General features: G+C 42.9%; 1 protein-coding gene across 2 annotated transcripts; it reads left to right on the forward strand.

Annotated features, from left to right (window-relative positions):
* Positions 1–8880: 8880 nt before the first annotated feature.
* Positions 8881–100190, forward strand: LOC311146746 (XK-related protein 4-like; the record flags this gene model as incomplete). 2 transcript variants are annotated; one of them, XM_084183309.1, is made up of 3 exons in its annotated part: positions 8881–9763; positions 86744–86943; positions 99232–100190. In XM_084183309.1, the coding sequence occupies 3 exons, from the start codon at positions 9078–9080 to the stop codon at positions 100188–100190; spliced, it is 1845 nt and encodes a 614-aa protein (XP_084039435.1). The 2 variants fall into 2 exon arrangements, with proteins under 2 accessions (XP_084039435.1, XP_084039436.1); XM_084183310.1 differs by having other exon boundaries at positions 9078–9763; positions 99577–100190.
* Between the last annotated feature and the right edge of the window lie 7719 nt (positions 100191–107909).

A 107909-nucleotide genomic window follows, 5' to 3' on the forward strand; every position in this document is an offset into this window, starting at 1 on the left:
TAACGTAACCAATAAATCATGACATTCTCAATTCAGCTTTCATCCAACAATACGTTTGGTCTAACTGCTATGTTAAGCCTGACTATTTTATCATTCTGTGTCTAGACAAGGCAGTATTGCGCACTTTCATCTATAAAAGGAACAATGAAAATAGGCTATAAACATCAATTACAAGACCAAGTAATGCAGAGATTTATCATAGATATCATCTGAGAACTCTATCATAACATTAGCCTATGGATTATAGTAACTGTCACCACAACACATGTAGGCTGCTTGTATGCTGTAATCGCTTCTGTTAAGTAATGTTAGACATAGAAATGCAAGTGACTTTTCTTATTAGCCTACCTTCCAAAAAATTTAGGCTGCATGACTTTCCAAGGCCAGCAATGCAAGCGCATCCAGCCGTCTCTACTGATCCGTTGTTGGATACAAGTACCCAAGCAGAGTGGTAAGAGCTGCTTGATCGGCTGGGCTGAACATCAGCCTTCAAAAATACCAATATACTCTTGTAATCTTTCATAGTGGAACCATCCACTCCCAAGGAGAGCACGAAGTAATAAAAAATGTCCCCATACGTCATTTCAGTCCATTTTATCATGTCATCCACCCAATTATTAATCATGGACGGATGGGGTACGGTGATACCATCCAACCTCCGAAGAGCCATTTGTGTGTGTTCCCAAATGTGAGCCATGTTTTGTTTTTGTTTATTTGTTAAGATGTGTTAATGATGCGCGTTCTTTAATTATTAGCTAGCCACCGCTCTGAAGTAATTCGCTAGCGTTGACGGAAGTTGTGAAAGGTACACAAACACAATTGCGTTCGAATGGAACTGGGTCAAGTGGGCGGGGCTACATAAGGCGAATAAAACTGATAATCAACTTGTGGCTCAATGCGTTGTGTGGAAAATAATGCAACTCTGTGGAAGGTCAGTTCCACTCCACTAGCACTTCGTGGAACACACCTTCCACGTCGGTCATTATTTTCCATAGAACACATAGCCCCTCGTTGATTATCCCTTACTTAATTGTAATTTTTTCTAATGCTTGGAGAGGGCCAGGTAAAAATATATTTTCCTCAGGGGGAGGGCCATCCATTTTCATTTCAAAGAGGTGTGATTACCTCCAGGTATCCCTCAATATAAATAGTGTTCACTCCCTAATGAGACATTTTATTTTGCAATATTAACTAACAGCCTCAAAACTGTTATTGGCAATACCTTTGCATACAACACAGTGTAGACCTCACATGATAGTGATGTTAGGCCTACAGTGTATTCTCCATGATCCGTACCGAAGTCTGTATAGTGAGTATCCATCCCTATACACATGACATTGGTTTATCATGGTCTTGAACACGCTGTAGACCTAACATTTTTGATTGGTGCTCCAGGCCAGAACTTGCTTCAGGCCAGATATGGCAGTTTCATCATGTGCAACTTAGAATACATGTCTCAAAACAGTATGATTTGGAGAAGCGATAGTAAAGAAGCGACAGTAAAAACTAAGTGCTAATGTCTAGGGGTGCGTTCGTAAATTTACTCTGGCCATCTATTCAGATTTCAGAGCACTCTCACCTGAGCGTGCTAGAGCGCAGAATAACTGATTAATTTACGAACGCTCAACACCCCTTGAATATGGCTGCTCTGGATAACATGAAAACAGCCTAACCAGCTCTGCTAGGGCGAGTAAAATGGTCAGAGTGCACCTCACTCATTTCTCTCATTTGTGTCTGGAAGTAGCTAGCAAGCTAGCCAACGTTAGCCAGTTAGCTTGGGTGCTTGACTGCCGTTGTGAGATCAGAACGCTTGGATCAACCCTACTCCTCGGCCAGAGCGTCCAGTGTGCACTCTGAACACTCCAAGAGCAAAACGCTCTGAATTTACTAACCGACAATCTTTAGCTGCTCTGAATTTACGAACGCCCAGAGCGCACTCTAAGCGCACTCTGGCACTCCAGATTGAATTTACGAACACACCCTAGATAGGTTAAACCCATGATGAGCAGCTAAAGGGACATCCTTATGTAATCAGTAGGTTTATGTACCCTTGATAGATAATCAGTCTAATATATACATATTTTATGTATTTTACTGTCAACACTGAATGACTTAAAATCTGAAATTGTTTTATTTAATGTATCAAGCAGTTAAGGCGTGATCAGCACTTACTTGCCAATCTTACCATTGTAAGAGCTAGCTAACGTGTTCAAGTGAGAGATTTAAATACATCTATAGTGTGATGTGGCTGATGTGTGATTGTCCACAGAAATCCGGGCATGGTTATCAACCCTATCTGCAGCAGCTAGGGGGGCAGCAAGGCCGGAGTGCCTCCTCCCATCTCCTCGCCTGAACTCTGGTATGGCCCTGAGGGTCTGGCCACCACCACCCAGATGTGTCACTCCCTCTCTCTCACTCCTCTACAGATTATCCTGCTGGGAAGAGACAGGGCAAAAGCAGGGGATGGGGTCAGCAGCAGCACCCTCCAAATAGACCTTTAGATTAGAACACTCATTGACTCTGTGCAATGTCAACATACATTTACATTTACATTTTAGTCATTTAGCAGACACTCTTATCCAGAGCAACTTACAGTTAGTGAGTGCATACATTTTCATACTTGCCATATACGAGAGCTTTAGCTGTTGATTTTCATTGAAATGTATCATTTCATTTTCATATTATTAAAACAGCACTTGAGTTTTTCTATATTACCAAGATATTGCCAAAAAACCCTCTGCACTCTGAGGACAACATATTTTGTTGTGGTTGGTTGTTATGAAATTGGCCCTGTTCCTGTACAGCATTATGTAACACAAGTCAGCGCGTAAGAAGCTGCTTCTTCATAAATGTGAGCTATGCCTGCATCATTCTGTGTTGTTTACCAATGAAAACATCTAATTTGAAATGCCATGGCAATTAAGTCTGAGCTAATGAATCCTGTTTCCCCTAGCCAATCCAGCCCCCCCAGTAGACCATGGATCACGAACACCCTGGTGTCAGACCCAGGGGCCAGATAGACAGTACGAAGACAAGATCTCTCAGGGCTGTAGACAGAGGGGCTGGGACAGACAGCAGGGACAGTGTTCCCCTGCCAGTGGGAGTTATACAGTGGAACGAGTGACAGATTGACAGATAGAGAAATCATTCGAATATTGAACTTACTAACCCGTTGGCAGGTGACAGCAGGTCTTTGATTTTGTTGTTGTCGTTGACTGGTGCTTCTCTCTTTCTCTTTTTCTTTCTCTTTCTCTTTCTCTCTCTCTCTCTCTCTCTCTCTCTCTCTCTCTCTCTCTCTTTCTCTCTTACTCAGAAAGCACATAAAAGGAGAAATCAAAGAATGAAGCTAATGAAATTGAACCTTTTATCTGTTGGTTAGTGGCTTGTTTCACTCCAAAGGTTTGGGTATTTCAAACCCATTTCCACAGACTATTTTGTCACTCTTATTTTGGAACTTTTTAATGTTTTCACACTTTTCTGTTCTAGTATACCCAAGACGTTTAACCCAGTTTTTAAAAGTTTCAGCCGAAGCCTCTTCTCATGACAGGCCTTGTTTGGTTCAGTAGACAAGCCTCCCTGTGTCACCATCTCCACAGTTACATGCCAGTCTGAGAAGAGAGAGTGGCTCTAGCTAGCAGAAGCCACTGTCCCACTTTCAGCTTGGTAGCTTTCTCACTACTCAACTGTCACAATGGCATGTTGTCTCACCACAGGTCTTCACTCAATCCATTTTAAACATTGGTGTTTGTTGCTGAGCATCTACGGATGCATTCAATTAATAACATATGAAAAAGATTATTAGCTTGACAAACAGATCACATTTCATTCATTTACAGAATGATGAGCATATTTTATACAAGACCTACTCAAGACCTGCTGATCGATATAACTTTTTTCAATATTCATCACTTTTGAATTCTGCATCAGTGTGTCTTACATATCTAATCATTGCAGATAGCAAGAGTGAAATGAACCCCTTCTGGCAGGAAGGTCAGACTGATCAGAAACTCCTTTGATGTATAATTTTTGTTACAGGTACTGTGTACAGAAGATGATATGTGCTGTATGTAGTATAGTATGTGAATCCATTACAGTAAATAGACTGTATCCATTGAATTGATAATACCATGTGTATTAGGAAAGGATTCACCGCAGCCTGCCTGGTTCTGATGACGTATGATGCTAAGGGCTACTCTATTAACAGACTGTAGATACAGCCCAGATCTTTGATGCAACACTGGGCTGTGAATGGACAACATCATCTGGATCTTTTAATGTACAAATGAAGCATGTACAGTACCAGTCAAAGGTTTGGACACACCTACTCATTCAAGGGATTTTCTTTATTTTTACTATTTTCTACATTGTAGAATAGTAGTGAAGACATCAAAACTACGAAATAACACATATGGAATCATGTAGTTACCAAAAAAGTGTTAAACAAATCAAAATGTATTTTGTATTTGAGATTCTTCAAATAGCCACCATTTGCCTTGATGACAGCTTTGCACACTCGTGGCATTCTCTCAACCAGCTTCACCTGGAATGCTTTTCCAACAGTCTTGAAGGAGTTCCCACATATGCTGAGCACTTGTTGGCTGCTTTTCCTTCACTCTGCCGTCCGACTCGTCCCAAAGCATCTCAATTGGGTTGAGGTCGGGGGATTGTGGAGGCCAGGTCATCTGATGCAGCACTCCATCACTCTTCTTCTTGGTAAAATAACCCAGGTCATTGTCCTGTTGAAAAACAAATGATAGTCCCACTAAGCCCAAACCAGATGGGATGGCATATCGCTCCAGAATGCTGTGGTAGCCATGCTGGTTTAGTGTGCCTTGAATTCTAAATAAATCACTGACAGTGTCACCAGCAAAGCACTATAACACCTCCTCCTCCATGCTTTATGGTGGGAACAGCACATGCGGAGATCATCCATTCACCCACACCGCGTCTCACAAAGACATGGCGGTTGGAACCAAAAATCTCAAATTTGGACTCCAGACCAAAGGACAAACTTCCTCTGGTCTAATGTCCATTGCTCGTGTTTCTTGGCCCAAGCAGGTCTCTTCTTCTTATTGGTGTCCTTTAGTAGTGGTTTCTTTGCAGCAATTCGACCATGAAAGCCTGATTCACACAGTTCCCTCTGAAAAGTTGATGTTGAGATGTGTCTGTTCTTGCCATAATATGGACTTGGTCTTTTACCAAATAGGGCTATCTTCTGTATACCCCCCTACCTTGTCACAACACAACTGATTGGCTCAAACACATTAAGAAATAAAGAAATTCCACAGCTTAGGTTTTAAGAAGGCACACCTCTTAATTGAAATGCATTCCAGGTGACTACCTCATGAAGCTGGTTGAGAGAATGCCAAGAGTGTGCAAAGATGTCATCAAGGCAAAGGGTGGCTATTTGAAGAATCTCAAATACAAAACCACTTTTTTGGTTACTAAATGATTCCATATATGTTATTGCATAGTTTTGATGTCTCCACTATTATTCAACAATGTAAAAAATAAAGAAAAACCCTTGAATGAGTAGGTGTGTCCAAACCTTTGACTGGTAGTGTATATTTAGAGATTTAGCGACTGTCTGCTTTCTTTTATGATAAAGAAATAATCTATGTTGGAAACATATTTTCAATCAAAAATACTTTGGTGAGTTTTGCATTGTGTGCAGCCCTTAACAGTAAGAGACAATACATTCAGATGGATATTTACTGGTTGCCACTGATGCAACTGACTCAAGAGGACGGGGAGATGTATGATTGCTTCTGTCATAAAAAATGAACCTTGGAAATCATTAGGAGGAATTCATGATGGGATTCAGAGCTGGGCATAACTATCCCTTTGACAGAGCGCCTGTTCAAATCAATGAGAGTAGACCACAGTAATTACATTGTGGTTGCATGGGGAAGGATGTCTCCGCATAGCAGCACTCTTTTGAATGACTAAAATGCCTTCTGCTGGAAGATTTTAACAGGGATTTATGGTAACTGAAATTTGAGAATTCCACATGATAAACATGACTATGTGTGAGACTTCACGGCTGCAGACAGTTATTAAAAATTTACCTATACAGTTACTTTAAATCAAGAGGTGAGCGGGAAAGGTTGGAGCTGTGCCTGGAGCTGTGAGGTGGCCCTTATTTCAACCAGGCATTAAACAGCTCACAGCAGCCCTGCTCTTTAATTAGCGCCATCTAATGAGAATTAATTGATCCTCCAGATTCTCCACTACAATAGTGTTGGTACCAAAGACAGACTGGGACCAGAAATCGGTATTGAGGCCCCTACAAAAGCCTTTTTTTCTTGAGACCCTTCTTGTTATCCTAAAAATTATCATTTTGCGCAAAAAACTGCAATTCAGGCCAGCCCACTGAGCTAAAGATGGACGAACCCATCTGACATTAGCTCAAACTGCCTTTAGGACTGTCCATTTCTAGTTGGTTCTACGGAATGAGCCATTCCTCTACAGTGTGTTGTTTATGATGTGACAGGGGTGCCTAGGAGAGGCTCCAGCACCAATTGACAGCGCCATCACTTTGGCCTAGTCACCCATAGGTGTTGGGGCTGTGGCAGTCAGAGAGAGAGAGAGAGAGAGAGAGAGAGAGAGAGAGAGAGAGAGAGAGAGAGAGAGAGAGAGAGAGAGAGAGAGAGAGAGAGAGAGAGAGAGAGAGAGAGAGAGAGAGAGAGAGAGAGAGAGAGAGAGAGAGAGAGAGAGAGAGAGAGATGGCCACAGGCACAGCAGAATGCACAGCACTGGCCAGTGGCAGAAGAAGAAGTGTGACGCCCATCTTCCGTTAGTGGGGCTTAAAATGGGATCTGCCAAACACTGGCAGTGCGAGTCAAGCCAAGGTATTTACCTCCCCTGCACCACTAATGATGACAGATGGTGTCATCTTTGAAGCTTTAACATGAATCGCAGATCGGCTGCCTGGGAAGGAGGCTAAGGTTGTTAGGCGGGGCCCCTAGGTGCCGCAGTGCCACTATGTAAGCCATGATGGGTGTGTTACAGTGTTTAGGAATAGAGAAGTATGGAGTTGTCCTGTTTTTCCCCATCTCTGTATTCTCACACCTCTGTAATCTCACCTGCCTGTCAATCAGTAATGGGACATGGATTAATTTTCCCCTATGATTGGGTCCATATTTATATCTGGATACTCTAAGAAACATTCTGTACACATTTCATTATTCAGTAATTTATTTCTGGTTGTTTTACAGCTTTTCCCACCAGTGGTGTGTTTCCACCAAATTAACTTGTTGTGGATAAAAATCAGTGCATGATGACTTATTGCACACAAAATATACTTTTTCGCATATGTTTTCATGTACCAAATAAAAATCTAAAGTTCAATGTGTTTCCATCACATTTTCAACTCTACCAATAGTTTTGTCACAAAAACTGTTGCGTTACATAGCAAATGTGCCTGGTTAGTAACCACGTTTCCATCCAACCTGTTATGTGAGTAAAGTACATGTCAGATAAAAAAAAATATGACAGGCCTGATGGAAACAGAAAATGTGTCGGTAAACTTTCCAAGTGTTTCCATTACCCATTTAGACAAATTGCTCATTAATAAATTGGTGACAGCCTGTAGCCTATGGCTCCCACCTACATGTTTCATTTCTCAGCCAGCCCGCAAATGCCAGAATGGATATAATACAAGAATTTGGTCCTTTTCTTTTACATTTTTTTGTTGTTGGTCATTTAGCAGACGTTCTTATCCAGAGCGACTTACAGTTAGTGAGTACATACATTTTTCATACTTGCCATATTCTAATAATTCTCATGTGCCAACGTTTCGCTACGGTCAGTGCCATGGTGAAACTTGCATTACTGTATATCTGAAATAATTGGATGGTGAAACTTGCCAGCCAACCAGAAAACCAAGACGAAGCAATTCAGGCATTCTTGAAAGTCAGGACAATTCTTGTCCTACAAATAAATATTATTTCTTATACATGAAAAAAAAGATTTTGCAAGCAGTAGGCATTTATAATTAAATGTGGAGTGGAGCTTTATAGTTACACAGTGACATCACGTGCCCGACGTAGGCTACGTTCAAAATGATTCAGCAATCATCATTTATTCGAAAAACACCGTTTCCATCATCATTTATTTTTAAGAAGTTCGACAAAAGAAAAATCCATCCCTGTCAAATGGATAATTTTTTGTCGATCTTTAGAAAGTTTCTCCTATATCTGCCGTTTCCATTATACATGTCGCAATTATTATTTTTTGTCGAATAAACCCGGGTCAACCTGCCTTATGACGGTCTCGGGTCCCTCTAGTGATAAACGAGGGGACTTGGTCACCCACCCGCGCGTTCTATATGAGCAGTAAAGTATGAAGGAGGTTTGACGCGGGAGCTGTCCATGTTGCTGAATTAACCGTTTTATCCACTTTAACCACCATGGATAAATATATATGGATAAATAGCCTATATATGTGAATAGTGGAATTGACTACTTAACCACAAATCAGCACGTGCTATTGGGTGCGTCACTGCTCCAGTTATTTATAGCTATTGTATTATCTCATTGTGGCAGCACGAAAGCCCCATTCCCTCTGGATTAGGATAATATTGTATTTTGAGCATCATTGGTCAAGTGTTTAGTCTATCTGAAATATTGGCTATATGCCTACAATTCATTTGATTGTAGTCCTTTGGAATACATTTTTATCCCCGCACATTTTCATAACAGGTCAGTAAAACAGGTAGCATATTATTATTATTTTTCATGCCTATTTGGATGAATTAGGCCTGTCAGAGTGAATTGCAATATGCTGAAGCCCTATTGTGGCTATTGGGGAGAACTGTGAGGTGAGGAGCAATTGTGAAAGAGTTGCAAAGCAATGATGTCATAGTTTTAAGTATGTGCCATGGGAGAGCATATGGTTCGTACCCGCTGCCGAGCGGCAGTGTTGCTTTGTTATGAACAGGCGGCGCTGTAGCTGGCTGAAGAGTAGGTCGCCCAGCCCAGTATATTTTCACCTGGAAAATAGAAGCCGAGGGGGAGACGAGAAAACCGAAGGAGAAAAGACGGTGTTGGCAAGAGGAGAAAGAGAAAGCTACGATAATGGCCGCTAAATCGGATGGGGTATTGAAAATGAAAAAGAGCGATGTGGCTTTCACGCCTTTGCAGAATTCGGACCACTCGGGCTCAGTACAAGGACTCGTTCCAGGATCGCAGCCGGATTCGGGAACCGGGGATGGGGACTTTGTGAATGGGGAATCTCGGTGCTGTGGTTCTAATTCGACATGTCTTCGCCTTGGCAGAGAGCAGCACACAAAATACACGATATGGGACTGTCTATGGATCCTCGCCGCAGTGGCGGTGTATTTCGCCGATGTAGGCACCGATATTTGGCTTTCTGTCGACTATTACCTCCGTCGCGAATACTGGTGGTTCGGGCTCACACTATTTTTTGTGGTGTTAGGGTCGTTCTCCGTCCAAGTCTTCAGTTTCCGATGGTTCGTCCACGATTTCAGCACCGAGGAGAGCTCAAATGCCGCCGGTGCGGCAAACTGCTCATCCCACATGGACGGGAAGCTGCTGAGCGGTTCTACTTCACATGGAGATGTGGGCGCCCACCCGTCCACACCTCAAAAACAGGCATCCACCGCCAGCAAGAGCAACACCACAAGCAACAGTAACAGCAGCACCGCAACCCGGACTAATAAGCAAAGGTCGGCGTCCTGTTCAGTCTTTATCTGGTCCGCTCTATCCGTCATCCACATCTTGCAGCTTGGGCAGATTTGGAGGTAAGCGTTTTATATGCTATTTTGAATGAATGGAGTAGCAACAGCCCATTAGCCTAGTAAGCCTACGTATGTTCCGACTGCACGTAGGCCTACACATTTGGTACACTTGGCTCCCATCATGCCCAAGAGGGTCTACTATTATTCGTTATTAGGCACCACCTGCCATTGAACGTATAGCGTTTCATCTTTTACGCGCACTGTAAAGCCCTTTGAGTGCCCTGAGTAGCCTCTTGGTGGGGTGATTGGTGTTATGTCTTGAATAAACAATAACTGGGAGAGAAAATAGTTTGTCGTAAAACAAAATGGTATCATATTTCATGATGTGATATCCATGTGAATGTGCTTGATCAAATGGCGAACTCAAAGTTGTGCATGCAGAATTGAATTCCTCACACCACAGGGCGAGATGTATGCAGCCCAGTTTAGTATACAAATGTGTTACTCATTACAACTAGGCCTATTATTTACAAACAAGTACAGTGTGTGTATGGAAAAAAAAACAGTAATAAATCACATTGATCTCCCTAAATTAAGAATATATCAAATATATATTTTAGACATTTGGGTTCTGAACATTGAGGTTGAGGGTATGCTGTGTGCTATAGAATGTGTGTGTCAAGTAGACCTCAACACATGAGGATAAGATATCAATACTGTTCCCCAACTGGCGGCCGGTGGTTTTATTTGGTTTTCTGAGCAGAACATATATATAGTGCCTTCGGAAAGTATTCAGCCCCTTGACTTTTTCCACATTTTGTTACGTTACAGCCTTATTCTAAAATGGATTTTAAAAAATAGAATCCTCAGCAATCTACACGCAATACCACATAATGACAAAGCGAAAACAGGTTTTTAGACATATTTGCAAATGTATAAAAAAACAAAAACAGAAACGCCTTATTTACATACACTACCAGTCAAAGGTTTGTACACACCTACTCATTCAAGGGTTTTTCTTTATTTTTACTATTTTTCACATTGTAGACTAATAGTGAAGACATCAAAACTATGAAATAACACATGGAATCATGTAGTAACCAAAAAAGTGTTAAACAAATCAAAATATATTTTATATTTGAGATTCTTCAAATAGCCACCCTTTGCCTTGATGACAGCTTTGCACACTCTTGGCATTCTCTCAACCAGCTTCATGAGGTAGTCACCTGGAATGCATTTAAATTAACAGGTGTGCCTTCTTAAAAGTTAAGTTGTGGAATTTCTTTCCTTCTTAATGCGTTTGAGCCAATCAGTTGTGTTGTGACAAGGGAGGGGGGGGGGGGGGGGTATACAGAAGATAGCCCTATTTGGTAAAAGACCAAGTCCATATTGTGGCAAGAACAGCTCAAATAAGCAAAGAGAAACGACAGTCCATCATTAGTTTAAGACATGAAGGACAGTCAATACGGAAACGTTTCTTCAAGTGCGGTCACAAAAAAACATCAAGCGCTATGATGAAACTGGCTCTCATGAGGACCACCACAGGAATGGAAGACCCAGAGTTACCTCTGCTGCAGAGGATACGTTCATTAGAGTTACCAGCCTCAGAAATTGCAGCCCAAATAAATTCTTCACAGAGTTCAAGTCACAGACACATCTCAACATCAACTGTTCAGAGGGTACTGTGTGAATCAGGCCTTCATGGTCGAATTGCTGCAAAGAAACCACTCCTAAAGGACACCAATAAGAAGAAGAGACCTGCTTGGGCCAAGAAATACGAGCAATGGACATTAGACCAGTGGAAATGTGTCCTTTGGTCTGGAATCCAAATTGGAGATTTTTGGTTGCAACCGCCATGTCTTTGTGAGACGCGGTGTGGGTGAATGGATGATCTCCGCATGTGTAGTTCCCACCGTAAAGCATGGAGGAGGAGGTGTTATGGTGTGGGGGTGCTTTGCTGGTGACACTGGTGTCAGTGATTTATTTAGAATTCAAGGCACACTAAACCAGCATGGCTACCACAGCATTCTGCAGCAATACGCCATCCAATCTGGTTTGGGCTTAGTGGGACTACCATTTGTTTTTCAACAGGACAATGATCCAACACACCTCCAGGCTTTGTAAGGGCTATTTACCAAGAAGGAGAATGATGGAGTGCTGCATCAGATGACCTGGCCTCTAAAGTCACCCGACCTCAACCCAATTGAAATGGTTTGGGATGAGTCGGGCGGTAGAGTGAAGGAAAAGCAGCCAACAAGTGCTCAGCATATGTGGGAACTCCTTCAAGACAGTGGGAAAAGCATTCCAGCTGAAGCTGGTTGAGAAAATGCCAAGAGTGTGCAAAGCTGTCATCAAGGCAAAGTGTGGCTATTTGAAGAATTTCAAATATAAAATATATTTTTATTTGTTTAACACTTTTTTGGTTACTACATGATTCCATATGTGTTATTTCATAGTTTTGATGTCTTCACTATTATTCTACAATGTAGAAAATAGTACAAATAAAGAAGAACCCTTGAATGAGTAGGTGTGTCCAAACTTTTGACTGGTATTGTAAGTATTCAGATCCTTTGCTATGAGACTCGAAATTGAGCTCAGGTGCATCCTGTTTCCATTGATCATCCTTGAGATGTTTCTACAACTTGATTGGAGTCCACCTGTGGTAAATTCAATTGATTGGACATGATTTGGAAAGGCACACGCCTGTCTATATAAGGTCCCACAGTTGACAGTGCATGTCAGAGAAAAAACCAAGCCATGAGGTCGAAGGAATTGTCCGTAGAGCTCCGAGACAGGATTGTGTCGAGGCACAGATCTGGGGAAGTGTACCAAAACATTTATGCAGCATTGAAGGTCCCCAAGAACACAGTGGCCTCCATCATTCTTAAATTGAAGAAGTTTGTAACCACCAAGACTCTTCCTAGAGCTGGCCGCCTGGCCAAACTGAGGTGAGGAGGGCCTTGGTCAGGGAGGTGACCAAGAACCCGATGGTCACTCTGACAGAGCTCTAGAGTTCCTCTGTGGAGATGGGAGAACCTTCCAGAAGGGCAACCGTCTCTGCAGCGCTCCACCAATCAGGTCTTTATGGTAGAGTGGCCAGACGGAAGCCACTCCTCAGTAAAAGGCACATGACAGCCCGCTTGGAGTTTGCCAAAAGGCACCTAAAGACTCTCAGACCATGAGAAACAAGATTCTCTGGTCTGATGAAACCAATATTGAACTCTTTGGCCTGAATGCCAAGCGTCACTTCTGGAGGAAACCTGGCACAATCCCTATGGTGAAGCATGGTTGTGGCAGCATCATGCTGTGGGGATGTTTTTCAGCGGCAGGGACTGGGAGACTAGTCAGGATTGAGGCAAAGATGAACGGAGCAAAGTACAGAGAGATCCTTGATGAAAACCTGCTCCAGAGTGCTCAGGATCTCAGACTGGGGCGAAGGTTCACCTTCCAAAAGGACAACGACCCTAAGCACACACCCAAGACAACGCAGGAGTGGCTTTGGGACAACTCTCTGAATGTCCTTGAGTGGCCCAGCCAGAGCACGGACTTGAACCCGATCGAACATCTCTGGATAGACCTGAAAATAGCTGTGCAGCAACGCTCCCCAGCCAACCTGTCAGAGCTTGAGAGGATCTGCAGAGAAGAATGGGAGAAACTCCCCAAATACAGCTTGTAGTGTTATACCCAAGAAGACTCAAGGGTGTAATCGCTGTCAAAGGTGCTTCAACAAAGTACTGAGTAAAGGGTCTGAATACTTATGTAAATGTGATATTTCAGTTGTTTTTTGTATAAATTAGCAAAAAAATAAAAAAATAAAAAGTTTTTGCTTTGTCATTATGGGGTATTGTGTGTAGATTGATGAGGGAACAAAACAAGTTAATCAATTCACCATTGGAGAGGCGTGTACACGTGAGAGGGACTTGGTATAGAGAAGCATTGGGACACGCTCTCCCGAAGGAAGGGATAATGTAGCGACCTTAACCCAACACCTAGCGACCTCTTGGCATAACAGTTAAGGTGTTGGCTTGACAGTCGCTGGACCCAGGTTCGAGTCCCGGTTTGGGCTCCCCCTGAATTTGCTACAATACATACTCCTTTTGCAAAGAGCACATAATGTCAGAATAAATGGAATCTCATGAAAATTCACAACATTAATTTGAAGTTCAAAATCTATATAGAAACCTATACTGATGTAGGTGTGTTATTGAAAAAAACCACATTGTAAATCCATTATTAATGAGATTGAGCTTTAACTTAAAATGTACTTCATTAAATAGCACGCTATTAGTGGAGATTGCTTCCATTCTCAATTCAATGTCTCCCTGGTGGCATCCTATTTTGTGCATCCATTGTGTTCCAGTCACACACAGCCTACAGTAGGCCACATGTTATCTGTTATCTGGGCCAATTTAATGTGTGTGTGTGTGTGTGTGTGCTTGCAACACCAGGGTTGTGGGTTCGATTCCCACGTGGGACCAGTACAAAAAAAGTACGAAACTTTTGACTGGTATTGTATGCACTCACTACTGTAAATCGCTCTGGATAAGATCATCTGCTAAATGACAAAATTGTGGGTGGGTGTGCACTTTATTATGTTTTATTAATTTTCTGTTCCAGCCATGAGTCTGTCCTCCGATTTATTAAAGTGCCAGCAGCCACCATTGGTTCTTGGGCCTTGGTGCCCATTAATGGTGTAGTCTCAGAGCGGGTAAACCTGGTAATTGAGCGTCAGTGGGTGTGTGGCATAGCCTGGATGGTAAGGGTATCACATGATCTACTATAATGTGAATTTTATGTGGGCTTGCACCCTTGACTCCTTATGTGACTCCTTGACTCCTTGCACCCTTGACTCCTTCACTTCCCTGCTCACTGCCATACAATAGCATTAGCATTGAGCACACTTTTGTATTTGGGTTCATCATTCTCATGTCACATTGTCTGGGACATTGAGAATACTGTAGTTCTGACTCCACCAGGGTGTGTGTATCCTCAGAGAGTAGACAGGCTATTGTTGAGACATGCTGTGCACATGGCAGCGGGCACAGTAGTCTGGGGGAAATCAGGCATAGTTGAGGGATGCATCCCAAATGGCACCCTATTCTCTATGTAGGACTGAAATCCTAAACAAGTGATGGTATTTCAGTCCTGGCCCGTAGCAGGTAACCCTAATTGACTCTTGTTTTAAGTCACATCCTCGTTCGAGGCATAAGCCTAATGGTACAGTCCTGGGAAATATACCAAAAACTCAAACATTCATTAATAAGTGCATCGACGACGACGTCCCCACAGTGACTGTACGTACATATCCCAACCAGAAGCCATGGATTATAGGCAACATCCGCACTGAACTAAAGGCTAGAGCTTCCGCTTTCAAGGAGCGGGACACTAATCCAGGTGCTTATAATAAATCACGCTACGACCTCCGACTATCCATCAAATCAAATTGTATTTGTCACATGCGCCGAATACAAAAGGTGTAGACCTTACCGTGAAATGCTTACTTATGAGCCCTTAACCAACAGTGCAGAGTTTTTAAAAACTAAGTAAGAAAAATGTGCTAAATAAACTAAAGGAAAAATAATAACACAATAAAATAACAATAACATGGCTATATACAAGGGGTACCGGTACCGAGTCAATGTGCAGGGGTACAGGTTAGTCGAGGTAATTGTGGTAATATGTACATGTACAGTTGAAGTCGGAAGTTTACATACACTTAGGTTGGAGTCATTAAAACATGTTTTTTCAACCACTCCACAAATTTCTTGTTAACAAACTATAGTTTTGGCAAGTCGGTTAGGACATCTCCCGCAAATAAGATTTGATTTGATCTACTTTGTGCATGACACAAGTAATTCTTCCAACAATTGTTTACAGACAGATTATTTCACTTATAATTCACTGTATCACAATTCCAGTTTGTCAGAGGTTTACATCCAAAAATTCCAGAAAATGATGTCATGGCTTTAGAAGCTTCTGATAGGCTAATTTACATCATTTGAGTCAATTGGAGGTGTACCTGTGGATGTATTTCAAGGCCTACCTTCAAACTCAGTGCCTCTTTGCTTGACATCATGGGAAATTCAAAAGAAATCAGCCAAGACCTCAGAAAAAAATTGTAGACCTCCACAAGTCTGGTTCATCCTTGGGAGCAATTTCCAAATGCCTGAAGGTACCACGTTCATCTGTACAAACAATAGTACACAAGTATAAACACCATGGGACCACGAGGCCGTCATACCGCTCAGGAAGGAGACGCCTTCTGTCTCCTAGAGATGAACGTACTTTGGTGCGAAAAGTACAAATCAATCCCAGAACAACAGGAAAGGATCTTGTGAAGATGATGGAGGGAACAGGTACAAAATTATCTATATCCACAGTAAAACAAGTGCTATATCGACATAACCTGAAAGGCCGCTCAGCAAGGAATAGGCCACTGCTCCAAAACCACCATAAAAAAGCCAGACTACGGTTTGCAACTGCACATGGGGACAAGGATCGTACTTTTTGGAGATATGTCCTCTGGTCTGTTGAAACACAAAAAGAACTGTTTGGCCATAATGGCCATCGTTATGTTTGGAGGAAAAAGGGGGTTGCTTGCAAGCAGAAGAACACCATCCCAACCGTGAAGAACGGGGGTGGCAGCATCATGCTGCGAGCAAGGAGGCCTACAAACCTGACTCGGTTACACCAGCTCTGTCAGGAGCAATGGGCCAAAATTCACCCACTTATTGTGGGAAGCCTGTGGAAGGCTACCCGAAACGTTTGACCCAAGTTAAACAAGTTAAAGGCAATGCTACCAAATACTAATTTAGTGTATGATAAACTTCTGACCCACTGGGAATGTGATGAATGAAATAAAATATGAAATAAATCAAATAATAAAGTGGTGATCCTAATTGACCTAAAACAGGGAATTTTTACTAGGATTAAATGTCAGGAATTGTGAAAAACTGAGTTTAAATGTATTTGGCTAAGGTTTATGTACAGTGAGGGAAAAAAGTATTTGATCCCCTGCTGATTTTGTACGTTTGCCCACTGACAAAGAAATGATCAGTCTATAATTTTAATGGTAGGTTTATTTGAACAGTGAGAGACAGAATACCAACATAAACATCCAGAAAAACGCATGTCAAAAATGTTATAAATTGATTTGCATTTTAATGAGGGAAATAAGTATTTGACCACCTCTCAATCAGAAAGATTTCTGGCTCCCAGGTGTCTTTTATACAGGTAATGAGCTGAGATTAGGAGCACACTCTTAAATGGAGTGCTGCTAATCTCAGTTTGTTACCTGTATAGAAGCCACCTGTCCACAGTAGCAATCAATCAATCAGATTCCAAACTCTCCACCATGGCCAAGACCAAAGAGCTCTCCAAGGATGTCAGGTACAAGATTGTAGACCTACACAAGGCTGGAATGGGCTACAAGACCATCGCCAAGCAGCTTGGTGAGAAGGTGACAACAGTTGGTGTGATTATTCGCAAATGGAAGAAACACAAAAGACCTGTCAATCTCCCTCGGCCTGGGGCTCCATGCAAGATCTCACCTCGTGGAGTTGCAATGATCATGGGAACGGTGAGGAATCAGCCCAGAACTACACAGGAGGATCTTGTCAATGATCTCAAGGCAGCTGGGACCATAGTCACCAAGAAAACAATTGGTAACACACTACGCCGTGAAGGACTGAAATCATGTAGCGCCCGCAAGGTCCCCCTGCTCAAGAAAGCACATATACAGGGCCGTCTGAAGTTTGCCAATGAACATCTGAATGATTCAGAGGAGAACTGGGTGAAAGTGTTGTGGTCAGATAAGACCAAAATCAAGCTCTTTGGCATCAACTCAACTCGCCGTGTTTGGAGGAGGAAAAATGCTGCCTATGACCCCAAGAACACCATCCCCACCGTCAAACATGGAGGTGGAAACATGCTTTGGGGTTGTTTTTCTGCTAAGGGGACAGGACAACTTCACCGCGTCAAAGGGACGATGGACTGGGCCATGTACCGTCAAATCTTGGGTGAGAACATCCTTCCCTCAGCCAGGGCATTGAAAATGGGTCGTGGATTTGGTATTCCAGCATGACAATGACCCAAAACACACGGCCAAGGCAACAAAGGAGTGGCTCAAGAAGAAGCACATTAAGGTCCTGGAGTGGCCTAGCCAGTCTCCAGACCTTAATCCCATAGAAAATCTGTGGAGGGAGCTGAAGGTTCGAGTTGCCAAACGTCAGCCTCGAAACCTTAATGACTTGGAGAAGATCTGCAAAGAGGAGTGGAACAAAATCCCTCCTTAGATGTGTGCAAACCTGTTGGCCAACTACAAGAAACATCTGACCTCTGTGATTGCCAACAAAGGTTTTGCCACCAAGTACTAAGTCATGTTTTGCAGAGGGGTCAAATACTTTTTTCCCTCTTTAAAATGCAAATCAATTTATAACATTTTTGACATTCGTTTTTCTGGATTCTTTTGTTGTTATTCTGTCTCTCACTGTTCAAATAAACCTACCATTAAAATTATAGACTGATCATGCCTTTGTCAGTGGGCAAACGTACAAAATCAGCAGGGGATCAAATACTTTTTTCCCTCACTTTAAACTTCAACTGTAGGTAGGGGTAAAGTGAATATGCATAGATTATATGCAGAGAGTAGCAGCAGCGTTTGTGTGTGTGTGTGTGTGTGTGTGTGTGTGTGGCGTCAATATGCATATGTGTATGTGTGTGTGTGTGTGTGTGTGTTGGAGTGTCAGTGTAGTATGTGAGAGTGTGTGGTTAGAGTCCAGTGAGTGTACATCGAGTCTGTTCAAGAGAGTCAGGGCAAAAAATTTTAATAAAATAAGGGGGTCATTGAGAGCATCTTGACTGGCTGTATCACCTCTTCGTATGGCAACTGCTTGGCATCCGACCGCAAGGCGCTACAGAGGGTAGTGTGTACGGCCCAGTACATCACTGGGGCCGAGCTCCTTGACATCCAGGACCTCTATACCAGGCAGTGTCAGAGGAAGGCCCTAGAAATGGTTAGACTCCAGCCACCCAAGTAATATACTGTTCCCTTTCAGTCGGTCAACTTCGGTACAACATACTATGGGGAGTCGCACTCTCGCGACTTCGATTGAAGGATATACAATCACACCTGACAAGGCCAATGAAATCCATGCCTTGCTGGAAGTCCCACCTTCCACAGGTGACAAGCGTGAGGCTCAGATTCATACATTCAATTATTAATGTATGAACTCACTACTGTAAGTCGCTCTGGATAAGAGCGTCTGATAAATGACTAAAATTTTAAACAAAAAACATAGTGCTCACCCCCTGGATGTTTTGTGCTGAAGTTTGTACTTGTCTCTTATTCACGAAAAATGTGTTCTTCTTCAATTTGCTGGTGCAATGAGTAAGATGGCTAAGAAAACAACTGAGACAACGATTGCTAAGCTGGGTTCGGGGTCAATATCATGCAGTTATAGCATTTCTCTGAAAGATACTCACGATCTACGTGTAGTTTATCTCGGCTTGGAGCACGCTCAGGCGGCCCTCACTCGAACCAGTCCGTGTGCGCATTGCTACGCACTGCGTACAAACACCCTGGAAATACTTGTTGTATTCTTGAGGAAGCTTGGAATTACTGATGGCCGACATTCCTTTCCCGGATTCCGGTACCTCGGCTGGGCCAAGATGCAGAAAGCGGAGATAGATTGGGTGGTCGGAGCAAATGTCTTGTCTGCCTGGGGTTGGGGTATGCGGTGGCTGCCTGAGCCCAAGCCGGCTCCTGTGCGCTCTGTCGCTGGTTACGGGAGGCTAGTCGAAGAGAGAGGGTGGACAGGTTCAGTGGGTATCCTCCGTCAAATGTGTCGGCCTCTGTCAAGCACCGCATGCCTCTCTTCCCAGACTTGTTGATGAAGGGTCCTGTCCCACCTTGATGATGCGGTCCTACGTGGGCTTTCGAGACCTGGCTAGCTAAACAAGCACTGCGTAGCCTGCTAGCCAGGTTTGCTACTTGCCGAGGCAAGATAGCTATTCCTCTCTCCCCACAGTGGAGTTGCTGGGGTAGCTCTCTTTTTTAGTATACATAGCATTATGTCGCTTGGTTAGCTGGCCTAGCTTAGACTAAAAAGCCTCCTGGCTAACGTTGGCTAGCATGCTTAACTTATTAGCTTTCCCTTGGCGTTATGGCAACCCCATTCCTACTTTCAATTTCTGCAGTTGGAGGGAGTGGAGGAAGCGGGGTTTGTGGGCACCTCCGATGAGGAAGTAGCCCCCAAGCCTTTGGCTATGGTAACCCCCGTAGCGAGGGGCCAGTGCGCCCCTCCAAAAAAACATTACTGTGCCCCCATGTTTGGTTACGGTCCAAACGGGGTACTACGTCAGCCATTGCCAGAGCCCCCTTGGTGGGTCATTACTGGGATTCATTGCTGATTCCTGCCTGTAGCTCACTAGTCCCTACGAGGTGTCAAGTGATACAGGTTATGGGCTCTATAGGCGATTTGTTGTTGGTAGCGGAGTTAAGGGAACGAGCAGGGTTGGACACAACCACGCTATTATCCCACAGTCTCTGTGGTTCATATGAGCCCTGAACTGAGCTGTCTGTCTCTAGCTCAATGCTCTTCATTCCTGGGAATTAAATTAATTACGAATCGCCCCTGCCTGTTACCACAGAAGGAGTCAGTTTTTCAGAGCTGTCTATCACATTCCCAACTAGGTTACAAAGCACATTGTCGCCAGTACCTTTTACTGGTCAGTCGGGTAACCTCCATGATAGCGTTTCGTTCCCTGGGTCTGTTTTTAATTTGTGCGGTCCAGTGCTTGGTGCCAGATGGTTACCAGAACATTATCTTACCGTCTAAACCAGTAAGGCTCATTGTGAAAACAGTACCCCCAAGTGGCACTGCCAATCGAGTTACGCCACTGATCGCCTGAGCCTGTGTAGCCAGAGTGGGCCGGGCTTTAGGCAGACCTTGTTCCACAGTGTTCACGGGTGTCAAAAGTATTGTGTCTCCTACATGTGAGTTCGATGAAAAGTGGTGGAAATGGAAGAACTATCTCTCCCAGTCCACAAGGTGGCATCCCGCCCATTCAGATGGCACTTCACGGGAGTCTCGCTGACTGCTCCGACTAATGGTGCACATGTGCAGTGTCGCCATGGATCATGCAAACAGTGACATCAGGGTACAGGCTACAATTTGTTGTAAGTCCCCCTCGCTTCTGCAGCATCATCACGTCGACTGTTCCCGAAGGCCTCAGCGCCCGTTTTGAGGGAGGACATTTCCTCCCGTCTCCAGAAGCAGACAAGCCGAGTGGTTCCTATGTCGAAGATCCGGGATGCTGGTACAGCCGGTATTTCCTGGTTAAGAAAAGGAACAGGACTTTGGGTCCCATTCTAGACCTACGTGCCCTCAGCAAGCACAGAGTATTTGTATTTAGTGTTTATAATGGATCCCCATTAGCTGCTGCGAAGGCAGCTTCTACTCTTCCTGGGGTCCAGCAAAATTAAGGTAGTTATACAATTTTAAAAACATTACAATACATTCATAACATATTTCAGAACACACTAAGTGTGTGCCCTCAGGCCCCTACTCCACTAACACATATCTACAACACAAAATCCATGTGTACGTGTGTGTATAGTGCGTATGTAATCATGTGTGTGTATGCATGTGTTTGTGCCAATGTTTGTGTTGCTTCACAGTCCATACTGTTCCATACGGTGTATTTGTATCTGTTTTTTAAATCAAAGTTTACTGCTTGCATCAGTTACTTGATGTGGAATATAGTTCCATGTAGTCATGGCTCTATGTAGTACTGTGCGCCTCCCATAGTCTGTTCTGGACTTGGGGACTGTAAAGAGACCTCTGGTGGCATGTCTTGTGGGGTATGCATGGGTGTCCGAGCTGTGTGCCAGTAGTTCAAACAGACAGCTCGGTGCATTCAACATGTCAATACCTCTCACAAATACAAGTAGTGATGAAGTCATTCTCTCCTCCACTTTGAGCCAGGAGAGATTGACATGCATATTATTAATATTAGCTCTCTGTGTACATCCAAGGGCCAGCCGTGCTGCCCTGTTCTGAGCCAATTGCAATTTTCCTAAGTCCCTCTTTGTGGCACCTGACCACACGACTGAACAGTAGTCCATGTGCGACAAAACTAGGGCCTGTAGGACCTGCCTTGTTGATAGTGCTGTTAAGAAGGTAAAGGAGCATTTTATTATGGACAGACTTCTCCCCATCTTAGCTACTGTTGTATCAATATGTTTTGACCATGACAGTTTACAATCCAGGGTTACTCCAAGCAGTTTAGTCACCTCAACTTGCTCAATTTCCACATTATTTATTACAAGATTTAGTTGAGGTTTAGGGTTTAGTCAATGATTTGTCCCAAATACAACACTTTTAGTTTTTTTTAAATATTTAGGACTAACTTATTCCTTGCCACCCTTTCTGAAACTAACTGAGCCTCTTTGTTAAGTGTTGCAGTCATTTCAGTCACTGTAGTAGCTGATGTGTATAGTGTTGAGTCATCCTCATACATAGACACACTGGCTTTACTCAAAGCCAAAGGCATGTCGTTAGTAAAGATTGAAAAAAAGTAAGGGGCCTAGACAGCTGCCCTGGGGAATTCCTGATTCTACCTGGATTATGTTGGAGAGGCTTCCATTAAAGAACACCATCTGTGTTCTGTTAGACAAGCCATAACAATAAGTTTGTCCAGCAGCAGACTATGATCGATAATGTCAAAAACCACACTGAAGTCTAACAAAACAGCCCCCACAATCTTTTTATCATCAATTTCTCTCAGCCAATCATCAGTCATTTGTGTAAGTGCTGTGCTTGTTGAATGTCCTTCCCTATAATCGTGCTGGAAATCTGTTGTCAATTTGTTTACTGTAAAATAGCATTGTATCTGGTCAAACACAATTTTTTTTCCTAAACTTTACTAAGGGTTGGTAACAGTCTGATTGGTCAGCTATTTGAGCCAGTAAAGGGGGCTTTACTATTCTTAGGTAGCGGAATGACTTTTGCTTCCCTCCAGGCCTGAGGGCACACACTTTCTTGTAGGCTTAAATTGAAGATATGGCAAATAGGAGTGGCAATGTCGTCCGCCATTATCCTTAGTAATTTTCCATCCAAATTGTCAGACCCCGGTGGCTTGTCATTGTTGATAGACAACAATAACTTCTACACTCACTTTACGGAATTCAAAATTACAATGCTTGTCTTTCATTATTTGGTCAGATATACTTGGATGTGTAGTGTCACCGTTGTTGCTGACATGTCATGCCTAAATTTGCTAATCTTGCCAATTAAAAAATTATTAAAGTAATTGGCAATATCAGTCGGTTTTGTGATGAATGAGCCATCTGATTCAATGAATGATGGAGCTGAGTTTGCCTTTTTTCCCAAAATGTCATTTAAGGTGCTCCAAAGCTTTTTACAATCATTCTTTATGTCATTTATCTTAGTTTCATAGTGTAGTTTCTTCTTATTTTTATTCAGTTTAGTCACATGATTTCTCAATTTGCAGTACATTTGCCAATCAGTTGTGCAGCCAGACTTATTTGCCATTCCTTTTCCCTCATCCCTCTCAACCATACCATTTTTCAATTCCTCATCAATCCACAGGGATTTAACAGTTTTTACAGTCGTTGTCTTAATGGGTGCATGCTTATCAGTAACTGGGATAAGCAATTTCATAAATATGTCAAGTGCAGCGTCTGTCTGCTCCTCATTACACACAACGGACCAACAAATATTATTTATATCAACAACATAGGAATCACTACAAAACGTATTGTATGACCTCTTATACACTATATTAGGCCCAGCCTTTGGTTTTCCTAGATATGGCTACTATATTTTGATCACTACATCCAATGGATCTGGATACTGCTTTCAAGCAAATTTCTGCAGCATTACTAAAGATGTGATCAATACATGTTGATGATTTCATTCCTGTGCTGTTTGTAAGTTCCCTGGTAGGTTGACTGATAACCTGAACCAGATTGCAGGCACTGGTTTCAGTTCAAAGCTTTTCTTGAATGGGCAGATTGATGAAAGCCAGTCAATATTTAAATCACCCAGAAAATATACCTCTCTGTTGATATCACATACATTATCAAGCATTTCACATGTTATCGAAATACTGACTGTTAGCACTTGGTGGTCTATAGCAGCTTCCCACAATAATGGGCTTTAGGTGAGGCAGATGAACCTGTAGCCATATTACATCAACAGTATTTAACATGAGATCCTCTCTAAGCTTAATTTTATTTATTTATTTCACCAGGTAAGCCAGTTGAGAACAAGTTCTCATTTACAACTGCGACCTGGCCAAGATAAAGCAAAGCAGTGCGATAAAAACAACAACACAGAGTTACATATGGGGGAAAAAAACATAAAGTCAAAAAATACAACAGAAAATATATATAGAGTGTGTGCAAATGTAGCAAGTTATGGAGGTAAGGCAATAAATAGGCTATAGTGCAAAATAATTACAATTAGTATTAACACTGGAATGATAGATGTGCAAGAGATTATGTGCAAATAGAGATACTGGGGTGCAAATGAGCAAAATAAATAACAATATAGGGATGAGGTAGTTGGGTGGGCTAATTTCAGATGGGCTGTGTACAGGTGCAGTGATCGGTAAGGTGCTCTGACAACTGATGCTTAAAGTTAGTGAGGGAGATAAGAGTCTCCAGCTTCAGAGATTTTTGCAATTCGTTCCAGTCATTGGCAGCAGAGAACTGGAAGGAATGGCGGCCAAAGGAGGTGTTGGCTTTGGGGATGACCAGTGAGATATACCTGCTGGAGCGCAGACTACGGGTGGGTGTTGCTATGGTGACCAATAAGCTAAGATAAGGCGGGGATTTGCCTAGCAGTGATTTATAGATGGCCTGGAGCCAGTGGGTTTGACGACGAACATGTAGTGAGGACCAGCCAACAAGAGCGTACAGGTCACAGTGGTGGGTAGTGTATGGGGCTTTGGAGACAAAACGGATGGCACTGTGATAGACTACATCCAATTTGCTGAGTAGAGTGTTGGAGGCTATTTTGTAAATGACATCGCCGAAGTCAAGGATTGGTAGGATAGTCAGTTTTACGAGGGGATGTTTGGCAGCATGAGTGAAGGAGGCTTTGTTGTGAAATAGGAAGCCGATTCTAGATTTAACTTTGGATTGGAGATTCTTAATGTGAGTCTGGAAGGAGAGTTTACAGTCTAACCAGACACCTAGGTATTTGTAGTTGTCCACATACTCTAGGTCAGACCTGTCAAGAGTAGTGATTCTAGTCGGGCGGGTGCCAGCAGCATTCGATTGAAGAGCATGCATTTAGTTTTACTAGTGTTTAAGAGCAGTTGGAGGCTACTGAAGGAGTGTTGTATGGCATTGAAGCTCATTTGGAGGTTTGTTAACACAGTGTCCAATGAAGGGCCAGATGTATACAAAATGGTGTCGTCTGCGTAGAGGTGGATCTGAGAGTCACCAGCAGCAAGAGCGACATCATTGATATACACGGAGAAAAGAGTCGGCCCAAGAATTGAACCCTGTGGCACCCCCATAGAGACTGCCATAGGTCCAGACAACAGGCCCTCCGATTTGACACATTGAACTCTATCTGAGAAGTAGTTGGTGAACCAGGCGAGGCAGTCATTTGAGAAACCAAGGCTATTTAGTCTGCCAATAAGAATGCGGTGGTTGACAGAGTCGAAAGCCTTGGCCAGGTCGATGAAGACGGCTGCACAGTACTGTCTATTATCGATCGCGGTTATAATATCGTTTACAGAAGTGTGGTTCTGAATATAAACAGCAATACCTCCACCATTGGGATTTCAGTATTTTCTGTAAATGTTATAACTTTGTATTGCTACCACATGTTTCATCAAAGATAGTATCTAAGTGAGTTTCATCTGTTACTAGCAAGTGATTAATTTCATGAACCTTGTTTCTTAAGCTACATACAGTGGGGAGAACAAGTATTTGATACACTGCCGATTTTGCAGGTTTTCCTACTTACAAAGCATGTAGAGGTCTGTAATTTTTATCATAGGTACACTTCAACTGTGAGAGACAGAATCTAAAACAAAAATCCAGAAAATCACATTGTATGATTTTTAAGTAATTAATTTGCATTTTATTGCATGACATAAGTATTTGATCACCCACCAACCAGTAAGAATTCCTGCTCTCACAGACCTGTTAGTTTTTCTTTAAGAAGCCCTCCTGTTCTCCACTCATTACCTGTATTAACTGCACCTGTTTGAACTCGTTACCTGTATAAAAGACACCTGTCTACACACTCAATCAAACAGACTCCAACCTCTCCACAATGGCCAAGAACAGAGAGCTGTGTAAGGACATCAGGGATAAAATTGAAGACCTGTACAAGGCTGGGATGGGCTACAGGACAATTGGCAAGCAGCTTGGTGAGAAGGCAACAACTGTTGGCGCAATTATTAGAAAATTGAAGAAGTTCAAGATGACGGTCAATCACCCTCGGTCTGGGGCTCCATGCAAGATCTCACCTCGTGGGGCATCAATGATCATGAGGAAGGTGAGGGATCAGCCCAGAACTACACGGCAGGACCTGGTCAATGACCTGAAGAGAGCTGGGACCACAGTCTCAAAGAAAACCATTAGTAACACACTACGCCGTCATGGATTAAAATCCTGCAGCGCACGCAAGGTCCCCCTGCTCAAGCCAGCGCATGTCCAGGCCCATCTGAAGTTTGCCAATGACCATCTGGATGATCCAGAGGAGGAATGGGAGAAGGTCATGTGGTCTGATGAGACAAAAATAGAGCTTTTTGGTCTAAACTCCACTCGCCGTGTTTGGAGGAAGAAGAAGGATGAGTACAACCCCAAGAACACCATCCCAACCGTGAAGCATGGAGGTGGAAACATCATTCTTTGGGGATGCTTTTCTGCAAAGGGGACAGGACGACTGCACCGTATTGAGGGGAGGATGGATGGGGCCATGTATCGCGAGATCTTTGCCAACAACCTCCTTCCCTCAGTAAGAGCATTGAAGATGGGTCGTGGCTGGGTCTTCCAGCATGACAACGACCCGAAACACACAGCCAGGGTAATAAGGAGTGGCTCTGTAAGAAGCATCTCAAGGTCCTGGAGTGGCCTAGCCAGTCTCCAGACCTGAACCCAATAGAAAATCTTTGGAGGGAGCTGAAAGTCCGTATTGCCCAGCGACAGCCCCGAAACCTGAAGAATCTGGAGAAGGTCTGTATGGAGGAGTGGGCCAAAATCCCTTCTACAGTGTGTGCAAACCTGGTCAAGACCTACAGGAAACGTATGATCTCTGTAGTTGCAAACAAAGGTTTCTGTACCAAATATTAAGTTCTGCTTTTCTGATGTATCAAATACTTATGTCATGCAATAAAATGCTAATTAATTACTTAAAAATCATACAATGTGATTTTCTGGATTTTTGTTTTAGACTCCGTCTCTCACAGTTGAAGTGTACCTATGATAAAAAAAATTACAGACCTCTACATGCTTTGTAAGTAGGAAAACCTGCAAAATCGGCAGTGTATCAAATACTTGTTCTCCCCACTGTATGTTAACGTGGGCTATTTTGAGCACTTTTCTGGGATGCTTCGTTGTTCTCATTGCTTTACTGGGACGCTTAGCAGATGTAGATATTATCATGTTATTTATGTTAGTGCAGGGTGATCTGCACACAGTGGACTTCCTTCTAGGGCACACCGCCTCAGTGCTAACAACATAAAACTGGTTCATAGGCACATGATTGCTGCATAGCTGTAGGATCAGCAGAGGCATTCAGGGCAGTTAGAGGGACATAAATTAGGTTACTTACATTGTGTCTACCAATGCCCCTGGTATAATGTACATTTGCTAAAGCATTATGACAACTTAGCGACACAATGGTAGGGATTAACTGAGCTGGGCTTGGGTCTACAAACTCAGAATGCTCACGAGCTGCCGGCTATTACAGCCGATTGGCTGGTGGCGGCAGAGTCGAGGGGGCAAGCAGTGTTACACACATCCATGCCACTATCCCGTATTCAGTCACTAGGCTTCATAAGCAACCAGAAAAATAGCTTTCTGACTCCATCTCAGTGCATTCCATTTCTGGGCCTCGAGCTAGACTCACTCGCATATCACACGTTTCTATCCCCACAGGGTGTGTCCGGGTTCCGGCTCTGCTTCCAAATTTCGGCTGGGTCACACAGTGTGTTTTCAACAATGCCTACGCCTATTGTGGATGATGGCTTCTATGATGGAAGCAGTTCCCATGGGGCTATGGTTGATACAACACTTCCAATGCTGAGTGCTAGCCACACTCCTGGGCGCATCTCGCAGCCTAAGCCGATTGCTTCGGCTGTCCCTGTCAGGCCTACGGGCCATGGCCCATTGGTGGGACCCTCCGCTATTGTAAGGGGGCTCCCATGGGCTGAGTTGTATCCCACAAGTTGATCACGACAGACACATCCCCTCGAGGGTGGGGTGCGCTGTATGCAGGCAACTCGATTGTGGGGTATGGACACTGGTGCGGAGCGCACTGCATATCAATTACCCAGAGCTCCTAACGGTGTATCTGGCACTCAGTGCTTCCCCCTGCTTTTGTTGGGCCGGCTTGTGCTGGTCAGAACCGACAATATGTCAGTGGTGGCTTCTCCCTCATAACCTTGGCTCGCTTCCTATTTCTGGGGAGCAGTGAGCATATGCTCTCGCTTCGGGCGACACATGTCCCTGGTTGCCTCAACTCGGGTGCAGATTTTTTATCTAGGTGGGGCCCTCTCTCTCAGGAGTGGAGGCTACACCCCTGGGTGGTCTCCCTGATATGGGAAATGTTCAGCAGGGCCGACGTAGATATTTACACATTGCGAGAAAACGCGCAGGGTCGTCTATTTTTCTCGATGAGAGGGCCAATCTGATGGCTAGAGGTTTACCACCGAATATTATTGCTACCATTCAGTCCTCAAGGCCGCCCTCCACGAGAGTGGCAAGCGTTTGAGCTCTGTTGTCAAGATAAAGGGCTGGTTCCTTTTCAGTGCTCTGTGAGGGACATCCTAATGTTCCTACATGAGCTTTTCAAGCATTCTCCACTTTAAAAGTACACATGGTCGCTATCTCAGCATGTCATGTGGAAATTGATGGAGCCTTGATGTAGCAAATTTGTCCTTATACTAATCAAAGAACCAAAGTATTTCAGAGTTTTTGTAGAATTAAGTTAGACTTTATTACATACGCAATAGAGCCAAGGTGGTTTGCAAAGCATCTGATTGTCCACCTCCCAGCTCTCAGTTTATATAGTAATTTTACATTTTAGCTTAACCCCTCCCTCTTTGGTTCCACCACCACTGTCTCCAGTTTCCACCTCTTGACCGCTCCACCCACTTCCTTAGTTTATGATAGTGACGAAATCTGACTTCTATTCAGTTTGGAAACAATGGTGGTGTGACCAATTAAGCTTTGTCATGCACAAATAACAGCCCTGTCATGTAAAAATAATAATGTTCAGTTTGAACTTTGTTCAACCCTGGCTCACCCTGGCTTGACCTGGAGATTGATTGTGGACAACATGGCAGGCCCACAATCAATCTCTCAAACATACCCAAGCCTAACTCCTCTGTCCCACCCTGTCACGCTGTAATTTAATCAGGAAGACGCTCAAGGAGAGACAAAGGGTTCAGCCTGGTTTCAGTCACTGATAAGATAAGACAACCGAAGACAGGTCAGATGACCAGAGAACAAACAAATAAACCCAATGAGAGAAACCAATTACGTTCTTGCCTATCAACAGAGATGTATCAATGTTTAAACCTGGCTCTGTGTTTGTTGATTAACCATGTCTATCCCATAGTCCACTGTAAAATCCTCATCATATGGTTAAAATCTAACACAATTCCCTGAGCTATTTCCCTGCTCTGTTTCAGGCCTCTTCTTGTCATGTTGTCATTAACTATTTAACCATACATTGTTAGCTTGTGATGATGTAATTAACTATGCTTAGTATGCTTAACTGGGAAAAAAACACATCAATTCCCCCTTTGGGACTTACAGTTGAAGTCGGAAGTTTACATACACTTAGGTTGGAGTCATTAAAATTAGTTTTTCAACCACTCCACACATTTCTTGTTACCAAACTATAGTTTTGGCAAGTCGGTTAGGACATCTACCTTGTGCATGACACAAGTAATTTTTCCAACAATTGTTTACAGATAGATTATTTCACTTCTAATTCACTGTATCACAGTGGGTCAGAAGTTTACATACAGTAAGTTGACTGTGCCTTTAAACAGCTTGGAAAATTCCAGAAAATGATGTCATGGCTTTAGAAGCTTCTGATAGGCTAATTGACATCATTTGAGTCAATTGGAGGTGTACCTGTGGATGTATTTCAAGGCCTACCTTCAAACTCAGTGCCTCTTTGCTTGACATCATGGGAAAATCAAAAGAAATCAGCCAAGTCCTCAGAAAATCTTTCCAAACGCCTGAAGGTACCACGTTCATCTGTACAAACAATACTACGCAAGTATAAACACCATGGGACCACGCAGCCATCATACCGCTCAGGAAGGAGACGTGTTCTGTCTCCTAGAGATGAACGTCTTTGGTGCGAAAAGTGCAAATCAATCCCAGAACAACAGCAAAGGACCTTGTGAAAATGCTGGAGGAAACAGGTACAAAAGTATCTATATCCACAGTAAAACGAGTCCTATATCGACATAACTTGAAAGGCCGCTCAGCAAGGAAGAAGCCACTGCTCGAAAACCGCCATAAAAAAGCCAGGACTACGGTTTGCAACTGCACATGGGGACAAAATCTTACTTTTTGGAGAAATGTCCTCTGGTCTGATGAAACACAAATAGAACTGTTTGGCCATAATGACAATTGTTATGTTTGGAGGAAAATGGGGGACGTTTGCAAGCAGAAGAACACCATCCCAACTGTGAAGCACGGGGTGGCAGCATCATGCTGTGGGGGTGCTTTGCTGCAGGAGGGACTGGTGCACTTCACAAAATAGATGGCATCATGAGGAAGGAAAATTATGTGGATTTATTGAAGCAACATCTCAAGACATCAGTCAGGAAGTTAAAGCTTGGTCGCAAATGGGTCTTCCAAATGGACAATGACCCCAAGTTGTGGCAAAATGGCTTAAGGACAACAAAGTCAAGGTATTGGAGTGGCCATCACAAAGCCCCGACCTCAAATATATAGAAAATGTGTGGGCAGAACTGAAAAAGCGTGTGCGAGCAAGGAGGCCTACAAACCTGACTCGGTTACACCAGCTCTGTCAGGAGGAATGGGCCAAAATTCACCCAACTTATTGTGGGAAGCTTGTGGAAGGCTACCCGAAACGTTTGACCCAAGTTAAACAATTTAAAGTCAATGCTACCAAAAACGAATTGAGTGTATGTAAACTTCTGACCCACTGGGAATGTGATGAAATAAATAAAAGCTAAAATAAATAATTTTCTCTACTATTATTCTGACATTTCACATTCTTAAAATAAAGTGGTGATCCTAACTGACCTAAGACAGGGAATCTTTACTAGGATTAAATGTCAGGAATTGTGAAAAACTGAGTTTAAATGTATTTGGCTAAGGTGTATGTAAACCTCCGACTTCAACTGTAATAGTCCCATATCAATACATCCAAATACTTCAGATGTATATAGTGACTAATATATGAATACTGTGACATAACAATCAACATGTTCATGATTTAAGACACATTCGTTGCATTAACATTATATTTCCAAAACAGTAAGATTCAAAGGTTTCTACTCAAAATAAATCATATACGTGTATCCTAACACATTAAAACTAACGTAGCGTTGTTTTAACCATGATCTCTATTTAAGACAGTTATTTTGCGATAGTATACGCAATACCAAGGAATGTTGAGAAAAGTGTCAACATCTTTAGTTATTAACATATTAATAACTTACTCACATCAATCAGTCAGCTTACAACTCATAATCATAATCAAATTAATTATCCAAAACAAATTTAGAATGACAATTCTTAGTGATTCACATTGGTCCTATCACTCAAAGTTAAAACCCTCAACTTAGCACCCATTGACACTGGCAGAATATACTTTTATATTAACATACAGTATAATTATCCATAATTCTAGCATTAGCTTCCTCATAAGGAGAATAACTACAGATCAGTATCTCAATGCATTCTTAGCTAAATTACTATAAAACAGTGTGTAGACCTCCTTAATCAACCTGATACTCCAAATTACAACCCTTTCCTTCCCCGGGACTCAATCTTCTGGCGTCTCTTTATTATGTTCTTCAGATAGCTTCATAGTTCAACTTGGATTGCCCATGACAATGTCCCAATTTCAATGTCTCACCTGAGCCGCCACCACCTCTACCCCCATTATGTTTTGTCCATGTATACCAGCATCATGAGAGATGTTGTATTTGAACAGATCTCTCTTCATGCCCACTCCACATGGACTCCTGTCACACTCCTGAGAGAAAAGGCATGAGAGAAAAGACAGTTGATAGCTTCGATTGGATGCTGGTTCTGATTCAGGTCTCCTGGTAGAAGTGGTGCTGGATAGGACCCTATTCAACGCCTTTGTTGCTCCTCTTCAGCCGTTTAGAGTTTCTTTTTTTTATTGAGGTTCACACCGTTCTTGACAGAATTATCGCTGCTATGCATCAAGACACCATCTGTAGTAACCTCGAGAGAGGACAGATCATAACAGTTTAGTTGAGTTCATTTCCAATCCAAGAAATCCATATAAGCATTGACTATATGACAAATTATTATTACCAATTATTCTTAATACCAATTTCTAATATTCTCCCCTTATCACCCTGTCGACTTCACCGCAGAGTGACAGGATCAGAAATTCTTGGAGGTCTTGTATGAACTTGGATGTCTTGGATGTTCTTGGAGGTCTGTCCCTCCGCTGAGGGAATCAGCCAGAGCACGTAGCTCATCAGTAGCATTCCCATTGCCATCCTCCCCCATCTCCTGATTCTGGCCAGCTCCAGCATCCTCAGCTCCCTCATCTCTAAGTCGTCGGTTTCCTTATGGTACTCTGGTGCAGTGGTTTAGATGATACCAGGTCGAGCTCCCCTCTATCTGAATAGCCGTCGGTGCAGTCTGGATGACGATGTATGGTCTCTTTGGCTCGGGACCTTCTTCCGTCACTAGGTTCTCCGGATCATGCAGAGTCCCTCTCAATCCATCGACATCGGTCTGCGGAGAGTGTCCTTCTGGCAGCGTACCAATAGGGAAGCTCGGAGTCACTACTGCAAAGACACACAGACACAGACAGACACAAAAGAAAACACTGCTACCCAATGGCGGAGCCATCTTCCTCTTCTGGGGTTGGAACTCTCCTATAGTGGGACACATGGATCCAGGTATCTGTCTCTGCCACTTTTACCGTCATCGAGGTGGTCAGCAACACCTGGTATGGGCCCCTCCACCTAGGGTCTTTCCAGCTCTTTCTTCTGTAGTCTTTTACCGCCACAAAGTCTCCAGGGCACAGACAATGCTCAGATTCTCCTGCTAGGTTGGGCAGAGAAGCCTTCACCCGTGGGAAAAAAGTCTTAAGAACATTGTTAGGTGCGACATGAGTATGCTACTGTACCATGTCTTCTCATCAGTCAGGAGAAGCCCTGAGATTAGGAAGTGCACATTCTTGCAGCTTGATGTAGTCCACTAGTTTCAGAGACAGGCCCTTTTTGTACTTTGTCTCTTGCCACAAATACATTTGCACATAAAACATTCCATCTAACCCATAACACATGAATTACTACTGCTGTGTGTGCCCCTTTAATATATATTATTTCTAACCCATGAAAACCCCCTAAATTAAAAATAAAAAACCCTATACAACTAACATTTTATAATAGGTGGATTGTGTGTGGTTATTTGAAAACCATATGCTAAAAAAATTAACAAAAATAGCCAGGCCTTATTTAATTGGGTAGCTCCCTCTTATGACCTAATCCGGATACGTTTATACTTAATTTCACTAATCACTCTCCCAAGACAATAGTCTCGGGAAACATTTCAAAGAGAGAGAAAATCACTACCCTCATTCTCCTGGAAGAAAAAGTTGACATGTTGTTAACATTCAGTTATCATCAGAAATCCAACAAATAGTAATTACACACAAAACATGATGCAGATAATTCCACTGTACTACATCACATCAATAATTGTTTGTTTCAATCTAATTCCTTGTGACTACTCCAGAATAAGATAACCTCAAATCTCTCACAAGATGAAAACCACCCAAGGTTCTCTGAGTTTGCAATGAGTATTTTTAATTGATTACCCTTTAGACGTCATTTTCTGTAATTCACACAAGGATTATTCAACCCCAAAATCTGCTCCATTTGCTCCAATGTCAAATTATCGTGGTATCGTTACTGGATCAAGGACATAGGAATTACCTGTTTCACCTTAGATTGTTCCTGTCACCCCTTTAAATGTCATATTTTATTCAGTCGCCAATATAATCAATTACTCAACATAAGGAATTAGTGATATTTGATCTCAGGCATCTATTATTAAAATTGGTTGAGACGTGATCTCCTACGTCTCCCTTAACATACATACTGTAGGGGACTTCCATCAGTCCTGGAAGAGAGAATCCCACTCAAAACTCCCGAGTTGCGCAGCGGTCTAATGCACTGCATTTCAGTGCTTGAGACCCCCTGGTTCGATTCCAGGCTGTATCACAACCGGCCGTGATTGGGAGTCCCATAGGGCGGAGCACAGCGTCGTCCGGGTTTGGCCGGTGTAGGCCGTCATTGTAAATAAGAATTTGTTCTTAACTGACTTGCCTAGTTAAATAAAGGTAAAAAATAAAAAAAATAAAAAAATAAACACATCAGATAATACCATGTTCAATTAAGGGGAAAATACACCTTATAAAATAAACAAACCCATAACCCCTTTCCGGTAATCTAATCACTGCAACCTGTTGCATTTATTTAGTTAAAAATATAAACCTGTTGATTAACAAATCTAGAACCTTCAAAAAGTTGGTGCAGCCCCATCAGCGTAATAGTCAAAACTACCTGCCATCCACTGTTCAACGTAACAGAAACAGATTATCGTTGTAAAATTCATTAACTGTTTGCATAAATTACTGGTGTGTCACAATCGTCATAGTGATTGGACCAAGGCGCAGCGTGATATGCGTACATCTCTTTAATAGTGTACTAGCAACACGATACAAAATACAAAACAACAAAACGAGTCCTCGGTCATGAACACAAACCAACACGGAACAAGATCCCACAAAACACAAGTGCACAACAGGCTGCCTAAGTATGGTTCCCAATCAGAGACAACAAGCAACAGCTGATTCACGTTGGCTCTGATTGAGAACCACCCCGGCCAACAAAGAAACACATAACCTAGAACAGAACATAGAAAACGAAACATACACTACACAAAGAAACTAACACCCTGGCTCAACATACAAGAGTCCCCAGAGCCAGGGCGTGACATGGTGTTACGCAAACTATAGAATTGACTAATAATAATTAGAAATGGTCAAATAACTTTTCTGATTCCCCTATTCAGACCTCTGATACAAATATCCCACTGCGTACCTTACATCTCTATATAGCCCAGCGAGCATGACTCTCTTTCACCCGCGGACTCAATTATGGCATTAGTAAAGTCTATCAACAAACCACCAATAACATATTTGCATTCACATTACTAGAAGGCATTATTTTAATTCCTGTCTATTCAAACAATTCAATTAGACATTTCTCATTTCCCAATTAGTCTACTTTCCTTTTAACCCAGAAAACCCTCTACAATCTCTATCATCCTCTACCTCTGTCTTTCCGTCCAAAGTTAATTTACCAGGTGACCAATTATTTTGAAATTATAGTCAAAACATCTATTCACAGGGAGGCCACTTTAATTACTATGTTATCCTAGGCCGCCATGGGTTGGTAGGACAATCCCTTTCGGATAATCTAATCCTTGCTACCAGTGATCCGGGTCAACATCATCAATGAAACAGATCTGCTTCCGTCCCTACCTGGGCTTGAACCAGGGACCCTCTGCACACATCGAAAACAATCACCCTCGAAGCACCGTTACCCATCGCTCCACAAAAGACACGGCCTTTGCAAAGCAAGGGAAACAACTACTTCAAGGTCTCAGAGCGAGTGACCTCACCGATTGAACGCTACTAGCATGCACCGCTAACTAGCTAGCCATTTCACACCGGTTACACTCACCCCCCTTTGACCTCCTCCTTTTCCGCAGCAACCAGTGATCCCACTACACCAAACTTAACCCATTATGTCCCTTACAGCCCGCTCGAGTTCAGCGAGCCCCAGTCGCTAACACCCGAAGACTAAAACATCTTCTATTCTTACTAGTAGACAAAAATAAAACCCATTCTCAAACAGCGTTCTGCGTTTACCTCTATCGTAGGGTTAAAAAACTAACTTGACAACTTTCACAATCCTAGATTGCTGTTGTAGCTTTATGTTTTGGTTGTGTCTCTGTTAGGATGTTGGGTCAGTAATATTTCTGTAGTGATCTCAGCTAAAAGTTTTATATTCCTCAGTTAATGGTATCTTTCTCCCTAAATGGTATCTTTCTCCCTAATATATCTTCATACTCTGCTTCTTTCCAAAAATGCGTCCTTATCCCTCGTGTTCCTCTTAACTCTTTTATTCTCCGTTCTCTCGTCTCATTTCCCAATAAGATATCCCCCCCTCTCTTTTCTGTCCTTAGGTATTTTCCCAGTGGTCCATTCAGTCTCGCCAGACCACCCCCTATTCTCCCCCAATAATATTCACGTTACTATTTTCTATTTTCCATTTTCGTACTCTAGGTATCCCGTATCCAAATTCCTATACCTTATTTTCCTGTCTTTCAGTATGTTTATATCATACGTTTTTATTTTTATGTTTGCCGTCACTGTGTAATAGACTATTGTATATCCCTTTATCCTATACTTGATTGCGGCTGGTTCTTGTTCTAATCTTCGTCTTGGCATTTATTCCCTAACTTTTCCTTCTTAGTTTTTCTCTTTTGCTTGTCTATATCTGGACGCCTAGTTCATATCCTAAATTCTCCTACCTTCTATGTTATTACTATTTCCTGCACCACTTGTTTTAATAATCGTGGTCTGAATGTTATCTTTTCTCCCGGTCTGCGCCCCCACCTTCGAATTTCATGTACTAATTTGGGTAATTCTATTTGTGCCTATTTGTTCCCTTATTACTGTCGCTAGTTTTGGAATAACCCACTGAAATTATTTCAATATTATAGACACTGCTTTAGATTGTGCCCCTTTCCGATAATGTTATAAATTAAGATCATGGCCACAGCTCTATCGCAATTGCCAGTCCACTATTATTAGAAGTCAGTCGATTTAGGTAACTGTCCTTTCTAATTAGGCTACAGGTAACAAAATAAACACTTGCTGTAGTTTACAAGCATATATTCAATTAATTTCCATATTCCATTCAATATTTAAAATTACAACCCCATTAGGCCACACAAAAAACCGTATTACCTCAATCGTTCCGCTATTCATGTTCAATAACTTAGCCTCTCAATTTGAACTGAGCAAGCTGCTAAATCATTCAGTTTACCTCTTAAAATAAACACTGGCTGCTATATCAATTTAAGCAACCCATGGCCATAGTCGAATTATAATCAGAAACCCAGATTTTAGTCAGTAACACAGAACCTATGCCTATTCAAAGTAAATCCTGCAAATATCCCAATTACAATGGTTTGTAGTCTTACCATCTGTCACATAACAGAATTACCAGAAAATAGTGCTAAAGGTCGTCCAAGTGTTTCTTTGCAAAGATCTCACATGCTCAAAGGGAATAAATTAGCAGTCAACGAGTCAAATCTACATTCATTGATTTGGAAACAGATCTAACAAGTTTAATCAAATGGATTATGTTTTCCCTTGCGACATGATGAAATTCCTTTACTACACCACCTTAGCTCCGCAATGAGAGACAGTCATATAATGCTTAACCTTATCAAACCTCTAGTAATCGATTACATGCACATAAAATTCACCATATCGTCATATATTCACATCACCCAATCCCAATGACACACATCCACTCATCACAATCTATTCCCAGCGGAACCAAAAACAACTTTTAGTTACCCGGACCCACTTTCTAACATAACATCCCGTTCTCAATACCTCCCCGTGATATTCTATGATGTACGGAACCCCAAGATAACGTTATATCAAAAGCTTTTTATCCAAATCTCACTAATTTTATTATACATATTTATATATGTTATTCTCCAAACTTCAGATTAAAACTCATTCCCATATTCACACAACTCTCATATCACATTCACACAATACTATTTTCCAACACACTTAATCAATATTTGTATAAACTGCAGGAATATTTTCTTCTATATGTGGGCCCAAACTTGGAATGTCAAATTTATCACATTGACAATTTACGATAACCAATTTTACCATAATCCTAAATCTCCTTTGAGGTTTCCAAATATAATGTCCGAACCACATCCTAAACGATTGGCCGAAATACAATGTCTAAACATCATACCACGGTACACGCGACCTGTTCCTCTAACAGGATTTCTCATAACCCTCCTGGTAACCGTGAATTTTCCCACATTCAGCATGTCAATGAACATTCACGCACTATTTATTATTCTCCTCCTAAATGCGAGATTGGGTGCGTCCTCTCTGCCAGGCTGCACTTAAGCAACGATCCAAAAGAGATGCGTCACCCCCTCCCCATCCGAGACAGAACTTCAAGCGACCTCACAGCCCCTTCCTGATTCACAGATGAGCAGAACTACTTTTTACCTAGCGCTAGAAATACTATTCCCTGTGTGTTCAGTCCTATGGTTCCTACACCAAAGCTGTACCTACGGTCCTTATATAAAAAAATCAATAATCAACAACATTGCATGCATGCTTATTTCTTATTCCAACAAAAACTCTGTACTTTTCCTAAATGTAGCCCTTAATACTGGAGAGACCCAGTACCTGACATTCCAGAATCAGCTGGGTGAATCACACAATTTCTATACTCAAAGCAAGAACGCTTACCTCTTTTACAGCGGCCACTGTACTTTGTGTGTGATTCGCTCAGCCTCCTCCGGATGCGCAGCACCCCTTATGGTCTCTTTTTCCAGTCCTGCCGGGGTCGCCAATTATGATGTAGCAAATTTGTCCTTATACTAATCAAAGAACCAAAGTATTTCAGAGTTTTTGTAGAATTAAGATATACTTTATTACATACGCAATAGAGCCGAGGTGGTTTGTAAAGCATCTGATTGTCCACCTCCTAGCTCTCGGTTTATATAGTAATTTTACATACATTTTAGCTTAACCCCTTCCTCTTTGGTTCCACCACCACTGTCTCCAGTTTCCACCTCTTGACCGTTCCACCCACTTCCTTAGTTTATGATAGTGGCAAAATCTGACTTCTATTCAGTTTGGAAACAATGGTGGTGTGACCAATCAAGCTTTGTCATGCACAAGTAATAGCCCTGTCATGTAAAAATAATAATGTTCAGTTTGAAACTTGTTCAACCCTGGCTCACCCTGGCTTGACCTGGAGATTGATTGTGGACAACATGGCAGGCCCACAATCAATCACTCAAACATACCCAAGCCTAACTCCTCTGTCCCAACCCGTCACACTGTAATTTAATCAGGAAGACGCTCAAGGAGAGACAAAGGGTTCAGCCTGGTTTCAGTCACTGATAAGATAAGGGAACAGAAGACAGGTCAGATGACCAGAGAACAAGAGAACAAACACATAAACCCAATGAGAGAAACCAATTACGTTCTTGCCTATCAACAGAGATGTATCAATGTTTAACCCTGGCTCCGTGTTTGTTGATTAACCATGTCTATCCCATAGTCCACTGAAAAATCCTCATCATATGGTTCTGTTTACCTGGCTCTGTTTCACAATTCCCTGAGCTATTTCCTTGCTCTGTTTCAGGCCTCTTCTTGTCATGTTGTCATTAACTATTTAACCATACATTGTTAGCTTGTGATGATGTAATTAACTATGCTTAGTATGCTTAACTGGAGAAAAAACACATCAGCCTCACTGGGGGCTCACCCCCTGGTGGTGCGGTTCCTGAAAGGTGTACAGTGGCTTGCGAAAGTATGGCATTTTTCCTATTTTGTTGCCTTACAACCTGGAATTAAAATGGATTTTGGGGGGATTTGTATCATTTGATTTACACAACATGCCTACCACTTTGAAGATGCAAAATATTTTTTTCTTGTGAAACAAACAAGAAATAAGACAAAAAAACAGAACACTTGTTGGACCAGGTTGTAAGGCAACAAAATAGGAAAAATGCCAAGGGGGGTGAATACTTTTGCAAGCCACTGTAGGTGGGGTATACAGAAGATAGCCGTATTTGGTAAAAGACCAAGTCCATATTATGGCAAGAACAGCTCAAATAAGCAAAGAGAAATGACAGTCCAGCATTACTTGACATGAAGGTCAGTCAATGAAGGTCAGTCAATACGGAAAATACATTTTCTTCAAGTGCAGTCGCAAAAACCATCAAGCGCTATGATGAAACTGGCTCTCATGAGGACTGCCACAGGAATGGAAGACCCAGAGTTACCTCTTCTGCAGAGGATAAGTTCATTAGAGTTACCAGCCTCAGAAATTGCAGCCCAAGTAAATGCTTCACAGAGTTCAAGTCACAGACACATCTCAACATCAACTGTTCAGAGGAGACTGTGTCAATCAGGCCTTCATGGTCGAATTGCTGCAAAGAAACCACTACTAAAGGACACCAATAAGAAGAAGAGACTTGCTTAGGCCAAGAAACACGAGCAATTGACATTAGACCGGTGGAAATATGTGTTTGTGTTTCCAAATTGGAGATTTTTGGTTCCAACCGCTGTGTCTTTGTGAGACACAGTGTGGGTGAACGGATGATCTCTGCATGTGTATTTCCCACCGTAAAGCATGGAGGAGGAGGTGTTATGGTGTGGTGGTGCTTTGCTGGTGACACTGTCTGTGATTTATTTAGAATTCAAGGCACACTTAACCAGCATGGCTACCACAGTATTCTGCAGTGATACGCAATCCCATCAGGTTTGGGGTTAGTGGGACTATCATTTGTTTTTCAACAGGACAATGACCCAACACACCTCCAGGCTGTGTAAGGGCTATTTTACCAAGAAGGAGTTTGATGTAGTGCTGCATCAGATGACCTGGCCTCCACAATTCCCCGACCTCAACCCAATTGAGATGGTTTGGGATGAGTCGGACCGCAGAGTGAAGGAAATACCAGCCAACAAGTGCTCAGCATATGTAGGAACTCCTTCAAGACTGTTGGAAAAGCATTCCAGGTGAAGCTGGTTGAGAGAATGCCAAGAGTGTGCAAAGCTGTCATCAAGGCAAAGGGTGGCTATTTGAAGAATCTCAAATATAAATATATTTTGATTTGTTTAACACTTTGTTGGTTACTACATGATTCCATATGTGTTATGTCATTGTTTTGATGTCTTCACTATTATTCTACAATGTAAAAAATAGTAAAAATAAAGAAGAACCCTTGAATGAGTAGGTGTGTCAACTTTTGACTGGTACTGTGTGTATATATACCTTTTTTAAATGCACTCTCTGAATAAGTTTACACTTATTTCACACAGGTAATGTAATATTGCTTTTCAGTAAGGGTTGCCGTTTTCAATTGCACCTGTGTGGTTTATAATATGGCTGTCAAAAGCTCCCCATACAGTATGCCAGATTTGTATACAGCACATCTTTGTTTTGACACTTCACACATGATTGCATTGCAAATGAGCAGCCAGGCATCGACCCCACAGTGTTTACCTTGCAATCTAGACCAGGTGTTGCATACATCTAAATGAAGAATGAAGTATTTGCAAAACCTGTCACGCTCGTTGATTGACGGCTCGGACCAAGGTGCAGCGTGGTAGGCGAACATTTAAATGTATTAACTGAATACAGATCAAACAACAAAATACAAACGAACATAAAGTTTTGCAGGCTACACAGCTACTAACCAGAAACAAGATCCCACAAACTAAGGTGGAAAAAGGCTGCCTAAGTATGATCCCCAATCAGAGACAACGATCGACAGCTGCCTCTGATTGGGAACCACACCCGGCCAACAAAGAAATAGAAACCCTAGAATGGACACCCAAATCACACCCTGACCTAACCAACTAGAGAATTAAAAGGGATCTCCAAGGCCAGGGCGTGACAAAACCACAACCGTGAATGCACAGCAGCTGGGCTCATAATTGTAATTCATACTCCTAACGAACACTGACTAAGAGTGTGCACTTAGTGAACTGTAACTACCTCAGACAAACCATCAAATATGGTTCCTCATAAATGCCATAGTGCATTAGTTAAATGAATGGTACTGATGTTACTCACATATGACACATACACTCACCGGCCGTTCACGTAAATGGATCGCTCCTACAGTCAGTGAGTCACGTGACCGTGGCTTACTATATAAAGCAGGCAGACAGGCATCGAAGCAGTCAGTTACTGTTCGATTGAACGTTATAATGGGAATAACGAGTGACCTAAGCATCTTTGAGCGTGGTATGATCATGGGTGCCAGGCGCGCCCAATCCAGTATCTCAGAAACGGCCACCCTCCTGGGCTTTTCATGCACGACAGTGTCTAGGGTTTACCGAGAATGGTGCGACAAACAAAAAACATCCAGTCAGCGGCCGTCCTATGGGCAAAAACGGCTTGTTGATGAGAGAGGTTGAAGGAGAATGGCAAGAATCATGCAAGCTAGCTGGCGGGCCACAAACAGACAAATAACGGCACAGTACAACAGTGTTGTGCAGAACGGCATCTCAGAACGCACAACTCGTCGATCCTTGTCACGGATCGACTATTGCAACAGACGACTAATCCGGGTGCCACTCCTATCAGCTAAAAACAAGAAGCAGCGGCTCCAGTGGGCACACGACCCCAACACTGAACAATTGAGGAGTGGAAAAACATCGCCTGGTCCGACGAATCCCAGTTCCTGTTGTGTCATGCTGATGTCAAAGTCAGGATTTGGCGTAAACAGCATGGGTCCATGCGCCCATCCTGCTTGGTGTCAATGGTACAGGCTGGTGTCAATGGTGTACTGGTGTGGGGAATGTTTTCCTGGCACACATTAGGTCCCTTGATACCAAATGAACACCGATTAATGCCACAGAGTATCTGAACATTGATGCTGACCTTACCCAATAGAGCATCTTTGGGATGAGATGGAATGGGCTGTTCGCAGCATTAATGTACTGCCTTCCAATTTGCAGCAACTGCATGATGCCGTAGCGTCAGCATGGACCAACATCCCTGTGGAACATTTCCGACACCTTGTAGAATCCATGCCCTGAAGAATTCAGGCTGTTCTGGAGGCAAAGGGGGGTCCGACCCAGTACTAGATTGGTGTACCTAATAAACTGGCGGGTGAGTGTATATGCTGCAGTCTATATATAACGTCATTAGTCATTACTATATTTAATTTCATTCACTCAGTAATGATCTGAAACCAATAACTGTAAATGGATTAACCAAATGGGATGATAATTTGTTGATATACAGTATCAATAGAATATAGAATATTACAATGAACTCCGTATTCAGTATTGTTTTGCAATAGTGAGTTGGACCAAATCATTGTTTTTATTGCTCCAGATCCACTTGTGCCACAACCACCCATATCTTCTACAATAGCTCACTGGCAAGTTGGATTTGGAAACAAAGAATAACTGGCATTAGTGAAAACATCTTACAGTACTGCTTTCTGGTCACGCTCAGTGTCCATGTTATCCCTCACCACTGTAGAAATACAACATCTCTCAGAGATTGATCATCATCAAAATGCATATAAGATATAAGTAAGGGATAATCAACGAGGGGCCATGCGTTCTATGGAAAATAATGAACGAGACGTGGAAGGTGTTTTCCATGACTCGCTAGTGGAACTGACCTTCCACAGAGTTGCATTATTTTCCAGAGAATGCATAGAGCCCAAAGTTGATTATCCCTTTTATACCATGGCTATAATGTAACACATTTGCCGATAGAAATGTGTTCAACATCCACTGAAGTAGCTAGCAAGTTTACTAGATAGCTACATAGAACATGTAAGAATTATCTATAGCCATTGAATTCTACTGTGCAAATATACCGTGCGTTATAGGGAAATAATGCACGTTCTAAAATGCCCTTCAAGCCAATCAGAAATGAGTATTCAACAATGCCATGGTATAATAGTGTATATAATAGTTGTATAGTTTAACTAGCCAATGACCAGGCTTCTGCTATACATATACAGTGCCTTTAGAAAGTATTCATACCCCTTGACTTATTCCACATTTTGTTGTGTTACAGCCTGAATTCTAAATGTATGAAATATATATTTTTCTCACCTATCTACACACAATACCCCATAATGACAAAGTGAAAACATGTTTTTAGAAATGTTGGCAAATTTAGCGATAATGAAATACAGAAATATCTCACTCCCCTGAGTCAATACTTTGTAGAAGCACTTTTGACAGTGATTAGAACAGTTTTTTGGGTAAGTCTCTAAGAGCTTTGCACACCTTGATTGTACAATATTCTTTTTAAAATTCTTCAAGCTCTGTTAGATTTTCAAGCTGATTTAAGTCAAAACTGTAACTAGGCCACTCAGGAACATTCAGTGTCGTCTTGGTAAGCAACTCCAGTGTAGATTTGGCCTTGTGTTTTAGGTTATTGTCCTGCTGAAAGGTAAATTTGTCTACCAGGTTTTGCTCTAGGATTTTGCTTGTGCTTATAGCTTTATTCCGTTAATTTTTATCCTAAAAGACTCCCTAGTCCTTGCCGATGACAAGCATAACCATAATATGATGCAGCCACTACTATGCTTGAAAATATGAAGAGTGGTACGCAGTGATGTGTTGTGTTGGATTTCCCCCAAACCAATGGAGGCTGCTGAGAGGAGGACGGCTCATAATAATAGCTGGAATGGAGCGAAACCCTGTGTTTTATGTATTTGATACCATCCCACTGATTCTGCTCCAGCCATTACCACAAGCTCGTTCTCCTCAATTAAGGTGCCACTTTGTATTCAGGACAAAAAGTACAATTTCTTGCCAAATATAAGTACCTTGTTGCAAACAGGATGCATGTTTTGGAATATTTTTTATTCTGTACAGGCTTTCTTCTTTTCATTGTCATTTAGGTTAGTATTTTGGAGTAACTACAATATTATTGATCCATCCTCAGTTTTCTCCGCCATTATACTCTGTAACTGTTTTAAAATCACCATTGGCCTCATGCTGAAATCCCTGAGCAGTTTCCTTCCTCTCTCTTTTTTTTTTTACACATCTACCAATCGGTGCCCTTCTTTGCGAAGGCATTGAAAAACCTCCCTGCTCTTTGTGGTTGAATCTGTGCTTGAAATGCACTACTCGATTGAGGTACCTTACAGATAATTGTATGTGTGGGGTACAGAGATTGTTAACCACTTATTGAACACTGAGTCCATACAACTTATTATGTGAGTTGTTCATCCTTAAAAGTCTATTGACGCACCCATGCGTCAATCTTAGTAACGTAATAAAAAAATCCCCATCAAAATCTATTAGTTTAAGCTAGAGATATCTGTTTCTTTGCATGGGCTGCGTCTCAATCCACCGCACCAGCCTATGTCGGCGTTCCGCATCTGCGGTGGAAGGTGGCCGAGCTGTTTATCAGACCATGAGATCCCGATAATTGGTCTTCTCACCAAAACGTCTGTAGCGTCCGAACGGTTTGGTCTACAAATGAAGATGACCACACTATGGAAAGGGAGATTCTCTGTTTTGCTCTACGACCCCCACAAGTGTCATGGGACTCGTCTGAAGGTAAACGGTACCAGTTTTAAAAAATGAATGGAAGTGTGGAGGTAGTTTTGTGCCAACAAAGAAAAGGGGTTAAATATGTGTCCAAAAAACTAAAATATTTCCTTAGCTTTCATATATCTCCTAGATATAGGAAAGACACCTCAAAACCTTATTCCTTATGATTTATTTTTTGCCTGTCTGTTTTGCCACAAATGTGTTATTCAATTTCCAATGCGTTTCTATGGGCTATATTAGTAAAGGCCAAATTCAATATTTTATCAAATAATGTATAAATATACATAATCCATGGTGTGACCATCTTAAAACAATTCCATATGTTAGTTTAGTAGACCTATATAGGGAATAGGGTGCCATTTGGGATGCAGCCCTTGTCTTGTGTGTATGAGGTATGATTGCTAGGATGAGGTATGATTGCTAGGATGTGTACATTATGTGATTTATGGCAGCGTAGCAGTGTATCCTCAAGCTGCACTAATGACTCAATGTTGTGTAGGATGACACTAGTAGGATATATTGAGCCTGTCTTTTTTTATTTGGAAGACTGTTATATTTCTAATTTGTGCATAGTACGCATCAAGGGTTGTAGTTTCACGTTCTGGTTACAGAGAATGAGGCATATTTGCTGTTGATTTATTTTATAAACACTATTTCACAACTGAATTAAAATGTCTCATTTACTTTACATAGTCTTCTATGGTGATATATTTCTGTTTTACATCAATATACTGTAGGACTCACTATCAATAAAGAAAAGGTTTCCCCTCTTTCATTTCCCCTTCATGTTTTGTTTAGTCCTGTTTTTATGGACTGTGGCAAGATACATTTCTGTGCTTTTGATTATACGTAATGTACTTCTAGTGCAGCTGTTGAATTTCAGAATTAGCCTTTTGAGGCAGGTATCTTTTCGCTGACTTTTGGTCTGTTTTGGTCTTATGATGCCCTCCCACATACTGAAGTATACCTGAAGATGCACAAACTGTTTTTATGTTGTGTAAGATATAGTACAGTGTGTGTCAAACCTATATCCTCTCACTTACACATTGCAGTATATCAGTACATGCCCACTCAATCCCAGCAGACCATGCATTATTGTATTTATTTACCTAGTGTGGGACAAGGTGTAGCAATAACATCAGATCACCATTCTAGAGGATAACTTACAATACAATGCTGTCTGTCACAAGCTGATGTGGATGCGGTGTTGGAGTCAGGCGCAGGACACAGAAGCTCAGTCAAAACGACTTTACTAGTCAACAGGACAAATACAAAATAACGGGCCTCAAAACTGGAGGCGAGCGATTACGCAAACAGTGCGTAAATACACTATCAATACGAGAACAAAATCCCATACATCAATGGACAGGCGGACAATCACACACAACTGCAAACAAATCTAAAGGAAACTTATAGGTGACCTAGTTTTGATTTTGATTTTGAACTTTAAGACACCTTTAAGTATCAAAATTAAATAACACATTTTTTGGGGATGAAAATATGTATTTGGTCTTACTGCTATTAGCCCATACAAACACATTGAATAACAGATTCACTACATGGATCAACAGACAGTGTCGAGGCAGTGAAAACGAAACCTCTCCGGGTAACGACTGTCAGTATTACATGTGTGCCCCAGGCACACTCTTTTACCATTTTCTGTCCACGTGTAGCCCATAGACGCCATGAGGATTTGTCACGAAAACTGTCTGTGAGAGAGAGAGAGAGAGAGAGAGAGAGAGAGAGAGAGAGAGAGAGAGAGAGAGAGAGAGAGAGAGAGAGAGAGAGGAGAGAGAGAGAGAGAGAGAGAGAGAGAGAGAGAGAGAGAGAGAGAGAGAGAGAGAGAGAGAGAGAGAGAGAGAGAGAGAGAGAGAGAGAGAGAGAGAGGAGAGAGAGAGAGAGAGAGAGAGAGAGAGAGAGAGAGAGAGAGAGAGAGAGAGAGAGAGAGAGAGAGAGAGAGAGAGAGAGAGAGAGAGAGAGAGAGAGAGAGAGAGAGAGAGAGAGAGAGAGAGAGAGAGAGAGAGAGCTCACCCAGAGTCAGGAAACAAAAAAACCCAAACAACTGGTGGCGCTCTATCCTAATTGCCCCATAATGAAACAGATTGTTTGCACTCCCTTCCAGTACTGCAGTTGAGGGCCTTTCTTTTAATTAATGTTGCAAAATACAATTATAAATGGAGAACATGCCTCATTTAACAAACTAACAAACAACTTAAAAGTGAATCAGAGCTGCTATGGTGCGCTGTGCACATAATAATATGTAATTATTCACTGCAGACACCCATTCTTCCTAGAGGAAGTCTTACCAGGAAACATTTCCTGTTCTGTCTGCTTTGTATAGGTCAGCATTTTGACAAAATGATATTGACAAACCTATTTAGCTACCACCTGTTTATTATATTCTGTAATATCCCTGCCTCTGTTGGTCATCCTAGATCCACATTGTGAGGTTAATACATTTAATGACAGACTGACCTAGTGGGGGCAACATAATAACACAGCAGGTTAACTAACCTTTAATGTGTGTTCCATATTGATCTTCATTTGAAATTTCTACTTAAAGAGGAACTTGGTCCTGAATGTTTGTGATGCATTACAGCCGTCTTTAGTGGGTCCTGATGGTTTATTGGCGGTTGAATATTTCATTTCTGGATAAGGTGATTGCGCCTGACATGTGTACAAGGTGGACTATAAAGTATGATTGCTCTATTGACTTCCCTCGTGAGAGTCGTCAAACCATAGATGGTGTAGAAATTGAGCAGAGAATGGTTATTCTGTCTATGATGCAGTTGTAAGTTAACTGTGGGCAATAATGAAAACAATAGTATACCTCTCCGACTCAATGTCCAAAATGAGGTAGTAATGGGGACATATTAAACTACTCTTTATTTGACCATATGTGTTTGTATATGGTCTATTGAATATTAACTTGTGGAATTACAAAGTAAATGGAACTAGATTTAATTTAGAATCAGTACACAAAGGAAAATCCCTAAGCGCTGCATACATCACATAGTAAAGATGTTTTCTTAAACATGTCGAAATAGCCACATTTAAAAAGACTGTTTCTTATGCCAGTGAATGGCCCAACAAGTAAGCCTCCTAAATGCATTGCTGTGGTCATGAGTGGAGCAGCTTGCTTCCATTGAGATCCTCCATTATGGTATTCTGTAGGCTTTAGCAGCATGGGGGACTGATAGCTGCTACATACTCCCCATTCAAGGAGTAGAAGGATCGTGTAGGATTGTAACCTACTGATCCAGTCAATAAAAAGTGTGAGCAGGCAGCCCACTCAAAGTCCCATAATGCACGAGACTCCCAGGGGGAACATGGCTGGTGTATGCCATCAACAACTCTTCTTCTCTAACAACCCCCTCTGCCACTTTACTTACTTCCATGTCCGTTTTTAAATAATCTCCCCACCAGCTAATGAAATACAGGGTTACGTAAAGATTACCAAAGTTTATGACCTGTCTGCTCCTTTTTCCTCCATTTCCTATATTCAGACCTCACATGACTGAGTCAAAGGGAGTATACTCCCGAGTGGCGCAGTGGTCTAAGGCACTGCATCGCAGTGCTAGCTGTGCCACTAGAGATCCTGGTTCGAGTCCAGGCTCTGTCGGGACCAGGAGATCCATGGGCGGCGCACAATTGGTCCAGTGTCGTCCAAGGTAGGGGAGGGTTTGGCCGGCAGGGATGTGGGTTCGTTTCCCACGGGGGGCCAGTATGAAAAAAACAATAAAAATAAAAAATAAAAAAAACATGTATGCATTCACTAACTGTAAGTCGCTCTTGATAAGAGCGTCTGCTAAATGACGTAAATGTAAATGAGTATGGCGGATGGAGGAAGGTGGAAGCATTTGTTTGGTCATGCTCTCCCACTAATGACATAACACAACAGAAGAAGGGCTTTAAAGCTCCTTCTTGTTCCTCATGGAGCCACAGAGAATGGAGAGGAGAGGAGAGTCTCCATCAGGGAGGGATGCCCACCTTGGATGAATATTTAACCAGGTTGCGTGCTGCTGTGTCTGTACTACCAGAGATCTGCCTGCCTGCCCCTGCATTATTCAGACCTGCCTACCTGGCCTGCCTGACTGTGTGTGTGTGTGTGTGTGTGTGTGTGTGTGTGTGTGTGTGTGTGTGTGTGTGTGTGTGTGTGCGCATGCGTTTGTGTGACTGTGAGGGTCTTCGTAGGCTCTCATGTTCACTGCATAAACCATCTGGCAACATCAGAAACACTGGTCTGGATGGCGGATCTTCTGCTCAGGCTTTACACTCCTTAAATTAGAAGGTTTCGGGGCTAAAGTTAATGGCATGGCCAATAAAGCAGTTAGACCCACACTGCTAACGTTCTCTCTCTCTCTCTGTCTCTCTCTCCCTCTTTCTCCTTTCCCCCCCCCATCAACCGACCAACTCCCTCCAGTTTTGGATGAACCTGTCACTTTCAATTTGTTCTTTGGGTTAAAATGAAGCATAAAGTGCCAAGACACCTACTCCTTAAAGCACTTCCCCCCCAGTGGAGGTTCCGCGCAGCGAGGCCCATCCGTGCTGCTAGCTGAGTGCTAAAGCTGGACATCTGGAGGTCTATGGAGCCCAGAGGGGCTGCTGCTGCTCCAGGGGGCTTCAACGCTGCCTAGCTTCCAGACCCGCCATTTACCATCCCCATTACAGTGCCTTCAGAAAGTATTCATACACCTTCACTTATTTCACATTTTGTTGTGTTAAATTGATTTCTCATCCATCTACACACAATACCCCATAATAACAAAGTGAAAACATGTTTTTAGACATTTTTGCAGATTTATTGAAAATGAAATACAGAAATATCTAATTTACATAAGTATTCACACCCCTGAGTCGATACTTTGTAGAAGCACCTTTGGCAGTGATTGCAGCTGTGAGTCTTTCTGGGTAAGTCTCTAAGAGCTTTCCACACCTGGATTGTGCAACATTTGCTCATTATTCTTTTCAAAATTCTTCAAGCTCTGTCAAATTGGTTGTTGATCATTGCTAGACAATCATTTTCAGGTCTTGCCAATGATTCTCAAGTAGATTTAAGTCAAAACTGTAACTCGGCCACTCAGGAACATTCACTGTCTTCTTGGTAAGCAACTCCTGTCTTCTTGGTAAGCAACTCCAGTGTAGATTTGGCCTTGTGTTTTAGGTTATTGTCCTGCTGAAAGGTGAATTCATTTCCCAGTGTATGGTGGAAAGCAGACTGAACCAGGTTTTCCTCTGGGATTTTTCGTGTGCTTAGCTCCATTACGTTTCTTTTTTATCCTGAAAAACGATTACAAGCATCCCCATTACATGATGCAGCCACCACTAAGCTTGAAAATAAGGAGTGTGTGTGTGTGTGTGTGTGTGTGTGTGTGTGTGTGTGCGTGCGTGCGTGCGTGCGTGCGTGCGTGCGTGCGTGCGTGCGTGCGTGCGTGCGTGCGTGCGTGCGTGCGTGCGTGCGTGCGTGCGTGTGTGCGTGCATCGGTCAGCGTGCCAGGCAGACCCGAGTCCATGTCCCTACAATCTGCCCACCGTGTGCGGGGATGTTGGGATCTCTCTCCACCACCTGGATGTTGAATACACCCCTGGCTTAGAGCTGACACAAGATAGTCAGGATGACGTGTTTCAGGAGCTTAATTATCTATTAATAAGTGCACACTGATTTTCTGATTAAGGGCCTATACAGAATAGATCAACTACATGATTATTTTAACCCCTGCATTATACTTGCAGTGTACAAATGTAGTGATGATACAGTGTGCTTTATAAGAAATACTGAATATTTTTACTTAAATATGTCAAACACATGAATTACACAAATTGGGCTTCATACCTATTACTTATATAATATAGTGTTGGCCATGTGAAACTACTCTGAATTTGGCCCCATGGAGCTGGTTGGCTGACATTTTGGAAAACGAATGCCCTACAGTGTGTCAGGTTAACTCTGCAATGGCACTATAGCTGGACATCTTTATTTAGACATCCTGGCTTTTTGTAGAAGTTTTGTGGTCTCGTCATAAAGGGATTTTGTTAAAATGGGCTACGTCCCTCCCTGCTGGACATTATGTATTCCTATGGGAATTTACATAAAGTGACGTGTACAGGGCAGGTTTCATGTCACATTTCTTAAAAGTGACACAGTATATAATATCATATTATGTATCATTGTAATCAGTAGACTTCAAGGAACACTTACAGTGCCTTCAGAATGAATTCATAACCCTTGACATATTCCACATTTTTTGTGTTACAGCTTAAATTAAAAAAGGATGGAGAAAAAAAGTGTCTCACCTATCTACACACAATACCCCATAATGACAAAGTGAAAACACATTTTTTGACTGTTTTGAAAATGAAATACAGAAATATCTCATTTACATAAGTATTCACACCACTTTGCTATGACACTCCAAATTGAGCTCAGGTGCATCCAATTTCCATTGATTATCCTTGAGACGTCATACAACTTGATTGGAGTCCACCTGTGGCCAATTTAATTGTTTGGACATGATTTAGAAAGAAACACACCTGTCTATATAAGGTCCCACAGTTGACAGTGTATGTCAGAGCAGAAACTATACAATGATGTTGAAGGAACTGTCCATACATCTCCAAGATAGAATTGTGATGAGGCATATATCTGGAAAGGTTATAAAACAATTTCTAAAGTGTTGAAAGTTTCCAAGAGCACAGTGGTCCATCATTGGGAAATGGAAGAAATATGGAATCACCAAGCCTCTGCCTAAAGCTGGCCATCCGACCAAACTGAGCAACCGGGAAAGAAAGACCTTGGTCAGGTGGTGACCAAGAACCCAACAACCACTCTGACAGAACTACAGAGTTCCTTGGCTGAGATGGGAGAACCTGCCAGAAGGAAAACAGTCTCTACAGCACTTCACCAATCTGGGCTTTATGGGAGAATGGCCAGGCTGAAGCCACTCCTGAGAAAAAGGCACATGACAACATGCCTGGAGTTTGCAAAAAGCCACGTGAAAGACTGAGAGCATAAGGCAAAACATTTAACTCTTTGGCCTGAATGCAAAGCGCCATCCATACCGTGAAGCATGGTGGAGGCAGCATCATGATATGGGGATGTTTTTCAGAGGCAGGGACTGGGAGACTGGTAAGAGGAAACAATGAATGGTGTCAAATACAGGCAAATCCTTGATGAGAACCTGCTTCAGAGTGCAAACGACCTTAGACTGGGGTGAAAATTTACATTCCAGCAGGACAATGACCCCAAGCATACAGCCAAAGCAACACTGGAAGGGCTTCAGAACAAGAATGTGAAAGTCATTGAGTGGCCCAGCCAAAGCCCAGACTTGAATTCCATTGAGAATCTGTGGAAAGACTTGAAGATTGCTGTTCACCGCCACTCCCCTTCTAACTTAACAGAGCTTGAGAAATTCTGCAAGGAAGAATGCGAGAATATCCCCAAATCCAGATGTGCAAAGCTGATACAGACATACCCAAGACGACTCAAAGCTGTAATCACAGCCAAAGGTGCTTCTACAGAGTGTTGACTCAGGGGTGTGAATACTTATGTAAATGAGATATTTTCACACCTCTACTGGACTAGATCACATTTATTATGATGAACTGCCTGCATAAAGAAGACAGATTTCAGATATTGATATAAAATAATATTTTTTATTACAGGAACTGAGTTGCACAGGGTTGTGCGGTTGGCAGGCTTCTCTCCTGCACATCTCAGATTATGGTCTTTAACATCTGCCGACTTGATTGGTTTCCATGGCGATGGAGGGAGATACTTTGATGACATAATGCCTGTGCCTTTTCTTTGTCTTTCTTTCATTCTTTCATTTCTGAGAAATTAACCTGGCAGTGAACAGCTACCTGTCAGTCTGTCTGTCGTGCCTGTCTCTCTGAGGGCCGATATGTAAGCATTTGATTTATTAATAGTATTTTGTGGCGATAGAATGACATTAGCAGTGATTGTCATCACACACTGTCTGCCGTTTGAGCGATGGTGACAGGATGACATTTGAGAAAAATGTCTTTCACAGAAAAAAGTACAATCACAGATGTATACAAACTGCTGTTAAAAAGCCACACTCCTTTCAAGCTCACAATATCAATAAGGCTCTCCCTCTGATATATGAATTGGCCTAAAGCGAAGCAGTTGCTGTATTGCATGTTTTACATATTTCATTTTGAACAGAAAATAGATACTAGATTTTACATGGCCACTTCATACAGCATACAATCTACACACTTTCTAGCATTCCATTCGTTACCTGTACTAATGTATGAGGTGTTCTTGCATGTGTGTGTTTGTGTGTGTGTATGAACATGTGCATATGTGCGTGTGTGCATGCGTACACATGCCGTGTGTGTATGTGTGACAGATGCTCTCTGAAAGATGCCCTGTGCTATTATGCATTTTGAAGACTGTCACTCCCTGACTCCTCAGTGATAGCGAGGCTGCTGTGTGTGACTGTGGCTGTGTGCAGGCCAGGGAACAGTCTAGTGTGTAATGGTGCTCCTAGCACTAACCTACTGCCCATATCGTGTGTGTGTGTGTGTGTGTGTGTGTGTGTGTGTGATCTTGGACGCACACTTTTCCAATATATTAAACTGTTAAATACAAAATAATTCACATTTCTAAAAATAGAAATGTAAGATTGGACCAGTGTAAAGAAATAAACTATCGCACCAGCACCACACTTCTTCCATTATCAACCAATAGCAGGCGAGTGACAGGGGCTCTGTCGCTGCTGCAGTAGTCTAGTTTGCTGCTGTCACTTCTCGTTGATTGTCCACAGGCGGTGTAGAGGCATGCCGAATCTCACCATGACAGTTCTACAGAGGTAGCTCTGGGTTTGATTATTCAGGCCAAGGCTTTGATGTTGATACATTCACTTCCTGCTAATCCTGCTGCTGCATTCCGACCTCATCATGCCTGCCTTAAAACCCCTCACCCCTACTTCTCACAGTAAACATTACTTACTAAGAAGAGTGTGCATGTAGTGAATCGATAGGCCCTAGTGCTTATTTGATGGATGACGATGAGTTTTCATTGTGAATATAGTGCTAGGGGACAAAGCTCTTTATCTAACAATGAAACAGCCGTACAATAGCAAATTACTTAAACAGAGTGCTGATTCGGTGTAATTTTGTTGAAGAGAGAAGGCTTATTCCTTACCTAGCTGAGCCTTATTCACAAAATGCATTCAACATACCTCAGCTATCCCTCATATTTCTCGAAGCAATGTACAAGAAACTGTCTGTCATTTACACACGTCCAACAGTCCCCTTGACAAAAACCCTTTGATATCCATTGTCAAATGCAACAACTTTTACATATCATCAAACGCAACATACTGTAAATACAGTATGTCTCTTTCGACATTAAAAGGAAATCTGGTGTTTGGGATTCCGCCCAGACATAGTTTAATCCCTGACTTGAGATGCATTCATATCCCTCAAAGTTTGTCACCGCCTCGTCGCACACCGGCCAAAAAATGCTGCATCCCCCCTAAGCCGTAAGGAGCCTGAAGAAAAAAGTTGTGAGAGAAGCTTTGCATTGTTTGCTGACAGCCATTTCCGTCTCATGATGTCACAGAACCACGATCTTTACATGTATTTATTATTTATTCATGTTATCTATAGGAAGGAGGGTAGTAAACTACTTTATTCTACCTCAAAAAAGTTGAATAAAACTATTTTCTGGCAACCTCACCCTACTGTAAGTCTAGTCAAGTCTTAGGGCTGTGACGGTCGTGGACTTTTGGATGGCGGTAATTGGCCAACCAAATTACTGTGGTCTCCGTAATAACCACTTTGTTTAAAAAAAATTAATATGCTAATGTTTTCCTCTCTTGAAGAAAAAACTGTTATGGCGGTTATTTTATTTTCATGACAGTCTTCATCCATAACCGTCGGTTGCACGGTTATACGTAATTGTGCCAGCACTAGTAAGGATGCAATACATTTCTCGAATGGCAACTTCAGAACGATGGACAGCGCCTCATATGTTCCATGGTTCATTGAAAACGAACATCTATTCAAATGTTTAATCTCTCGATTATACACTTCATGGAATTGTGTACTGCTTGCCTTGAACATCCTTACCTACCCCATAGCTACAGCTACAGAAACCTCAGATAACAATCAGTAATATTCTGAATAGAACTGAATCCTGAATAGAAGTGGAGGTAGCAAGCTTGCTTGTTGTTGTTGTAGAGTATTCTCCAAATACAACTTTCAATACTAACGCTAAAATAAATCAAAATGAGCTCAATCAATGTTTTGCATTTCTTTCTTCACTTTTTTCAATGTGTCGGTAGCACCATTGATCATCTTAGGTCTGGGTGTGTAGTAAGCATGGGTTAGAGAGGTGGTGAATGTTCCCTAACAATCCAGGGCTATAAACAGATATTGAGTGATACCCTCACAGTGTTACAGCCAATTCAATGGGACATCTGTTCTTCAACATGATATATAGCTGGAGACAAGCTGTATTTAAAGTTGCACTATGCAGAAATCGCTCTGCCATTTCCTGGTTGCTAAAACTCTAATAGTTTGCATCATTTCAGTTTATGTGACAAGATAAGCTAGTATAGTGTAGATAATCACTGTACCATCTAAACCGCTGTGAAATATATTTTCCATAACCAAAAATATTGTATTTTCAGCTGTTTGAAGCTGGTGTACAAAACCGAAAGTAAAAGACGCAAAAACAAAACTTAAGAACGGGAAGCATAGAAATAGAGCACATAGAACAGTTCTACCGTTTCTTAGACTTGCTTTCAAGTTGAATGATAGCTCTATAACTCACATTTCTATGTAAATTTGGTCAGGTCGCCCAAAAACGTACATATTGCCACTTTAATGGAAACTGGAGGGCATCATTATATTTCATCCTGTCAGAATGGGGCTCAGCTGACTATGGGCCTGCATCTGGGTCTGTAGAACTCCTAATTACTGTATACTGTTTCCCTAACCACCACGGTCCACCACTAATCTCAGATCATCTGACCCACATCTATTCATCTTGATCCAGGAACTTTCGCCACTCGCCACATATGTCCAAATTATGTTCTGTTGTGTATCTTTGTTCCAAAGCCTCTCTGTCGTACGACCATAAGCCACACTCATATATCATGCACATACTACAGTATATGTAAACTGTCTGGCGAAACTGGCAGCCAACTGCAAGTGTTTGTAGTGTTGTCACAATGCCAAGCCTGCCCGCAGAAATGATCCCATGGTGATAGCACATTTTATCAATGCGCTGCTGAAGGGCACTTAGTGTTACGCCATGCAAAATCCACCCAGGGAAAGTGCTTACAACAAGGACATACTGTATACCAAGTGCCTTACGACCATCTAAGACCATCTCCTCAATGCCTTCTCACAGATTTAATTTTAAAATACTTAACTTAATTTCATGTCCCATTAGGTTTAAATTTAATGAGAATAAAGTGGATGCAGTATTGATGATATTTCGGAGAGTAACCTTATATGGCCTTTGAAGCTAAAATGGCTCTGCTGCAAGCAATATTTGGGAGAAAGAGTGGGAAATTGAAGCAGAATCTTAAAAGCAGTACGTTCAATTTGCCAAATGTTTCATTGTCTTTGTCTTTGTCTCTACAACATTTCAGAAGCCTTTATCTATCATTTGTAATTGGACTATCAGTCATGTAGACAGAAATTCTGCATTTGAACAGGTATAATGAACAGAAAGGGACCAATTTGTCTTAAGACACTCAGTATCAGGAGTTTTCACCCTGATTTTTTTTTTTCATCTGAGATATTCCTATAAGAGAGACCTATGTGGCATGCTATACGCTTATGATTGTTGTTTAAACGCTATATCAATTAAAATATAGGTCCATTGATCAAACAGGACTAAGTTGCCTACAATGTGACTTTATGAGGGATGGACCTTGTGGAGTAGCACTGGGCACAGAGACCAGGCACTGATGGGCCTCCTGTGCCAGACTGGGACATCATTGTCTGGGATCGATGGTCGCAGACAGCTGCTGTAATGTCTCCCAGAGGAGGGCCTCAGCCCAGCCTGTGTGCCTGGAAAGGGAGGGGAGACAGAGGAGGGAGGGGAGGAGCGGAAAGAAGGGGGGGGTGGGCAGTAAAATGGACAAATGGAGCGGACGGACCAACATCCTCCAGGGGACCAATCCCTCTCATCCTCTTGAGCTGCTGTAATGTCCCCCAGAGGAGGGCCTCAGCCCAGCCTGTGTGCCGGAAAGGGAGGGGAGACAGAGGAGGGAGGGGAGGAGAGGAGGGAGGGGAGGAGAGGAGGGAAGGGAAGGGAAGGAGGGATGGGGGAGGGTCAGTGAAATGGCCAATGGGGCAGACGGACCAACATCCTCCAGGGGACCAATCCCTCTCATCCTCTTGAGTCAGCCACTCCAACACACACACGCACGCGCACGTATGCACCCACGCACACACACACATGCACGCACACACACACAACATATGACCACTGTAATGACAATGACGTTAGGATGAGATCAGCCCTCGTGGGTGACCCCACCCCGATCACATCTTCTGTCACAGCCGATGGACAGACACCACACCCTGATGTATGAAAATACACTCTATTGTTTGTTGAAGACGAGCACGTCAATGTCATTGTCACCGTATCACTGGTTAAAATCCTGCAGGCAGTATTGAATTTGTGTCGACCTTTGTTGTGCCAGGACAGGAGAAGTCAGGGAACTAATCCATTGTACTTGGAATGTATGATCTTTCAACAATTAATGGAATTTCTTTGTCTCTGGATAGATGATCCATTAGATAAGATGCACAGCAAGTATGTACCTTAGCTTGTTCTTTGGCAATGATTGCATTTCTTCAGCCTTTTTAAGATAAATTATACTTAACAATACATGTACTGTATAGACACTGCATGACGTCTTTATTAATGACCAGTATTCCTTCCCAAGGTAGTACATCAATACTTAATGTTTGGAGGGCAGCACTGCATCTTATGTTATGACAGTACTGGTTCAATTAAAGATTGATTGCATTGTCTTATTACAATACATGTCTACCTGTCCTCAGCAACCCAAAGCAGCGCAGGCACCAAAAGGTGTTCTCATCCCCTTAATCTCTATCGTTACCATCCAGAGGAAATTAATGGCTCTGTAATCTCATATCTGTGATTATAAAGATACTTAGAGAGGAATCCAGTCCTTCCGTCTGGGTTTAATAAGCATTTTTTATTCAGTTGACCAGCCATAAGCACGCACACAAAACCACCTGCCTCCATATTCATACATTACTAAATGTTAAATGCATCATACTGTAACAAGCATGAAGATATTATACAGTAGGCCCTTTGCGGTTGGTATTTCCATTTGGATATAATAACACTGAAATCCATTATATGCACTTCATGTGGAGTGCAAATCCTGGCATTATATGCATAATTATGATTGAGTTAACAAAGGTTAATGCGATGGATTTGGATAATTAAGGGTCGGATTATTAGAATATATGTACTGCAGCATACAAAACAGATGCTCTCAGTGATTATAAACATTCAACTCTTGAGTCCAGTAGTACTCATAAGTCACATGGGATACAGAGGAGTTAGTCTATGTCATATAGTGTTTAATGTAGTCCCATTGGAAGCTATTAAAATTAGCTTTAAGCAATAGTTATTAAGTTAGTGGCAAAGGGGAGCAAGATGGAAGAAACAATGTTTTTTCTTTGGTTTCTGAACAAAGATTCTGCAGTTTGCACCAAAAGATCTCAATATACCCAACCTATTTGTCATGAAGCCAGTTCCACAGTTACCAATTTGGGCCATCTGTTACATTGCTTTTATGATACATTTCCCTCTGGTTTTAGGTATCATTGCTTGCACCGCATAAAAGTGCTTTTCAGGGAGGGCTGTTTGCCATAAATGCTTCTAATGGAAACTGTGGGTGTCTCTACTTGACCCTGAGAACCTACTATATGTATTGTTATACTTAATGGCTGTACAGTACAGTACTACTACCACAGGCATTATGCTCCTCTATTTACTACTGTATATTCTATCTGCATGAATTTCAAATTGTATTTGTCACATGCGCCGAATACAACAGGTGTAGACCTTACAGTGAAATGCTTACTTACAAGCCCTTAACCAACAATGCAGTTTTAAGAAAAGTAAGTGTTAAGTAAAAAACAGATACATAAATAAAAATAACACATAATTAAAGAGCAGCAGTAAAATAACAGTAGTGAGGCTAAATACAGGGGGTACCGGTACAGAGTCAATGTGCAGGGGCACAGGTTAGTCTAGGTAATTAAGTTAATATGTACATGTAGGTAGAGTTATTAAAGTGACTATGCATAGATAAGAAACAGAGAGTAGCAGCAGCGTAAAAGAGGGGGTGGGGGACAATGCAAATAGTCTGGGTAGCCATTTGATTAGCTGTTCAGGAGTCTTATGGCTTGTGGGTAGAAGCTGTTAAGAAGCCTTTTGGACCTAGACTTGGCGCTCCGGTACCGCTTGCCGTACGGTAGCAGAGAGAACAGTCTATAACTAGGGTGGCTGGAGTCTTAGACAATTTTTAGGGCCTTCCTCTGATACCGCCTGGTAGAGAGGTCCTGGATGTCAGGAAGCTTGGCCCCAGTGATGTACTGGGCCGTACACACTACCCTCCGTAGTACCTTGCGGTCGGAGGCCGAGCAGTTGCCATACCAGGCAGTGATGCAACCAGTCAGGATGCTCTCGATGGTGCAGCTGTAGAACTATTTGAGGATCTGGGAATCTTTGCTTATCCACAGGAGTGAGGGGGGCTTATGGCTGCTGGACATGCCTGAATGTCACTACTGTCTGAATGTAATCTAGGTTACTCATGTGTGCATTGCTCTTGGTGCATATGCCATGTGTACGCTGCCCCTCGCACAGCCAGCCATTTTGTTTCAGGGATTTTAATTGGAATGATAACATGGAGAGAGAGGAGAGGGTATTGGAGGGAAATTCACAACCACACATCTCCTCCTTTAATGGCATAAAATACTACTACAGAAAGAGGAAATCTCAAATCTGTATCAGCTGAGAATCGTTATGGTTGAATGATGTCATGCTATGTGTGTGTATATTTGCATGTGTGTCTCTTCAGCTGCAATGACATAGACACACACTGCAGGAGTACAGTAGCTGTACAGAGTGATAATGTGGCCCATAGAGTATAATGATGATTGTGCTCCAGATGTGTGCTGAATCACACATAGTCCACACTCAGCAGTCTATGAGCAGTCTGGCCTGAGGGGACATGCTCTCCATGTGCCTAATGAGGGACACATTAACTGGGGAGGAGGATGCCTTATACAGCAGCCACTGTGCTGGGGCTGTGTGTGTGTGTGTGTGTGTGTGTGTGTGTGTGTGTGTGTGTGTGTGTGTGTGTGTGTGTGTGTGTGTGTGTGTGTGTGTGTGTGTGTGTGTGTGTGTGTGTGTGTGTGTGTTGACTCATTGTGTCCAGGAGGCAGAGCCCTCCATGAAGACTGATTCTCAGGCTGAGAGGTGCTGGGCTAGGCTGTGGAGCTAGACTGGGCCTCTATCTGCCTCACTGGAGAGTGTCAGTTACATGCCGCTCTCTCTGAGTAGAGCTCCTTGTAGACTGAGTTTTACGTGCTGTGACATAGCGGTGACATAGCAGTTACATCCGTGGGTTCCGGCATGCAGCGCAGCCTGACAGAGGCACAGGCAGCTCAGCCAGCTCGCTGACTGACAACATGGCTGCCTGTGGCTTCATGGCTACTGCCTCCTCCTTCTCGTCCTCCTCCTTCTCGTCCTCCTCCTTCTCGACACAGACTGAGATGCATGTCCTTCTGTCTGTGGATGAGACACATTTGGACAAAAATGAAAATGCTGCAGACTACTGATTTGGAATACTGGTGGGAATAGTGTTAAGGATTATGAGGTCCAATGACAATATGCATGCACTGATTGTCACGGATTCAGCCGAGGCTGCCCCTCCTCCTTGCTCGGACAGGCTTCGGCGTTCGTCGTCACCGGAGTACTAGCTGCTACCGATCCATGTTTCTATGTTCGACTTGTTCTGTCTTTATTGGTTACACCTGTTTCCCATTATGTAGTATTGTCTTCCCTATTTAACCCTCTGTCTTACACTGTGTGTTGTGTGTGATTGTTTTATGTTTTCGGCAGTCGATAGTGTGCGGGTTGTTTCCCTCCCTGTGTGGAGGTTATTGTATTCTCAGAGTACCTTCGAGTAAAGTACGTTTTCTGATCAGCTCTGTGTCCTGCGTTTGACTTCGCCTACCGCATTTCACTGACGCCCTTGACAGAATCACACACCACTACATGGAGTCAGCAGGAGCAGCGGTGCCAGCCGGATCGATGGAGGAACGCGTACAACAACAAGCGGCCATGATCCAGGCTCTCGGCACCGCCATGGAACGTGTGGTTAACACAATGGAGCGATGGGAGAGAGGAGGTCTTCCTATACCTCCTCCGATTACACCACCACCATCATCGATACCCATCGCTTCACATCCGGGGTCCAGTGGGATTCGGCTCTCGCTCCCGAGGGCGTATGACGGCACAGCTGCCGGGTGTCAGGGTTTTCTGCTCCAGGTAGAACTCTACCTGGCAACCATCCACCCGGCCCCCTCGGGATACAAGAGCGTGTCCGCCCTCATCTCCTGTCTGTCCGGTAAAGCGCTGGAGTGGGCCAATGCCGAGTGGGGGGGAATAGACGCCGCCACTGTCAGCTATGCAGAGTTCACCCGCCGCTTTAGGGCGGTATTCGATCATCCACCAGAGGGGAGAGCGACGGGTGAGCGTCTATTCCACCTCAGATAGGGGAGCGCGCAGGAATTCGCACTGGACTTTCGGACTCTGGCTGCCAGCGCGGGATGGAATGAGAGGGCCCTCATCGACCACTACCGATGTAGCTTGAGGGAGGACGTTCGTCGGGAATTGACCTGCAGGGACACCAACCTAAGCCTGGACCAACTGGTGGACATGTTGATTCGGCTGGATAACCTGTTGGCTACCCGCGGACGTCCATTCCATCCCCCAGCACCTCCGACCCTACCCCTATGGAGCTCGGAGGTGCTGCTATGAGGGAGACCAGTAGAGGGGCCGTCCCCTGCACCAACTGTGGCCGCAGAGGACACACTGCTGGTCGGTGCTGGGGAGGGCCTCCTAGGAGTCGAGGCAGTAGGCAGCGCACTGATGAGCCATTTCAGGTGAGTAGGCACCCAACTCACCCAGAGCTCCCTGTTGCGCAAATGTGTATGAATGTTGTGTTTCCCGAGTTTTCTCCTCAGTCCCAGCATAAGGCGCTAGTAGATTCAGGCGCAGCTGGGAACTTTATCGATCGTCAGTTTACCCATAAGTTAGGGATTCCTATTGTGCAAGTCGAAGTGCCCTTCCCTATCCATGCCCTAGATAGCCGCCCTTTAGGGTCAGGGTTGATTAGGGAAGTCACAGCGCCTCTCAGGATGAAAACGCAGGAGGGGCATGAGGAGATAATTAGTTTGTATCTGATTGATTCTCCTGCGTTTCCCGTGGTGTTGGGGCTTCCCTGGTTAGCTTCTCATGACCCCACTATTTCATGGCAACAGAGGGCTCTCAAGGGGTGGTCTAATCAGTGCTTGGGGAGGTGTGTAGGTGTTTCCGTAGGGGCAACGACGGTGGAAAGTCCGAACCAGGTTCCCACCATGCACATTCCGCCTGAATATGCCGATTTGGCTCTCGCCTTCTGTAAAAAGAAGGCGACTCAATTACCATCCCATCGACAGGGGGATTGTGTGATAAACCTCCAGGTGGGCGCTGCGCTTCCCCGGAGTCATGTGTATCCTCTGTCACAGGGGGAGACGGCGGCTATGGAAACATATGTCACCGAATCTCTGAGACAGGGATACATTCGGCCGTCCACTTCCCCTGCGTCATCGAGTTTCTTTTTTGTGAAGAAGAAGGATGGTGGTTTACGCCCGTGCATTGACTACCGTGGTCTAAATCAGATCCCAATAAAATATAGCTATCCACTACCTCTGATTGCTAGTATGACGGAGTCATTGCACGGGGCGCGCTTCTTCACTAAATTGGATCTCAGGAGCGCGTACAACCTGGTGCGTATTCGGGAGGGAGATGAGTGGAAGACAGCATTTAGTACCACCTCGGGGCACAATGAGTACCTCGTCTTGCCATACGGTCTGATGAATGCTCCTTCAGTCTTCCAATCGTTTGTTGATTAGAATTTCCGGGACCTGCATGGACAGGGTGTAGTGGTGTATATCGATGACATTCTAATATACTCCGCTACACGAGCCGAGCATGTGTCCCTGGTTCGTCGGGTGCTTGGTAGACTGTTGGAGCATGACCTGTATGTGAAGGCGGAGAAATGTCTGTTCTTCCAGGAGTCCATCTCCTTCCTGGGACACTGCTTGTCCGCGTCAGGTGTGGAGATGGAGATTGACCGCGTTTCGGCCGTGCGTAATTGGCAGACTCCAACCACGGTGAAGGAGGTGCAGCGGTTCTTGGGTTTTGCCAATTACTACCGGAGGTTTAACCGGGTCTTTGGGCAGGTAGCGGCTCCCATTACCTCCTTGCTAAAGGGAGGGCCGGTGCGTCTGCAGTGGTCAGCTGAGGCGGACAGGGCCTTTAGGCATCTGAAGGACCTGTTTACTTCGGCTCCGGTGCTGGCTCATTCGGATCCTTCCTTGGCATTCCAGGTTGAGGTGGATGCGTCCGAGGCTGGGATCGGTGCTGTACTGTCTCAGCACTCGGGTACGCCACCAAAACTCCGCCCCTGTGCTTTCTTTTCTAAGAAGCTCAGTCCGGCGGAGCGCAATTATGATGTGGGGGATCGGGAGCTGTTAGCTGTGGTTCAAGCCCTGAAGGTGTGGAGGCATTGGCTTGAGGGGGCTAAACACCCTTTTCTCATTTTGACTGACCATCGTAACCTGGAGTACATCCGGGCGGCGAGGAGGTTGAACCCTCGTCAGGCAAGATGTTTTTCACTATTTATGTTTACTCTCACTTACAGACCAGGTTCCCAGAATACTAAGGCAGATGCCCTGTCCCGACTGTATGACACAGAGGAGAGGTCCATTGAGCCCACTCCCATACTCCCGGCGTCGTGTCTGGTGGCACCGGTGGTGTGGGAGGTTGATGCGGACATCGAACGGGCGTTACGTACCGAGCCTACTCCCCCCCAGTGTCCGGAGGGTCGGATGTACGTGCCGCTCGAGGTTCGTGATCGATTGATCTATTGGGCTCACACGTCACCCTCCTCTGGTCATCCTGGTATCGGTCGGACAGTGCACTGTCTTAGTGGGAAGTACTGGTGGCCCACTCTAGCCAAGGACGTGAGAGTTTATGTTTCCTCCTGCTCGGTGTGCGCCCAGTGTAAGGCACCTAGACACCTGCCCAGAGGGAAATTACAACCCCTACCCGTTCCACAACGGCCGTGGTCCCATCTATCAGTGGACTTTGTCACGGACCTTCCCCCCTCACAGGGGAACACCACGATCTTGGTCGTTGTGGATCGGTTTTCGAAGGCCTGCCGTCTCATTCCTATGCCAGGTCTCCCTACAGCCCTACAAACTGCTGACGCCCTGTTTACACACGTCTTCCGGCACTACGGGGTACCTGAGGATATAGTGTTAGATCAGGGTCCCCAGTTCACCTCTAGAGTGTGGAGGGCGTTCATGGAACATCTGGGGGTCTCGATTAGCCTTACCTCAGGTTTTCACCCCGAGAGTAATGGGCAGGTGGAGAGAGTTAACCAGGATGTGGGTAGGTTTCTGAGCTCCTATTGCCAGGACCAGCAGGGGGAGTGGTCGGGTTATATCCCCTGGGCAGAGATAGCCCAAAACTCACTTTGCCACTCCTCTACTAACCTTACGCCTTTTCAGTGTGTGTTAGGTTATCAGCCGGTCCTGGCACCTTGGCATCAGAGCCAGATCGAAGCTCCTGCGGTGGATGAGTGGTTTCGGCGCTCGGAAGAGACCTGGAACGCTGCTCATGTACACCTGCAGCGGGCTATCAGGCGACAAAAGGCGAGCGCCGATCGCCACCGCAGTGAGGCTCCGGTGTATGCACCGGGGGATCGGGTCTGGAATCTCGACCCGAAACCTGCCCCTTCGCCTGCCCTGCCGGAAGCTGGGTCGGTGGTTTGTGGGGCAATTTAAAGTCCTGAGGAGATTGAACGAGGTTTGTTATAGGTTACAACTTCCTATTAATTACCGTATTAACCCCACGTTCCATGTGTCTCTCTTCAGGCCGGTAGTAGCTGGTCCACTCTAGGAGTCTGAGGTACGGGAGGTTCCTCCGCCCCCACTGGACATCGAGGGGGCTCCGGCGTACTCGGTCCGTTCCATCTTGGATTCGAAGCGTCGGGTGGGGGGCCTGCAGTATCTCGTGGAGTGGGAGGGGTACGGTCCGGGGAATGGTGCTGGGTCCCTAGGAGGGACATCCTAGATCCCTCCATGTTGAGGGATTTCCACCAGAGTCATCCGACCCGCCCTGCTCCGCGTCCTCCTGGCCGTCCCCGAGGCCGGGGTCGGCGCACGGCTGTATCCGCGCGTCAATGGGGGGGTACTGTCACGGATTCAGCTGAGGCTGCCCCTCCTCCTTGCTCGGGCAGGCTTCGGCGTTCGTCGTCACCGGAGTACTAGCTGCTACCGATCCATGTTTCTATGTTCGACTTGTTCTGTCTTTATTGGTTACACCTGTTTCCCATTATGTAGTATTGTCTACCCTATTTAACCCTCTGTCTTACACTGTGTGTTGTGTGTGATTGTTTTATGTTTTCGGCAGTCGTTAGTGTGCGGGTTGTTTCCCTCCCTGTGTGGAGGTTGTTGTATTCTCAGAGTACCTTCGAGTAAAGTACGTTTTCTGATCAGCTCTGTGTCCTGCGTTTGACTTCGCCTACCGCATTTCACTGACGCCCTTGACACTGATAAAGATATGCATGCACTGATGAGATTTCAATAAATTACTGAATGGCATGCAGTGGCACCAAGTGAACCCATTTATTAGGTGATGAAAACAATTTAAGGTGATATATTATTTTAATGGTCTGTATTTAAAGACTGCAGTGACAAGCCATCTGGATCCACCTTCCAGTTTATGCTTCAAGTACACCCTTAACATCTCAAGTGTGGCTGTCAATCACTTGAAATTTTGTCTGTGGCATTCTACCCCCAGAAAGTGAGTGGCTGGCTATAAGCTTGTAGCGTTCGTGTCATCTGCTATTACTGGTAAACGCAAGAAAGATGGCCATGTCAAGTATTAAGTGCACAATATTATACGGGCAAGAGTTTTATTTATGACGATGAATCCCATTGACCTTCATCTTTGGGTATCATGCAGAAAAAGTGGCACTTTGGTAATAACAGGGTTCAATTGATTTGGAATGAGTGGGTTCTTCTTGGCAGCGGGACTGGAGGCATTCATCATGGGCAGGAGGCAGGACTGGACTGGGCTGGGCTGCAGGCTGGGGAGGCTCCAGCTCTGGCTCCAGCTGCGGCTCCAGACTGCAGTGTGTGGAGAGTAATAACAGCAGCCCACTCCTCCCGATAGCCCTGGCTGTCTGTCTGATATGGGCCTCTGAGGGCCAGTACTACAGGTTACTGGGTTATGGTTACACAGCCCTGGTCTGGTCCCAGTCGGTCCTACCTCCATGATCAGCAGAGCTAATAAAAACCAGCCAGGCCATGCCCAGTGGAGCCATGAGGGCCACATACACACACACACACACACAAACAAACCACTTCAAAGATTAGTACTATTAGAGGTGCAGTATTTCTGTGTTGTGATCTCATCCTGGTCTTCTAATTGACTGCAGCGGTCACAGTCTCTTTGTGGTGTATCTCTCTGTGATGGTCTCTGATTGACAATGAGAATGAGGGAAAAGCAGTAATTAGCAGGCTCAGTTGGTCAACAGTGTCCTGGTGGTGAAGCTTTGATTTACTGTGAGAGATTGAAATTCCATCCACGCTTCTCCTCCTGGCGGTATGGCAATATAGTTGCTGTGGTTACCAATCAAAATGGTACCATTTGACTCAAGCCCATGTTGGTATTTGTGATGGTTGTTTGCTGTCTCCTCTGTGTTCCCACAAGGGTTTTGAGTGGATGCATGAAATCGTGCCTAGAGACCACTATATAATCCACTATAGACACACAGACCTCTAGAGATAGGATACATGCTTACATGCAACTGATGGTGATGATGGTGCTTAGCAACGGATGGAGTGCTTAAAGAACAGGTGTTTTCCGGCACTGCAGCCTCAGCCTGTGACTGTGTTCCAAATGGCTGGAGGATTTATAGTGCACTATTTTTGACCAGTGCCCTATGGGCCCTGTTCAAAAGTAGTGCACTATAAATGGAATAGGGTGCCATTTGGGATGCAACCTGTTCTGTTCCTCCATGGTGTGTCTGTTTCCCAGGGCTTTTAGCCTGTCTCTGCCAGACAGCCTCAGAGCCCGGCTCTTTCCACCTCAGTCTCCCCCGTAAAAGAAAAGGCTTGTTCGACTGACCAGTCACCATTCTCCAGCGACCATTAGCAGGTCAAGTGCACTCCAACTGTGAAATATGAGTTTCACTCAATACTAGAGTGCTGTATAGATAGAATTGCTAGTTGAAATGTCTCAGAGTGGCTTGATTTCACATAATAAACACAGACACACATGCACGCGCAACCACACACACGCGCGCGCACACACACACACATACATACATACATACATACACATACATAAACACACTCACACCAAGCACATGCGGGATAAAGTTATAATAGATGTTGGTCTCTGGTCTGGCTCTTTTGGAGGTGATTGACAGGACCCAGTGCTTGGGGAATAGATGAGGCTTTGGCAGCAGAGAGATACATATATTGGTGAGGAGAAAGTGTGTGTGTTGTGTGTGTGTGTGTGTGAGCTGTCAGTAGGAGCAGGAGTGTGTATGTGCGGGGGAATGAGGTGATAACCACACTGGGCCCCTGATGGCTGGCAAGGGAGGGAGGGATGGAGGGATGGAGGGAGGAAAATGAGACAGTGATGAAGAGGACGAGGCTGGACCCTACAGTATGATGCCAGAGCCAGTGTAACATGAAGGATAGAGCCATCGGGAGAACAGCTCTGTCATAGAGAGACAGAACAGAACAGCCACCGCCACCGGCCCCAGAACCCACAGAGAAACTGCACAGAGCTAGGGAGGGAGTCAACAGACAGGCAGAACAGATCAGAGCCAGGGAGGGAGTCAACAGGCAGGCAGAACAGAGCCAGATGCCCAGGCCAGTAGCATGAGTAGTAACAAACTGGATGCCCTAACCTGGGTTAGCAGGTCAAACAGCAGGAAACCGTTTGAAAATGAAGATGAGCTTTCTTGTTGGACACGTTCAAGCAGCACCTCCTTAGTTTAGAAATGTTTTCTCCTGTGTTGTGCCAAATGAGCACGATCATGGTTTACTGACAATGAGAGACATCGAAAGACTAGACAAGTATTCGATTATGCATTTGTGCTATTGTGTTTTGTGTTTGAGGGAATTGTGTCTGTGTCTGATAACATTGTTTATTTTGTGTTTCAGGAACTGATAGAAACATTAAACAGACATCTAGATGGTAATTGTGTGACTTGCTTCAGCTCTTTAAAAGTATTTTTGTGGCAGTGGATAGGATAGCCTGAACATGTGAAAGTTGTTTTGGTGTCTCTAGCTTGAACAGTTCAAGAATTACTGTTGGTGTGTTATTTTATGCTATTTTATGCTAATTTATATAGTTATAGTTGATCAAAGTTTTAAAGAATTTGAAGTTAGGATAGCCTGAACATGTGAACGTTGGTTTGGTGTATCTAGCTTGAAGAGTTACTGTTGGTGTGTTATTTTATAGTTATAGTTGATAAAAGTTTGTGTCCAGTATGGAGTTAGAGGAAGTCTATGGGTATCTGTAACAGATACCAATTGACTGCCAGCCATTGTGCTAATGCTAGTTAGCATCGGCTCGCGAAACTACCTTTAACTTCCTTAATACTGGACACAGAGAAATAAAAATGGTATCCAAGAGTTCATTTGACTCTGGGGAAGTAGATAAAGGGCCTCATTGCCAAAATCCAGAAGTATCCCTCGAAAGTTTGAACACGTTTCTATCTTAAATAGTGTAAGATGAGTAGCGTTGTAAAGAATAATAATGACTATAAATCCAAAATAATTTTCACAAAAGCTCAAGTGTGGCTGCCACACTAATAACGTAATAGTTTTGTATTGTGTCACAGCAAATACGAATCTATAAGAAATATACAGTGAGCTCCAAAAGTATTGAGAAAGTGACATTTTTGTTGTTGTTTTGGCTCTGTACTCCAGCACTTTGGATTTGAAATGATACAATGTCTATGAGATACAATGTCTATGAGATACAATGTCTATGAGTGCAGACTGTCAGCTTTAATTGGAGGGTATTTTCATCCATATCGGGTGGACCGTTTAGAAATTACAGCACCTTTTGTACACGGTCCCCCCATTTTAGGGGACCAAAAGTATTTGGACAAATTCACTTATGTGTATTAAAGTAGTCAAAAGTTTAGTACTTGGTCCTATATTCCTAACACGCAATTATTACATCAAGCTTGTGACTCTACAAACTTGTTGGATGCATTTGCTGTTTGTTTTGGTTGTGTTTCAGATTATTTTGTGCCCAATAGAAATGAATGGTAAATAATGTATTGTGTCATTTTGGAGTCACTTTTATTGTAAATAAGAATAGAATATGTTTCTAAACACTTCTACGTTCATGTGGATGCTACCATGATTACGGATAGTCCTGAATGAATCGTGAGGAATGATGAGTGAGAACGTTATAGACGCACAAATGTCATAATCCCCCCAATAATGCTAACCTCCCCTGTTATTGTAATGATGAGAGGTTAACATGTCTTGGGGGTATGATATTTGTGTGTTTGTAACTTTCTCACTCATCATTATCCACAATTCATTCAGGACTATCCATAATCATGGATGTAGGAGCTAACAGACGTTTTTAGGAGGGTTTTAGGAAACCATACTGATTTGAAATATGGTGATCCAAAGTTCTGAGCTGGTAGAGCTATCAGAGCTTGGTCTCTTCTGATCCTGTGAGTTGGCATGCACAGTCTGTGAGGATGCTTCCCTATCCTGCACGCTTCAGGCCTGCATGCAGATGGACTAGCCTTTAGCCTCACAAAGTCAGTCAGTCAGTCTGTCAGTCTGTCAGTCAGTCAGTCACACAGTCCTGTGTGGAGCCTGTCATAATCACTTTCTCAGGCTGGTGCAATTTTACAACATCAGTGTTTCTTATGAGATCCACTTGGAGCATAAACCCTGTCTGTGCTATAGCTCAGCCCATCCCTCAAACATAGACACAGGCCTGTTTTGTGTGTATTCACCTATTTGAATGAGTGGGTATATTATGGGTTTCTACGCAGGCAGGCGTGTTGTGTGTACAGTATACAGTAAGCTATGGGCCCATCCACAGGCATTGTTGCTCTATGCACATCTCTTGAGCCACTCTTCAGACTGGCATTGGCTGAGCGGTAGAAATAATCCCATTTCAGGGAAGGATGCACAACAACATCTGCCTAATCCCATTTAGAATGGCGGTTATCATCACACCATGCAAAGCCCCGGCTCTCCATTGCAGTATTAACATCATCCAGAGGCCAGTTATCCATCCACAACCAGGGCTGCGCATACTGGGGGGCTTGGTGCTGGGGATTATATGAAATAGGTAGTTAGTTACCATGAGGGGGAGATGTTTTCAAAGGAAATGAATCATAAGCAAACAAATGATCCTACTGACGTCCACTGATTCAGTACTGCAGTATTATTGGCTTTTATGGTATTGCACAGTATTTCATCATGGTAGTATCCTGGATCAACCTGGAAGATTAGCTTAGTTTTTTGTCAAGCAAGAACATGTGTGGTAATCTGTGAAAATGATCTCTGAGTTAGCTTTGACAATGTGGAGGAGCAGTGAGTGAGTGAGTGAGAAGGGCTAGAGTCCTGTCTGTCTTCATGGCAGTGTTAGGGGGATGGGATGGTGTGCATCATCATGCGGTTCAGGGCCTGGAGCCCATTCAGTGAGAAAGTCAGGCAGGAAGATCCCACTGAGACTCTGCTGCTTCCCCAATGCAGACCTGGACCTGGACCAGCACACACACACCTGCCTTTCCACTAGCCTGAAGACAGAGACAGACCTAAAGCCCATGAAGGGATGGGATCTGCTGCTGTGTTTATTGTTGCTGTTATTTGTGTGTGATTTTTATGCCCAGCTCTTGGGCAATAAGTGATGTCAAGATATTTGAAGCATTCCTCTTTTGATTGATCAATCATGAATAGGTCCTTTGATCACTGACAGGGCAGGAGGGAAGTATCCTTGTGGTTGCATAATACTTTACCACTATCATAATCATGCTTGTCTGTAGATTTGTAGAGCTTCCATGCCAGACATTGTTATACTAAAGTCTAATATATCTACAGAGGTCTAGTATACAGCTAAACTGAAACCGCTTTGTTTGACCCAAAGATACTATTCAGTAAATAGCTCAGTAAAATATATATGTGTATATTTCCGTGCAAGATTCGACTTATCTAAAAATAGGTCAGGATTCCAAATAATGAACATTTATTCTGACACTTCTAAAATACTAACTTAATGCAAATTAGAGGCATAAATGCAAGAGTAACAGATGTTTGTAATGATTCTGTATGACACAGAGTTTCTCTTCTCCATACATCTCTGTAATAAGAAAGTTTGTGAAGGAAGCTTTTTAGTTATTCTATAAAATATTTGTCTAAAGGACAAAGGAAGTTTGATGCTTGGATTGTACCTAAAGCAATGGTTGGACCACTTGTTTTATAGCTTATTTATAACACAACACTATATCTTTTGATGGGTTTTTTATAGAGCAAGTACTCCAATTAAAGAGACCCCAAAGCAAGTACTTTGGTAGATTCCATCATCATACATTGGCTGTCCTTACTGTAGAGTAGTACAGGCCAGTGGTTATGATGAGTGGCTTCTTAAAGGGAGAGGTAGGCAGTTATTGAGGGGAAAAGGGCCTCTTTCCTCCTCCGGAAATCAATGGAGGAAATGAACTAGAATGATGATGTCACTAAGAGTGATGCATTTGCCTAGATTCAGATGATGACGTTTTGCCTTCTATTGAGAGACAAAGAAGCGCTCAATGTGCATGTATCTGGATTCTAGATAACTCATCATGGGTAAGCTTGGTGGCGATATGTGTCATGAGTTTAGAGATTATAAAAGACTGTAGTCTTGTTGTGAGGAATGATGTGATACTCAGTAATTAAATATAATCCTATTTGTAAGTCGCTCTGGATAAGAGCGTCTGCTAAATGACGTAAATGTAAAATAATCCTTTAGTTCACATCATTGTACAAACATCAAAATAAAATAATTAGCTCAAAAACCATCCTAGGGAATATTTTGACTCAGTACTACAACCATTGTAAACAAAGATGTATGGTAGCTGAAGACTGAGACTAAGCATTTGGGTTTGATGTGCATTAATGTCATGATCTGCCTAGTTAAATAAAGGTTAAACAAATAAAACATAAAAAATTAATGTCATAATACAAGGGGCTGGCATGGCATTGCTTGGCCCATTTAGTGCAGGTCATTGTTGGTTCATCTCTCTGTTGCCTGTGAGTGTGAGTATGCTGCTCTGGTTGGCTGGGTGCCTGGGTGGGTCAGGGGGATAATGTGTCTGTGTGAGGCCCCCAGAGACACCCTGGGAATGGGTAATCTGGCACCGGGGCTGGGGCTGGGGCAGGGCTGGCAGGGTCGTATACATTAGGGCACACCCTAGCGAAACCTTTTAAAACGTTCTTCAATCGAAAACGGAAAACAATAATTTTTTATTGGACAATTCAGGTAGTCCCTTCCTGTTTCAGTACTTCTATCTTCCATTTGGTGCCAAATGAATACAACGCAGATGCCAGTAGGCAGGGCATCTGTTGGAAACGAATTCAGGGCCCTACAGTAGCTGCTTCCTGGAAAAAAAGGAGTTGGAACAGTCAGTGTATCAATTCACAGTCTGGCTACATTTCAAATGGGCCATATTCAGTCATTGACCTTTAGCAATGACAGTCAACCTAGTCAGAATTGTTGTTTATAGATCAAATTTTCTTAAGCATCCTGTCTTCGGTGCTCTGTTTTGAAATGGGAAATGGGATTTTTAGAAACCTCTGAAGTGTAATTACCATGGTGATCCTTAGCTGACCCCGGAGACTTTAAGACATAAACAGAGTCACAGAAAGTTGAACTCATCTCGCAAACCTTGAATTCATATCAATGAAATGCAAAACACTCACTGTTTGTGTTTGGTTTCTACTAGAGAAACATAAACATGGTACGTTCACAGGTGAGATGTTGTGATAAGTACAAATTGATAAACAAAATATAAGTATTCAACCACAGTCCTTTCAAAGCGGTGTTGCATATGGAGCCCCACAGTGGAGGTGTCATAATACCCATAAAACCTAACGGTGAAATGGGGAAATGGTTCCAATCGTTTTTCCACCATTCATTTTTCCCATAGGGGATTTTAGAAACACTTAAAATAAGGGCTGTGTTTCGTGTAGGCTTAGCCTAGCGTGACGTTTTGATAACTACAATTGAAGTCGGAAGTTTACATACACTTAGGTTGGAGTCATTAAAACTCGTTTTTCAACCACTCCACAAATTTCTTGTTAACAAACTATAGTTTTGGCAAGTCGGTTAGGACATCTACTTTGTACATGACACAAGTACTTTTTCCAACAATTGTTTACAGACAGATTATTTCACTTATAATTCACTGTATCACAATTCCAGTGGGTCAGAAGTTTACATACACTAAGTTGAATGTGCCTTTAAACAGCTTGGAAAATTCCAGAAAATGATGTCATGGCTTTAGAAGCTTCTGATAGGCTAATTGACATCATTTGAGTCAATTGGAGGTGTACCTGTGGATGTATTTCAAGGTCTACCTTCAAACTCAGTGCCTCTTTGCTTGACATCATGGGAAAATCAAAAGAAATCAGCCAAGACCTCAGAAAAAAAATGGTAGACCTCCACAAGTCTGGTTCATCCTTGGGAGCAATTTCCAAATGCCTGAATGTACCACGTTCATCTGTACAAACAATAGTACGCAAGGATAAACACCATGGGACCATGCAGCAGTCATACCGCTCAGGAAGGAGACACGTTCTGTCTCGTAGAGATTAACATACTTTGGTGCGAAAAGTGCAAATCAATCCCAGAACAACAGCAAAGGACCTTGTGAAGATGCTGGAGTAAACAGGTACAAAAGTATCTATATCCACAGTAAAACAAGTCATATATCGACATAACCTGAAAGGCCGCTCAGCAAGGAAGAAGCCACTGCTCCAAAACCGCAATAAAAAAGCCAGACTACGGTTTGCAACTGCACATGGGGAAAAAGATTGTACATTTTGGAGAAATGTCCTCTGGTCTGATGAAACAGAAATAGAACTGTTAGGCCATAATGACCATCGTTATGGTTGGAGGAAAAAGGGGGTACTTGCAAGCCGAAGAACACCATCCCAACCGTGAAGCACAGGGGTGGCAGCATCATGCTGTGGGGGTGCTTTGCTGCAGTAGGGACTGTTGCACTTCACAAAACAGACGGCATCATGAGGAAGGAAAATTATGTGGATATATTGAAGCAACATCTCAAGACATCAGTCAGGAAGTTAAAGCTTGGTCGCAAATGGGTCTTCCAAATGGACAATGACCCCAAGCATACTTCCAAAGTTGTGGCAAAATGGCTTAAGGACAACAAAGTCAAGGTATTGGAGTGGCCATCACAAAGCCCTGACCTCAGTCCTATAGAAAATGTGTGGGCAGAACTGAAAAAGCGTGTGCGAGCAAGGAGGCCTACAAACCTGACTCAGTTAAACCAGCTCTGTCAGGAGGAATGGGCCAAAAAAAAACTTATTGTGGGAAGCTTGTGGAAGGCTACCCGAAACATTTGAGTTAAACAATTTAAAGACAATGCTACCAAATACTAATTGAGTGTATGTAAACTTCTGACCCACTGGGAATGTGATGAAATAAATAAAAGCTAAAATAAATAATTCTCTCTACTATTATTCTGACATTTCACATTCTTAAAATAAAGTGGTGATCCTAACTGACCTAAGACAGGGAATCTTTACTAGGATTAAATGTCAGGAATTGTGAAAAACTGAGTTTAAATGTATTTGGCTAAGGTGTATGTAAACCTCCGACTTCAACTGTAATAGTCCCATATCAATACATCCAAATACTTCAGATGTATATAGTGACTAATATATGAATACTGTGACATAACAATCAACATGTACATGATTTAAGACACAATCGTTGCATTAACATTATATTTCCAAAACAGTAAGATTCAAAGGTTTCTACTCGAAATAAATCATATACGTGTATCCTAACACATTAAAACTAACGTAGCGTTGTTTTAACCATGATCTCTATTTAAGACAGTTATTTTGCGATAGTATACGCAATACCAAGGAATGTTGAGAATAGTGTCAACATCTTTAGTTATTAACATATTAATGAAAGAAATCATTCTCTCTACTATTATTCTGACATTTCACATTCTTAAAATAAAGTGGTGATCCTAACTGACCTAATAATTTTTACTAGGATTAAATGTCAGGAATTGTGAAAAACTGAGTTTAAATGTATTTGGTGAAGGTGTATGTAAACTTCCGACTTCAACTGTATGTAAATATCTCCTGGACAATATTACTTTTTTTTGTTGTTGTATTTCACCCCCTTTTTCTCCTCAATTTCGATCTAGTCTCATCGCTGCAACTCCCTAACGGGCTCGGGAGACGAAGGTCGAGTCATGCGTCCTCCGAAACATGACCCGCCAAACCACGCTTCTTAACACCCGCCAACTTAACCCGTAAGCCAGCCGCACCAATGTGTCGGAGGAAACACAGTTCAACTGACGACCGAGGTCAGCCTGCAGGTGCCCAGCCCGCCACAAGGAGTCACTAGAAAACTATGAGCCAAGTAAAGCCCCCCCAGGCCAAACCCTCCCCTAACCCGGACGACGCTGGGCAAATTGTGCGCCGCCCAATGAGACTCCCGATCACGGCCGGTTGTGATACAGCCCGGGATCGAATCCGGGTCTGTAGTAACGCCTCAAGCACTGCGATGCAGTGCCTTAGACCGCTGCGCCACTCGGGAGGCCCTGGACAAGGTGACTTTTATCAACATATTCGGCTCTATTTACTCTCAGATTCGAAAATTCTAATTAGCATCAAAGTAGACATCATGCAAAACTACAAATCCCTGCAAGCTCCTGCACGTCATCTCTAGCTGACGCCTTTACTAACAGGTATTGTGTCAATTTAAAACATGCACAAGACAGTTCACATAATTGTCCATTTAAAGAAATGTAGCTAATTTATTCATTACTACATTTAGCTAACATTAGATAGTTAATCTAGATATTCTTACCTTTGCCTCGATTCGGCAATCTCGTCCAGATCATCATGGCATTTGGGGGTAAATACAGGCGAATATATTGATAAAAGTCACCTTGTCCTAGAGAGATTTACAAGGTTATCAAAACGTCACGCCAGGGTAAGCCTACACAAAACTCAGCCCTTATTTTAAGTGTTTCTAAAATCCCCAATGGGAAAAATGAATGGTGGAAAGACGATTGGAACCATTTCCCTGTTTTACCCCTAGGTTTTATAGGTATTATGACTCATACTTTGGTACTCTGTAATACACATTTACAGATGTAGGATCTTAATTTGAGCCAGTTTCCTACAGCAAGTCTGAAATTTGTGGAAATTACTTGTGGAATTATTTGTGAAATTTCAAACTTTTGGAGCATTTTTAAACCTCAAATACACTACAAGTTTAAAATGTCCTGCGTTGCAGGAAAGTTCTACTGCAAAATCAAGAGATCTCTCTTAATGAGGCACTTATAGAAAGTATCAATAGTCAAAGCATACACTTGCACTAAGTGTGATAGAAGCAGTTTTGTGAAAATACACACCTGCAGTTCAATCATTTCCACATTAGCATTACAGATGCAGCATTTGTATGTGGCTATTTGTGACAAAATGTGCGTAATATTAGTGTCTTGATGTAGAGAGGTAACAAAAATTATAGAGTGCAAATATGCAGAGTGCAGAATGGGAACCAAAATACAGACTAATTAGTCGCCAAGTTGGACTCCCCTGAACATATTCTCATGTAATGGAGTAGTAGAAGCAGTACTGAAATAGCCCCGGGGTGAGACGGTAGATTCTGGGGGGTTATGTTTGGAAGGTTGCCCAGACTACCAGTGGAGCATATTATTTTGTGTGTGAGGATTTAAATTAATAGATTGGTGTAGATGTAGTCAATAGCTCATGTTCATTCTGCACCTCTCTCTCTCTAGTGGTAAAAGTGTATATTCAAGAAAAAAGCTCTTTCAAGCCTTTTTTTTTAAATGGTTAATTAGTTGGGAATAGCTAGCAGCTTAGAGTGAATATGCTCCATCCACTCTCGGGCTGAGTCCCAAATGGCACCCTATTCCCTATATATACAGTTGAAATCAGAAGTTTACATTCACCTTAGCCAAATACATTTAAACTCAGTTTTTCACAATTCCTGACATTTAATCCTAGTAAAGATTCCCTGTCTTAGGTCAGTTAGGATCACCACTTTATTTTAAGAATGTGAAATGTCAGAATAATAGTAGAGAGAATGATTTATTTCAGCTTTTATTTCTTTCATCACATTCCCAGTGGGTCAGAAGTTTACATACACTCAATTAGTATTTGGTAGCATTGCCTTTAAATTGTTTAACTTGGGTCAAACGTTTCGGGTAGCCTTCCACAAGCTTCCCACAATAAGTTTGGTGAATTTAGGTCCATTCCTCCTGACAGAGCTGGTGTAACTGAGTCAGGTTTGTAGGCCTCCTTGCTCGCACACGCTTTTTCAGTTCTGCCCACAAATGTTCTATAGGATTGAGGTCAGGGCTTTGTGATGGCCACTCCAATACCTTGACTTTGTTGTCCTTAAGCCATTTTGCCACAACTTTGGAAGGATGCTTGGGGTCATTGTCCATTTGGAAGACCCATTTGCGACCAAGCTTTAACTTCCTGACTGATGTCTTGAGATGTTGCTTCAATATATCCACATAATTTTTCATCCTCATGATGCCATCTATTTTGTGAAGTGCACCAGTCCCTCCTGCAGAAAAGCACCCCCACAGCATGATGCTGCCACCCCCGTGCTTCACGGTTGGGATGGTGTTCTTCGGCTTGCAAGTCCCCCCTTTTTCCTCCAAACATAACGATGGTCAATATGGCCAAACAGTTCTATTTTTGTTTCATCAGACCTGTGGGCATTTCTCCATAAAGTACGATCTTTGTCCCCATGTGCAGTTGCAAACCGTAGTCTGGCTTTTTTATGGCGGTTTTGGAGCAGTGGCTTCTTCCTTGCTGAGCAGCCTTTCAGGTTATGTCGATATAGGACTCATTTTACTGTGGATATAGATACTTTTGTACCTGTTTCCTCCAGCATCTTCACAAGGTCCTTTGCTGTTATTAAGGGATTGATTTGCACTTTCCGCACCAAAGTACGTTCATCTCTAGGAGACAGAACGCGTCTCCTTCCTGAGCGGTTTGACGGCTGTTTGCACCCATGGTGTTTATACTTGCATACTATTGTTTGTACAGATAAACGTGGTACCTTCAGGCATTTGGAAATTGCTCCCAAGGATGAACCAGACTTGTGGAGGTTTACAAAAATATTCTGAGGTCTTGGCTGATTTCTTTTGATTTTCCCATGATGTCAAGCAAAGAGGCACTGAGTTTGAAGGTAGGCCTTGAAATACATCCACAGGTGCACTTCCAATTGACTCATATTATGTCAATTAGCCTATCAGAAGCTTCTAAAGGCATGACATTATTTTCCGGAATTTTCCAAGCTGTTTAAAGGCACAGTCAACTTAGTGTATGTAAACTTCTGACCCACTGGAATTGTGATACAGTGAATTATATGTGAAATAATCTGTCTGTAAACAATTATTGGAAAAATTACTTGTGTCATGCACAAAGTAGATGTCCTAACCGACTTGCCAAAACTATTGTTTGTTAACAAGAAATGTGTGGAGTGGTTGAAAAATGAATTTGAATGACTCCAACCTAAGTGTATGTAAACTTCCGACTTCAACTGTATGTGACGTGGTGAGGTTGGACCCAGGAGCAGAGAAGAGACCAGACGAGGAATCAGTGGTTAAGGATAAACATAATACTTTACTGAGAAACGGTAACTGAAGGATCACAGTAACACGGGAAAAACAACAAACACTAAGTCTTGAAAACTCACTCAGGAGACAAAAGCACACGGCAAACAATTAAAGCTTCTGCAAAGGACAACAGAAAACACACCTCTTTTAACAGGGAAATCATAATGAGTAATAGGACACACCTGAGTGTCATTAATGTCTCTAGGACGGTCTCTCTGTGGAACCATGACAATATAGTGCACTACTTTTTACCAGAGCCCTATGGGCAGCCTAGAACAAGAAAACGGATAGCTGGTTTCTGCCCGTGGGGGTGGAGGGAGAGGGAAAGATGGAGGAAGAGAAAGGCCAATGCAGAGGTTAACTCATCTTAAGTGCCACTTAGTGTTTGTTGGTCTAAAATGCTGGCGCCGTCGGAGATGACGGCCTCGCGACTAGCTCTTAGGAAACTTTGCAGTATTTTGTTTTTTTATGTATTATTTTTTACATTATTAGCTCAGGAAATGTTTAGTGTCATTACATACAGCCAGGAAGAACTATTGGATATCAGAGCTGCGGTAACTCACCAGAACTACCAGCATTACGACCAGGAATACAACTTTCCCGAAGCAGATCCTTTGTTCGCTCTACCCAGCAATTGAACTGATTCCAGAGGCCGACCCAAAACATCGCCGGCGGAGGAGAGGCACTCGAGGCGGCCTGCTGGTTCGACATAGGAGGCGTGCACACCACCCACCGCTTCCGAGTATATTACTCGCTAATGTTCAGTCTTTGGATAACAAAGTTGACAAGCTCAGGGCAAGGATTTCATTCCAGAGAGACATCAGGGCCTACTGGATACTCTGTCGATTCTCAGTTCATCGCACAGACAGGAATAAATATCTCTCCGGGAAGCTGAAGGGCGGAGGTGTGTGTTTCATGATTAACGACTCATGGTGTAATTGTAGTAACATACAGGAACTCAAGTCCTTTTGTTCACCTGACCTAGAATACCTCACAATCAAATGACGACCGTATTATCTCCCAAGATAATTTTCCTCTGTTATAGCCATGGCCGTTTATATCACCCCTCAAGCCAATACCACGACGGCCCTCAAAGAACTTCACTGGACTTTATGCAAACTGGAAACCACATATCCTGAGGCTGCATTTATTGTAGCTGGGGATTTTAGCAAAGCAAATTTGAAGACTGCCGAAGTTCTATCAACATATCGACTGTAGTACTCGCGCTGCTAAAACACTCGACCACTGTTATTCAAACATCTGGGATGCTTACAAGGCCCTCCCCGGCCCTCCTTTTGGCAAATCTGACCACGACTCCATTTTGCTTCTCCCTTCCTATAGGCAGAAACTCAAACAGGAAGTAACCGTGCTAAGGACTATCCAATACTGGTCTGACCAATCGGAATCCACGCTTCAAGATTGTTTTGATCACACGGACTTGGATATGTTCCGGGTAGCTTGCGAAAATAATTTAGACTAATACACTGATACGGTAACTGAGCTTATCAGGAAGTGTATAGGAGATGTCGTACCCACTGTGACTATTAAATCATATCAAATCAAATCAAATGTATTTGTCACATGCGCCTAATACAACAGGTGAATGCTTACTTACAAGCCCTTAACCAACAATGCATTTTAAGAAAGAATACCAAAAAATACAATATAAAATAATACGAAATAAAAATATGGGGGGGGGGGGGGGTTGCAAATAGTCTGGTTAGCCATTTGATTAGATGTTCAGGAGTCTTATGGCTTGGGGGTAGAAGCTGTTTAGAAGCATCTTGGAACTAGACTTGGCACTCCGGTACTGCTTGCCGTGCGGTAGCAGAGAGAACAGTCTATGACTAGGGTGGCTGGAGTCTTTCACAATTTTTAGGGCCTTCCTCTGACACCGCCTGGTATAGAGGTCCTGGATGGCATGAAGCTTGGCCCCAATGATGTACTAGGCCGTACGCACTACCCTCTGTAGTGCCTTGTGGTCGGAGGCCGAGCAGTTGCCATACCAGGCAGTGATGCAACCAGTCAGGATGCTCTCGATGGTGCAGCTGTAGAACCTTTTGAGGATCTGAGGACCCATGCCAAATCTTTTCAATCTCCTTAGGGGGAATAGGTTTTGTCGTGCCCTCTTCACGACTGTCTTGGTATGCGTGGACCATGTTAATTTGTTGGTGATGTGGACACCAAGGAACTTGAAGCTCTCAACCTGCTCCACTACAGCCCCGTCGATGAGAATGGGGATGTGCTCGGTCCTCTTCTTTTTCCTGTAGTCCACAATCATCTCCATTGTCTTGATCACGTTGAGGGAGAGGTTGTTGTCCTGGCACCATACGGCCAGGTCTCTGACCTCCTCCCTATAGGCTGTCTCGTTGTTGTCGGTGATCAGGCCTACCACTGTTGAGTCATCACAAACTTAATGATGGTGTTGGAGTCGTACCTGGCCATGCAGTCATGAGTGAACAGGGAGTACAGGAGGGGACTGAGCACGCACCCCTGAGGGGCCCACGTGTTGAGGATCAGCATGGCGGATGTGTTGTTACCTACCCTTACCACCTAGGGGCGGCCCGCCAGGAAGTCCAGGATCCAGTTGCAGAGGGAGGTGTTTAGTCCCAGGGTCCTTAGCTTAGTGATGAGCTTTGAGGGCACTATGGTGTTGAAAACTGAGCTGTAGTCAATGAATAGCATTCTCACATAGGTGTTCCTTTTGTCCAGGTTTGAAAGGGCAGTGTGGAGCGCAATAGAGATTGCATATTATGTGGATCTGTTGGGGTGGTATGCACATTGGAGTGTTTCTAGGGTTTCTGGGTTAATGATGTTGATGTGAGCCATGACCAGCCTTTCAACGCACTTCATGGCTACAGATGTGAGTGCTACGGGTCGGTAGTCATTTAGGCAGGTTACCTTAGTGTTCTTGGGCACAGGGACTATGGTGGTCTGCTTGAAACATCTTGGTATTATAGACTCAGACAGGGAGAGGTTGAAAATGTCAGTGAAGACACTTGCCAGTTGGTCAGCGCATGCTCAGAGTACACGTCCTGGTAATCCGTCTGGCCCTGCGGCCTTCTGAATGTTGACCTGTTTAAAGGTCTTACTCACATCGGCTACGGAGAACGTGATTACACGGTCGTCCGGAACAGCTGATGCTCTCATGCATGTTTCAGTGTTACTTGCCTCGAAGCGAGCATAGAAGAAATGTAGCTCGTCTGGTAGGCTCGTGTCACTGGGCAGCTCGTGGCTGTGCTTCCCTTTGTAGTCTGGTGTAGTACGATTCGATCTTAGTCCTGTATTGATGCTTTGCCTGTTTGATGGTTCTTCGGAGGGCATAGTGGGATTTTTTATAAGCATCCGGGTTAGAGTCCCGCTCCTTGAAAGCGGCAGCTCTATCCTTTAGCTCAGTGCGGATGTTGCCTATAATCCATGGCTTCTGGTTGGGGTATGTACGTACAGTCACTGTGGGGACGACGTCATCGATGCACTTATTGATGAAGCCGGTGACTGATGTGGTGTACTCCTTAATGCCATCGGTAGAATCCCGGGTTAATATTCCAGTCTGTGCTAGCAAAACAGTCCTGTAGCTTAGCATCTGCTTCAAAACCTAACCTAACCAGAAACCGTGGATAGATGGCAGCATTCACACAAACCTGAAAGCGCGAACCACCGCATTTAACCATGGCAATTTGTCTAGGAATATGGCAGAATACAAACAGTGTAGTTATTCACTCCGCAAGGCAATCAAACAAGTAAAACGTCAGTATAGAGACAAAGTGGAGTCGCAATTCAACAGCTCAGACACGAGACGTATGTGGCAGGGTCTACAGACAATCACGGACTACAAAAGGAAAACCAGCCTCATCACCGAGACCGACGTCTTGCTTCCGGACAAGCTAAACACCTTCTTCGCCCGCTTTGAGGATAACACAGTGCAGCTACCAAGGACTGTGGACTCGCCTTTTCCATGGCCGACGTGAGTAAAACATTTAAACGTGTTAACCCTCGCAAGGCTGCCGGCCCAGACGACATCCCTAGCCGTGTCCTCAGAGCATGCGCAGACCTGCTGGCTGGTGTGTTTACGGGCATATTCAATCTCTCCCTATCCCAGTCTGATGTCCCCACATGCTCCAAGATGGCCACCATTGTTCCTGTACCCAAGAAAGAAAAGGTAACTGAACTAAACAACTATCGCCCCGTAGCACTCACCTCTGTCATCATGAAGTGCTTTGAGAAACTAGTCAAGGATCATATCACCTCTACCTTACCTGCCACCCTAGACCAACTTCAATTTGCTTACTGCCCCAATAGATCCACAGACGATGCAATCGCCATCACTCTGCACACTGCCCTATTCCATCTGGACAAGAGGAATACCTATGTAAGAATGCTGTTCATTGACTATAGATCAGCATTCAACACCATAGTACCATAGCTCATCATTAAGCTCGAGGCCCTGGGTCTGAACCCCACCCTGTGCAACTGGGTCCTGGACTTCCTGACGGAACGCCCCCAGGTGGTGAAGGTAGGAAACAACACCTCCACTTCGCTGATCCTCAACACTGGGGCCCCACAAGTGTGCGTGCTCAGCCCACTCCTGTACTCCCTGTTCACCCATGACTGCGTGGCCAAGCACGCCTCCAACTCAATCATCAAGTTTGCAGACGACACAACAGTAGTAGACTTGATTACCAATAATGACGAGACAGCCTACAGGGAGGAGGTGAGGGCTCTGGGAGTGTGGTGCCAGGAAAATAACCTCTCACTCAACGTCAACAAAACAAAGGAGATGATCGTGGACTTCAGGAAACAGCAGAGGGTGCACCCCCCTAGCCACATCGACGGGACCGCAGTGGAGAAGGTGGAAAGCTTCAAGTTCCTTAGCGTACACATCACTGACAAACTGAAATGGACCACCCACACAGACAGTGTGGTGAAGAAGGTGCAACAGAGCATATTTAACATCAGGAGGCTGAAGAAATGTGTCTTGGCACCTAAAACCCTCACAAACCTTTAAAGATGCTCAATTGAGAGCATCCTGTCGGGCTGTATCACCTGGTACGGCAACTGCACCGCCCGCAACCGCAAGGCTCTACAGAGGGTGGTGCGGTCTGCCCAACTCATTACTGGGGGCAAACTACCTGCCCTCCAGGACACCTACAGCACCCGATGTCACAGGAAGGCCAAAAAGATCATCAAGGACATCAACCACCCAAGACACTGCCTGTTCTGCCCGCTATCATCCAGAAGGCGAGGTCAGTACAGGTGCATCAAAGCTGGGACCGAGAGACTGAAAAACAGCTTCTATCTCAAGGCCATCAGACTGTTAAACAGCAATCACTAGCACATTAGAGGCTGCTGCCTATAGACATAGACTAGAAATCACTGGCCACTTTAAAAAATTGAACACTAGCCACTTTAATAATGTTTACATATCTTGCATTACTCATCTCATATGTATTAACTGTATTCTATACTATTCTACGGTATTTTAGTCACTTTAATAAAATTACTAAAATGTTTTTTTTTTTATGTAATAATGTTTACATATCTTGCATTACTCATCTCATATGTATATACTGTATTCTATACTATTCTACTGTATCTTAGTCCATGCCGCTCTGACATCGCTCGTCCAAATATATGTATATATTCTTCATTCATTCCTTACTTAGATTTGTGTGTATTGGGTATATGTTGTGAAATTGTTAGATATTACTTCTTAGATATTACTGCACTGTCGGAGCTAGAAGCACAAGCATTTCGCTACACCCGCAATAACATCTGCTAAACACGTGTATGTGACCAATAAAATTTAATTTGAGACGTTCTCACTGTGTAACAATTAAGTCTACTTTTAGAAAACAATTGGTCATTATTCTTTCATATATTTATTAATTTGCAATTACAGATTAAACGTACATGTATATCAAAAACATTATTCTAGCTACAATACCAAGCTAAATTTACTTAACAATCGCATTTACATTTTAGTAATTTAGCAGACGCTCTTATCCAGAGCGACTTACAGTTAGTGAGTGCATACATTTTCATACTGGCCCCCCGTGGGAAACAAACCCAAAACCTTGGCGTTGCAAGCGCCATGCTCTACCAACTGCTCTACCAACTGAGCTACAGGGGATCACATCACTTACTCTGTGTTTGTTTCTAGCCACATTATGTCAGTATTCACAGGATCAACTGCAATAGCAGAACATAATTCACATCAAATACATGTGCATCCTTAGACATACCTAACACACAGGATAACACAACACAACATCAGGCAGCCTTTTACTGCTAAATGCATTCTGTTGCATAGGACCCAATGTTAGAAATGAGTCCTGGTCAAATTAATTGTAGATAGGATTGTAAGAGAATGAAGAGAGATGAAAAGGGCCACATAAAAACTCTAATATGATATAATTCTTTATATACTGTACATGTATAACCAATCAGGGGATTCTAAGCTGTTATGCCAAGAGATCCAAACTTCTTGACAAGGTCACTGCTGGTGCTTTTCCATCTAGACTTACCACCACACCAGGGTTTCGCAGTGTTTTATGTTAATGTAAGCTCTAGTGTTATTGTGTTTCCATCAGGAGTGTGACACTACAGACTTGTGACGAGGAGAATCAACAACATCTGCATCATCAAGACTGTTGTTTTGTAAGAAGGTGTTAAAGTCCACAGTTAGCCATTGTTATGTAAATGCAAGCTGAAAGTCAGAGCTGGTCCGCTGGAGCCATGGCCCAGTGAGACATGGGTGCCAGCACGCGTAGATGAAAACAGAAAAGTTTGAGCCTTTTGGGTAAAACACTGGGGTAAATCCTTAGTGGAAATGCGCCACGGGTGTCCTGTAATTTGGCTCATGGACTTATTGTTTCCTTTTATCCCAGGTATTTCCATGCCATCTACCTGGGCATCCGGAGTCGGCGCAGTGGGGACCATGACCACTGGAGGTTCTACTGGAGGATGGTGTACGAGTTCGCTGACGTCAGCATGCTGCACCTCCTGGCCACCTTCCTGGAGAGTGCTCCTCAGCTGGTCCTGCAGCTCTGCATTATCATCCAGACCAACAAACTGCAGGCCGTCCAAGGTACTGTCTGGAACCACACCCTGTATTAACACTCTCCCTCTCACCCCATCTATCTGCCACTGTACACATACTGTAAATACACAGGCCATCCAACATACTTTCTGAAAACCACACTTTCTAACACTCTCTCCATTTTCACTATTCCCATTCATTGTCTCTGTCTGTTGTAAAGCAGTGTTAGGGTTTCACAGGTTGAGATGTATCGATTGCCACGGTTTAAAATAACACCACCACCACCCAGGTGTTGTATTGTAAGCCAGGACTGTGTGGAACACTTATTTGTCAGTGTAAACAGAAGCACATAAATGTAATGTCTGCTCTTGGAAATGCAGGCATAATGTGATGTTGAGCACAGACAGTGAGTGGTCCTCTCTCCGGGGCAAAGAATCATGTTTAATTATACTGGCTGGGCTGGCACACACGCGCACACACTCGCACACACACACACACACACACACACACACACACACACACACACACACACACACACACACACACACACACACACACACACACACACAGGGAGGGAAACTGGCCACATTTAGGCCAGTGGAAGGCTTCCAGGCCTGCTGTGGGCCTAAACACTACAACAAGTCTTCTCCTTGTCCGTCATCCCAACAACTCCACAGCCTTGCTTTGCTCTGCCTTCTCCTCTGCTGTGCTGAGTCACTGGAAGGAGAGTCTTTGCTGCACTTAAGAGGCACTTATGCTCTTTCTGCTACGTTAAAGAAGATTTGGCCTCCTCTGACGTTAGCGGTGAGGAGAGGAGAGGAGAGGAAAGGAGAAGGGTTCAGAAAAACCTGAGATCAGCTTGAGAGGGAGAGCAAAAATAATAGAGAGGATGCTGACGAGCGTGGGATTCTGACATGTATGTGGATGTAGTCACTATCAGTTGTATTCCTTCTTGTCAGTCTCTCTCCATCCATCATTGCAAAATGATTCTATTCATACTGTATGAGTTGCATCACAAGATTTACAAGTGGAACATTTACATAATGCAAGATGTTAATCACTGTAGCTAGGAGCCTTGGGAAAAAAAGAGAGTATATTTCTAGGATCCTCTTCTTCCATTTGAAATTCACAGTATGCTATAGTACAGTGGCCAGGCAGAGAAATGTGGATGGAATGGATGGGGAAAGTTAATTGCTCTGAAAATCCCATCCTCGGCTCAACGAGACTTGAGGACATTACAGTGGATTTATAGAGCACCTAAAACCCTCCCATGTAGCATCACTGACCTTGGCTTGACCTCCCAGTTATAGTCCCCCGTACCGTTTTGCTCATAAACAGTTTTCTATAAAAATACATGACAATGTGGTTGTTCAATGTTGGCTCCTCTAACGTACGGTGTGTTATACATTTGGTTTCTATCGTCAACGAGACCTGGCCATTAGATATCTGGACCCCCTGGGTCTCTCTAACCTTGATTGACATCAGGTAGCATTGCTCACAGGACTCCTCCAATGCTTTGAGGGAGGACCAGTGTTAAAAGAAAATACTCAATCAATGGTCACTTTTATTACCTGGTCTAATCCCATTGACTATTTACTGCTACAATTTATAGTAAAACGAAAACAAGAGTACAGCTACAGTACCATTCCCATTTGAAGTGAATGTCGAGCTTTCTGTTGACATGATGCATCATCTAAATCTGTCTCCATGTATGGGTTTGTCAGTCCATTAATTTGTTCTCATTCATTTCTCAGGAGACTAGAGACTGTAACAACACATTTACAGCATACAATCATCATGTCATTTAATAAGGATATATAATTATATTTTTTCATGACAGTCTTTCTCTCTTGCTCTCTCTCTACCTCTCTACCTCTCTCTCTCTCTTGCTCTCTCTCTCTCTCTCTACCTCTCTCTCTACCTCTCTCTCTCTCTACCCCTCTCTCTCTCTCTTGCTCTCTCTCTCTCTCTCTACCTCTCTCTCTACCTCTCTCTACCTCTCTCTCTCTACCCCTCTCTCTCTCTCTCTCGCTACCTCTCTCTCTCTCTACCTCTCTCTCTCTCTACCTCTCTCTCTACCTCTCTCTCTCTCTCTCTACCTCTCTCTCTCTCTACCTCTCTCTCTACCCCGCTCTCTCTCTACCTCTCTCTCTCTCTACCTCTCTCTCTCTCTCTACCTCTTTCTCTCTCTCTCTTCCTCTCTACCTCTCTCTCTCTCTCTCTCTCTCTCTCTCTCTCTCTCTCTCTATCTCTCTCTCTACCTCTCTCAATTCAACTCAATTCAATTCAATAGACTTTATTGACATGGCAAGTAAAATGACTTACATTGTCAAAGTATAGATATAACAAAAATGGTGGGACCAACAGCAATAATAATAATAGTAGTAGTGGAAATGGAATTACCATTAATAGCAACTACAACAACAATATTAATGAGAATAACAATACATTAAAGCAATAGTAGTCAAGCAATCTCAACATGACTGAGAAGACACATTACATGGTATGAAAAACAAAACAGGAAATATTATTGACATTACATTACACTTTTCACTGGCTGTCCCTCAGGTTGTGGCAGGAGGACACATATTTGGCTGCCAAAATTGCACATTTAGGTTTTTCACCCAATAAATATTGGATTTTTTCTTCCTCTTTTATAGTTTCAAATTGTTTGTACTGAATGATAATTTTGGCAAAAAAAGATTATCTTAGGTCTGAGTATTTGTCACAGTGTAATAGGAAATGCAGCTCTGTCTCTACCTCTCCCCGGGGGCAGAGTGAGCACAGCCTGTCCTCTCTGGGCAGCCAGGTTTTCCTGTGACGACCGGTCTCTATAGCCAGACTGTGCTCACTGAGTCTGTACCTAGTCATTGTTTTCCTCAGTTTTCTATCAGTCACAGTGGTCAGATAGTCTGCCACCATGTACTGTCTGTTTAGAGCCAAATAGCATTGAAGTTTACTTTGATTTTTTGTGGTGTCTTTCCAATAGGTGATATATTTTTCTTTTTGCTTTGTGATGATTTGGTTGGGTCAGATTTTCTGAGTGCTGTCCTGAGGCTCTATGAGGTTGGTTTTGGTTAGTGAACTGAGCCTCAGAACCAGCTGGCTGAGGGGACTCTTCTCTAGTTTCATCTCTTGACATAGTAGAGCTGTGTGATGGAATGTTTTGGGGTCACTTGTTTTTAGATGGTTGTAAAATTTGATGGCTCTTTTTTCTATTCGAATAAGGAGGGGGTATTGGCCCAATTCTGCTCTACATGCGTTATTTAGAGTTTCTCTGTCTCTCTCTCTCTCTCTCTCTCTCTCTACCGCTCCCTCTCTCTCTCTCTCTCTCTACCTCTCTCTCTCGCTCTCTCTCTCTCTCTCTCTCTCTCTCTCTCTCTCTCTCTCTCTCTCTCTCTCTCTCTCTCTACCTCTCTCTCTCTCTCTCTCTCTCTCTCTCTCTCCTCTCTCTCTACCCCCCCCCCCCCCTCTCTCTCTCTCTCTCTCTCTCTCTCTCTCTCTCTCTCTCTCTCTCTCTCTCTCTCTCTCTCTCTCTCTCTCTCTCTCATTCTTTGTCATTCTTTGTCATTCTTTTTTCCTACCCCTCTCTAAGTTTCCATAGCTACTGTGGTTTTAGCCCACACTAGCAGTCAGCCAGCCCTCATCAGTCGTCAGTTTTTCCTCTTTTACACTCTGTCAGAGTGACACACTTCCTTCCTGGGAGAAGGAATATTCTCCAGGAGGCCTATCTAACCAACTCCTGTAAGTGAGCAATTCTTCAGCTTGACTGTATTTCTTGCAGCACTTTTCCTGAATTACCACCTACTTTGTCTTCACTGCAATCGTAAGTACTATCCCAGGTAAAAAAATAAGGGTATTCAGCAACCCCTCTCTGCCCTAAGTCAAGAGTACAGTGCAGTTGGTTGCCTATTGAATGAATATGAAAACACATTTCACTTGGTTACTCTTATATTGGAAAAGAACAGGAGAAATTAGAGATAGTGTTGTAAAATCTCAACACACTGCGATATCACAGGGAGCTAACATGGAGAGCTTTTTGAAATGGAAGTCAAGTCCTACCTTCTGTGTTGATTAAGAAACCAATTAACCCAGTGGCATATCACAGCTCATTTGTCTAAAAGCATTTAGTTAAAACAATACATCCTATAATCTGATGAACTAGCCCATGTGTTTAAACACCCACCATAGTAGGGATGAGCTTGCTTTCTCACTTTCCAAATAAGTGTGTGTTAATGTGTTTGATAAGGCTGGATCAGGCCCCCTGTGTGTGCTCTTTAAATGACTTGTCTTCATTGCACTCTCCGCTAGATACGTTCATTGAGGTAATGTCTTCTTCTTCACCACAACAGTCTGTCTGACTCTCTCCCCTGTTCTGGAATTATTTTAGAAGGCCAATCCTGGCTGTTTTTCAAATCCCTGCAGTTAAGCAAGATGTTATTTTGATCATGCGGCCATGATCTCTCTCTCTCTCTCTCTCTCTCTCTCTCTCTCTCTCTCTCTCTCTCTCTCTCTCTCTCTCTCTCTCTGTCTCTCTCTCTCTCTCTCTCTCTCTCTCTCTCTCTCTCTCTCTCTCTCTCTCTGTCTCTCTCTCTCTCTCTCTCTCTCTGGTGTCTCAACTCATTGCATTCCTATTTTGACCAATTTATGAGGAATATTCTGGTAATTCTACAATCGCTTCACATTCTATTTTCAAAAAGGAGACATATTCTTTCCAATGTTGAAAATGTTAGGTATTCCTTTCACATCAGAGCAGCATTCACTTCGTTTGAAGTCAATCCAGGACAAGGAATTCCATTTTGTATGCATCGATAAGATACTGTGTGATGTCTCGGGAAGATCAAATAACTTATTTTTGGACATCACAGTCTGAGTAGCGGCTACAGATGTCATATTATTCAACCTTTGAAACCAGATAAGAAAGATAAAAGTAGAAGTTGCCCTACGACTTAAAGACAGGCTCCGGTACTTTGGCGACTAGTAAGTATTTTTTAAACCTCCTGCTTTGGGCTGGATGTCAATGTGTAGTTCATACACTTACAGGAGCATAATTACTGTTTTACCTCAGTTAGCCAAGAAATCCCTACACTCTTAGAAAAAAGGGTTCCAAAAGGTTTTTTTCGGCTGTCCCCATAGGATAACCCTTTTTGGTTCCAGGTAGTACCCTTTTGGATTCCATGTAGAACCCTCTGTGGAAAGGGTTCTACATGTACACAGCGCATCTGAAATTAGCCCACCCAACTACCTCATCCCCATATTGTTATTTATTTTGCTCATTTGCACCCCAGTATCTCTATTTTCACATAATCTCTTGCACATCTATCATTCCAGTGTTAATACTAATTGTAATTATTTTGCACTATGGCCTATTTATTGCCTTACCTCCATAACTTGCTAAATTTGCACACACTGTATATATATTTTCTGTTGTATTTTTGACTTTATGTTTTGTTTTACCCCATATGTAACTCTGTGTTGTTGTTTTTATTGCACTGCTTTGCTTTATCTTGGCCAGGTCGCAGTTGTAAATGAGAACTTGTTCTCAACTGACTTACCTGGTTCAATAAAGGTAAAAAAAAAAAACCTGGAACAAAAAATAGTTAATCAAAGGGTTCTCCTATGGGGACAGCCGAAGAACTCTTTTAGGTTCTAGATAGCACCTTTGAAAGCGACTGTTTTCTGGAAGCTGTGCAGAGCCATTTTCCCTCGATTTACCCCCACGTGGGACAGCCACCTAGCAAGTCGAGTTTCAGCCAATGAGCTTCAGCCCCTCGCCGTTTGAGTGACAGCTAATAAGACACACACACAGTAGAGCAAGAGAGAGAGAGAGAGAGAGAGAGAGAGAGAGAGAGAGAGAGAGAGCAATGACGTGGTGCACATATCTCTACATTTGTGACGTAGTACGCAATTTTATACAAAAGTACCAGAGAATATATTTTAAGGATCACTAAGAGAGTTATCCAGAGAGTTAGTTATACAGCTCTGTTGCTTGCAGTGAGAAATCCATATTTTGTCATTTTATAAAAGCAGTGACAAAGCAAGGAACTGTCAGTAACACTATTGTTGCCAAAGGTATGGGTTGCCAAAGGCATGGGTCGATGAGGAGAAAACCACTCTGACAAAGCTCAACTGTACAGTATACCAGGAAGCAGACACTCATGAGCGTTTTATTTCCCATATCCATTTCCCAGTGCTGTCAACAGTAATGACCTTGCTGCTGCTGCTACTGAAGCAGGTATTTCCCATCAGTTAGTTATTTTACTGTTAAGTCCTCCGTGTGGAAGATACTAAGGAGACAAAAGCTACATCTGAAATTACAATTCCCTATGTAGTGCTTATACTCTATAGTACCTTATATAGTACTTTTGGCCAGATCCTTTGCTGTCGAAATGGCCCCAAATTCCCTATATAGTGCACTAGTCTGGTTAAAGGTAATGCACTGCATATGGAATAGGTAGCCCCAGACAGTGCTGCAGTGATGCTGCTGTGGTTTACATAACCCCCGCTCCTCCCTGATCCTCAGTCCGCCCGCATCCCCAAATTACTGTAGCTTCTGTGAGCAGGAGGAGCGGAGAGGAGAGGAGAGGAGAGGAGAGGAGAGGAGAGGAGAGGAGAGGAGAGGAGAGGAGAGGAGAGGAGAGGAGAGGAGAGGAGAGGAGAGGAGAGGAGAGGAGAGGAGAGGAGAGGAGCATTATATGACCAGTCAAATCACACAGTCCAGTAGCCAGGAAGCATGCTACTGGACCGTTCCAGCTAGGCAGGTTCCTCTGGCTTTGGCTTCCCTCCCCTCATCGAGATACGCTGCACATTTGTGTGTGAGGGCAGAGGAGGGATATGCTTTCTTCTGCAGACACACACACACACTTGCACACACACACTCACACGCATGCACTAAACTAAATGCGCGCTAAACGCGTACAAACACTCGCACGCAGGGCCTATCTCCCGCTCAGTCCCCTGACACTCCTGGCCTCAGCCTGTTAATTATCCCACTTCACACAGTAGTCATTAAACCCTTTCATCATGCCCCAACAGCCAACACCTAATGGCCTGGCCTGCATCTAACTGGGTTAAACACTGTCATTAATCAATGACAAACAAATAAACACATGTAAATAAATAGACCAATCGATATAGTAGATACAGTTGCTAAAAAATAATCTGCTTAAAGGCATAGCTATATTATTGATAAAGGACAGACAGGCAGGCAGACAGACAGACAGACAGACAGACAGACAGACAGACAGACAGACAGACAGACAGACAGACAGACAGACAGACAGACAGACAGACAGACAGACAGACAGACAGACAGACAGACAGACAGACAGACAGACAGACAGACAGACAGACAGCTGTCTGATTCTCCCAGCTCAATGTACTGTATGTGGTGGACAGATAGTAGTGGACAAAGAACAACAATTATTTTCTCTCATGTTTTATGAGCATGATGTCCTACTGTATACATCACACCATCCAGTTCTGACATCCTGAAAAAGAGAGAGAGGACGTCTCCCTTAAAAAACTGACTCGGTTTGACTTTGAAGTGAAATTTACTAGAAAGCGCAGGAGTCAGCCATATGTTCACGTCTGATAACAAAATGCAATTGACTGTAATGGTCCTGGGTGTTAAAGGCCAGGAACAGGGAGATAAGTAATGCATGTAGTTACACTTAAGCCCATAGGGACTTATTTGGGAGACATTACACAAAGGAAATCTACAGAAAGGATAATAGGGAAACACTTTGCTGTACTGTAAGGCTCCTTGAGTAATGTAACAGGGTTGACATTGCACCAAAATGCATGCTCTGAAGAGCCGTGGTGCCACATAAATATCCATCCACAAGGAGGCAAAGAGTTTTGAGTGAGGCACTAAATAAGATCTAGATGCTTTGATATGTACATACATTGAAGATGTCCAATATTTTCAATTTCATCTAAACTCTTCATTTAAATTTGGAAGGGCGTTTGGGTGGCTTTCATTTTCAACTTTTGAAGCTGGATTTATTAATCCATATCCAGGATAATTAATTGATAATGTATGAGGTTGTTTCTAAATGGACAGAAATGTCTGTAGCAGCCACATTGTAATCCAAAATCTAGGTTAGACAGACAAATATCCTTCCCACAACAGTGCAGTCTAGAGAATGTTAAGTATTCTGCACCATCATCATGTTTTTCTCTCACTTTTCTCTCACTTTTCCCACTAGATAGAGCACAGCTTGTTGCCAGATCTCTTTGTGGATGAGGCTCCACTTCACAGTGGTAGACCTAACTCTTTATTGTAAGAGGAGCCAAGGGAGCTGTGTTGAAATGAATAGCAATCATCTCCATTTCAATGTGGTCTGATCTGATCTAACCTTTAAAAGCACAACCTAGTCCACCCAGCCAGGCCTTTAGACTATTGGATAAACTGGGGTTATCGGCGCAGCTCGACCAGTCTTCATTTCCCAGATCGCTTCACTCTCTCTTTGCTCTTGAGAATGTAATAAAGCAACAGAGCAAGTGTGTTTACTGAGAGGCCTAGCTGCCTCGAATTATGGCAATGAGTAAGTGGCTGTCATGCGCCGTAATAACGACTGTTCTTCACTTTTTATTTGCTCAATGATTGAATAACATGTTTTATTAAGCCTCCCAAAGAAAATGGAGAGTGGGCCAAATGGGGACATCCCATTCTGAACAGGCTGATGGAAAATAAGCCTTAGCTTTTAATTGGATACAAAGCTGTTGCAATTACGTTTTCAGAGCCACTCGTGTTAATAGGAAGCCATCTTCGTTTGGCATGGTCCAACAGACTCATTGTATAATTGCCAGAGAGAGAGGTCCAGGGCTGCATCCCAAATGGCACCCTATTCCCTATATAGTGGGGGGGCTCTATAGCGGACTCAAAAGTAGTGGACTATAGGGAATAGGGTACTATTTTGGACGCATCCCAGGATTTATGTGGTCCTCCTCCGTGTGATTAAAGGGTCACATGAACTTGAATGGCTGCCAATTAGCCTCTTATTGCTCCTGATTTCAGTGTTGTAGTCTAAAGAGTTTCCCTTGAATCCCTAGGGGGTTACAGAAGAATAATAAACAATAGATGTATTCAACAGGATTTACTTCACAAAGCTAGTAAAATGCAGTCAATTCAGTCTGTCCACTTGTACTTTCTCTGATGTCTGCTCTAGCACTTGTCAGTCAGTGTGTGTGTGTGTGTGTGTGTGTGTGTGTGTGTGTGTGTGTGTGTGTGTGTGTGTGTGTGTGTGTGTGTGTGTACATACAAGTGCGTGTGTGGGCTGTTGTCTCCCTCTGGTATTGAGGCCAGGAGATGGTCTCCTCTCACTCTTGAGTACTTAGTAACCATGGCACCCAGCTCCTCAGAGAAACCCAGTGTCATTACTCTCTAGCCAGGCTTCCCTGGACCTCTGCCTTCACCACAGCTATCTTTACTGGAGTTAACTGAGTACAAAGTAACAATAAAGTCCCTCAGTTCAGATATTTCAGAGCTAAACACCACCAGTGGGCCTTGTGAATTACTGTATTTTACAGGCAGCTTGGAAATGAATGGGGTTAATATTGAGATAATTGTGCTGTGGAGAGTCACTGAGTAGATTGTGCTATGCAGTTCCTCCCCCTAAGGTCTAAGTGCCCAAACCATCTCAATTGGGTTGAGGTCGGGGGATTGTGGAGGCCAGGTCATCTGATGCAGCACTCCATCACTCTCCTTCTTGGTAAAATAGCCCTTACACAGCCTGGGTGTGTGTTGGATCATTGTCCTGTTGAAAAACAAATGCTAGTCCCACTAAGCCCAAACCAGATGGGATGGCGTATCACTGCAGAATGCTGTGGTAGCCATGCTGGTTAAGTGTGCCTTGAATTCTAAATAAATCACAGACAGTGTCACCAGCAAAGCACCCCCACATCATAACACCTCCTTCTCCATGCTTTACGGTGGGAACTACACATGCGGAGATCATCCGTTCACCCACACCGCGTCTCACAAAGACACAGCAGTTGGAACCAAAAATCTCAAATTTGGACTCCAGACCAAAGGACAAATTTCTACCGGTCTAATGTCCATTGCTCGTGTTTCTTGGCCCAAGCAGGTCTCTTCTTCTTAATGGTGTCCTTTAGTAGTGGTTTCTTTGCAGCAATTCGACCATGAAGGCCTGATTCACACAGTCCCCTCTGAATAGTTGTTATTGAGATGTGTCTGTGACTTGAACTCTGTGAAGCATTTATTTGGGCTGCAATTTCTGAGGCTGGTAACTCTAATGAACTTATCCTCTGCAGCAGAGGTAACTCTGGGTCTTCATGAGAGCCAGTTTCATCCTAGCGCTTGATGGTTTTTGTGACTGCACTTGAAGAAACGTTCAACGTTCTTGAAATGTTCCGTATTGACCTTCATGTCTTAAAGTAATGATGGACTGTTGTTTCGCTTTGCTTCTTTGAGCAGTTCTTGGCATAATATGGACTCAAATGCATTCCACAAATTAACTTTTAAGAAGGCACACCTGTTAATTGAAATGTATTCCAGGTGACTACCTCATGACTACCTCATGAAGCTGGTTGAGAGAATGCCAAGAGTGTGCAAAGCTGTCATCAAGGCAAAGAGTGGCTACTTTGAAGAATCTCAAATATAAAATATATTTTGATCTGTTTAACACTTTTTTTGGTTACTACATGATTCCATATGTGTTATTTCAAAGTTTTGAGGTTTTCACTATTATTCTACAATGTAAAAGATAGTAAAAAATAAAGACAAACTATGAAATAACACATATGGAATCATGTAGTAACCAAAAAAGTGTTAAACACTTTTTTGGTTAAGTGTGGAATTAGCCATATACCTCAAAGTGCCCCATTCACTTCCATTCATTTTCCTGCCTGGTACCGGGTTACATTCAAACGAGTCCCGTGACACTTGTGGGGGTCGTAGAGCAAAACAGAGAACACCATCGTGTTCGTGAGAGTCTCATCCTTCCATAGAGGGGTCATATTAGTTTGTAACAATTTGGACGCTACAGACGTTTTCGTGAGAAGACCGATTTTCGGGATTTCTCCTGGTCTGACAAACAGCGCTATAGCTCTCCCACCGGAATGTGGTGGATTGAGACGCAGCCCATCAAATCAAATCAAATGTTATTGGTCTCACACACATATTTAGCAGATGTTATTGCGGATGTAGCGAAATGCTTGTGTTCCTAGCTCCAACAGTGCAATCTAACAATACACACAAATCTAAAAAGTAAAATAATGGAATTTAGAAATATTAGGACGAGCAATGTCGGAGTCCGGAGTATAAATATATATATATATATATATATATGTCTGTGTGTATGATGGGCTGTATAGACAATACGGACAGTATATGGATAGAATATGTAGTATATCTGAAGAATAGTATCTGTACAGCAATAGTTAAATACGATAGGCCTTGACTAGAATATAGTACATACATATTGAAGTGGGTAAAACAGTATGTAAATATTATTTAAAGTGACTAGAGTTCCATGACTATGTACATAGGGCATCAGCCTCTAAGGTGCAGGGTAGAGTACCGAGTGGTAGCCGGCTAGTAACAGAGACTAAGGTTCAGGGCAGGGTACTGGGCGGGGGCTGGCTAGTGGTGACTATTTAATTAACAGTCTGATGGCCTTGAGAGAGAAGCTGCTTTTCAGTCTCTCGTTGCCAGCTTTGATGCACCTGTACTGACCTCGCCTTCTGGATGGTAGCGGGGTGAACAGGCCGTGGCTCGGGTGGCTGAGGTCCTTGATTATCTTCTTGGCCTTCCTGTGACACCGGGTGCTCTCAATGGTGCATCTGCAAAGGTTTGTGAGGGTCTTATGGGCCAAGCCGAATTTCTTAAGCCTCACCGCCTTCTTCACCACACTGTCGGCTGGACCATTTCAGATTGTCAGCCCATGCAAAGAAACGGATATCTCTAGCTTAAACAGACAGATTTCGATGGGGATTTTTTTTTTATGCTAATTTGATTTCTGCGGGAATGCAGACATCGATGCAAGTTAAGAGTTGTTTGTCTCCTAAATGTGCTTTTGTTTGTGTTTGGTGCAAAAATACTTGCGTTTGGCTCCTGGTTCTGTTTGGTGTTGCTTTGCTCTTTGAAAAGTGCTCTTCTTAGATGCTTCCTGCAAAATATATATTTTTCCTTCACACATTTTCTGTGACTCCTCCGTTGGTGACATTATAGTATATTATTAAAGAAGCCATCACATGGCAGACTTACAGGAAGGAAATTTCCACACATTACTGCCATTATGTAATGCCTGTAAATGTGATTGTGACTGTAAGTTTCTAATTCGTTCTTTTGTCCGCTCTGTGTCTCCGTAGGAATGACAGCGGCTGCCTCCCTGGTGTCTCTGGCCTGGGCCCTGGCGTCCTATCAGAAAGCGCTGCGAGACTCCCGGGACGACAAGAAGCCAATCAGCTACCTGGCTGTCATCATCCAGTTCTGCTGGCATTTCTTCACCATCGCTGCCCGAGTCATCACCTTCGCCCTGTTCGCCTCCGTGTTCCAGCTCTACTTCGGCATCTTCATCGTCCTGCATTGGTGCTTTATGACCTTCTGGATAGTCCACTGCGAGACCGAGTTCTGCATCACCAAATGGGAGGAGATTGTCTTCGACATGGTCGTTGGGATCATCTACATCTTCAGTTGGTTTAATGTGAAGGAAGGTCGTACTCGGTGTAGGCTCTTCATCTACTACTTTGTGATCCTGCTGGAGAACACTGCTCTGAGTGCCCTGTGGTACCTGTACCGCGTCCCTCAGAGCACCGACGCCTTCGCCGTCCCCGCCCTCTGTGTCATCTTCAGCAGCTTCCTCACCGGCATCGTCTTCATGCTCATGTACTACGCCTTCTTTCACCCCAACGGGCCCCGCTTTGGACGTTCGCCCAGCCTCGTGCTGGATGACCCCACCGCTGCCTTCATGCTACCCGCCGAGGGGGCCACCAACTCGCTGAGGTCCAACCGGGGCGTGCCCCTCATCTCGGGGGACGGCACCATTGGTAGAGACGCCAAATACACAGAGAGGGACGGCTGCATGCCCGTGTTTCAGGTGAGACCCACCGCCCCCTCCACGCCGTCCTCCCGCGCCCCGCGCATCGAGGAGACCGTCATCAAAATAGACCTGTGTCGGAATCGCTATCCTGCCTGGGAGAGGCACGTACTGGACAGGAGTATACGCAAGGCCATCCTGGCCATCGACTGTTCCCCCGCGCCACCCAGACTCCAGTACAAAGATGACACTACTGTCCAGGAGCGCCTGGAGTACGAGACCACGTTGTAGCCCTGCACCGCTGCCTGGATGCCTGGATGATGGATCCATGGAAATGCTCAACTGTAATACCATCAACTCGGATTTACAGCAGGACCGTGGCAATAATACATTATGAGCTCTCTATATACATACTAGTATTGAACCATGATGTTGGTTGTCATGGTTACAACTTCAGAATAGGCACAACTTACTAGTTGTGACAGAGGGATATATTCATGTTTTCTAAACAGAGTTTATTTGGTTGATGTTGTCGTTATTGCTCTTGTTTTTTTTAATTACGTCCGTCAGGGAATCTCTTATTTAATAAAAGGCTGTTGCACACACAAATACACATTTATCCCCATAGTCTATCATAATGAAAGCAGCATTCCAATGAATGACCTCATGTCCCTTCATAATAGGTGGGTTATGAAGGTTCATAAAAGGTTGTTATGAAGGTTCATAATAGGTTATAACAGTTCGTTATGAAGGTTGTCTGAGCTCTGCCATCTAGGTGTAATCAAGCAGAAGACCATACACATGCTCCTCATGTGACAAAAGTACCAAAGTACTCAATGTAGGGTCATTGCTGGTTCCTAATGTTTACCTACGGCATCTCAAATATCTATAGTCATCTCTACTACCACCATCTTAGACCTGCAAAGATATACTGAACATTTACAGATACTAGTAATATCCCCTGATATACATAGTGGACGTGTTAATTAACAAAAAGAAAAAAAGGTAATCAAATGGTCTTGATTCATATTAGGATGGTTCTAGTTATTTCTGTGATGTAATTAGCGACATGAGTAGAGAGTTGTGTCTGTCATACTGTACATGTGTACTGGTCCTAAGTTCTGATGTCATCAGCCATGTTGTGCTAGTGCCAAAAGGTCTGAAACTACTGGATTGTGTGGACTGAGTCTGTGGGTCGGTGGCTGTGACTGCCAGTAACTGGACAGTACTAGATTCAGGCAGGGCAGAACTACTATTTACTTGAATACAACATTGAAGAAAGAGTACTGTACCTGGGCATCATGCTGTTTATATGCTACATAAAACCGAAATGTTAATGTACTGTGGAGAGACTGAAGGACAAACCTCATCTTTGTTCTTGCCTGGATTAAAAGGCAGCAGGACAAATATACCTTCCTAGAAGCTCCCATTTACAGTCCAGTCTCGTGCATCTCTGATCTGGGCTGCCGTATGGCTGAAAAGGATCAGTCTACTAGCTGAGCCACACAGATCTGTTCTGTATGGGGAGGAGGAGAGGAGAGGAGAGGGGGATGAGAGGAGGAGGAGAGGAGGACATAGACAAGCAGCCACTTCAGCCAAACTACTCTCATAACTGAAGCACCTGCAGGATGTACTGTCAGATTAAAGATGCAACATTCTTTCTAACGTTGTATGTAACTGATGTGAAAGTGTATTGCCATCCGTTTGTGTGTGTGTGTGTGCATGTGTGCGTGTGTGTGTGCGTGTGTGTGTGTGTGAGAGAGACAAAGCATGGCACAGGAGGGCACGTGTAGATGCTACAATCAGTGGTCATTTTGTCTGCAGCTATATATTGTAGTGCAAGGAACTAGAGATGTGCACTTCAGCCCTATGGTGCAAACTGCTGCTGTAGCCTATACTCAACACAAGAGCAGTACCACACAGAAGAATTCTAGGGCGTATACCACTGATATCATTGTGACTGTCAACACCCAACATCAATGGTGTCAAGATGGTGTTTGGAGCAGGTAAAAAAAAGTGTTTCAACTTTGTGCTCTGACTTAAGCCCCAGGCACTATGACTGTGGATGTGATATCTAAAAAAGAACATTGTATCTTTAAATCTTGAAAAGGCGTCTGCACAAAAATGAAAGTTTGTACCTTCTTTTTCAGTTCTAGGTCACAAGCGCTTATTTTTTTTGTCTTGTTCATTTGAAGTATGGAGAGAAGAGGATGACAAGGAGGAGAGGGAAAAAAAACAAGCACAAAACTTGTCAGTGGAATTAATCAGAGCACATTGACGAAAGGAAATCGTGCCATTCAATGTGAAAGTTTGAGGGAAAAAGCTCCTGATTAGTCCAGTAAGACGTGCCTGTTGTGTTCGATTAGAGCTAGATTTTTAATCTCTACTGAATGGTATAGATTTATTTTAGGTCAACTGTTTTTGTTGAAATGTCTTATTATTTGAAGTATTCATATACGTTAGTATGTGGGTAATTCTTCATTTGAACATGGTTTACTTTGCTTTCACATAATTTGCCTTGTTGCCGCGCCATCACACAAATTGTCTTAGTTACAGTATGTCTGTTCCCTTGTGTTCTGTGGTATGTCTTACTCAACTCCACTAAATATTCAGAAGTGAATGCCGCTACACATCCAAGAGACTCTCTAAAAAGGGATTTTTGGTAATACATGCAGAAGCACTTGGTAAAATCATGTCCACAGCTCTGTTTACTTCTGAGTTGAATTCAGTGTGGAGCAACATTAATTAATTGATGCGGCACTCTTTATTAGAACAACTCTTATCTTTTCAGTTTCTCTCATTAACCGGTCTGTTTTGAGTTGAATTTAAAATAAGATGCTTTTATTTATTTACAATGAAGACTGAAACCAAATGGCAGTGGTGAAATTGAGGAAAGCACAGGGTTCGAAATTAGCAAATTATCATCAATGGCACAACACTGTGGCTTTTGTCACTCACTGTGGCATGGAGGATGGTGGTCAAAGAACAGGATTCAGTATTGTGACGACGCACACACACAATTTTGCAGGGTGTATTAGATTTTATGACAAAAGGCTTCTATACGCAGGACCAAACTACTTGGATGAGCACAAACTCATCACATAAACATTTTGTCTCGTTTTAACCCAATTTCAAAACCAAAATGCAACAAATGGACTCAATGTTTTGTTAATTCCCCACTGCATATATCAATCAAATCTGAACATTGAACTGACATCTGTGCCCAGTGGATTAGGGAGATAGATCTAGACATATGTTTGTCATCATTATCAATAGTTTGATACAAGATAATATATTTTAATCAATGGGGAGAGGCTCTTTAATTCTTAGCACATTTTTTTAAGTCAGTAATTACAAAGCCTTTGTGAGAATGAGGAGGACGTGAGCTACAGATTTTGTGGTTGTTTTAGAAGAAACAAGGCTACACTGCTACTTAGGATCTCTTATTTAGGTCTGCCACTGATGATAAACTTGAGGTAAAATGAATTGCTCATCATCAACTAGTGAATCATTGAAGGTCACTTGCGAAGGTTCTCCTCATAAATAAAACATTTAGTATATTATTCTCTTAATGTCAACCCTGCACGTCTCTCTCTCTCGCTGTGCATCCCTTTACTCAATCTGATCCATGTTAACATGAGATGTTATCTTGTTTTTCTCATATCACGTTGTTTGCTTTCAACTGCTGTTTTCATTTCCAGTGGGGGTCCCAGTGTTGATGATTTATTGTGGTCACAACTAGACTAAACTGAAGTCATATTTGGCAGAATAGTGGTGCGTCTGTGTGTCCTCATACAGCGATATCCACATAGGCTTCCTCAGTATCCATGTATACTGAGAATAATTAACAGATACAACAACTGCTGTTAGTCCCATCCAAATGAGCACCTAGTGGCCTCCTCTATACATCACCCCTAATACGACAATTCTACCATTTCTGAATGTTGTTCTATCTTTAGAAAATAGTAGGGTTGAGCTTAGGGTCAAATATGAATATGTGTCAGTCACTTTTATAGGGTCAGAAAAGGTCAAATGAGTCATTATTAGTACATTGAAAATACATTCCCTGTTGTCACAACTGAGTGAGAGAATGTCATTTGGTCTTGTGGGTGATAATTATGAAATGATTATTACACCATCTGTAAAACCCATCTATACAGAAACACTTCTAAACATTTCAGGATGGTTTCTTATTCTTTGTTTATTTGTTAATTTTTTCGTTAGCACATCCAGGGTTGAATCTCAGACTAACATTGTTCATCATCATCTCTGAAATAGTGTGGAAATTGTACATATACCTACCTCAACTTGGTTTCTGAACAGAATACCCTCCTCTGACATCAGTGATACACAATAATATATTGATCTTCGTACCAAGATCATAAATGTAAATGTGAAACAAATGATATGGTGTTCAGTGTTTTGATGGTGGAGGGTATTCTGTTTACTACTGTAAGTGCATCAGACAGCAGACTGAGACAACAGGAAAATGCACTTGTCAACAAACCCACTTATTGTTTAAGAGGAATTCATGGTTGTGACGATTTAAGCTGCTTTTATCTGTTTCGTTTGCCTTAAGAAAACATTTATGCGTTTGTTTTATGTCTTTCAATCTCATAAGGATTTGTTTTTGTGTACCTTACCCCTGGTTGTGTGGTTATGATGATCAAAGTGGTCTCTAGGTTTATCAAAGTTCTCTGTTCAGGGCCCAATAGCATTGTGTTTCTATATAGTTACTGTGCTTATACTATTATATCATTCTCCATGATGCAAGATAGACCTATAAGCTCACAGTTTAAATGGGCACCCTTGACCTTTACCCAAAAATGGACCTGTCCTTCTTGTAGCAGGTCATACTGAAGGCAAAAAATAAATAAAGGAACTTCTATTATTTATTGTCTGATTGAGAGATTTGATTGGTGGTTGAGTTTTGTTCTGAGGTATACATCAACATTAGATACTAGTAATGTAGACGAATAGCAGTGATGTACTGTATGATACTACTCCACCCCTACTGTAGCCTATAGCACATTAGTACAAGCACAGTAACGAATGAACATAGGAATAATGGCATTCCATTTTGTTTGACTTCTAAAGCATAATGTACAGATGTCCTTAGTGTCTCAGTTGCAAATGGAAGATCACAATAGTAATTGAAAAACAAAACTATCTAACTGTAAATAAATGTATGCAAATGTATATGTTAAAAGAACATTCCTCTCGAAGTCCTGATTGTGAAGGGTGTCTGTTGACTAGAGGTCGCCGCCACAAGATGGCAGTTACATATGATGTAATACAGATTAAAATAGTGTGGTGTATGTGATGTATTAAATGACAAAAATGCAAAATACAAAAAAACTGTTCATTATTGGTCTTTAAGTAAGTTGCATTGTGTGATGAAAGTCTGAAGTGCTTAAACTGCATTAAATCGGATCAAAACAAATGTTATTGTAAATTGAAGAATTAAAACAGAACATGACATTTTTGTATATATTGGAATTTTGTAAATTTTTATTTGATTCTAATGCAACACAAAGTACCAAAATTAATTTAATAAAGTACACTGTGGTCATTTTGTCAGCCTCCACTTAGTTAATTTTGGTTTTGTTAACACAGGTTGTCACATTATGTGTATGCAAGTCTAGAAGATATGAGTAGGCTATAATATGGTAATGTCTATTATACTATGGCTAATATATTTTCACTAGAGCCACTGGTTATACAGCATTCCAACAGCATTGTTATTAATATAATGCAGTGTTTGCAGAATGGGCAGTAACTGAAAAAAAGAACAGCACATTTATAGACATTTGAGTGCATTGAGTTCTTGGCTTTCAATACCGTGTGTGTACAGTATGCAAATAGGTAGGTGTGTGGAAATAAATTTCCATGATAACATACTAGATAATAGGTGCAATTTACCTCTTCATTCATTATTGAAGAGGCTGTATCTCTGCATAATGAACTTGTTGTGTAGGATAGCAGTTATGCACCAGCAGGGAACAGTTAAGGACAGGGTTCCTCAACTGGCCCCCCAAGTTTGCTGAGCCCTCCCCCCAAAAAACATTTTATTTGTGGGCATAAAAGACTGTAAAAACACCAGCAAATCAGCTCCAAGTGATTTTTATTTTGAAAATCTGTTCCAAAGTTTTCCCACACATAATAGAGAGATATAAAGTGCATTCAGAAAGTATTCACACCCCTTGAGTTTTTCCACATTTTGTTGTGTTACAGCCTGAATTTAAAATGGATTAAATTGAGATTTTGTGTCACTGGCATACACACAATACCCCATAATATCAAAGTAGAAAGTATAAATGTTTACAAATTAATTAAAAATGAAAAGCTGAAATGTCTTGAGTCAATAAGTATTCAACACCTTTGTTATGGCAAGCCTAAATAAGTTGATGAGTAAAAATGTGCTTAAGTCACATAATAAGTTGCATGGATGTGCACAGTAATAATGTTTAACATGATTTTTGAATGACTACCTCATATCTGTACACCACACATAGAATTATCTGTAAGGTCCCTCAGTCGAGCAGTGAGTTACAAACACAGATTCAACCACAAAGACCAAGGAGGTTTTCCAATGCCTCGCAAAGAAGGGCACCTATTGGTAGATGGGTAAAAAACAAAAAACAAAAAAGCAGACATTGAATATTCCTTTGAGCATGGTGAAGTTATTATTTACACTTTGGATGGTGTATCAAAATACCCAGACACTACAAAGATACAGGTGTCCTTCTTAACTCCGTTCAACAACCAACTTGACAGTGTTTGAAGAATGTTATGTACAAATATTGTACAATCCAGGTGTGCAAAGCTCTTAGAGACTTACCCAGAAAGACTCACAGCTGTAATCGCTGCCAAAGGTGATTCTAACATGTATTGACTCAGGGGTGTGAATACTTATGTAAATGAGATATTTCTGTATTTGATTTTCAATAAATGTGCTAAAATTACTAAAAACATGTTTTTACTTTGTCATTATGGGGTATTGTTTGTAGATGTCTGAGAAAATTCTGACTGAATTCAGGCTGTAACACAACAAAATGTGGAACAAGTCAAGGGGTAGGAATACTTTCTGAAAGCACTGCATGTGATCACATACAAATCTAAGCAAGATTTGAAATGATTATGTTTTAGTCAAATATAATATCTGTTTGGGCTTCTTGTGGTCAATTTGCAGTCTACAAATTATTAGAAATTATGTTCCGGTCCCTTGGCTGAATCTAGTTGATGATCCCTAGTGTAGGACATAAACATCTAACAGCAAGTCTTCTTCAATGCCTGATTAAGAGGCTCAGTAGGCTACAACATGGCATACAGTACAATACATAATACCATTACAGAAACGAAACAATAGCTAATAGTCCCCACCATTCCAGAGGATGACTGAAGCACTCCAAGCCTCCACAGACAATATGTGCACCCAAAATGGCACCCTATAGGGATCCGGTCAAACGTAGTGCATTATAGGGTATAGGGAGCCATTTAGGATGCAGGCAATGGCTACATCAGACAACCAGAGGCTAATACGGTGAACAGGACATCGCACAGGACAGGCAGGGAGAGCTGCACAGGGGGCAAAGCCTAGGCAGTACTGGACTGATATAAGCTGTCCAGTACTGTATGTGTTGTGGTGTGGATGCCAACAATGTTCTATATCTCAGATCTCTTCAGGCTTGAGTTTAAGTAGGAGGGCATTTCTGAGACAAACCAAAGCAGTTTCGCTCCGTTAAGAGTAGTAACAATGTAGTATAACACTCTTTGAGCTTGTGGTGTGTATGTGTGTGTGATGAAGTTTGTGCCGAGAAATAACCCCAAGAAGCCATTGGAGAAATCTATCATTCTTTATCAAAAATATTATTTAATTCTCACTATTGGATTGCCTTCATTGGGCAGCATTTTAAGTCAACACAAGTAAAGTGTTTTTTTTTTTATTGATCTGATTTATTTAAGTGTCATACACCTACCGGTACCCAGCCCACATCGGCTTACAATACG

The sequence above is a fragment of the Coregonus lavaretus genome, assembly GCF_964263955.1.
Source record: "Coregonus lavaretus genome assembly, chromosome: 19".
In the NCBI taxonomy this organism is placed as follows: domain Eukaryota; kingdom Metazoa; phylum Chordata; class Actinopteri; order Salmoniformes; family Salmonidae; genus Coregonus; species Coregonus lavaretus.